At 43.8% G+C, this 124,334-nt stretch overlaps 4 protein-coding genes and 1 long non-coding RNA gene across 10 annotated transcripts; 1 reads left to right on the plus strand and 4 right to left on the minus strand.

The window, feature by feature from the left end:
• Nucleotides 1–1,773: 1,773 nt before the first annotated feature.
• TYSND1 (trypsin like peroxisomal matrix peptidase 1) lies at nt 1,774–10,226 on the minus strand. 2 transcript variants are annotated; one of them, XM_070782289.1, is made up of 4 exons: nt 8,404–10,205; nt 6,364–6,494; nt 5,172–5,357; nt 1,774–2,727 (listed from the first exon to the last, which is right to left on the minus strand). In XM_070782289.1, exons 1-4 carry the CDS (start codon nt 9,573–9,575, stop codon nt 2,510–2,512), a joined length of 1,707 nt encoding a protein of 568 aa, XP_070638390.1. In that variant the 5' UTR covers nt 9,576–10,205; the 3' UTR covers nt 1,774–2,509. The 2 variants fall into 2 exon arrangements, with proteins under 2 accessions (XP_070638390.1, XP_019809428.2); XM_019953869.2 differs by lacking the exon at nt 5,172–5,357 and having other exon boundaries at nt 8,404–10,226.
• Nucleotides 10,227–12,066: 1,840 nt separating this feature from the next.
• On the minus strand, nt 12,067–25,567 carry SAR1A (secretion associated Ras related GTPase 1A). Of its 3 annotated transcripts, XM_019953872.2 has the most exons (8): nt 25,461–25,564; nt 24,852–25,068; nt 22,002–22,075; nt 21,764–21,883; nt 21,275–21,340; nt 18,696–18,799; nt 15,474–15,605; nt 12,067–14,427 (listed from the first exon to the last, which is right to left on the minus strand). In XM_019953872.2, exons 3-8 carry the CDS (start codon nt 22,057–22,059, stop codon nt 14,311–14,313), a joined length of 597 nt encoding a protein of 198 aa, XP_019809431.1. In that variant the 5' UTR covers nt 22,060–22,075; nt 24,852–25,068; nt 25,461–25,564; the 3' UTR covers nt 12,067–14,310. The 3 variants fall into 3 exon arrangements, with proteins under 3 accessions (XP_019809431.1, XP_019809429.1, XP_019809432.1); XM_019953870.2 differs by lacking the exon at nt 24,852–25,068 and having other exon boundaries at nt 25,461–25,567; XM_019953873.2 differs by lacking the exon at nt 24,852–25,068 and having other exon boundaries at nt 25,410–25,545.
• Nucleotides 25,568–25,695: 128 nt separating this feature from the next.
• Nucleotides 25,696–56,895, plus strand: LOC139180432 (uncharacterized). 3 transcript variants are annotated; one of them, XR_011564692.1, is made up of 3 exons: nt 25,696–25,885; nt 26,418–26,494; nt 56,804–56,895. It is a non-coding gene; the product is annotated as an uncharacterized lncRNA (long non-coding RNA). The 3 variants fall into 3 exon arrangements; XR_011564690.1 differs by lacking the exon at nt 56,804–56,895 and adding an exon at nt 40,584–50,442 and having other exon boundaries at nt 25,699–25,885; XR_011564691.1 differs by lacking the exon at nt 56,804–56,895 and adding an exon at nt 40,584–50,442 and having other exon boundaries at nt 25,699–25,881.
• On the minus strand, nt 47,884–86,201 carry PPA1 (inorganic pyrophosphatase 1). Its single transcript, XM_019954168.2, has 11 exons — nt 86,028–86,201; nt 83,653–83,711; nt 67,895–67,948; nt 66,968–67,087; nt 63,785–63,871; nt 62,796–62,922; nt 54,772–54,899; nt 54,285–54,370; nt 50,014–50,083; nt 48,970–49,012; nt 47,884–48,226 (listed from the first exon to the last, which is right to left on the minus strand). The coding sequence occupies exons 1-11, from the start codon at nt 86,089–86,091 to the stop codon at nt 48,195–48,197; spliced, it is 870 nt and encodes a 289-aa protein (XP_019809727.1). The 5' UTR covers nt 86,092–86,201; the 3' UTR covers nt 47,884–48,194.
• A 12,401-nt stretch (nt 86,202–98,602) lies between these two features.
• On the minus strand, nt 98,603–104,874 carry NPFFR1 (neuropeptide FF receptor 1). Its single transcript, XM_019953660.2, has 4 exons — nt 104,838–104,874; nt 104,461–104,775; nt 101,597–101,696; nt 98,603–99,482 (listed from the first exon to the last, which is right to left on the minus strand). Exons 1-4 carry the CDS (start codon nt 104,872–104,874, stop codon nt 98,603–98,605), a joined length of 1,332 nt encoding a protein of 443 aa, XP_019809219.2.
• Nucleotides 104,875–124,334: the final 19,460 nt, after the last annotated feature.

The following is a 124,334-nucleotide window of genomic DNA, read 5'->3' on the forward strand; positions in this document are numbered from 1 at the left end:
AGGTCAAGGGCATCCAACTCAAGGAAAGACTTAGGAGCTGCTCCACGTCAAGGTGGGGAGAGAGCCATGGCAAGCAGGTACAATTCATGATCCCAGAGGAGGTCTTTCTGTCACAGAGAACATCACTGGGGTTTGGCACAGGCGGTAAGGGGTGTCTGGGGGAAGGGTGTGTCGGGATTCTTGCTACTTTTCTGTAAGTCTGAAACTGTTTCAAAATTTAAAAAAAAAAAAAAATTTAAAGAAGCTGGAATATCTTCTCCACTCTCTCTTGCCCCATCCACTAGCAGGATACAGAGGACCTGCTAGGATCTGAGGTCCCAGGCCCAGTGATAAGAGCTGTAGGAGGGAAGGAGTTCAGGTCCCTTAACCCCAAATGCATGACAGCCACCACCCCCCAACTTTCCTGGTCAGGTGCACGACTTTGGACTTTCTGTGAGCAATGAACAAACTTCTATTGTCTTTAGCCACTGAGCTGGGGGAGAGGGGACCTTTTCCTGCATTATCCTAACTCATGGGACTTACTCAACAGCCTGCTCTGCTCTCCACTTGAGGTCCCACAGACACCCCAGGGAAACATCTTGTCCCTAAACTTGCCAGCCGCTCATCACTATCCTGGCCAGAGACCCAGCACCGCTCGACCCCTCTCTCTCTCTGCATCGCCCCACATCCAGTCAAGCCCACTTCCTGTGTCATGCTGGAGCTTCTCCACACCCGCCAGGCCTGCCTCGGCAATCTTCCCCTCGCCAGGGCCACTGTCACTGGTTCTCTAGCCTCCGTTCCAATCTTTTCTCCGCTAAGCCTGGCAAGACATATGTGTAGTTCCACAATTCCTTGTCCCAGCCCCTGCTGCCCTCAATCTGGACACCCTCCCTGTTTCCAGCCCATCTGGTAAACACTTAGTCTCCCCTCAGGGTTCAACTCGTGAGTCACCTGGATGAATCCTTGCTTGATCCTCCATCCTTGGGGCCCTTGGACACGGTCTTCCATCTGAACAGGGCAGAGAGGCCCTGCTTGCTCCATTAATCGGGGTGGTGGGGGTGGGGGCACACACCCGTCTCCCCAGCATAGCCTGAGCTCCTTGGCATCCACACATGCTGGAATAAATCCTCTCCCCTCCCACTCACAGCCAAGTCAGATCCCAGCCCTCCTTCGCCACCGGTTAATTCACTACAGGCTTTCATTCGAGCTATTAAAACATTTGCCCTCTGGCCCCTTTCCTAATCCACACAGAGAAGAATCCCTGTCTCCGGAGTGTTCTGTGGTTGCCCAGAGCTGGCACTCAACAAACAGATATTGAAACAAAGTACTCAGAGCAATTCTCTCTGCTTAGATTAGAGCCCCACCCCATTTCACCCCTGCCCCAGTTGCTCCCAAATTGCATTCAATCTGTCAATGATTTAACAATTATTTCTTGAAGGCTGGCACACACAAGGCCCTGGGCATGCAATACATGTTCCTGACTCCAGGGGTTAGTCTTAACTCCTAGGGGCCACCATGGCCTTGTTCACCTTTGAACTCCCCAACTCCTGTCCATCCCTGGGCCTGGCTCAGCTAGGCACCCTGTAAACATCTGCTACCAGGCCAAGACCACTACTGACCCAGGCCTGCAAGCCCATCCAGGGCTGACTGGCCCTACAACCAGCTACTAGGACTAGTCTGACACAAGAGTGTCCTGTGAGATCAACCCCACTGAGACAGCAGGACAGAAAGTGTGTACTTCTGTGCCTGGAGCTTTCCTATTCCCCATTCAACTCATGAAACAAAAAAAGAATCTGACATATAAGGACTCATCCCTTGGAGGTCCTGTTTATTCCTGAACCCCAACCAGACAGCCCAGCAAGACACATCCCACTCCTCCACCCCACCCCAGATCCCTGAGGCCCATTTCCCAGGCTGGAAAACGAAAGCACTGTGTGTGAGTGCCCCAGAGGTCAGGGCACCTGACATACGAACAGCCGGGAGTCCTGGCTTCCAGGGATGCCACTGCCGGTCCACGGAACAGGATGATGCTTTTTCTTGCAGCTCTGGTCTTCGGAGCAGAGCCCCTCTGCTGAGGTTTTTCCGAGGAAGCCCCAGTGCTCTGTCAGCCCCATTCTGACCGAGGGCAGAGAGGAGCCAAGGCCCCAGGGAAGATGCTGCTCCAGGTGGCCAGCGATCATCAGGTGACAGGGGACAGACTCGAAACCAGGACTGGGCCTGTCTTGCAGCCAGCATCTCTGTCAGGACCAGGGCTGTTGTACGGCTGTCCTGAGCTCGCCAGAAGGGAAGGGACAGAGCTGAGTCTACTGTCAGGGGGCAGAGAGAGAAAGCGCCCCCAAACGGCCTGCCCGGTAAGAGGTCCCCAGCAGCTAAAGAGAAGTTTGGTCCAGACTCCAGAGCTGAGCAAGGTGGGTAGTGAAGGGGAGGCAACTGGGCTCTGGTGGGTCCCGTCTGGATCCTGAGGCCGCCAGCATCAGCCTTCCCCACGGCATCAAAGGGCTGCTCTCCCCCGCAGAGGGGTGACACAGCTTCAGAGCTTGCTCCGCAGGGCCTCTGCTGGGGGCCGCTGCAGCCGCCACACCACCCTCACTGGCTCGGAGGCGCGGTCTAGCTGGCGGAAGCCGCCCAGGTCGCCTGTCTGGCTGTACTGCTGCAGGGCCGGCTGGAGCACCGTGATGGGGATGCTGAAGTTCAGGTGGGGGTATGTGGCCCCCGTATTATTGTCCCGGGTGTTGCTGGCGACAATGCCTGTTCAGAAGACAGAGAGGAAAAGAGGGCATGAGCGAAGGCTCAGGGAAGGGAGGGAGACCCACCTCTATCCTGGAGGCCCTGGGCCTGTCGAGGGCGGGGGTGCTGAATACCCCTCACAGTGACAGACACCAGGCTTCATGTATTGACATAGGCCCCTCATGCCCCAGTCCTCCTTCCTGGCTTTACTTTCTCCCTAACGCTATCAGTATCTAACACTATGTCTCACTTATTTTGGTATTTTTCTCTCCAACTTCTGTTATCTTTCAGCTCCATGAGGGCTGGGCTGCTGTGTTTTATTCATAATCTCGCCAGGACCTGAAAGAGGGCCTGGGATAGCGGGACCTCAACACGCACTTGTTGAGTGAATGAATGAATGAATCAGACTCACACAGAAGTTTTGGGTGGCCAGCTCAGTGCATGTATATGAATTTTTTGAAGAAAATTTTAGGAGTCTTGCCCAAATAGTACAGAGTTCCTGTACATCCTGGACCCAGCTTTTCCTTATGTCACCACACCACATTGATCAAAACCAAGAAATTAAGCTTCGTGACATGCTATTAACTAAAGGACAGAACTCACTTGGATGGACCAGGGTTTGCACTAATGCTCTTCTTCTGATCCAGGATCCCACATGGCATTTAGTCATCATGTCTCCTGGGTCTCCTCCTATCTGAGTCACTTCCAGTGTCTATCTTCCACAGCCTTGACACATTGAAGAGTACAGGTCAATTATTCTGTAGAATGTCCCTCAATTTGGGTTGACCTGATGTTTTCTCACGATTAAGACTGAGGTGTGTCTGGTCTGGTAGTCCAGTGGTTAAAAATCTGGCTTACAATACAAGGGACACCAGTTCAATCCCTGGTCTGGGAAGATCCCTTATGCTATGGGGTAACTAGGCCCATGTGCTACAACTACTGAGCTTCATTTCTCCTACATTTATTAATAGAAATTCTTCCATAAGGGAAAGCTATCCTTTGTCTCCATTTTTTAATTCATTCAATATTAACTTATATCAGTATAGACTCACGAGTATTCATTCTTTGCTTGGGTTACAATCCAATACTACTACTATTTGTTTTGTTGCTCAAATTGTTCCAACAGGAGCTCCTTCACATCAGCTCTTGGGTTTTTCAACATTTGACACACTCATCATTTGGTTTTTCTTAGGGTTTGCTTCCTTTCCAGTACCACAAAGCAGCCCTGGAATCAGTCAGTTCCTGGTTCTTTTTATTAGAGAATGACTCTTAGAAACCAAGATCTGGACTCTCGGCATGCTCATTGCAACTGGAGTGTCACTGGCTTCTAGCCCCTCTCAGCAGACCGAGATAAGAGACATATGTATATACACACACACACAAACTCATGCATACACACATTTATATTTATCTCTGTATCCATTTATCTGTACACATCTTTTAGAAGGTCAACCAGTATATGGGAGAAAGATGGAATTCGGACTAGGATGAATGTACCTAACTGTATTTCAAATGAATCACATAACCATTCTGAAGGGGAAGGAGCTAATCTAAGAAACTTTGGAAAACAGCTTTTTGACTGGACACTTTAAGGCTAAAGAACGGTACTCGCTCAAATATTGTCTTCTAGTTGGTAAATATGTTTCTCACAGGGATGTGGTTAGGAATTCTGAAAGTACTTTTTTTGTACACTACAGTTGAAGAAATAAGTAAATCTACTGCAGCTAGCAACAAAAAGGCAACGTTTCTCATATGGGAGAAAGCAGTCAGAAGTAAGGGAAGGGGAAGGCTTGCATGAACCCTGTGTGCTGGACTGTAGGTGGAGGTATCCATATGGACTCATGGTTGGCTTTTTTTTAAACAGATTTTTTTTTTTAAAAACTTAACAAAAATTTTAAATTGAAAGATTTAACAAACACATATTTATTAAAAAAAAAAAAAAGAGTTCACACTTTCTTGTGAAAAACTGTAAAGTCAGCCAGTGTTAGGCCCACATATCTTTGTAATGAGGCAAGAATGTGCTGGAGTTGAGTGGTGTTCACCCCGTTTCTCCTTTGTCCTCCACTCACTGAAGATATGCACTCACTCACTCACTCACTCATTCATTCACTCATTCACTTTACTTGCCCAACTGGTAGGTTGGGCTTTTGAGTTTGTGACCCTTGGACTCATCCAACTACTGAGTTTCACAGATCAAATGATATTAAGTGACTTACCTGAGGTCGTGGAGTGCCTTAGTGGCAGAGAAAGGACTAGAACTCAGATCTCTTCCCTCCAAGCCCAGCATCCACCCTCTCCGACCTCAGAAGCACCACAGTCCAAAAAACCTTGGCTAATTAGCTCTGGGCATAAGGCCCATCATCCTTCCAGACAGGGTGGCTGCTAGGGCTGGTCACTGGGCACTCGTGGGTGGGACTGAGGCTCTGGCCAGGGGAAGGCCGGGAGAGGGCCAAGGGGCTGGTTACCCAGGAGGTGCCCGGAGCAGGCAGAGAAGAGCGGTCCCCCGCTGGAGCCACCATGCACGGCACACGTGGTCTGCAGCATCACCGGCGTGTCATCCACCCGCACCACAGCCGACAGGATGCCTGAGGTCACCGAGGGCCCGCAAGCCTGGCCGAAGACGCCGAAGCCCACTACACTGACAGCCTCACCTGCCAGGGAAGGAAGGAGGGTTAAGCTGGGGAGCCTCCTCCGTCTGGCAGGACTCACACCCTCGCCAAGCCCCCCCCCACCCCCACCAATCCTCTCCGAATTTCCAAACCCTGTCTGCCTTTCTAGTTTCTGCTCAGATGCCTGTTGCCTCCATGAGAACTTTCCCCAGGCCCCTACAGAAAGAGGTCAGGACCTCCACTGTATCTGCTCCATCATTTCTCTTCAGCCCTCATTCCCCTTCTGGACTGGGTAGTCACTTTTTAGGATTCCTAGCATCTAGCCAGGTGCTCAATACATGTTTGTGGAATTAACACCCAACTCCTAGGACTAAAAAGTCTATTGGTGAAAATAAAACCCTGACAATAACTACAAAATGGGCATCACCTTCCTTCACCAAGTGCTTTACAGGCAATATTTCACCCAGTCCTCACAAGACCTAGGGGTAAGTAGCATTATCCCCATTTTACAAATGTGGAAACTGAGACAAAGAATATGAAGTTGCCTGTCCAAGGATTCAGGGCTAGTAAGTGGCAGAAGAGACGCCAATGCAGTGAGCTCATAATCCTTGTTACGTAATAACAAATCACATCCACAAACCAAAACATCTGGTACTTCTGTGGCAGCATCACAAGGCCTTTCACTCCAATCATGCCACTGGAGCCTCGCAGACCAGCCTGCAGTGTTATAAGGAGTCCTCAAGGTTCAGCACCTCCACACTACACTGCTGCAGGGCCTCAGGAAAAAGACATGCTTTATCTTCCGCTGGGAATTCCACCTGCCCCCCAGCACCGTGGGCATGCTGAGCACAGCAGGGAGGCCTCTAAGAGCAACTCCAGCCAAAGCACTGTAACCAGGATGCAACGAGGTGCCAGCTTGACTCGTTACTCCAGCAAGGGTGGGGAAGGAAGCTGATCTGAGGGGCTGGCCCCTGATCTGTAGGCTTGATGTGCCCAACACTGATTTTCCAAGGTCCTTTCCTGACCAAAGGGACCCTTTGTTCATTACCTTCATGGAAATGCTCAGCAGGCACAGGTACAGGGACACCATCTAGGTCCTCCTCCAGTCTCACAACTGCTATGTCATAGGGAGACGTCTCCTGGGTGGCAAACACCACACGTCCCCAGATTATGGCACTCCTGGATACAAGAGAAACAAAATGACAGGCTAGCTCTCCCAACCTTTAGCACTGGAAGGAAGCAAAATAATGAGTAACAGTAAAAACCACGAACTCGGGACTCAAAAGATTTGGTGTTAGCCCTGGAACATACCTGCAAGCAACTCTGGGCACATCACTTAGCTGTTCTGTAGAATTTCCAAGTATGCTTTACCAAGCGCAGAGTACCTCTATATATGGGTTCCTGCACGTTATCATGATCACAGACACCCAGCACCCAGGGAGCGCTGTGGGCCAGGCCTGGTGTTAATGTTCTATGGACATCATTTCATTTAGTCCTCAGAGCAGCCCCATGAACTAGACACTGGTATTATCTCCATTTCAGATGGTGCTTTTGAGGCCCAGAGAGGCTGAGTAAATATATCTCACAGTCACACAGTTAGTGGGAGAAGGCAATGGCACCCCACTCCAGTACTCTTGCCTGGAAAATCCCACGAATAGAGGAGCCTGGTGGGCTGCCGTCTGTGGGGCTGCACAGAGTAGGACACGACTGAAGCGACTTAGCAGCAGTAGCAGCAGCAGCAGCAGTTAGCGGGAGGAGCCAGGGCTGATTTTCCCAGGGTCTTCCTTTTCTCCCTCATTTGATACCAACAGTCTTGTCATTTAGTGGGACACACATGATACAATTTCATCCTCTGGGTCCGTGTTTATATAGATGCTAGCACTTCTATAGCTCTTACTATGTGGCAGTAGCAAGACTTTACATGTCAATTCCTGGGAAAGCAGCTTAGACAGATTAAGCACATTGCCCAAGATTATGCATGGTTGCCTGTTACACACACTGCAGGAGTAGCTTCCAGGAGACCTGGTGGGTTCCCTAGGACCAAGAGTATGTTGGGGTGGGGGACGGTGGGAGGGGGGAGGAATTGGGGACCACACACAGAGGAAAATTCTCAGTATCAGTCTTCCCTATAAAGTCATGGCCATCCTGTTGATTGTCAAGAGGGGATTTCTATGGCAAAGCCAGGCTGGGTTAACCTTGGAAGTTCAGTAGAGGCATTTGGGAAGATCTGAGCTGAGAAGTTGGGTTGGACCACGTACAGGAGAACAACAGTTACACCAAGGTGCTATAGTGCTTTGCTTTGGCCTAGGTAAAGTACCTGGGATTACAGAAGAAACAGAAAGAACACGTATTGGAAAATCAAGCCAAGAAGCTGAGGCTGCCGACTCCACTGTCAGAGCAAGTGAAAGTACATGACAGCAGGAGTGCTTTCCTTGCAGAGAGGGGACAAATGACTGTCTGAAGTTCTAAACTGGCGGCCAAGACCACCCCACAACTGTTCAAAATATACCTATTTGCCTGGGCCCCACTCTAATATTATTATTAGGTGGAATCCCATATCTGTCATTCTGATCCAGAAGGGATGTTCTGGTTAAGATCTAAGAGATAAATCAAGTAAGAGTAACAGGCTCCTCTCCTACTCCAGAAGGGTGGCACCCTGGGCCCCTGGCATTTCACTAGGCATTCAGGGGAAAGAGAACAGGGTTAGGAAGACTCCATTCAAGGGCCTCTGGGTGTGTGTGGGTGCAAGGCTGAGACAGAGGAGTTGCCCAGAAGGAATTCAGACTGGGAGTGGGAGCTCAGTGATGCTTAGTCAGGGATGCTGAACGGCGCCACAGATCTCCAGAGTTGCTTGGCATCTTGCCCAAGTCCCATTCACCCTCTGCCAGGAGGCACAGAACTCCCTACTCTGGGGTTCTGAGTACCAAGGATGAGAGGAGGGTCCCAGGCCCCTACACACAGTGCACCTCCAAGGCATGAGCCTGAGACCAGAAGGCCTCCATAGTCCTCAGGATTATGACCTGAGGCCTGGAATCTAGTCCTGACAGCTGGTGAGGGAGTGGAGTGCGGGCAACCTTCAGGGCCTTACTTGGGGGTAGTGGAGTGCACCAGGACCCTCGCCGTCTCCCGAGGGGCCACATGCCGGCAGGTCACCACGAGATGGGGCGCCACGGCCACTCCGGAGCCCCAGACAGAACCACACTCCACCAGCACGGCCGCAGCTGCCCAAGGGGGCCCGGGGTCTCGGTATCGGAGGGGCAGGCCCCATGGGGCACCCATCTCAGGCGGTAGGAGGGCAGCCAGGGCGGCAGTGTCGGGGTGAAGGCGGCAGAGGGCGGCTCGGGCTACGCTGAGCAGTGGGGCGGCGGCGCAGAGCAGCGTGAGGCCCACCCACTCGCGGGCCTTCCAGCAGAGGGGTGCAGCCACCAGCGCCACCAACGCCCCCGCGGGCCGCGACGCGAACACGCCTCCGCCCTCCGTGCCTGGCAGGCAGCGGGCATCGGTGAGCAGCAGCGGGCCGGCTGAGTTGCTGAGCACACCGCGGCTGAGCGTATTGAGAAAGATGTCCGGGCAGAAGGCCCCGAACGGGGAGCCGCAAGCCAGGAGCGGTGCGCCCTTGGGCACGTCCCCGAGAGGCGCCACGGCCAATACCGGCCCTCGCTCCTCCGCCTCCTTCTCCATCTCCGGCCGCACGCGAAGCAGTGCGAACCACCCCAGCGCTCTCAGCTGGTCCTCCTCCTCTTCCTCCGACACCTCATCATCCGGTGCGGCGTTTGCGAAGCGCCACTGCTCGGCCTCCTCGCCGCCGAAGAGGCGCACGAAGTGGCCCCGGAAGGCCGGGCAGCTCAACAGCAGCAGAAGCTCGGCGGGGCGCGGGGGCTGCAGTGGCCGCCCGCGGGGCCGGGCGGGCGGGCCGGGTTCCAGGCCGGCGCACTGGGGCGTGCACAACCCCGGGCGACCCCGCTCCGCGCGGCCTGCCGGACTTGCGGCGGTTGGGCCGCACTGCACGTGCAGGCGCAGGTCGTCGCCGCAACTGTCGCCCGGCAGGAAGGCGGTGCTCGCAGCGGTCAGCGCCCCGCTGCCGGCCCGCAGGAAGGGGGTGAAGATGCCCCCATGGCACAGCACCAGGCCCGGGCGACGGTTCAGGATCACCCCGCTGCAGCTCCACGAGCCTGCCTCGGGCTGCCCTGCCCGGGAGGCGCTCACCACGCAGCCCGCCTGCTCAGCTGCCCTCATGGCGGGCCCCCACTGACGCCCCATGGCCTCCGGGACGGCACACCGAGGGCTTCCCGGAGAGCGAGCGAGTGAGCAAAGACCACGACCGGAACCAGCTGACCCCACGTAGCGCCACCCAAAGCTGGAAGCAAGAGGCGCAAGCACTGTCCCAGGGCTTCCTTGTCAGGCCGGATTGGCTAAACCCCATTGGCTGGGCAAGGGGCCGAGTCCTGATTGGCTGCTGAGGCTAACCCCGCCTTTCCCCGCCCTAGACCGTTCAGGTCACCAGCGCAATGTAAGCGGGAGCTGTAGGACCGGAGGACGAGCCCCGGGAGAGTGACAGGAATGTGGCTTTTACCGGGAGATAAGGGCGTGCTGGTCCTTCGGAGCCTAGTCTCGTCTCTGTTCGCTGAGCTGCAGGAAAGGGAATACAAATGTGTGGTGCCGTGCGTAGATTTGCCCAGTCCCTAACGGGTCCCTGTCAGTATCTGCCCAGGTGTAGGAGACATCTGACCTCTGATCCCTGGGATAAGACGGGCAAAGAAGCCGTTCAGTACTTTGAAATTTTGTAAGTAAACCGTACAGCAATCCACTAGGAGATAATAGAGCTCATAAGATACAACTCGGGTCTTTTGATGCCAAAGACCACGCTACCAATCTCATGGAAACTGGATTTGCTCAAAATAAAATTGGCCTTCAAAACTGATAAGCAGTTGTTGTTTAGTTGCTAAGTAGTGTCCGACTTTTTGTGAACCCATGGACTGTAGCCCGCCTGGCTCCTCTCTCCATGGGATTTCCCAGGTAAGAATACTGGAATGGGTTGCCATTTCCTCCTCCAAGGGATCTTCCCCACTCAGGTCTCTTGCATCTCCTGCATTGGCAGGCAGATTCTTTACCACTGAGCCACCAGGGAAGCCCAGGATAAACAGTAACTGAAGTCAAAGTTTTAAATTACACAACCCTATAGTTGGCAGTATACACATTTCATATAAAGACATTTATATGGTTTATATAGTATTTATCTAGGTTAGGGGTTCCTTTTTCTGTAAAGGGCCAGAGTGTAAATAGATCATGGTTTGTGAGCCATGTAGTCTCTGTCTCAAATACTAAGCTCTGCTGCTGTAGCGTGCAAAAGCCAAAGGAGTGGGATGGCTGTGTTCCAATAAAATTTAATTCAAATTACAAAGAATTCAAATTTTTTATCATTGTAGCATGTCACAAAATTGCACTTTTTTCCCCCTCACAGGTCATACAACAGGCAGCAGGCCAGATCGGGACCACAAGCTATAGTTTGCCACCCCTGATCTTTTCCAATGAAGTCACCCTGAAGGCAGAGGAATACAAACAAGTGTGTTTTGGATATCCCTGAAGCAGACACCACAAGCTAGACATTTTATGAAGGTCTGTTTATCATACTATCAACTAAAGTACACATTAATTTTAATGGAATTATTTTAGGAGATATTTATGTCAGCATTAATGAAAAACATTCAATTGCTACACTACATAACCTTTCTAGTCAATTTTTAAATAAATTAATGCTGCTTGGTTTTATCTGCAACACAATACAGGGTAATGTTCAATATTTCCAGTCACACAAACCTGTCTGAGAAAGGGAAATGATCCATTATAGTATGAAGCAGTACTGAAATCAGCAGTTTTCCCATAGCAGGTACTGTCTTCTTTTTCTGACACAGAAGATGGCTTATCACAGTAAAATCTGACTATCCAACTTCCCAGCAATTAAGAAAGTGTTTCTTTCCAGAGTGATGCTCAAGCCTCCAGCATGAACTGTTTGCATCAGGTTTTTCTCTATTTATGACACAGCACAGCACAGTCCTGACCCCCTGAGTGCTGGGCTCATTGACTTGGCCTTTAATTTTTATGCTCTGATCTGACTCAAGTAGCACAAATAAATTTATATAAACGTAAAACCCATGCCATCATTTCACAGTATGTTTCAAGCTCAAGATGTCTCCGGTAATTTAATACTCCGGTAATTTAAAACGACCTGCTGCATTTTGCTTCCCATTCTATTTTATCCCAGTACTTAAATTTTAGAACCTTATTTGGGTTTTTTAAAAGCAAAGCTTCCTACAAGCATACTAAATGCTCAAGCATACGTTTCATTACTTTTCCTATTTTGCAAAATGTAACATTTAACTGAATCTCTCCAATTTTATATCAAATGATAAAACACGGCTAAATTGAACCCAGCCCCTACTAGTGTGTTAATATATGGGATTTTGTACAAAAAGTCTGCCATGTCCATCCAGTTGCAGAAATAACCACCAATCCTGGGACCACCATTTGTTGCAAGGCTCACAAACAGTACTCAATTTATTACTTGTAGTGGAATGTGTAAATTGGCCTGGTCTTTCCACACACTCACACCCTGCATCCCCTCATAAGCAAAGTTTGTCTCTCTTACCTGTTGTATGTTCATACTCAGAACAAGCCAATGCCAAAAAGGAGCAAGATAGAAAATTTGTTTTAACTTTTTATTAAAACACTTTTAAGATACAGATTGACTCTCTTCTGTAAATGACTGTTTTATTTTTCCTGAAATAGGACATATACGCACTCTGATAAAACAGAATGAAAAGTCTCAATTCATGGGAGTTCCTGTACAAAGCTCTGATCCTGTTAGGAGCCGAGCTCCTCACAGCGGCTTCTTTCCTCTATTTTATTATAGGAACTGTGTTTTCTGTGGGGCAAAAAACAGACAGGCGCCACTTGATTTTTCAATCCCAACTCTTTCTCCGGTGGCCAAAATAAACCACTTTCACAAAGAGCTGCCCTGTGTAGAATCCATAGTTTTCTAGCTTGCTAAAAATTGACTAGGGACAAATAGGAAGAAAAAAAAAAAAAAGAAAACTAACACTGAAGCAATCACACCTCTCCTATCTCTGGACAGAGAAGTATGGGTTACCTTTAGCCAAAGGAAATCAAAAGTATGCAAGTTAACTACCTAGTTCATTCACCATTAGCTAGATTTGTTCACTTAAGGCTTTAATCCCTTTCCAAACCAGCTATGCTTGCTAATAAATGAAAAACTTGCTCTTCCCAGCTTTATGCTTCGTTGAGCCTCTGCATTTGGTACCTAGCTGTGAAAAAGTATGCTTTCCCAACAGGTCAGTACTGAAAACTAACAATGCAAAATCCAACTAAAGAAAAATACTCTCACCCCAGGAATGTGTAATCCACACTTTCCATGCTCTCACATTAAAAGCAAGAATCCACTGAATTTAGTTCAGTCCTCTGCAAATAAGCCTCAACATCACAATTTTCAGTTCTGAGAAAAATACCTCTAATTTTTCATTAAAGAAGATATCCTTCCACATGAAGACCATCTCTTATCCCTTCATCCTTTACTACAAGGGTAAAACATTGGTTAAGATCATGAAAATCCGATTTCACACCTGACATTAGGAAAGTGGAATGCTATAAAAATAACCCTCATCACACTGCTGGGGACACTGAGGCTTTTATACCAGGTGCTAACTGACAGGTGATGCTGGCTCAAAAGGAACAGCTCAACACACAGTTCTTGGATTAGAATTTCCCCAGGTTATTTCTGGCCTGGAGAAAGACAATTTCATAACACCTCCCACCCACCCCCAAAATCTGGAAAAGTTACAGATGATAACCTTTAACACCAAAAAAAAAATTGATAACCAATACAAAAAAAGAGAGTTCATGAAGTCCAATAAAGAAACCAAATTCTGCAAGTGAAATAAATCTTTCCTAGATTCAAACAAATGCTATAATATCAGATGTCGAAGTTCTCAACTCACAGAATTAAGAGTTCTTAAGCTGTTAACTTTGTCCTGTGTGACTCTCCTATTGAGAAAAAAATTTCCCCTAGAATTTGCAAAAATGACTGGGACACACCTGTAGTGTGTGACAACATGGGAGATGTACTCAAATCTTTCATGAGGCCAAAGTCACTTTTTACAACTGAAAATGAAGAAGGTGCTACAGAAAGAAATCAAAGTTTAAAACTGCATAAAAGCAAAGACGGGCTGAAATTGGTAACTTATTGAGTAAAGACAGTAACAATAACCCAGGCTAGAACTAACTCCTCCACAGTGACCCATCTGCTATCCATGTTGGGAGGAGACATGACCGGAGCCCGGCACGGTGGAAACCAGCCTCAGCGGCGAGGCTGGAGTTCTGCTCTTCCCTAGTGCTCTGTGCACAGGGTGGTGCCACCTACTAAAGGCAGTCAGGGACACGGGGGAGCCTCTCTCACCAGCCTGCTGTTCACTTAACTGAGCTCTGGACTCCAACGTGTATCTGTGCATAATTTTATGAAATATTTAAATGCCATTCACTAGATTAAAAAAAAAGAAAAGAAAACTCTGGACCAAGTATATTGTGAACTTAAAAAAAAAATTATGAGGAGGGTCACCAATTACATTAACAACACTTTCTTTAAAAAATAGAATCACTTTCTTTTGAAATCAACCACAGTGGTGAGACGTGTTTTTCTTTCCAGGTGGCCCGTGATGGCACACAGCTCTACTCGACAAATCCTGCCACCTCCAAGTCCCGGGGTGCTGACCTGCACCAGCACGTGGGGCAGCATTAGCTCCCAACAGTGTGGAGAAGAGCACATGTCACCACTGGGCAATGAGAGAGCAGACAGAGACTCTTGGCTTCTCAACGCCGGACACGGTCGGAGAGCTTTCCTTGTTCTATTAGAAAAGTTCGTGAGGAAGCTGTGAATAGGATCAGTCCAGAGAAGTAAAACTCTTTTATTTCCACTGTCCAAACATCAGTCAATATACTGGGAGAGCCAGCGGAAGCCCTCGCCGTATCCTTGCCTCTTGAGCACACTGCACATGAACACTTCCATGGGGCGGGCATTCAGCTCCTTCAGGGTCACATTCCCCTAGGGGAGGAAAACCAACATGTTAGCATTTCCATGTGGAGAAGCTTGCGAGGGTGATGACAAAAATCACTTTCTCCATCGTCAGAAGCAAATCTGAGCAGGGATTAATTACAGAAATGTGGTCAAGGCCACTGGGGTTCATGCTTTCAGTAGAGTCCTACTCCCAGATTCTCTCACTGTGAAGCACCCTTGCTTTGAACACACAAACTGGTTCATCTGGAAAGCTATGGCAGCAAACCAAGAAAAGCATGTTCTCTTATGAACAAAAGAAGTCCAGCATTTCTTAGAAATAAGAACATTCTTACTAATACAAGTATTCAGAAATATATACGAATGACAGGTTATGTCAAGAAAATTAAAAATTCAAGTGTGTGTAAAATGGAAAACTAAGCTAATGAAAAGAAGTATTTCTAGAAAGAACTATATAACCAAGAAGAGGCAAGACTAAGGAACCATGCAAAAAAGTCAGGAAGCTATAGATTCCAGAAAAGCAAATTTTTAAAAATTAAATATACCAAACCTTATGCTGAAAAGACCAGGATGCCTATAAACTAGAGCTGATCTGGATTTTTCTCTCACAAGCATACTTTTCTGCAACAAGATTCTACTGATCTGGAAGATCCGTGTTCTATTCCTGGTTTTATCACTGACTTGCTGTGTAGACCTGAACCAATCCCTCTTAATTTCCTCATCTCCAAACAGAAGTAACAGTCCTACCTCTCTCAGCAGGAGCACAGAGAATAACCCGGTACTCTAATTTCAATGCTTAGAAAATGATATAAATGAGCACTCTTCATAACCTGAAATTTCCAGTCCAAAAAAATTTCTAGCTAAAGACTCTTTCAAATACCTGAAGAAAACTCTCCTTAGAAAACACGGGAAGAAAGAACATGCTCCAGCCTTCACAGTCTACAAATCACCTCTAGAAAAACAATGTTAAGCCCAGTTACTTTTAAAAGACAAGTAAATCTAGATTGCAAAACGCGAATGTTTCAAAAGCTGTGAGTTGCCTTTATAATGCATCTGCTGAAGATTTTTTCTCTTACCTTTCCTGTGGTCTGTCCATAAAGCCCAAATATCTCACGGAGTTTTTCTTCACTGATTGCATCTGTTCTGTCAATTTTGTTCCCCAAGATAAGGATTGGCACGTTGGATATTGTCTCATCTGTCATTAAAGCCTAAAGCCAAGATTTAAAAAAAGAGCTGGGTGAAGCATCTATAAAAGCCCACCAGACAATGAAGATAATTTTGCCTTTAACTTGTCTACAAGGTACCAAATGCAGAGTGAAAATCTGATCATACTTATACTTGAGTGATTAACTAAAAGTTAATCTTGACATTATATAACACCCTTATCTTTAGGCAAAAAGCCCCTAAAAATTACCTTGACATTAGTTTAAAATTCCCCAAAAGCTTCAAAACAATTATAATGTAAAGTTGTGTCTATTTGTAAAGCAGCAGAACCTTAACTCTGAGCTAAATCACTCAACCACAGACCATCCTCAGCTCTCCACTGAGCATTGGCCAGGAAGAACAAAGCTCTGGCTACACAGCCTCAAAGAGACTACAGGAAACCCCAAGTATTCACTAGATGCCCCCTGTGTGCAACATACCGTCCCCAACAATGACAGGAAGACAAAAGAAAGGGAAGACACATCCCTGGCTCAAGAAATCCTCACTCTATGTTCGTCTCTCAATAAAGCACGGCAAGTGGATGATTACCTGTCACAGTGAATAGGAAGAGAATACAAATACTAAAAGGCACTCAGGAAAATAAAACAGTGACATGGACTTAAGCAAAGTCTTAACAAAGATGTGGAAACTAAACTGGACTCTGAAGGAGGGGCAGGGTTTGGATAGGCAGAACCCAAAGAATGAAGAAGATAACCAATGGCTTTACAGTAGAAAGAGTTCATAAAACCATACGGAGTATCACCTGGCTGGATTAAAGCATTTATGTTGACGTGTCTTGACAGAGTAAATGAGTTGGGATGGTATGACAAATATTATGGTGCCAGTCTGAGAAGTTAGCTGCAATAGACCCTAAATCCAGGAATTATTAAATAGAATCTACACTTTCAGTACAATGAATTCTCAAATAGTATCTATCTGTGGTGCTCAGGTAAGGGATGATGATCTAACCTAAGATAGCAGCACGTACGGAATAGTGCAGCAAGCATTCTGGAGAAAGAAGTGAAAAGACTGATGTCTAAATGATAAGACAACACAGGAGCCGAAGCTGGCAAACATTTCAAGCCTAGGAATCTATTTCACTGACAGGAAGAGCTAGGAAAGGATGGCAGGATTAAAAGGATAAAGGGAAACCTACTATGAACATCTCAAGTACCAAGAAATGTTAGACAAAATCAGAGTAAGGAAGTTATTCATTCATTAAATAGTAACAAAGTGCATATTATATGCCCAAGGCTTTACTAGATATGCTGCTAAGTCACTTCAGTCGTGTCTGACTCTGTGCGACCCCACAGACGGCAACCCACCAGGCTCCCCCGTCCCTGGGATTCTCCAGGCAAGAACGCTGGAGTGGGTCACCATTTCCTTCTCCAATGCATGAAAGTGAAAAGGGAAAGTGAAGTCCCTCAGTTGTGTCTGACTCTTTGCAACCCCATGGACTGCAGCCTACGAGGCTCCTCCGTCCATGGGATTTTCCAGGCTAGAGTACTGGAGTGGGTTGCCATTGTCTTCTCTCTACCTAGATATGGGGGTTTCACAAAGAAATAAGACAAGATCCCTACATCTAAGTTTCAGTGGGAGAGACCTAATAAAATCAGTAAAAACAACAGATGCTGGTAAGATGGAGAGTCTAATAGTCTGAGAGGTCAGAGAAGGCTTCTCAGAAACAGTCATACCTAAATTGTGGGATCTCTTAAAGGACATTTAGAAATTTGCAAGCAAAAGCGGGTAAGGGTCAGGTGAGAAAACCAGGAAGAGACAGTTACTTCTGAATAGACAGTTACTTCTGAATATTCAAGGGAGGGCAAGTTGTTATCTATGTTTGGAATGTAGTTCAAGGTAGGCAATGGAAAAGCTGGAGAAATAAACAGAACAAAGATTATAAAAGAACTTATGTGCTATGCAAAAGAGCTGTAGATTTTATCCCCAGACTGTTAAGAGATCTACTCAAGGATATTAAGGAGGGCAAAGACAAGTAGTATATGGCAGGGTGGTGGTGAAATCTATAGTCATTCACTGCGTGTACAGGTACAGGATGGGTAAGACGAATAGTTCCACTCTGGGAGGACAGAATTGGTAGGCAGAGTTTCTAATAAGTAACACTATGTATGAGGTTGGAGCTCAAGAGAGATTCAAATAATAGAAACCCATTTGGGGGTCACTGGCATGATGGGTTGCAGATGAAAGAATGGGACAAGCCTGGACCAGCCTGGGAAAAAGTACAGACCCTGGGGAGCACCTAGATTTAAGGGCTAAGCAGGGGGAATGGGCGCTTGTGCCAGGAGTCAGAGAAGTATCAGCCAGAGAAAACACCAAAACCAAGAATGTAAAGGGGAGTTTACAGACAGAGAGAATGACGAGTGCCAAGGGGTCAAGTAAGGGAAGGATCATAAGACTACAGCTTCAGATTCAACAAACATACTTCCACCAGAGAGAGGTTCAAATTGCCAGACACAAGAATGCAGAGAGTTATAAATCAAAGAGAAAGAAGAGGCAGAGTGACACAGTATGGATTATAAAGGCAACGTTACAGAAACGATCAAGACAAGAAAAATGCAATGTTGAAAAAGGAAAAAATCCGACATGAATCCTAGTTAATATCAAAAAATGCATGTGACCAAAACTGAAGACAGAACAGCCTGTTAAGGTCTAGGAGGTCACTCAGTGCCAAAGGCTGGGCAGGTACAACCTGAGAACACAGATTCAAAAGCACAAAGAACTCTAATATCTCCTTTAAGGTTTCACTATGCCAACACATCATAAAGAGTGAACATACGTGATGCGTGAAAGGGAAAGACATTAATTATGCTGGGAAAACAGGGATTAACTGCAGAATGTCCTGAGCAAACCGCACATAGAATCACCCTGTGATAAATTTAAGCAAAGTTAATTTACTTGCGTTTAAGACAAGATTCCTCAGAACATTGAAAAATAATGTTTTTGATTTTAAAATACTTTCTTCCTGTAGCTAGGACTTTTACCAAATGTTAACTGGAATGATTAAGTACTGGCACTACTAAGTTGTATTTCTTAAAAGAAACAGAGACCAAGAAAAGAAAAAGAAAATATAAACATACGTTAAGCTCAACTTTGGATTCCATAAGTCGAGGATGATCTGCACAGTCCACCAGAAAGACAATCCCATTAATTGCTGGGAGGTAATTTTTCCAAACCCGACGTGCTAAAAGAGAAAGTTTGCGGTTGCATCAATTTAAAAACATATATGCTGAATATGAATAACTTAATGGTCTATGAAGTAAGCAAATTCTGGCCAGGTTTCAATAGCATTAAACTCTGTACAGATTCTCCAAGTCCTAGCCAGTATTAAGTCAGAACAGAGGACGAATAAACTGATGGTCCATGAACTGAATCTGATTTATTTAAATACTAAAATCAGGGTTTTCTGCCTGATTTTCTGAAAAAGTACAACATCTGGCAATCCCACGCCTATCAGTCCACATATACTGGGTGGATAATAATCAGCGGACTGAGCAGTGGCTGCCCCTTTACATGCGGCTTCAGTTCTTGTCTGTCAAAGTTTCCACCACTTCCTACTGTCTCACTCCCGATTTCACTCACTTAAATGACCTACCTCACCCCAGAACCATTTTAGTTTGCAACTTCTGAGTTAGAATATCAGGATGCAAATTATTTATCCATATAACTGTAGTCCCAAGTTAGTTCCTAACTAACCAATTTGTAAGCGTACTGACACTTTCATCCACTCAGCCCACAGGGAGACAGGGCTTGCCAGGTGCTTGACGTTTCCAGCCAGTTACCTGTCTCCTAATTTAACCCAGTGTGCCTTATAAATTTCAATTTTTGGTTTATAACATGATGCGACAATGATCTGGGAAGCAGTGCTTTAACTGTATTATAATTTCTAAGCCATTCATTTCTATGGGATGATTAAGGAAGCATTTCTACATCAAACATTTAACAGTGGTCACTTCTGAAGAGTGGGACTGTGAAGGAGAAGTTGGGGGAATTTCACTTTTACCTTTCAGATTTGTATACTCAACATATACTGAATTTGCTACGTTAATCCTGGACTACTTTTATAAGTTAAATTTTTAAGTTATACCAAAAAACAAAACCAAAAAAACCGAAAAACCCTCCCAACAGCATCTCAGTAATTTGTGTAAAATGTAGCAAGGTTATTATGGAAAAAAATGTTTCCGTTAAGTAAATTTTCCTCAAACAAAACTATGGACAAATTTTTCTTTATAATGGGGTTATATCCCAATAAATCTATTGTAAATTGAAAATCTCCTAAGTCAAAATGTATTTGATAAACCTTCCAAATATAGCTTAACCTAGCCTACCTTAAAAGTGCTCAGAACACTTATATCAGCTTATAGTTGGGCAAAGTCATCTAACACAAAGCCTATTTTATAATGTGTTGACTTTCTCATGTAATTCATTGAATACTATATGTTTGTATGAAATGCTGTATGAAGAAAAGCACGGTGCATGGGCACAGAATGATTTCAAGTATATCAGTTGTTTACTCTCGGGATCTCATGGCTGACGGGGAGCTGCCCAGCATGACGAAAGGCTGTTTTATCGTAAAGTCAAAAATCTTAAGTTAAATCATTGTTAAGTTGGAGACCATCTGTACATAAATGCATTTCCTTTTCTACTCTTATCAAAACCTGAAAGCTAAATTTATCACACCAAATAATATACAATTCCCAATTCAGGTATCTAAAAACACCTCCTCCTTCTGCATTCTCCAGATGGTCTCAGTTCAGCTTACAACTATTTTATCTCCGAATTTAAATCTGTTAAGTGGCTACAGATACTTCTGAAAGAAGCAGAAAAGATACCATGCACCGTTCTCTACCTGAATGAAAATGATACAAGCTTATTATAGGAAAAAAGGAAACAAGATCATCTGTAGCCCTCCATCAATACATAGCCACTGCTGATGTTTCTGTACATGTTCTTTCAGTCACGTTTTTGTATAAGTATTTTATGTGCTGATGATCATTTTACATATATGATTTTGTAGAATATAAATATTACATGAATAAAGTAAATGTAATGTTAATAAAATCACTGACTATAAAGTCATGCCAAATGTAAAGTGGGCATCCATTAGATAAAGATGCCCCAAATTCTGCATAAACACCAGATAGGAATCTGGGAACCAAGCAGACATAGGCTGAGTAAGGCACAAAGCACTGAGGAGAACAAGGCAGAAGAAAATGTTCCATCAACGGCCCCAAATGGGGAGAATACACAAAATATCAGTTCAGATCAAAGTGATCACAAATAGTCACTCTACTATCTTTGCAACTCTTGACAAATTTAAAATGACTTAAAATTACAAATAATTTCCTACATACACTCCACTGAATAAATGATAAAAAAGAGACATGATTAAATTCAACATGTGATACTGTACTGGATCTTGTTTAAGAGAGGGAAAATGTTTAAAGGAGCTTACCAGAACAAATGACCAAAAAAAGGCAGTATACACTATAGAGTAGGTAAATGAAACTTTCTGGGTTTGACAATTATTATGATTATGTAAGGGAATATTCATGTTATTAGAAAGCAATTTAAAAGGTATATATGAGACTCTGCTTTGAAAAAGGGGAACAAAATGATCCAGAAGCCAACATCACCCTTCTACTGAATCATCTCTTACCTTGCTCATGCCCACCAAGATCAAAAGTTGTAAAAGTCATTCCAGCAATTGTCAGCTCTTCTGATGCTGAAAAGTAAAGGAAATAAATAAACTTCTCCAGCCAACAAGGCCAAGCTACCAAAATTATAATCCAATACAAACGTAAAACCTAATGAAGCTTTCACTTTGTAAAGAAAAGAATACAAGGGTGAAAATACCCTTCAATTATTTTAAAAAGCCAAGTCTCTTTTTCTCCAAAGTGCTTGCTACTCCTTAGAAGTAGATATGGGAGATGTGTCCCATGGCAGGACTAGTGAGAACAGATAGTGACAAAGTTCCAGAGGTCTTTAGATTCATGGGTATGTGACTTGAGCGTGTCCTATAGAGAATTGTTTGTCAAGTCTTCTGGGGCTTCAGTAAATAAAAGAACTGCATAAATTGGAGATCCATCCTCCAACCCTGACACTAACCCTCAAATAACAAAAGGTCACCAGGTATTTTCAAACCTACTTGGATGTAACGTTGGAACATGCTGCCCCAGTCTGTCATCTTTGAGCATGTGTAGAAGAGTGGTTTTGCCTGCATTGTCCAAACCCAAGAATACAAGTTTTCCAGATTTCTTGTAGAGTCCTAAAAAAGAAAATAATAATAGCATAATTAGCTCCTACACAGCAAAATCTACCTATGTTTAAATTGTTTTGGGAAATGCACAGCATTTGAAATGTGTATTTCAGGGAAATGGCTTTACCTAGGAACTGGAGCACACTGCTGAAGCCATTGTAGATCCACTCAAAGATGAAAGACATTATTAATGCTTACTCCCTGTATAAAATAGGAAAGCAGCAAACATTAGCCTTGTGAATGCTGATATACTTCTGGAGACGTTAACTCGCATTTGCTGGCCTTCATGCATGGTTAGGGCCCCATATTTTGGACCTAAAAAATCAAAGGATTTTGCACCCTGGAGGGCAGTGGAAGTCTCTGGGGTACTCAGATCTGCATAAACTCCTGATTTCCTATCAGTTTCCAATCTATGATACTCAGAGCACTAGGTGTTAAAGATACACTTTCCTCTTTCACTGTATGACTCACTTCTCCAGGCACCTGCTCATTCACGTTCCCTAGATACACCACAGCTGTCTACCAGTTAACAAAACTTCTAGGAAATCACCCTCATCAATAATCTGGATCAAAATGTCACACTGATGTGCTAACTAGAAAACAAGAATAAAAGGCATATTAACCCATTCTTGTAAACAACTCTAAAAAACAAGCTCGCTAAAATCCTACTAGCTGGCACAATTTGCACTGCTCCATTTACCAATTCTATCTCTTCTTTAACAGTATTGTTTAATCTCTTCTATAGATGTGTCTCAAATTAGAAAAAGATGACAGCACTATGTTGGAGAGCCATGAAGAGATAAGAGAGTCCAGTCATAATGTGAATAATTAAGACTCACCTAACCCATTTTACAAACATGGACTTTCTTAAAATAAGAAAATGCATTCAGGACATAGAGGCAGGTTCCTACCCAATTACATACCTCAATACTGATATTAACAGCACTTTTTCTACTGTTTCCCATAAGCCTAGACAAAACAGAAGACGACACAAAGCTACTAAAAGGTATACATATACTGGGAATAAGCAAGAGGACCTCTAAATGTAACCGTAATAGAATCCAGAGCCAATGGTGGGTGTTTAGTTTTCTGAGTCAGCACTTCCTGATCACACTGAATGTTTGCCTCAGCACCAGTTTTGGTGCAGAAAAAAGAATGATACCCACTTTCACTCCTCTCCAACAGCAAGAACACCTGAACGCAAGGCTTTACACTAGATATGGCCAATTGTTATCAAACAAATTCCCTGAAGTTTTATTTTTTTAGAAAAGTAAAGGTTTACTGTAAAAGGGTTAACTACAAAAACCTACCTATATTCATTTAAAGAATGAGACAGTATATGTTAGTTTTCTTTTTCATCCAATTACTGTTTTTGTTTTGGTTTGGTTTTATCAGGCCTGTGGCCTGACCTGTAAACTTTCAGGACTGCTTAGTGCTTATCTTCTATGGCTTACCATAGGTGGGTCAAAAGAAGCTTGGGAGTTTGGGTGGGGGTAGAGACTGAGGGAAAAGCTTTTATACAAAGATACTAAATAAGATTTTTTTGCCTTCTTCAACAACATCAAAATATATTTTGGTAGAAAAACCAAATTTAGTATGTTAAATAATAGTTGTGTCTGGAAACTTAGTCTCTAAGAAGGCCAATGACTTAAACACACTTACAAAGTTCCTGTGCTTAAGTTTCCACTGTTGGTAAGTAAAAGAACAATGTGCCTCTCCTCAGCAATCCTACCAAACCAGTCATCCTTCCCTATTTTCTTTCTCTACCACTTGAAGTCTACCTTTAGAAAGCATGTCTCATTAAGGTCACTCCCACTGATTTCAACTTTAAAACCCAACGCATATATTCATTTGTACTACAATGGTTTGCAGTCAGTACTTTATAGACATTTTGTAAAGTTTCACCACATCATTACAGAAGTGTACCCAACTAGATAAATTCTCTGGAGGTGACAGAATGGCAGAAAATCCCATTTTAAGGAATGTTTCATAATTAACTGAACTACTTTAACTCTCCAGTTTATGTTCCCTTGATATCCCTGTTTGAAAAATCCTATAATTCTTCCCTCCAAAATGAAGGTGATGTTAAAAAATAAAAAACCCCCTTATTGGACCCAAAGAACCTCACAGTAGTGCTACCCAAAGAGGAAATGGCTCTGATGGTGCCTCCATCCTTGAGATCTTAGGCTTTGCACCCTCGAGTGAGTCGTTTCTCAGTTTCTAAGGTGCCTGTACAAACATCTCATTTCAGCCTCACACTAACCCTAGGAGGTAGGGATCCCCGGCTTCATTTAACAAGATGAGGGCGCTGATGGTCCCAGATTAGTTAGCTTAACCAAGAGAGCTCAGCTGAAAAGGTAACAATGTGAAGACTCAAACCCTTCTATTTTAATGCCAAAGTCAAAGCCCTTCCTTTTAATATCACATAAAATTCCAATGCAAATCACAAAACTGCTTCAAAAAAAACTTTCTTAAACCACCAGTTACAGCTATGATAATCCAATGTTTTCATCCTTAGAACTCATCACAACTTTTAAACCATAAGTTAAATAACTAGCACTTTATTTCTTTTCTAGCCTTGACCCACTTTACAATCCTTATGGCATCTTATGGCAAATTAGCTTAAGGGCTCTAACTACCAACAAAAGCATTGCCAACGTACCTAAAATTTGCAAATTTAAGGACGGATGATTCAAATAAATGAAGAGCACGAGACTGATGATCAGTCAATAAAAAAAGCTATGCATCACTTATATTGCACATACTCGTTACTTATATATGCTCCGAGCAACTTTAAGACACTATTTCAGACAGATTTGGGATAGCAAGCAGCTGGCTTTTGGCTAGGAAACTCTGCTTAGCTGCAGGGTAAATGTCAAAGGGCAGCCCCACTGCGAAACTCTGTAAAGCCCCGTTACAACCTAAACAGATGTACCGAAATAAAAGAGAAAAGACAAGAACAAGAGGCAACACTAACCGAGATTTTTTTCCCATGCACTGAAGAGAGGGAAAAGGAGGGAGGCGGAAGAAGAAAACACGGGGTTCAACCCAGGACAGCAGATGATAATACAAGTGTGGCTGAAGTGGGGGTGGGGAGGGCCCTCGACTAGGAGCCAGGATATCTAGTTCGAACGGTCACACTTGCTATCTGCGGGGTTTTGAGCAATTCACTATGCCTCTACAGGCCTTAATCTCTGTAAAAAAAAAAAAAAAAAAAGGATAATTATCAAGACTTCAATCCACCCCACCGAGGGCTGAGAATCATCCGACACAGGGGATGTGAGGCCGATTCGTAAACCCGGACGCACAGTAAAGACAGGAAAACTGGTATCCTGCCCAACAGCTGCCAAGACCCCCGAGTGAAATGCGGATGGACCCGATACCCGTGAGGCCGGCAGGGAACCAAGCAGACCCGGCCAAGCCGGCCCGTCCCCGCCCAGAACAAGCCCCGCGGCCCCACAGAACCGCCTGCGTGTCACTTCCTCCCCCAACCTCGCCTGCGCCGGCCTCCACCCAGACCCTCCCTGCCCGCCACCTTCGCGCCTCCGGCCCCAGCTTCCTCCTTCGCCGAGGCCCCCTGACTCACGGCCCAAGGGGTTCCTCCGGCGGCAGCAAGCGGCTTGGACCCTCCCTCAGAGCACAGAGCCCAGCAGCACCCGGGACCGCCAGCTACTCGCCGGATATACGTAATACCCCCCCTCCCCGGAACTTCCGGGCGCGTGCTCGTCCCCACCCCTTCGTAGCGTCACGGCGCGTGGCCATCCGGTGCCGCCCTACCAGTGACTGGGGCCGCGGAGGGGCGGGCCTCGGCGTGACGAATCGCTCTGGGGCGGGCTCTACCTCTCGTAGGGAGCTCGGGATGCGCGAGACGTGGCAGCGCTGCAGCCCAATGGGTGGGGTAGGGTTCTGGAGTCTGGCAGCGAAACTAGGCGCTCGATCTCGCGGCTTCAGATACGAGTGCATGTTTTTCTAGACGCTCGGGGAAAGTCAGAAGTGGCGACCAGCGGGTAGGTAGGTTCTCGGAAGGAAGAGTTGACCTGAGAGCCCTCGACCTAAGATGGATTTCCGTAAGCCTCAGCGTTATGTCACAGTGCCCCTGGGATAACCTGTTTTCTAGAAGAACAGCTAATATTCATTGAGTACTTAAGTTCCTGTTCATTGAGTACTTTGCACGCCTCATCTCATTTGACCCTCGTCACAGCCCTGTGAAGCCTATACTATTGTTATCCTCAGTTTACAAATGAGAGAATCAAAGTTCGTAATACTCTGGTAACCAAACCCAAGTTCATACCCTAGTGAAGTGAAGTCGCTCAGTCGTGTCCGACTCTTTGCGACCCCATGGACTGTAGCCTATCAGGCCTCTCCGTCCATGGGATTCTCCAGGCAAGAATACTGGAGTGGGTTGCCATTTCCTTCTCCAGGAAGTGGCAAAGCACTTCCAAACCAAAACATTGGTTCCTGTTATACTGTCATTCACCTGCATTTCCCCATTTAATTATGAGGACAGCCGTATGAGACTGGTATTATTGCTCTCATCTTACAGGTAAGAAAATTGAGTCATATGGAAAGATGAATGATGCTTTTGGATGAGAAGATGCAATATAACGGTCTCAATTTTCTGTAAGTAAAATTACAAATTTAACATAATTCTTATAAAAGTACAAATAGGATTAATTAAACTCCCTGTTTGTTCCTAAAACTCAAATGGAAAAATAAACAAGAATAGTAGAAAACAGTCTGTGAAAAAGAACGTGGAGGGGGATCTAGCACTCAGATATTAAAACATTGTCAGTTCAGTTCAGTCGCTCAGTCTTGTCCGACTCTTTGCGACCCCATGGACTGCAGCACGCCAGGCTTCCCTGTCCATCATCAACTCCTGGAGCCACTCAAACTCACGTCCATCACGTCTGTGATGCCATCCAACCGTCTCAGATTCTGTCATCCCCTTCTCCTCCCTCCTTCAGTCTTTCCCAGCATCAGGGTCTTTTCTAATGAGTCACTTCTTCACATCAGGTGGCCAAAATATTGGAGCTTCAGCTTCAGCTTTAGCATAGTCCTTCCAATGAATATTCAGGACTGACTTCCTTTAGGATGGACTGGTTGGATCTCCTTGCAGTCCAAGGGACTCTCAAGAGTCTTCTCCAATACCACAGTTCAAAGGCATCAATTCTTCTGTGCTCAGCTTTCTTTATAGCCTCAGCTCTTTATAGTCTAAACTCTCCTGGAATAGAGAAGGTCTTTCTGTTTGTGACTGAAAATCCAGAAGCCATAAAAGATTGATAAATTCAACCACAGAAAAATTAAAATACCTTGTATGGCAAAATAGCAATAATGATGACACCATAAACTCAAAAGATTGATAATAAGTTGAGAAAAAAATAGGTGTAATCTCATCATTGTTGTTGCTGTTAGTCACCTAATCATGTCTGACCTTTTTATGACCTCAGGGACTATAGCCTTCCAGGCTCCTCTGTCCATGGTATTACCCAGCAAGAATATTGGGGTGGGTTGCCATTTCCTTCTCCAGGGGATCTTCCTCACCCAGGGATCAAACCTGCTTCTCCTGATTTGGCAGGTGGATTCTTTACCACTGAGCCACGAGGAAAGCTGTAATTACATCATAGGCAAGTGAAAATTTTATATGAAAAAGATTTTCTAAAAAAATAGGTAAGGAGAGAATCAGATGATTACCAGGGAAGGAAATGTAAGTGGCTCTTAATCATAATAAACTCACAATAAAAATACAGGTTACAGAAAGTAATAAAAGTTAATAAATTTAAAACTCAGTGAGATGCTATTTATTTAACTTATATGCAAAGTACATCATACGAAATGCTGGGCTGGATGAAGCACAAGCTGGAATCAAGATTGCCGGGAGAAATATCAATAACTTCAGATATGCAGATGACACCACCCTTATGGCAGAAAGTGAAGAGGAACTACAGAGCCACTTGATGAAAGTGAAAGAGGAGAGTGAAAAAGTTGGCTTAAAACTCAACATTCAAAAGACTAAGATCATGGCACCCAGTCCCACCACTTCATGGCAAATAGATGGGGAAACAATGGAAATAGTGAGAGACTTTATTTTTCTGGGCTCAAAAATCACTGCAGATGGTGGCTGCAGCCATGAAATAAAAGATGATTGCTCCTTGGGAAAAAAGCTATGACCAACCCAGACAGTGTTTTAAAAAGGAGAGACATTACTTTGCCGACAAAGGTCTGTCTGGTCAAAGCTATGGTTTTTCCAGTAGTTGTGTATGGATGTGAGAGTTGGACCGTAAAGAAAGCTGAGTGCTGAAGAACTGATGCTTTTGAACTGTGGTGGTGGAGAAAACTCTTGAGAGTCCCTTGGACTGCAAGGAGATCCAACCAGTCCATCCTAAAGGAAATCAGTCTTGAATATTCATTGGAAGGACTGATGCTAAAGCTGAAGCTCCAATACTTTGGCCACCTGATGCAAAGAGCTGACACATTGGAAAAGACCCTGATGCTGGGAAAGATTGAAGGCAGGAGGAGAAGGGGATGACAAAGGATGAGATGGTTGGATGGCATCACCGACTCGATGGACATGAGTTTGAACAAGCTCTGGGAGTTGGTGATGTACAGGGAAACCTGGCGTGCTGCAGTCCATGGGGTTGCAAAGAGTCGGACACAACTGAGCAGCTGAACTGACTGACTGAGATAACATCTTCACTCAGGTTGGCAAAGGTCAGCCTGTTTACTGGTGGTGAAGCTATTGTCAAGGAAGGCCCCACCAAATGCCATTTGGAAAAGACCTGAAAGACATCTGGGGGTGAAATGTTCCAGGCTAACAGCAGAGCATGTGCAGAGGTCCCAAAGAGGAGTGTGCATGGCAGGTTCCAGGAGCAGCTGGGAGGCCAGCATAGCCAGGCAGGGCATCAAGGGAAATTGTAGCAGGAGATGAGGTGATAAAAGTGTGGGGCAGGCGGTTTAAGAATTGAGAAGGTTCTGAGACTACCTAAGGAGTTATCCAGGCACACTTCCATGGATACTGGCAAACACGAGACTCCTGGGGCAGAGGAAAAGGATCTTATTACCTCAACCAAAGCAAGTAACATGAGCTTCATGTTGATGTGTTTTGCACTTGCCCTCCACCAAGTTCTTCAGGGGTGATGCAGAGCAGCCCAGAATGGGTTTGGATCACAGCTGAAGAACCCAGAGCTTAGGGAACCCCCGTCTTTCATAATGGACTTCAGGCAAACTTGGCTGACTTTTGACCCAGATAGAGACAGTATTACACTGGCCAGCATAGAGACCTATCTCCTGCCCAGATGGAGACTCTCTTCCAAGGCTGTTCTTTATCTAAACATCCCTGGAAAAAAAAAAAGATAGTTGAAATAAAGGCCTCTAGTACCTCTGCTACAAAAAGTGCAGAAATATGAGCGATTCGTGGAGAGTTGTCTCTCAATAGGGGCAAACCTTTAGAGCCTTGTAGGCCACTGTGAGGATTTCGCTTTTATTGTGAGTGATCTGGAGATGGAGGGGTTTTGTTGAGTTTTATGTAATTCTCCTCCCCATTCTAGTCTTATTCCCCTACGCGTGCTCAACATTAGGTAGACAGGAACTCAGAAACTGAAATGGAGACTGAAACGCACCTGTGTTAGTCTGAGTTCTCCAGAGAAAAAGAACCAATAGAGTACATAGATCTGTATAAGCGGAGATTTATTAAGGAGCAGGTTCACTTGGTGATGGAAGCCAGGAAGTCCCACCATCTGCAGGCTGAAGAGTCAGAAAAGTTGGTGAAATAATTCAGTCTGAGTGTGAAGGCCTGAGAATCAGAGGGCTGTTGGTGTAAGTCTTGGAGTCTGAAGGCTGTGGAACAAGGAACTCTGATGCCCAAAGGCAGGAAGGTAGATGTTCCGGCTCAAGAAGTGAGAGAGATTTTACCATTCCTTTGTGTCTTTGTTCCGCTTGCGCTTTCTGCAGATGGATGATGCCCATTGACGGTGGTGAGGGCACATCTCTTTACTTCGTGTACTGAACCAAATGCTAATTTCTTCCAGAAACACAGACACACCGAGAAATAATGTTTCACCAGTTATCTGGGCGTTTTTTAGTCCAGTCAAGTCAACACATAAAAATTAACCACTTACTGAAATTGTCAGCATGGAGGCCATGGATGACCTTGATACATGCAGTTTCAGGGGAGTAACAGGCATGGATGCTGGACTGGAGTGACCTAAGGAGAGGCCAGGAGGGGAAGAAAGGGGGCAGTGACACAAGACACCGCCATTTGAAATGTGGCTATGAAGGAGAGGAGAGACCGGGGAGCGAAAGGGCATGGATGATGAAAATTAGTGATTCCTTCCTGCACTGAGCATGGTAAAAACTGGAAAACCATCTGTGTTAATACATAAGTCATTCAACTCCTGAGAAGAATGTAAATGTTTAGCCTTTTGTTAGCCAGAGGAGTTCATATAATGCTAGAAAAATTGTTCTGAAAAGCAATCAATCTAAAATTTGAGGAGGTAAAAGTCTTAAGATTTCTAAATGTTTTCCCTTTAACATAATCTAGAGTGTAATTTGGAAAAAATCTTAATTCTCAAGCTAATTGTATGTTCCCAATGTGTATACTGTTGGAGGGAATGTAAAATTGTGCAGCCCCTATAGAAATCAACAGGGGATTTGCTCAAGTATAGGAAATGCAATTACCATACAATCCAGGATTCCACTTCTGAGTATATAACTTACAGAATTGAAAACAGAGTCTCAAAGAAATGTTTGTACACTGATGTTCCCAGCAATAGTGTTCGCAACAGCCAAGAGGTGGAAGCAACCCAAGTGTCCATCGATGGATAAATGGATAAACAAAATGTCATATTATTCAGCCTTAAAAAGGAAGGAAATTCTGACAAATGCTACAACATGAGTGAACTTTGGGGACATGCTAAGTGAAATAAGCCACAAAAAGACAAATACTATATGATTCCATTTATACTAGGTACTAGTATAGGTTCTGAGAACCAGAATTCTCAGATTTGCAGACAGAAGGTAGAAGGGTGGTTCCCATGGCCTGGGAGGGGGCAAGAATGGGGAATTATTTAAGGGTTACGGTGGCAGTCCTGCCGATGCATGAGACAGGTTCAATCCCTGGGTCGGGAAGATCCCCTGGAGGAGGGAATGGAAATTCACTCCAATATTCTTGCCTGAAGAATCCCGTGGACAGAGGAGCCTGGCGGACTACAGTCCATAGGTTCACAAAGAATCAGATACAACCGATGAGACTTAGCACACACATAGTTTCAGTTTTGCAAGGTGAAAAGAATGCTGGAGATCTGTTGTACAACACCGGGAATGTGCTCAACACTACTAAACTGTACAGAACACTTAAAAATGGTTAAGATGGTAAATGCATGTTATGTGTATTTTACCACAATTTTTAAAAACATTTTTTTCTTTCACTTGGTATCCCTAGCACCTTCGTCTTTCTCTGCGTGGTCTGACTTGGCATTTCCATTTTTTTCAGGGTTATTCCCTTTCTCACCACTGTCAGCTTTTCCTCCTTTGTTTTTGGGTCCCTTTTCTCCCTTCTTTGCAGGAGTCTTTTCAGGCTTGGTTTCTGTCTTTGGAGGGTCAGGTTTAGCAGATAATCTTGCTCCTGTTCATATTACAGAGTTAACTCAACACTTACAGCATACTATCTTAATATTAGTAGAATAATTAATAGTAGTTTTTAATTAAAAAGCATTAGTTGAGGTCCCCAAGAAGCATTAAGGATACAACAAAATAAAGATTCCTTCCTTACATTGCGGAAATTCCAACCACCTCCATACCTGCAGAAAAGAAGAAGAAAAAAGCCTGAATACGGAGGCTTTTTTTCCTTTTTTTTTTTTCCCCCAAATTACTTTATTTTTTTTTAAATTTTATTTTATTTTTAAACTTTACAATATTGTATTAGTTGTGCCAAATATCGAAATGAATCCGCCACAGGTATACATTTGTTCCCCATCCTGAACCCTCCTCCCTTCTCCCTCCCCTTTTTTTACTTTTTTTAACAAAATTAACTAGCCTATGATGACTGACTGAATTTAGTAAAATATTAAGTTAGTGTTCTCAGCTAACTCCAGAAATACACATTTTAGTTTGTGAATGCCCAATTATGGTCTTGTCTTGGTACATAAGTATTTCCCTTTAGGAAGCAATGAAAGAATTTGTATTTTGGATTAATTCATTCAATACTTATGAAGTACGTGATATATGTCAAGACATGTGCTAGGTGCTAGAAATACAGAGGGAAGCAAAAGAGACAGAGCCCCTGACCTCATGAAGCCTCATGAGGCTTAGAGTCTAGTGGCACTTGGGAATCACCTCCTAGATTTTGAATGGCCCCACTGGAGGACCCTCTAACACCTCCAGAGAGCCTTGGACCCTGCTTCGGAAACCACTGCACAACTTGGTACTCCCCTCCACTGCCTCCCATGGCGCACCCAGCAAATGCTTGTGGAACATGTCCAAATGACATACCATACCAAGATCACGTCAGTATTTATAGAGGAGTTATGCATTCAGTAAATATGGTTGGACATTTCCTAATGAGAAGAGTATGGTAGGGAGGGGGAAATATTATCAAACAGCACTGCAGATCACCAGGATTCCTAGAATTCTGTACCCATTACAGAAATAAGACAATAGTTGTTTCCAGCTGTAAAAACTGTTGGTGCCTCTCAAGGTTCTCCTAAAGTCCAGGGTCTCTAGCAAGTCCTTTCATTACCCAATCCTTGCCTACCTCTCTTGCCTGCCCCTCTTCTATTCTCCAACTTGTAACCAGCATTCCAGCTACCTACAACACATTAGATTTCAGAAACATGTCATGTGTGCTTAAGAATGTGTTCAACAATACATTTGTATTACCTTTACACCAGTTTAAAAGAATGAGGTAGCATCTGGGACTTTTCTTGCAGTACATTAGATGAGAATCTGCCTACCAATGCAGGGGACTTAGGTTAGATCCCTGGCCCAGGAAGATTCCACATGCGTGAAGGAACTAAACCTGTGCACCACAATTACTGAGCCTGCACTCTAAAGCCCCTGAGCCACAACTACTGAAGTCCATGTTCATATGGACTACTGAAGCCCACCTAGAACCTGTGCTCTGCAACAGGAGAAGACATTGCAATCAAGAGCCTCACACTGCAACTAGAGATTAGTCCCAGCACTCTGAAACTAGAGAAAGCCTGCTCTAAGCGACGAAGACCCACTGCAACCAGAAATAAAATAAGTAAATAAACTATAAAAAAAGAATTAGGTAGCATCCATATGGAGAAGGAAATGGCAACCCACTCCAGTGTTCTTGCCCAGAGAATCCCAGGGACGGGGGAGCCTGGTGGGCTGCCGTCTATGGGGTCGCACAGAGTCAGACACGACTGAAGTGACTTAGCAGCAGCAGCAGCATCCATAAATAACATGAAATTTCAAAATGTATATAATAACTATGATCCCATACATACTTAAAAATACTAAATTGTATATTTATATTCAGATATGTGTGTGTAAAAACATAAAGAAAAATCAAGAAGGATTCATACTAAACTGATAATAATGGTTAATCGTTAAGAAGGCAGTGAGATTGACAGCAAGCATGGAGGAATTTATCTGTAATTTTTTGAAATTTTAACATATAAAAATTTGTGTAAATAACCCTGTATGTGAGACAGCAAAAGAGACACAATGTATAGAACAGTCTTCTGGACTCTGGGAGAGGGCAAGGGCGGGACGATATGGGAGAATGGCATTGAAACATGTATATCATATGTGAAACGAATCACCGGTCCAGGTTCGATGCATGATACAGGGTGCTCGGGGCCGGTGCACTGGGATGACCCAGAGGGATGGGGTGGGGAGGGAGGGTTCAGGATGGGGAACACATGTACACCCATGGTGGATTCAAGTCAGTGTATGGCAAAACCAATACAATATTGTAAAGTAAAATAAACAGAGAAAAAAATTTGTGTAATTTAAAAAATAAAATACATTTAAAAATACATTAACTCAACAATATATTAAAAGGACTGTACACCATGATCAAATGGGATTTATCCCTGGGATGTAAGGATGGTTCAATATCCACAAATCAGTCAGTGTGATACACCACATTAACAAATTACAGAATGAAAATCATATCATCTTAATAGATGCAGACAAAGCTTTTGACAGAATTCAACATCCACTTATAAAAATTCTCAACGAAGTGGGTATAGACTGAACAAACCTGAACATAGTAAAGTCCATATGTGATAAACCTACAGCCAACATCAAATTCAATGATGAAAAGCTAAGTTGCTATTGTTCTTTAGTCATGTCTGACTCTTTGCCCCCCGCCCCCTATAGACTGCAGCACGCCAGGCTTCCCTGTTCATTATCTGCTGGAGTTTGCTCAGATTCATGTCCATTGAGTTAGTGTTGCTATCTAACCATCTCATCCTCTGTCACCCCCTTTTCCTTTTGCCTTCAGTCTTTCCCAGCATCAGGGCCCCTTCCAATGAGTTGGCCCTTTGCATCAGGTGGCCAAAGAAGTGAAGCTTCAGCATTGGTCCTTCCAATGAATATTCAGGACTGAATTCCTTTAGGATTGACTGATTTGATCTCCTCACTGTCCAGAGATCAGATCAGATCAGTCACTCAGTCGTGTCCAACTCTTCGTGACCCCATGAATCGCAGCACGCCAGGCCTCTCTGTCCACCACCAACTCCCGGAGTTCACTGAGACTCACGTCCATCGAGTCAGTGATAGCATCCAGCCATCTCATCCTCTGTCGTGCCCTTCTCCTCCTGCCCCCAATCCCCCCCAGCATCAGTCTTTTCCAATAAGTCAACTCTTCGCATGAGGTGGCCAAAGTACTGGAGTTTCAGCTTTAGCATCATTCCTTCCAAAGAAATCCCAGGGCTGATCTCCTTCAGAATGGACTGGTTGGATCTCCTTGCAGTCCAAGGGACTGTCAAAAGTCTTCTCTAGCACCACAATTCGAAAGCATCAATTCTTTTAATCTTAATTTTATTTTATTTTTAAACTTTACATAATTGTATTAGTTTTGCCAAATATCAAAATGAATCCACCACAGGTATACATGTGTTCCCCATCCTGAACCCTCCTCCCTCCTCCCTCCCCATACCATCCCTCTGGGTCGTCCCAGTGCACCAGCCCCAAGCATCCAGTATCGTGCATCGAACCTGGACTGGCATCTCGTTTCATACATGATATTTTACATGTTTCAGTGCTATTCTCCCAAATCTTCCCACCCTCTCCCTCTCCCTCAGAGTCCATAAGACTGTTCTATACATCACTGTCTCTTTTGCTGTCTCGTACACAGGGTTATTGTTATAATTCTTCGGCACTCAGCCTTCTTTATAGTCCAACTCTCACATCTGTATATGACTACTGGAAAAACCATAGCTTTGACTATATGGAACTTCTTTGGCAAAGTGATGTCTCTGCTTTTTAATACACTGTCTAGGTTTGTCATAGCTTTCCTTCCAAAGAGCAAGCATCTTTTAATTTTATGGCTGTAGTCACTGTTCACAGTGATATTAGAGCCCAAGAAAATGAAACCTGCAACTGTTTCCACTTTTTCCCCTTCTATTTGCTGTGAAGTGATAGGACTGGATGCCATGATCTTAGGTTTTGAATGCTGAGTTTTAAGCCAGCTTTTCCACTCTCCTCTTTCACCGTCATCAAGAGTATCTTTAGTTCCTATTCTGCCTTTACAGTGATATTATCTGCATATCTGAGGTTGCTGATATTTCTCTCGGCAGTCGTGATTCCAACTTCTGATTTGGCATTTCATCTAAGATCAGGAACAGGACAAGGATACCCACTAGATGAATACATAGAGCCTATACCCTCAGGCCCAACACTTAGGAAGTGTTCACAAATGGGAGCTATTATCATTGCTGCTGTTGCTGTGGTAGATGTTTGCTGGGTTATCTCATGCTAATCTAAAACCCCATGAGAAATTTTTCCTGATCTCTGAGACTTATGACTAGAGCATTAGTTTCAAACATAGGGGTATGTTTGAATCACCGGGGCAACTGGTTAAAAATCAGATTTTGGGGCCTAGTCCCTTCCAGTCCTTATTCAGATGCTTTTGAACTGTGGTGTTGGAGAAGATTCTTGAGAGTCCCCTGGACTGCAAGGAGATCCAACCAGTCCATTCTAAAGGAGATCAGCCCTGGGATTTCTTTGGAAGGAATGATGCTAAAGCTGAAACTCCAGTACTTTGGGCACCTCATGCGAAGAGTTGATTCATTGGAAAAGACTCTGATGCTGGGAGGGATTAGGGATAGGAGGAAAAGGGGACGACAGGATGAGATGGCTAGATGGCATCACCGACTCAATGGACGTGAGTTTGAGTGAACTCTGGGAGATGGTGATGGACAGGGAGGCCTGGCATGCTGTGATTCATGGGGTCGCAAAGAGTCGGACACGACTGAGCGACTGAACTGAACTGAAAGATATATACATATATATATAGTTAATATATATATGTATATTATTTATATATATATACATATATATATATATATATATAGAGAGAGAGAGAGAGAGAGAGAGAGAGAGAAGCCCCCTGCCACTAGCTGTGCTGAGCACTGTCCATTGGTGTCCTTTTCCTACTTTATTTGATTTTCTTAAAAAAAACTTTAAATTAAATCTTATACATGCTTTTAGAAAAACAAACCAAAGAGCATCAGTTCAGTTCAGTCGCTCAGTCATGTCAGACTCTTTGAGACCCCATGGACTGCAGCACGCCAGGCCTCCCAATCCATCACCAACTCCTGGAGTTTACTTAAACACATGTCCGTTGTGTCAGTGGTATCATCCAAACATCTCATCCTCTGTTGTCCCCTTCTCCTCCTGCCTTCAGTCTTTCCCAGAATCAGGGTCTTTTCCAATGAGTCAGCTCTTCGCATCAGGTGGCCAAAGTATTGGAGCTTCAGCTTCAGCATTAGTCCTTCCAATGAATATTCAGGACTGATTTCCTTTAGGATGGACTGGTTGGATCTCCTTGCAGTCCAAGGGACTCTCAAGAGTTTTCTCCAACACCACAGTTCAAAAGCATCAATTCTTCGGTGCTCAGCTTTCTTTTATGGTCCACCTCTCCATACATGACTACTGGAAAAACCAAAGCTTTGACTAGACAGACATTTGTTGGCAAAGTAATGTCTCTGCTTGTTAATATTCTGTCCAGACTGGTCATAACTTTTCTTCCAAGGAGCAAGCATCTTTTAATTTCATGGCTCCAGTCACTATCTGCAGTGATTTTGGAGCCCAAGAAAATAAAGTCTCTCACTGTTTCCATTGTTTCCCCATCTGTTTGCCATGAAGTGATGGGACCTGATGCCATGATCTTAGTTTTCTGAATGTTGAGATTTAAGCCAACTTTTTCACTCTCCTATTTCATTTTCGTCAAGAGGCTTTTTATTTCTTCTTTGCTTTCTGCCATAAGGGTGGTGTCATCTGCATATCTGAGTTTATTAATATTTCTCCCAGCAATCTTGATTCCAGCTTGTGCTTTATCCAGTCCAGCATTTCTCATGATGTACTCTGCATATAAGTTAAATAAGCAGGGTGACAGTATACAGCTTTAACATACTCCTTTCCCGATTTGGAACCAGTCTGTTGTTCCATGTCCACATCTAACTATTGCTTCTTGACCTGCACACAGATTTCTCAGGAGGCAGGTCAGGTGGTCTGGTAGTCCCATCTCTTTCAGAATTTTCCACAGTTTGTTGTGATCCACACAGTCAATGCTTTGGTGTAGTCGATAAAGCAGAAATAGATGTTTTCCTGGAACTCTCTTGCTTTTTTGATAATCCAGCAGATGTTGGCAATTTGATCTCTGATTCCTCTGCCTTTTCTAAATCCAGCTTGAACATCTGGAAGTTCACAGTTCATGGACTGTTGAAGCCTGGCTTGCAGAATTTTGAGCATTACTTTGATAGCATGTAAGATGAGTGCAATTATTTGTGCAGTAGTTTGAGCATTCTTTGGCATTGCCTTTCTTTGGGATTGGAATGAAAACTGACCTTTTCCAGTCCTGTGGCCACTCCTGAGTTTTCCAAATTTGATGGCATATTGAGTGCAGCACTTTCACAGCATCATCTTTTAGGATTTGAAATAGCTCAACTGGAATTCTATCACCTCCACTAGCTTTGTTTGTAGTGATGCTTCCTAAGGCCCACTTTACTTCACATTCCAGGATGTCTGGCTCTAGGTGAGTGATCACACCTTTGTGATTATCTGGGTTGTGAAGATCTTTTTTGTATGGTTCTTCTGTGTATTCTTGCCACCTCTTCTTAATAACTTTTGTTTCTGTTAGGTCCATACCATTTCTGTCCTTTATTGTGCCCATCTTTGCATGAAAAGTTCCCTTGGTATCTCTGATTTTTTTGAAGAGATCTCTAGTCTTTCCCATTCTGTTGTTTTCCTCTATTTTTTTGCACTGATCACTGAGGAAGGCTTTCTTATCTCTTCTTGCTATTCTTTGGAACTCTGCATTCAAATGGGTATATCTTTCCTTTTCTCCTTTGCCTTTTGCTTCTCTTTTTTTCATAGCTGTTTATAAGGTCTCCTCCTTATATAGCTGTTTATAAAACAACCATTTTGCCTCTTTGCATTCCAAAGAGCCTAGAAGCTTACAAAGTGGAAGGAAACTCCTTGGGCCTGACTCCTTCCATACAGAACTCATTCCTACTCCCTGAGATAACGGTTGTTGGCTGTGGTTAACTTTTGTCTGTTTGTCCCCAGAAATCGTCTATACCCATACAAGCAGATCCATTAACGTATCTCTTTCACCACCCTATCAATACTTTCTTTGTGAAAAAAACACAAAGAGGATCGTAGGATAGAGCAAAATTGACAAAAGTTTTTGGTAAAGGGTCAAGCAGTAAATATTTTTGACTTTGCAGGTCATATGGTCTCTATCCCAACAATTAAATTCTCTCTCCATTGTAGCTAGAAGTCAGTCACAGCAATTCATAAATGAACGGTGTGCCTGTGTTCCAGTAAAATGTTTTTACCAAACCTCCAGCAGGCTGGATCTGGCCCCCAGGGCATAGCTGGCAGCTGTTGAGTACTACAACTTTCTCCTTTCACTTGGATTTTTTTTTTAACATCTTTTCCATATCAGCACATGCAGTGATGTCATTGACTGCTACATGGCATGAATATTTAGCCATTCCTCAACTGGACTGCTGGATATTTTTTCCAGGTTTCGTTATAATAAACAAAGCTGCCATAGGCTGTATGCCTGGTTGGCTATTCTTAGTCAACTAGCATGAATTCTTATAGCAGAACTGGTGACTCAAAGGGTCAAGATAAATTTAAAATTTTGATAGAACAAGCCAAATTGTTCTCAGGCTTTTTAAAAAAAATTCAGATTGCCACATACCCTTGTGATTTTTATTGCTTAATCTTATTCCTGGTGAATATTTTCTGTTAACGGTTTTGTAATAACTAAAGGAAAGATCCCAGAGACAGAAGGACCAATAAACTCTGTGGCAGTTGACTTGACTTAATAACTCTTCAGTAAATGCTTGCCATCATGAAGTAATTTGCACAGCTTTCTTATCAGTGTATGGAGAAGGAAATGGCAACCCAATCCGGTACTCTTGCCTGGAGAACTTCATGGACTGGGGAGCCTGGTGGACTACAGTCCATGGGGTCTCAGAGTCGGACATGACTGAGCAACTTCACCTTCACCTTGTCAGTGTAAAGGCAAATTCCCTGTGGCCCAAAAGTGAGGACAGCTGTTCTCAAGGTAAAGAACATTCTGTGCAAAAGCACACTAGAAGCCTGTGCATAGCAAATATACTGATTAGACAGGACTTAATTGCCATTACAGGTGCAGCATATGCAGGCCTGGGCTCAGGGATGGTGAAAATGAATTTTGAATTTCCAATCAGAGGTCTCATTTGGGCCCTTTATATAACTGGGCCAATGCTTCAGATTACCTTACCTGAAAAAAAAAAAAATGCATTGATCATGCAGTGTTGCTGAGGGTACAATATTAAAATTTTTTTTAATTTTATATTGGAGTACAGTTGATTTACAATGTTGTGTGTTTCAGATGTACAGCAAAGTGATTCAGTTATACATGTATCCATTCTTTTTCACATTATTTTCCCATATAGGTTATTATAGAATATTGAGAGTTCCCTGTACTGTACAGCAGGTTCTTATTATCTGTTTTATATATATAAATAATGTTTTATCACTTTTATACACAGTAGTGGGTATATGGACTCCCCGATGGCTAGGTGGGTAAAGAATCCACCAGCAGTACAGGAGACACGAGAGCCGTGGGTTTGATCCCTGTGCCCCTGCAGGAGGCGTGGCAGTCCACTCCAGTATTCTTGCCTGGAGAATCCCATGGACTGAGGAGCCTAGCAGGTTACAGTCCAAAGGGGCGCAAAGAGTCAGACACGACTGAGTGACTAAGCACACACCAGTGGGTGTATGATAATCCCAATCTCCTAATTTATCCCTCTTCTTCACCTTTCCTCTTTGGTAACCACAAGCTTGTTTTCTAAGTCTGAGAGTCTGTTTCTGTTTAAAATGAGTTCATTTGTATCATTTTTTAAGATTCCACATATGATATTTGTCTTTGTCTGATTTACTTCACTAAGTATGATAATCTCTAGGTCCATCTGTGTTGCTACAGCTGGCATTATTTCCTTCTTTTTTTATGGTTAAGAGCCTCCTGATGAAAGTGAAAGAAGAGAGTGAAAAAGTTGGCTTAAAACCCAACATTCAAAAAAAAAAAAAACATTCAGAAAACTAAGATCATGGCATCCAGTCCCATCACTTCATGGCAAACAGATGGGGAAACAATGGAAACAGTGAGAGACTTTATTTTGGGGGGCTCCAAAATCACTGCAGATGGTGGCTGCAGCCATGAAATTAAAAGACTTCCTCCTTGGAAGAAAAGCTATTGACCTACCTAGACAGCATATTAAAAAGCAGAGACATTACTTTGCCAACAAAGGTCCATCAAAGCTATGGTTTTTCCAGTAGTTGTGTATGGGTGTGAGAGCTGGACTATAAAGAAAGCTGAGCGCCAAAGAATTGATGCTTTTGAACTGTGGCATTGGAGAAGACTCTTGAGTCTCCCTTGGACTGCAAGGAGATCCAACCAGTCCATCCTAAAGGAAATCAGTCCTGAATATTCAGTGGAAGGACTGATGCTGAAGCTGAAGCTCCAATACTTTGGCCACCTGATGCGAAGAGCTGACTCATTGGAAAAGACCCTGATGCTGAAAACGATTGAAGGCAGGAGGAGAAAGGGATGGCAGAGGATGAGATGGTTGGATGGCATTACTGACTATGGACATGAGTTTGAGCAAGCTCTGGGAGTTGCTGATGGACAGGGAAGCCTGGCATGCTGCAGTCCATGGGGTTGCAGAGTCTTACACGACTGAGCGACTGAACTGAACTGAATATTCCATTGTATATCTGTATGTGGAGAAAGAAGTATTACATCGTCTTTTCCCATTCCTCTGTCAGAGGATGTCCAGGTTGCTTCCATGTCTTGACTATTGTAAATAGTGCTGCAGGGAACATTGGAGTGCATGTTATCTTTTTGAATTATGGTTTTCTCCAGATTTATGCCCAAGAGTGGGATTGGTGGGTCATATGGTAGTTCTATTTTTAGTTTTTATAGAAACCTCCATACTGTTTTCCATAGTGCTTGTACCAGTTTAAAAACACTCCCACCAGTAGTGTAGGAGGATACCCTTTTCTCCACACCCTCTAGAGTAGTTATGAACAACCAGTCTTCACTCAGCACCCGCTATGACCCTGGCACTGGGCTAAGTCCTTCACCTATTTCCTGCTACCCTGTGATGATGGTGATATCACCATTTTAGAGATAGGAATACTAATGCTCAAATAAGCCAAATCATTTAGCCACAGCAACATAGTCGCTCCTTTTGACTTCCAGGCCCATGGGGGATAAAAATGCAACTATATGCTGCATTGAAAACTGGCAGAAGCCTTGCAGAAAACAAAATAAGAGGAACAAAAATGTCTGTATTCCATTTACAATCTACCCCTGGAAATTTATCCTTGGAAAATAATCCCAAAGGAAAAAAGTTATGCCTAAAGATACCAATAACAAAGAGCTAAAAAGTTTAACAAAGGAGAAATGATTAAGGAAATAATCAGCTTATGGATTAGTAAGTACATTTTTCTTTTTAAAAATTTTTATTTATTTTTTAATTGAAGGATAATTGCTTTATAGAATTTTATTGTTTTCTGTCAAACCTCAGCATGAATCAGTCATAGGTATACATAATAATGACAGTGAAAACTAAGGAACGGTGTGAAATAGTGGGAAAACCCCTGATCTCAAAGTCAGGTAACTGGATTAAGTCATCACTTACATTTGAGGGACCTTGGGTGAGTTACTTAGGTTCTCTGAGTCTCTTTTTTTCTCAAAAAGAAAAAAAGATTACTCCTCTGTGTATAAGATAAGGTTTCAGAGGATTTGCATTCCCACTGTATATCAATAGTACCACTTTATTTCATGGTTAGGCATGGCCGTGAGGCCTGCATGAGCCAATGACCAAGAACGTCTATGGTGTGTGTCACTTCAGAGCGTTTACTCAGCAGTGTGAGGCTCCAGCCCTTTCTCCCTCTGTGTGATGGTGACCGTCAGGAGAAAACAGACGTTAACGGGGGGCCAAGGCTGAGCTGTCACAGGGAGGACAGCTGCCCAGAGGCAGAGACGACTTTGTGAGGAGTGAGGAATGAACTTGTTTTCTTAAGCCACTGAGATTTGGTTAGTGCCAAACACAGGGGCCTATCCAGATGATGCGCCTAACCTCACCAGTCTGCTTATTACCACTTTCCCCACAGGACCTGAAACAGTGCCTGGCACAAATCCAAATCTCAAGAAATGTTTGTAGAATGACTGTTGTCCCAAGGGTTAGGCTTTCTTTGAGGCTTTAGTATGTAGATAACCCTTATCCAGCACCAGTGATGAAGAACTTTACAGATGCCTGAAGTTGTTATGGGTTATTCTGTCCCACAAAAATTCATATTTTGAATTCTTAACACCCAGTCCTCAGAAGGTGACCTATTTTGGAAATAGGATCATGATAGGTGTAATTAGTTCAGATGTGGTCATACTGGAGTCGAGTGGGCACCTAACCCAACATGACTTTTTTTTTTTGGTGTGCCATGCAGCTTACAGGATCTTAGTTCCTCAAGCAGGGATTGAACCTGGGCCCACGACATCAAAAGCGCCAAGTCCTAACCACTGGCCCGCCAGAGAAGTCCCCTGATGTTCTTATAGAAGGGGAAATTTGGAAATACGCAGAGGGAGAATGCCTTGTCAAGATTAGGGTTATGCTGCCACAAGCCAGGAACTACCAAAAGCAGGGAGAGGCCTGGAATAACTCCTCCCTAGGGAGCACAGGCCTGCAGATACATGACCTCAGACTTCCAGCTTCCAGGACAGTAAGACAAAACATTTCTGTCGTTTAGCCCATCCAGTTTGTGGTACTCGGTTATTGCAGCCCCAGTAAGCAGGTACAAGAGTATTTTGCATTTCCTTACTTGACCAGAGGAGTGAAAGCTTTCTACAGAGGCGCTCATAACAGAACTGTTGCTGATATTCCTTCCGACTAGTGTTCTGTCCCTTGTATCCCTTCCTTCCCATAAAATTGGGGTGGGTGATTTCCTATTTATTGGACCAGTACTTGTGAAGTCCCCTACTTTGCGTCGTCTTTCATTAGAAAACAATTTTTATCTTAACAAATCACTTCAGAAACCACATGACTGAGGCAGCATTTAGAAACAACGTATAAAAGAATAAGAGAAATGCTACTTAAGTCTGAATGCTGATGTTTCTGATTCTGGGCCAGACAATAAGACATAGACCTGTTTTTCCCTGCTTCTTCTGCTAAGCACAGCTAACAGCCCTGGAGATAGCGAGACACAACCAAAGAACTCTGAAAGCTGCTAAGAAGGCTTGCTGGTTTGGGAGCCCAGGACCGGAGAACAGTATTGACAGGGCACATACAGTCCCACCACGCAACAGGGGGAGAGCCCTTCTCAAACCCCAGCCTCGCAACAGAAGGCGGCCCAGACAGGCTCACACCCCCGCCTGCACCCGTAGAGAACAGGGGTCCCCCTAGTGGGCATGCCACCACCTGGCAAGGGGGTCACTGGCAACCCAGGTGGAAAGAAACAGCCAGGGAGGCACTCTCCTTCCCCACAAGGCCTGAGACTCCCCCTTTCCACCAAGAGTTACCAAGGTATGTGGGTGGACTGAGCCAGAGGGAGAAATCCAGTCATAATGGGTATACCAGTTCAGGAAGCTTCTTTATCCCTGGAGCCTGACTCTCCTCCTTCACCAGTAGATACTTAGCCCTCTCAGGCAGCACCAGCAGGAACCAACAGGAACCCTACTGGCCGCAGATAAACCAAGCTGACCAAAATAACACTGCAAAGCTGCTGAAAATTAAACTGCCATTGAAACCACAGTCCACAAAAGTAGGCCAAGACCCATGTGCTAACTCTAAATAGGGTGATGCTTACTAAAAATAAAAAGATTTAAATGGGTCCTAGCATCTCCTAACATAATAGACAAAATGCCTAGGATATTATTAACAGTCACACATCATACCAACAACCAGGAAAATCACAAGTTGAGTGAGAAAAGAGTCAATGGATGCCAATACTGAGATGAATCTTGACAAAGATTTTAAAGCAGTCATCTTAAAGCTGCGACTAGATTGCCAATTAGAAATTCTCTTGAAATAAGTTAAAAAATAAAAACTCCCTGCAATGAAATAGAAGTTATAAAAAAGAACCAAATGGGCATCACAGAACTGAAAAATACTATAACAAAAGAAAAACTTGCTGGCTAGGTTCACTATTAAGATTGGAGAAGACAAAAGATAGATTCAGTGAACTTGAGGATGGAATAATAGGACCGACCTGAAAGAGAAAGAAAAATAGACTGGGAGAAAAACAAGAGCCTACCTGCCTGTGGGACAATAACAAAAGATCCAATGTTCATATTATCAGAGTCTCAGAGAGGCAAGTGTGGCTTGGGCTGAAAGAGTATTTGAAGAAATACAGTTGGAAAATCCCCAAATTTGATAAAAGACACAAACTTCCAGACCAAATCCCAAACAGGATAAAGCAGTAACATAGCAGTAATTAGCTTAAATCTAAATGGTCTAACTATATCAATTAAAAGACAAAGATTGGATAAAAATGCAACTCAACTATATGTTACTTATAAGAAACTCACTTCAAATTGAACATATATAGGTTGAAAGTAAAAGAATAGAAAAAGATATAACATGCAAACAGCCAAAAACAAGGAGTGACTATGTCAGTGTCTGATAAAGTAGATTATGGAGCAAAGAAAATTACTACAGACAAAGAGGAACATTACACAATAACAGAAGGATTAACCCACCAGCAAGACAAAGACCCTAAATGTGTACACACCAAACAGCAGAGCCTCAAAATACATGAAAAAGCTGATCGAGCTGAAAGGTAAAACAGACAAATCCATAGTTGTAATTGAAGACTTCAGTACCTCCCTTTCAACAATTGATAAAACTAGAAGAAAACCAGCAAGGATACAGAAGATCTGAAAAATACTACCAATCAACAGGATTTAGTTAAATAGAATATTCCACTCAACACCAAATTAAAAAAAAATTTTTTTAAAGCAACTATGGAACATTCCCCAAGACAGACCACATCCTGGGCCATAAAACCACCTCAGCAAATTAAAGAGAATTGAAATCATATGAACTGTTTTCTGAGCATAATGGAAGCAAACTAGAAATCACTGACATAAACACATTAGGAGTCTAAACACGCGGCTAACACTGATCTGCGGGTTTCATGCAATGCCTATCAAAAGCCCAGTAAGGTTTCTTCCCTAGGCATAGACAATAGACATAGTCCAGTGTATTTTATAATTTATTTGAAAAGGCACACACCCTGGACTAAAGAATAAAGTGGAAGGAAGTTCTCTATTTGGTAGTAAGACTTAGCATATAGCTAGAGTAACCAAGGGAGCATGGTTCTGACAGGTAAGACTCATAGATCAGTGGAACAGACTGAGCACCCAGAAATCGACCCACACAAATACACTCAACTGATATTTGACAGAAGCACAAAACCAGTACACTGAGGGAAGAATAACATTTCAACAAATGGGGCTGGAGCAGTTGGACATCTGTAGCAAGAATTAAAGAGCCTTGCCCTAAACCTCATACCTTATACAAAAAAAAACTCAAAAGGGATCATAGACTTAAATGTAAAGCTATAAAACATTTGGAGACATTCTTTGGGATCCAGGTAAAGAATTCTTAAACTTGATACCAAGAGCATAATTCATTAAAAGAAAATTTGATACAGAAGACTTTATCAAATTTAAAAATCTGTTCTGTAAAAGCCCATGTAAAGAGAATAAAAAGTCACAGAATGGGAGAAAATGTTTGCAACCACGTATCTGACAAAGGACTTTCAACAGTTAATGATGGGAAAAAAAATCTAATCAGAAAATGCATAAAAGGTAGGAACAAATATTTAACCAAAGAAGATGGCAAATAAACACAGGAAAAGATGTTTTACATAACTAGCAATTAGAGAAATGCAAATGAAAAGCGCAACAAGATATCACTGCACACCTAACAGAACGGCTAAAATAAAAAAATAGTGATAAACCAAACACTGGCAAGGACGCAGAGAAACGGAATCTCTCATACATTGCTATAGGAAGTGTAGAATAGTACAGCCACTCAAGAAAACAGTTTGGCAGCATTTTATAAAACCAAATCTATGCATCTATGAGATGACTTAGCAATTACAGTGAAAAGTTATATATTGACACAAAAATATGTACATGAATATTTGCAGCAGCTTTATTTTTTATATTTATTTACTTGGCTGTACTGGGTCTTAGTTGTGGCATGCGAACTCCCGAGCTTCAGCATGTGGGATCTAGTTCCCTAACCAGTGAACAAACCTGGGCCCCCTGCACTGGGAGTGTGGAGTCTTAGACACTGGACCACCAGGTAAGTCCTTGCAGCTTTAATAGTCAGAAACTGGAATGAGCTTAGATGTCCTTCACAGGTGAAACAGTTTACACATACCGTAAAACAATACATACATCCGGGGGAGAGGGTGTGCATCTCACGCTAGGCCACACCCATATCTGCAGGTCTCCAAGGTGAACAGCCTCTGGCATACATAACATACTACTCAGCAATAAAAAGGAATGAATAAAAAGAATGAACTACAGATACATGTAATCAGAGGTGGGTGTGGTTATAAAAAGATAAAACCAGGGGTCTTTGTGATATTAGAAGTGTTAAGTATCTAGTAGGATACAGGAGCCTACACAGGTTATTATACAGAAAAACACACCATACAGGTGAGTACAAGTAAAACTGGGAAATCTGAGGAAGATGGGTAGACTCTCAGGGCCATATCCTGGTTGTATTATATTGTAGTTTTACAAACTTACCTTTGGGGGGAAAGGTATAGAGAATGTCTCTCTGTATTATTTAACAACTGCATGTGATTTTACAATGATCTCAAAAAATTTTTCAATTAAAACAATCTGAATGCTTAATAATGCCTTTACACAAATTGCATCTCTTTTACAAACAAGGGAGCTGGAGTTGGGTGTTTGGTACCTGACCTGAGATTACAGAGCTAAGTAAGTAGATCATGTAGCATTAAAAACTCAGGTCTGCAGAGCTCCAAAGTCCACAAATTTAATCACAGAACTATTCTGACTGATGGCTCACAATGAGACGACAGGAAATAGGTAAGAGCAGAGTATCAAGAACTACTGTAAATACAAGGGATTTCATTTTCAGGTGCCTAAAAAAGTCAGTTTTTAGTCTAGTAAAACTGAATTGTAAGATCAGTCATAGAAAGCAAATACCAAACAGCACCCAAGCCTGCTCGGTAGTGTTAGACTTCAGATTAAAATAAAAATGTCATAAACCAAGTTGAAACAAAATAATTTTTATTTCCTAACCATAGCAAACATATACATCCAATATGTACTTATCTTGCATACTCAGTCACAGATGACTTCCAAACTACAACCGCCTTGATATTTAAGCAGGAACTAAATGTTACCTTAGTTGACATGATAAATGCTCTTAGATAGATAATGTATGAATACACTGGATTGGTGACAGCAGAATCTGACTGATTAGTTCTATAAATTTAAAGCTTGGAAAAGCTACTATCACATCTAACACTTTCCGACAAGTAGGATGCAGCAATTATCAGCTTGTATTCCAGAGAAATTTCCTTAGTTTTTCTGGTGATGGAACCACTTATCCACTGTAGTCAGGAAAAAGAAAAACAAATTAGAATCCCTGTTAAGAATCAAAATTACACCCAATATATAACAGTGAATAATATACTTGCTTTAATATATCCTGCTATGGATTCCATTAAAACAAATCTACATACATGCATAACTTCACTAAATTACCAAAACAGGTAATTTATCAGTGTTTTGTTTTGGGCTTCCTTAGGAAGGAAGGAAGGAAATGGCAGGTGGAGAAGGAAATGGCAACCCACTCCAGTATTCTTGCTTGGGAAATCCCATGGACAGAGGAGCCTGGTGGGCTATAGTCCATGGGGTCGCAGAGTCAGACATGACTGAGCAACTAAACATCCTTACTCTTGATGGCTGATCCTATAGATAGGCAATTCTCACCAGAAGAACCTTACAGAGAATCCTAATATCTAAAGATGGAAAGAACTGTTTTCTGGGTGAATCAGCCTGTGGCCAGACAGGGGTGCAGAGCCCAGCCTGCTCCAGCCTCCACGAGGCATCTACCAGGAACTCAGAGAACAGTGGGTCATGATTTGGAAACTGCGGTCACAGGGGGTGGCACTAAAGGTGGTACGCACAGCCATCTTTTCCCACCTGTGCCTTAAAACACAGAATGCTGCTTCTCCCCACTCTCCTCTCTCTGTATGTATTTGGTATGTAAGATGTATCTATGGATATACATGTAATTTTCCCACATATATGCATAACTTTTAATGTAATTTTACCAGAATATAGATCTTACCATCTGTTGGTATTGTGCAGGCAGATTCACATGGTGGCGGTAACTAAAATACAATATTAAAATGTATTAGTCTAATTCCGGAAAAAGAATAAGCTAAAAAAGTATATTGACAGATTAAAAGGAATGTTAACAGAAGACAACTATCTCAAATTTTAAGTTCTAAAAATAATTTACACCAGATGGGAACAATGCAAAGCTTGCTCTACTGCTAAGAAATGTTAACAAATTCAAAACCTCTTGGCTTTTAATGACACACAGGAGAATAATTAATAAAAATGTTTTTTTGAAATAATTGAAAAACATGTATATATAGACTTTATATATACATACATATATATAAAATGTAGGCAGAATGTTCTTATTGAAAAGTAATGGTCGTTAACCAATGGCTTTCCCCTTTTAATTTATCTTAACTTTGTAAAAATTTATATACAAATAAAAATAAATCTAAATGTACTGGCTTCATCATTAAATTGTCTTTTTCCCTTGTACTGTACAAGTCAGTAAAGTCAGACCTCATTTTCTTTTGTTTTTCTCGTCTAACATTACAAATGAGAATAATTTTAGACAAGCTTCAGTCTTTAAGTTAATCAAAATCAGATTATTTCTTTGATGGATGATTTATTACCTCACCTGAAAGTCTCTCTAGGACTACAAACCACTCTTGCAATGATACCTGAAATCTGATGACTTTCTCCATCTTTGCTATGACCAAACCACATAAGTTCCCATTGGTACTCTTATGAAAAATGGCTTATGATAAGCACCCAGGCCCTTGGGTTATTTAGAACATTCTAGAGTCACTCTGAGTCTTACAGACTGTCCTAGCTTGCTATCTGCCCAGGTTAGGGTTGACTAGGATTCTCCTCAGGTTTCCCTCAGTCCAATGTCTACTTGAGTTTATGGTTTGTAATTTCAAGACCTCACACCGTAACAGACGTACAGGACACCCTCAAATATTTATTGAACCTACTTTCCCTCCCCATTCAACACCGTATTTTTTGGCCGCCGAGTTTGTTTTTTTCCCAGGAAACCTTTACTTACAGCATCCACAATGGCTTTGGCAGCATCAGGATCACACTGGAAGGGGCTCTCAGACACCGTAGTGTTCATGCTGTTACACAAAGGGAAAGTGTCACACTTAACAAAAACTTCTCTCATTAAAACTCGTGTTAAAAATGACAAGTTGAAGCTGGTAGGTCAGGTGAGATTCAAGTTTGGCATTGAAAGATTCCTCACCTATATTAAACATTCTGATTATTTATTTTGGCAAGATACAGCTATTCTTAAGGTAGATTTTACTCAAATACTTTAACAAGTTCAGATTTTAAAATCTGTGATTGAGTGCTTTGTAATTATTTGAAAGAGCTAAGAAATGCAAATTAAAATGAGAAGCCTATCTTTCCTAATTAGATAAAATGAAAAAAAAAAACACACAAAAATCTGGTTTCTGTCGGTGCTGACACCTGGCAGGAGCGACACCTGGTTCAATATTCCTGAAAAATAATCTGGTAAAATATGTCCACAACAAAATTTTAAAAAAATTTTTAAAACACCAAAAAAAAAAAAAAAGTGTCCAAAACCTTTTAAAAAGCACATACACTTTGATAGACAAATTCCATCTCTCCAAACTCAGAGATTTAAATAATTATGTACAAAGATGTTCAACATACATGATTTCACTATTGATAAGATTGAAAAGCTGGAAGTAACCAAAATGTCCAACAACAGAGATGATTAAAAATGATTTATCCATCAGACAGAACAATATACAGATGGAATATTTATATTATATATTTAATGACATAACCAATGCTTGTAGTGTTAACTTTTCTAAACCACAAAACAAAATGTATATATTATATATGTGCATTTGTTTAGTCGCTCTGTCTTACTCTTTAGGACCCCATGGACTATAGCCCACCAAGCTCCTCTGTCCATGGGATTATCCCAGCAAGAATACTGGAGTGGGCTGCCATTTCCTACTCCAGGGGCTATTCCCAACCCAGGAATCGAACCTACACCTCCTGTGTCTCCTGCATTAGCAGGTGGATGGGTTCTTTACCACTGTGCCATCTGGGAAGCCCATATATTATACATACAATATGATTATTTTTGAAAATATACTTAAAAAGGACTGTAAAAAGAGAAAACTCTACATGTTACTAAGAGTGTCTATGGAAAAACTGAGATTAAAGTGATTTTTTAAAAACTTTTTTTGGTTAACTATGATTCAAAATTTCCTTCATATTGAATTATTGTATACTATTAAGTGGTTATAATCAAAAATATTCTATGAAAAAGAAAAAATATTCAGCCACCTGTTACTTAACATGTGCTAAAGCCATTTCCACAGAAATAATAGGATACCACAAAATAGAGACGATATTAAAAGCAAAGTCTCATGATTGTACATTTTCATACAAAGGTGTGTGTGTGCTCAGTTTTTCTTATGTTTGTGGAGAGACAGATGTTTTTATTTTACAAGACATTATCCCGACTTACAGAAGATTCCTGAGAATTTCCTATAGTTCTTTTCTCCTCCAGAAAAGAAATTTATAATATAAACAGATGCTGGGGTGTGTATGTATATCTTACCTTGCATAAATGGGATCACACTATGATAAGTAAACTGCTATGGACTTTGCTTTTCTCATTTAATATATTTTGGACATCATTCCATATCAACATCTAGAGAATAATGTGCCATATACTATTCTGTTCTATGAATTGTTTAATCATTACAATTTGGTTGTTTCTAACTTTTTTGATATTATAAATGACACTGCAGTGAACATCCTTGTACCTGCATCTTGCAGGACTGTATCTATAGGATACATTCCTAGTAGTAGTGCTTCAAAGAAATAGAAGAATTTAAAATTTTGAGATTAATGGCTGATTTACATGTTATACACCAGAAACCAACACAGCATTGTAAAGCAGTTATCCTCCAAAAAAAAAAAAAACAAAACCCTAGGGACTGACTACTGTCAAACTGCCCTCACAAAGGCTATCCCCATTCATACTCTCACAACTACATATAAATGTTGCCACTCCAGGCTATCATTTAATTTTTTTTAATTTTATTTTTATTATTATTTTTTTTATACTTTACAATATTGTATTGGTTTTGCCATACATCAACATGCATCCGCCACGGGTGTAATTTTTTTTTTTTAACTTTGCAGATCTACTGAAGGATAACACTATCTTTCTGAGCTGCATTTTAAATTATAAAGTGAGGCTGCACATCTTCTTATATGTAAACTTACTTTCTCTTTTTCTCTCCCTCTATTAGTATTCTTTCTTTTATCAATTTGAGTAAGTTATTTATAAATTAAGAAATTTAGTCCTTTGTCAGGTGTTAAGAAAAAACTGGGAAGAACTGCCTCCTGATACATAAAAAAATCATAAGTAAATCTTTCTTTTCTGGATTTTGAGTCTGTCTTCTGTTTAGAAAGGTCTTCCCTACTACTAAGCTAATGAATTAAATTCACCTAGTCTTTTTCTAGAATTTTCTCACATTACAGTTTATCTGTCTGGAATTAAACACTGACATAAGACAAGAGTTGCAAACTCATGCTGGCAGCCAGTGCCAATTAACATGTGGGTATAAAGTAGCTGGGGTTAAGAACACTGGTTGGCGCTGGGCTACTTGTACAGGAGTACCTGCCTAGTGACAGCACCTTTCAGCAATGAGAAGCAGCCACAGCATGAGGGTGGTTGCCAGTGTGCATACCTGGAGGAAGAAAGGAACGTAAAGGGCGAGACAGAGATCTAGCCTTATTTTCTCCTTAAATAGGCAGTTGGTGCAAACCTCACCACCACTACCCTTGTTTTTTTCAGGATTTCTGTCACTATTCTGACATGCAGTTTTTTTTTCCTAGATGAAACTGAATGTTATTCATGAATATATGATACCTTTATATTCAACATCTTTTATATTTCTGTATAGAGTTTTAAAGTTTTCTTCTTCTGGGTCCTTCAGATTTCTTATTTATACTTTTTTTTCTTAAATACTATTCTACATGGGATCTTTTCCTCCAAAGCTAGCAATGTGCATATATACTCATTTTGTAATCCTCCACCTTATAGAATTCTTTTTCCTAGGGCTTTCTGTGTACACAGTCATATCATCTGCAACAACTTGCTTCCCCCTTTTCCAGTATTCCTGCATCTTATTTCTTTCTCCTATTTACTTCATCAGCTAGTATTTTCAGAACAACACTAGTTACGTGGTAATGGTGGCCATTCTCTTATAATCTTCAAAAGAGGAAGTATATTATACTAAAAATAAGCTGGGGCCACACAGACTTGGATGCGAGTCCTCACTCCAAAACACTTACTGTGGTATGACCTTGGTTAAGTCTCCCCGTGTCTCTGTTGCATGCTTGGCAAATATTAACTGCTCAATCAGTATTAGTTAGTAGTAGTAGTAGTAGAAGTAGTAGTAGTTAATTCAATGTGCATGGTAGATCCTGGTTTAGTTGTGATGATCCTATATATTTACATCGGAGAATACCAACCCTTGTACTCAACCCATTCTGAGCACCCTGATGCTAGGCAGTTTTCCCCAGTTACCCTAACAAAGCTCTGATCTCACTCTCCCCTTTATAATTTTAGTTTGTACTTATTCAGAGTATCTTTGTGGCTTTTTTTTTTTTTAACTTTCTGCAAAGAAAAAAATGTTGCCTGTGATATTCCAGTTCTACAAGGATCAAGCCATTAGCCACTACAGTCACCTGCTGACAGTGTGCCCTGAGGGGAATTCAGGATGGAGAAGAACAGGAAAGATTTGGGTATACTGGCCCCTAGATAGTTAACATGAATTTCTAAGAAAAAATTTCAAATGACCCCAGACTCCTGCCTCTTCTCAAACATAGAAAAGCACTGAAAGCATTAACTTGAGATGCCTCTTCTCTATGATTAGCAGTCATCTTTTTATGCATGACTACATGTTTTCCCAGCAAAAAAAAAAAAAAGTTTATATTGCTCTTAGCTCCTCCCTTACATCTCTGCAGTAGTTCTTTAGGGCTATCTGAGAGGCTGTCTCCTGGGCTATACGTTCAACAACAGCTTATTTCTATTTCTATATAAATAGAAAATAAATTGTCCTCAAATAAATTGTAACTCACAACCTTTACGTTGTGTGGTTTTTCTTTCAGTCTATACTTCCTATTGACTTAAGTACTGATAAAACCAGTTATCTCTTTCCTAAGTGAATGTAATGGTACAATATGTTGAGGTTATTAACGTATCTGGAGTAAGCTAGTCTGCTTTATGTGTTAAACATGGAGAAAAGAGTTAATGCTTACCAGCTGATTCCTTTTCCATCAGTTTTCTTAGTCACTAATGCTCTCCAATAGTCATGAGTGCTTTCAATAATGTCAATTGCAAAGTTCTATAATTTAAAGAGATATTCATTAGAATAACAGAAACAAGTTCTTTCCTTTTCTAATTCTGGGCACGGTGCATGGCATGTGGGATTAGTTCCCCAACCAGGGCTAGAACCCATGGTACTTGCAGTGGACACAGTCTTAATCCCTGGACCACCAGGGAACATCCCTGTTCTTTTCTTATTATCAATATTTTACCAAAGCATCATAGCTTCGTCTCTTTTGAATCATTTCCTTGTATCAAAAATGGAAGAAAACCATTTAAATGAACAAATCAACATAAAGCCTGTCTTGTGTCTTTAAACAGCTATTTTATAGGTCATATAGTCTTTAGATGGTAACAATGTGGTTAAATTATGTCTCAATACAGGTAGGCCTACAGCTACAGTTCTGAGTGACACCTTACCTTATCTTTAAATTCTGCATTGAAAGCAAACTCATTTTCAGGTTTTCCATCTGGAACCTTGTACCTCCTAAACCAATCCACAGTAGCTTCCAGGTAGCCAGGTTTCAGCCGCTTGACATCATTAATATCTAAGAAAAGAATAAGATTCTCTTCTCAGATTGCAAGATGTATATGTAATTATTTATGCATTCAAAAAAATACCAAGTACTTTGAAGAGCTATAGGATGGATTGTCAAAAAAGTTCAAATAATGTTAGAACTAATATCTTTTTGAGAAGAGAACATATATACACATTAAATAAAAATCATCTAGTGTCTTAGAATAGCTCTGACACTAAGTACTAAGAGAACAATCAGTACCACAATAATTCCTATTAAATAAGAGGAGGGAGAAATGACTGGGGGCTGCATGAGAGAATAGTTTGGCAAGCATGTGTAACTTCCCAGGGCTCAAACCTGCGTCTCCTGAAATGCAGGCAGATTCTTTACCACTGAGTCACCAGCGAAGCCCTAAGAGAAGGATGTCTGTTTCAGTTGCTCAGTCATGTCCAACTCTTTGCGATTCCATGGACTGTAGCCCTCCAGGCTCCTCTGTCCATGGGATTCTCCAGGCAAGAATACTGGAGTGGGTTGCCATGCCCTTCTCCAAAGAGAAGGATAAAAGATACTAAAAGAGAGGTTGAGGTTGTACTTGAGGATCACTCTCCAATGATGTACTAAAAGACAAGAAAACATGCATTACATATGTTCACTGATAGGTTACTTGTTACATGTGAATAAGCTTTCCTCACTCTACAGTATAGGCATTCAATATCACAATACTTTAGTTCTGGCCAAAAAAAAAGTGTCCTCTGTAAAAAAAAAAAAAAATGTTTGTAAGTTTCTGTATAGTTGTTATCAATGTCGAGCCTCAATGCCATCAAACTCAAGTTTAAATGACTAAATTGCTTTTCCATGCAAACAAATAGAAGATACAAGTACAAAAAAAAAAAAAAATCCATCAGGAAAACTGTAACTGGAAGGAGGAATACGTTCAACAACAGCTTATCTATAATATAAACTCGGCTTAAGCCCAAATTATAATGTATATAGTTAAAGAAAATCATGCATTTTATTATCAGAGTACCACTTAAAGTAGGGAAAGTTTACAAAGTGAACTGGGAAATGTTTAAACACTGATTAATTTCAAGGAACTTATAATTCATATAAAAGGTATCATCTGATACAGAAATAGTTTGAAAATCCAGAAATCCAAAATGCAAGTGTACGTTGTCTTCCAACAAATTTCCCATCCAATTCTATTCTTTAGGCACCAAATGCAAGTCCGCCAATTCAGTTCAGTAATGGCACTGACTGATGGAGTCAGGCCCCACAGTTCGAGGGCTCAGTTCCACAGCAGTGATCCCACTTCAGACGCTGGTGGCAAATTCCAAGCCATGCCACTTGCTACAGTTTCCTACAACTCTCTCCTTGGGTTTGATAATTTGCCAGAAAGACTCATAAAACTCAAGAAAACACTGAGCTTATGTTTACTGGTTTAGTATAAAGGATACAACTCAGGAACAGTCCAATGGAAGAGATGCTTAGGACCCAGTGTGGGGGATGGAGGGTGTAGTTCCCATGTCCTCTGGGGGCGGAGGGAGGCATGCCACCCTCCCAGCACTGCAGTACGCTCACCGTTTCAGAAGGGCTCCACATCTCATGATTCCAGACTTTTCATGGAGCCTCCCCTCCCAGTTCCAGGGGTCAGTGGTTGGGGCTAAAAGTTCCCACTCTCTAATCATTCAGCTTTTCTGTTGACTGAGCCTGTCTGAGGCTAGCTAGGGCCCCACCTTAAGTCCCCTTATTAGCACAAACTCAGGTATAATTAAAGAGGCTCACTGTGAATAAAAGACACACTCATCACTCAGGAAATTCCAAGGGATTTAGTTCTTTGCCAAAAACTAGAGACAAAGATCTATCATATTTCTGTATTCTATCATAGTAAGGAAAAATGTAAGAACTGATGAACTGTTTGACTTTTTTTGATCCAGATATCGAAACGTATGCTGGACTCAGACTAGGGAACCCTGGACACCAGACCCAGGAAAAAAAAAAGTAAGAAAAACTTCAATTTTTGTGCCCCCTGTTGTACTTTATGTATCAATTCTGTGCTGTTCCTTGGGTTCAGCCTCTAATCAGCCCACAACCATGAGCAGCAAGAAATGCTCACTTTCCTGACGACCACAACTGCAGCAGGCGGGTGGCTGGCTGTCGTGGGCCCCACAATGTCAAAGAGGATCACCATGGCCAACCTGGTCACTTTAGTGGGTAGGCCAGCCTCCCCCATGGCTCTGTGTATATTCCCCCCAAAGTTGTGGCTTGTCAAGTGCTCTACTTAATTCTCTTCCAGTTATAACAGATGACGGACACTGCCTTACACTGACATTTAAGGGAAGCTGTATACAGCTTGCACCACAGGGCCAGCCACCCAGAGAAACTTTCAGGGTTCTAACAACACTGACTGCAAGAGAATGACACCCAGAAAATGCTGCTGATGTAATGTGGTGTGGCTTCATTAACTGTGGCCAAAGCACACTATTTTAGCATGGGTACCCTTGTGTACACATCTCCGTGTGGAGATACCCCACATCCAAGGGCAGAGAAACCCCAGTAAGACGGTAGGCACTGAAACGGTTGTGAGGAGATACCCCACGTCCAAGGGCAAAGGAGAAGCCCCAGCAAGGCACCTTGTCTAATGCAATGAAACTATGAGCCATGCCATGTAGGGCCACCCACAGACGGGTCATGGTGGAGAGGTCTGACAAAATGTGGTCCACTGGAGTATGGAACTGCAAACCACTTCAGTATTCTTGCCTGAGAACCCCATGAACAGTACGAAAAGGCAAAAAGATAGGACACTGAAAGATGAACTCCCCAGGTCGGTATGTGCCCAATATGCCACTGGAGATCAGTGGAAAAATAACTCCAGAAAGAATGAAGAGATGGAGCCAAAGCAAAAACAACACCCAGTTGTGGATGTGACTGGTGATGGAAGCAAGGTCTGAAGCTGTAAAGAGCAATATTGCGTAGGAACCTGGAATGTTAGGTCCATGAATCAAGGCAAATTGGAAGTGGTCAAACAGGAGATGGCAAGAATGAACATCGACATTCTAGGAATCAGCAAACTAAAATGGACTGGAATGGGTGAATTTAACTCAGATGACCATTATATCTACTACTGTGGGCAGGAATCCCTTAGAAGAAATGGAGTAGCCATCATGGTCAACAAGAGAGTCAAAAATGCAGTACTTGGGTGCAATCTCAAAAATGACAGAATGATCTCTGTTCGTTTCCAAGGCAAACCATTCAATATCACAGTAATCCAAGTCTATGCCCCAACCAGTAACGCTGAAGAAGCTGAAGTTGAATGGTTCTATGAAGACCTACAAGACCTTTTAGAACTAACACCCAAAAAAGACGTCCTTTTCATTATAGGGGACTGGAATGCAAAAGTAGGAAGTCAAGAAACACCTGGAGTAACAGGCAAATTTGGCCTTGGAGTACAGAATGAAGCAGAGCAAAGGCTAATAGAGTCTTGCCAAGAGAACACACTGGTCATAGCAAACACCCTCTTCCAACAACATAAGATAAGATTCTACACATGGACATCACCAGATGGTCAACACCGAAATCAGATTGATTATATTCTTTGCAGCCAAAGATGGAGAAGTTCTATACACTCAGCAAAAACAAGACCAGGAGCTGACTATGGCACAGATCATGAACTTCTTGTTGCAAATTCAGACTTAAATTGAAGAAAGTAGGGAAAACCACTAGACCATTCAGGTATGACCTAAATCAAATCCCTACCGATTATACAGTGGCAGTGAGAAATAGATTTAAGGGACTAGATCTGATAGATAAAGTGCCTGATGAACTATGGATAGAGGTTTGTGACACTGTACAGGAGACAGGGAGCAAGACCATCCCCAAGAAAGAGACATGCAAAAAAGCAAAATGGCTGACTGGGGAGGCCTTATAAATAGCTGTGAAAAGAAGAGAAGCAAAAAGTAAAGGAGAAAAGGAAAGATATTCCCATTTGAATGCAGAGTTCCAAAGAATAGCAAGAAGAGATAAGAAAACCTTCCTCAGTGATCAGGGCAAAGAAATAGAGGAAAACAATAGAATGGGAAAGACTAGAGATCCCTTCAAGAAAATTAGAGATACCAAGAGAACATTTCATGCAAAGATGGGCTCAATAAAGGACAGAAATCATATGGACCTAACAGAAGCAGAAGATATTAAGAAGAGGTGGCAAGAATACACAGAAGAACTGTACAAAAAAGATCTTCATGACCCAGATACTCATGATGGTGTGATCACTCACCTAGAGCCAGATATCCTGGAATGCGAAGTCAAGTGGGCCTTAGGAAGCATCACTACAAACAAAGCTAGTGGAGGTGATGGAATTCCAGTTCAGCTATTTCAAATTGTGAAAGAGGATGCTGTGAAAGTGCTGCACTCAATATGCCAGCAAACTTGGAAAACTCAGCAATGGCCACAGGACTGGAAAAGGTCAGTTTTCATTCCAATCCCAAAGAAAGGCAATGCCAAAGAATGCTCAAACTACAGCACAATTGCACTCATCTCACACGCTATTAAAGTAATGCTCAAAATTTGCAAGCCAGGCTTCAACAATACGTGAACCCTAACTTCCAGATGTTCAAGCTGGTTTCAGAAAGGGCAGAGGAACCAGAGATCAAATTGCCAACGTCCACTGGATCATGGAAAAAACAAGAGAGTTCCAGAAAAACATCTATTTCTGCTTTATTGACTATGCCAAAACCTTTGACTGTATGGATCACAATAAACTGTGGACAACTCTGAAAGAGATGGGAATACCAGACCACCCGACCTGCCTCCACAGAACTGGACATGGAACAACAGACTGTTTCCAAATTGGGAAAGAAGTATGTTAAAGCTGTGTATTGTCACCCTGCTTATTTAACTTATATGCAGAGTACATCATGAGAAACGCTGGGCTGGAGGAAGCACAAGCTGGAATCAAGATTGCTGGGAGAAATATCAATAACCTCAGATATGCAGATAACACCACCCTTCTGGCAGAAAGTGAAGAAGAACTAAAGAGCCTCTTGATGAAAGTGAAAGAGGAGAGAGAAAAAGTTGGCTTAAAGCTCAACATTCAGAAAACTAAGATCATGCGATAGATTCCCATCACTTCATGGCAAATAGATGGGGAAACAGTGGCAGACTTTATTTTGAGGGGCTCCAAAATCACTGCAGATGGTGACTGCAGCCATGAAATTAAAAGACGCTTACTCCTTGGAAGAAAAGCTATGAACAACCTAGACAACATATTAAAAAGCAGAGACATTACTTTGCCAACAAAGGTCCGTCTAGTCAAGGCTATGGTTTTTCCAGTAGTCATGTATGGATGTGAGAGTTGGACTATAAAGAAGGCTGAGCACTGAGGAATTGATGCTTTTGAACTGTGGTGTGTTGGAGAAGACTCTTGAGAGTCCCTTGGACTACAAGGAGATCCAACCAGTCCATCCTAAAGGAAGTCAGTCCTGAATATTCTTGAGAAGGACTGATGCTGAAGCTGAAACTCCAATACTTTTACCATCTGTTGCATAGAGCTGACTCATTTGAAAAGACCCTGATGCTGGGAAAGATTGAGGGCAGGAGGAGAAGGGGACGACAGAGGATGAGATGGTTGGATGGCATCACAGACTCAATGGGCATGAGTTTGAGTAAACTCCGGGAGCTGGTAATGGACAGGGAGGCTTGGGATGCTGTGGTCCATGGGGTTACAAAGAGTCAGACACGACTGAGTGACTGAACTGAACTGAACTCTTGTGTAAACAGCACGTGTGAAAATGGACACAGTGATCAACAGGATCAAGACTAAATGAAGGAATGCACTCTCAATGTATAAAATTTAAATAATACAGAAGTATCTGAAAGAAAAAGTCAGTCTCCATCTTTTTTTCCCATTGCACTATTAAAGGGTTGGTGTTGAGTCCTTTTTAAATGAGTTTGTATATATATATGCAAATATGCACATATTTAAACACATGTGAGATGATACTCTGAAAGGTAAAAATAACAACAGAAAGGAATAATGTAAGAGTTAAATTTATAAAATTCTTAGAAGGAAATAACTTTGTGACCTTAGATTAGGCAATGGTTTCTTAAATATGATACCAAAAGCACAGCAATAAAAGAAAAAACAGACTGCATCAAAATGAAAACCATGAGTACTTCAAAGGACACCATTAAGAAAACAAAAGGACAAATCCACAAAATGGAAGAAAATACAGACAAATCATATACATCTGATAAAGGTCTAGCATCCAAAACATAGAAGTGCTCTTATAGCTCAAAAACATGATGATACACCCCATTAGAATGGCTATACTTTAAAAAGATAAGTAACTAATGCTGGCAAGGAAGTAGAAAAATTGGAAGCCTTTGAAGACTGTAAGATGGTGCAGCTGCTTTGGGAAAAATCTGGCAGTTCCTCCAGGGGCTAAACATGGGACTTTCCTGGTAGCTCAGTTGATGAACAATCCGCCCACAGTGCAGGAGACCCCAGTTCAGTCCCTGAGTCGGGAAGATCCAGAAGAAGGAAATGGCAGCCCACCCCAGAATTCTTGCCAGGAGATTTCCATGGACAGAGAAGCCTGGTGGGCTACAGTCCAAGGGGTTGCAAGAGCTGGATTTGACGTAGCAACTAAACCACCATCAGGGGGCTAAACATTAAGAGTTACCCCCCTCTTAGGTATATACACCCAGTCAGTCAGTTCAGTCGCGCAGTTGTGTTTGACCCTGCGACCCCATGGACTGCAGCATGCCAGGCTTCCCTGTCCATCACCAACTCCTGGAGCTTGCTCACCCAAGAGGATTAAAAATATATGTCCACACAAAAACTTACACAGGAATGTTCATAGCAGCAGCCTATTCCTAATAGCCAAAAAGAATCCAAATGTCCATCAACAGATGAATGGATCAACAAAACACGATATATATCCACACCACAGAATATAACTCAGCCATTAAAAAAATAAGTACTAATACATGCTACAAGATGGATAAACCTAGAAAACCTAAGTAAAAAGAAACCAGACACAGAAGGCCATGCAGTTTACAATTCCATGTATATGAAATATCCAAAATAGGCAAATTCACAGAGACGTAAACAGTCAGTGATGTCGGGCCTCGGACGAGGAGGGAACAGGGTGACTAAGTACTTAAAGGTACAGGGTTTTCCTTCAGGGTGATGAGGATGTTCTGAAATGAGGTAAGTGGTGATGGTTCCACAACACTGTGAATGTACTAAATGCCACTGAATTCTACACTTTAAAATAGTCAAGACAGTGAATGTTATGTTAATTTTACCACCAAAAAAGGCGGGGATAAAGCACTGATACACCTCACAATGTAGATGAACCCTGAAAACAGTATGCTAAGTGAAGGAAGTCAGATATCATGTGACTCCATTTATGTGAAATGTTCAGATCAAGCAGATCCATAGAGACAGGCCATAGGTAGGTGGTTGCCAGGGCCTGAGGGAAGGGGAGATAGGGAGTGATTGTTAACGCATGTGGGATTTTCTTTTGGAATGGTAAAAATGGTCTAGAATCAGATAGTGGTGGCGGTTAACAGCCTAGCGCGTGTATCAAACCCATGGAACTGGAAACTTTACAGTGATGAATTTTATGACATGTGGCATGTATATCTCAATTTTTTTATTTTTTAAAAATAGAGCAAGTAAGTGCTAGCATGTGGAAAAGGAAAGAAGAAAAGAGGAAAGACAAACTACCAGATTTCTTCTTTCCTGGAATGAAGGAGAACACTTAGTTAGCTAACCACAGGAGTTCAGCAGCAGGAATCACAGTGCTCTGCTGTCAAATGTCTTGCTCCTCCGTCCTTTAACAGTTTGAAGGCGTGGGCTTAACGACTATCATTACAGGTCAAGTCTCGTATGGGGTCAGGTTCAGACCCTACATATTTTCTTACCATTGTAATTGGCTGCATCAGGATCTTCCACATTAATGGCAATGACTTTCCAGTCGGTCTCCCCTTCATCAATCATGGCCAGAATGCCCAGAACTTTCACTCTGATAATCTCCCCTCGTGCACACACCTGAGAGTCAAAAACCACAGCTAGGTCAAAACTACAGAATCAAACTCTGGAAGAAGAGTTTTACTTGGTGGATAATAGGAAATGAGGAAGACGCCAAAATTCTACAAACTTAAGATGGTTCCTGTAAGGAATTTTTAAAAAGCTAAACAAGTGAATGTCCACTAATCCTATCAGAGTTGAGGGTGATTCATGTTTTTTAAACTGTCATTGCTTGTGCTGAAGAATAAGTGCTCCAGAGTTTGTTTCAAACACCTATTTTAATACACCCTCTTTACCTTTTATTTTATAGAAGTCACTGAGTTAGGTAAGTCATACAATAAGCCTGAACTTTATGACTTAAGCAACTGAATGACAACTTTCTTTTCAGTTGCTTACTCTTTTCTTGAGGCTGGGAAAGATCATAAAGAAAATAACCATTAAAAAAAAAAAAGGAAAATAACCATAGCTAGAACCTTAGAGCAACTCTACTTGATAGAGGAATCCCTACCATAAACATGTGGGGTTATTTAACCCCCATGGGGCCAATTCATTAGTCACTCCAAATCCTGAGGCAGGGTTTGCCTTGTTGCCTCCTGGTACCCTTCATCCACTGACTCCTCATCTGCCTTTTAAAGCAATGCAGAACATGTCTAGTTCTTCCACACACATGCATATACTATACATCTTTTCCTAGGTTAGGTTTAAATTACAAATTATAATGTACAAATGCTTAGAATGGAATGGAAGCTTTTATCACCCAAAGAGACATCATTACTTCACTGATATTCATATATTTTATTCACAATGTTTTTTAAAGTAAGAACTTTGTAGATTTCATTGCTCTCATCTCAACACTAAAGAAAAATATGTCAGATTCTATTACCTTGCTTCCAATTTCACACACATCAATTGGGTCATTGTCACCACAACAGCCAGTGTGTTTGTCATTGTGTCCTGGGTCTTCCCAAGTCTAAAAAAAAATAAAAATAAAACATCAGAGTGTATTATTCCTATATGTGTTAATGACAAAAGTAGATCATGTTGGCACTAAAAGATAACATCCCGTGATCGTTCTGCAAAATAGGAATCTTCAGCTATTTATTCCTCATTAAAATGAATCCTTTATTCATGTCTTAACTACCACAATAACCTTAATTAAATGTTGGGCTCCTGTTAAGCTTTAAAATGGATAATGATACTATTTTAAACAGAAAAAACCCAACTATCTAATAACTGAGACAATACGCAAACACAAATGTAGACCCAGATGTTCACTTAAAAAAAATGTATTCAAAGAAAACTGCTTTGGTGAACTCTTAGTACTTATTCTATTAACTAGACTTTTCTTTAAAAGATGTCTCCAAGCAGAGACAGGTAATATCAAGATGGAAATGACATGTGCTGATGGCAAAAATGCCATCACTGGTCAGGATCAAGAATGAGAAATTTAAGCAGGATTTGCTGAAAATGTAAACGGCTGAGTTTCTTTCCTGCTAAACTGTGAGGCAGAGTGCTCACAGAGCCCGGCGCCGGGGAAAGGACGGGCTGTGCTCGCCAGGAAGTCCAGTTTGAAGTGCAGCTGCTGCTTTGGTTCTTTTCCCTCCCAACCCAGAACACATTTCTTGGATTTGTTTGCTTACTCAGCTGGAGTAAAGGCAGGGAGATAAAAGTGATGGGGAAAAGAAGACCAGACCCAACAAAACCAAATTCAACCTACAGAAGAGTGAGGTATTTCAGCAATGTTCTCCCAGAGGGACGACGTCTCAAGGCTAAACAGTGAATCAACCGCAGCACATGGTGAGGTGCTGTGCTTAGACTCGGTGATTACCTCCCAAGCTAGACGGGCTTCCCTGGTAGCTCAGCAGGTAAAGAATCCGCCTGCAATGCAGGAGACCTGGGTTCAATCCCTCGGTTGGGAAGGTCCTCTGGAGAAGGGAACAGCTACCCACTCCAGTATTCTGGCCTGGAGAATTCCATGTAGTCCATGGGGTCGCAAAGAGTTGGACATGACTGAGTGACTTTCACTTCACAAGCTAGATGGGGTTGCCCTATGTTTTAGTAACTTACAGGTTGTTTCATAGTAGATTCCACTTAGTAGACTTAATGGTTAATAAAAACAAACTATCAGCAGGAAGAAAATAAACTGAATATTTAGAAATCTTAAGTGTCACAGCGTTGGTTTAATCAAACCAGAATTTAGTATACACTCAGTAATGTATACTGAATTCTTGCTTCTTTATTCAAATATGAAATAAGAGCCTATACACACTGCTGTTGTGCTAGGGATAAACTGGTAAACAATGCAGATATCCCCTCACCTCAAAGGGACGACTGCTTAGGAAAACAGAACTCCATTATTACTTTACCACAAAGGAGAAATCTGGATGACAGAGATAAAAGTCAACAGCTGTGAGAACTTACACGTCCCAGGTTCTAAGTGCTTGATTCCTCAAACAGCCACATGAGCTATGCACTAGAATATTTCAGGGGGGAATATTACCATCTCAGGGAGGAAGAAGCAGAAGCAAGTTAGGAAATCTAGAAAGTGGCAGACTTAGGATTTGTACCCTCTTCCAGATGGTGCAAAAAAAATCAGTGCTTTTAAGCTCTAGTTTCGCAATAGATCTGCTACTCAATCTGTAATGAAAGAATTTGTGTAGTTTATAACCAGTCCATGTTCAAAAAAAATAGATGTTTCAGAGAAGAACAAACTTTCAAATGTGAAATAGTTATCTTTTAGTTTATCTTGAAAATAAGTTATTTAAGGAAGTATTAAAATGAGTTAATTATCCCCTATGTTTTTATAATCTACTCCACTGGATCATGGAAAAAGCAAGAGAGTTCCAGAAAAACATCTATTTCTGCTTTATTGACTAGGCCAAAGCCTTTGACTGTGTGGATCACAATAAACTGTGGAAAATTCTGAAAGAGATGGGAATACCAGAACACCTGATCTGCCTCTTGAGAAATTTGTATGCAGGTCAGGAAGCAACAGTTAGAACTGGACATAGAACAACAGACTGGTTCCAAACAGGAAAAGGAGTTCGTCAAGGCTGTATATTGTCACCCTGTTTATTTAACTTATATGCAGAGTACATCATGAGAAACGCTGTGCTGGAAGAAACACAAGCTGGAATCAAGATTGCTGGGAGAAATATCAATAACCTCAGATATGCAGATGACACCACCCTTATGGCAGAAAGTGAAGAGGAACTGAAAAGCCTTTTGATGAAAGTGAAAGTGGAGAGTGAAAAAGTTGGCTTAAAGCTCAACATTTAGAAAACGAAGATCATGGCATCCGGTCCCACCACTTCATGGGAAATAGATGGGGAAACAGTGGAAACAGTGTCAGACTTTATTTTTCTGGGCTCCAAAATCACGGCTGATGGTGATTGCAGCCATGAAATTAAATACGCTTACTTCTTGTAAGGAAAGTTATGACCAACCTAGATAGCATATTCAAAAGCAGAGACATTACTTTGCCAACAAAGGTTCGTCTAGTCAAGGCTATGGTTTTTCCTGTGGTCATGTATGGATGTGAGAGTTGGACTGTGAAGAAGGCTGAGTGCCAAAGAATTGATGCTTTTGAACTGCTGTGTTGGAGAAGACTCTTGAGAGTCCCTTGGACTGCAAGGAGATCCAACCAGTCCATTCTGAAGGAGATCAGCCCTGGGTGTTCTTTGGAAGGAATGATGCTAAAGCTGAAACTCCAGTACTTTGGCCACCTCATGCGAAGAGTTGACTCTGCGAAGGAAAAGACTCTGATGCTGGGAGGGATTGGGGGCAGGAGAAGGGGACGACAGAGGATGAGATGGCTGGATGGCATCACTGACTCGATGGACGTGAGTCTCAGTGAACTCCGGGAGTTGGTGAGGGACAGGGAGGCCTGGCATGCTGCGATTCATGAGGTCGCAAAGAGTCGGACACGACTGAGCAACTGATCTGATCTGATCTGATCTGATAGGAACAAGTTTTTATAGGTATTTAAGTCTTTTTTTAAGTAGTAGGTTAAATTTTCATAAGCTAAGCTGAAAAGTACACTTCTCACAACTGCAGAGAGACAGACCTGAGGGATGGCACCGTAGTTCCAGATGTATCCTTTATACGGGAACAGATTTGCAACATAACGGAGTTTTCCTTTCTTCACATCTTGTTTAATTGGGTTTAAAGGGTCCTTTGTAGCAATCTGAAACAAAAAATTTCAAATCATTGTATATTTGTATCTAAAGTAGTATTCAAATAGGGATTTAAGGAATTATGAAATAGGCATCCCTTAGTTCCATTTACATGATATATTTTTACCCTGAACATTTTCATAATTTAAAATAAAAGTTTCATCATAATCAGCCTGTTAAGTGGAAAATTTATTTGAGGTACACAGGAACGAACAAGATGGGGAAAAGAACATTTAATAATTCCAGAAAGCAAAAACTAAAATTAGCTAGAATAAATCCTAACATTTGAGAAAACATCTAACTTCAGCTTTCCTTTAAAGCATTTAGAATTAGTCAAATATTTGTCTATTACATATAAAGTTTTATTACTGTCAAAAAGCTTAGGTGATAGCCAATATCCACAACAAAAAGCCAAATTTATTAGGTGTCATCAGAATAAATTAATACAATGTGACGGAAATTCCAATAAAATTATTTTTATGGCTGGGCTGACTGAAGCAAGCCTGTTAACTACATGGAGGAGTCAACAAAGGAATTAAAGAGAGAAGACAGAAGAGAAAAAGGTGATTCTGGGTTTGGGGAGTGCCAGAAGCAAAGGCGTGGGAAAGGAAAAAGTGCAGCGTATTTGTACAGAATAAATGGTTGAGTTTAGCTGGGGCACGGAAGGAAGACAGGCAGGCAAGGGGAGACACAACTGGAAAACCGACTGGGACTAGAAAGACGACAGCCTTGGACTTCAGCTGTTTAACCCTTGAGCAACTTGGTGTGACCAGAGCAAAACTGACATCCCGTATCTGACTAGCAAAGCTGAAAAATACCTCCATTTTTGCATTCGACCAGCGCGGCACTTCAACGACCATGTGAAACACTTCCTGAAAAACAGAGAAGGGGAGACGGTCACTGGTGCTCCTCTGTCCTCTCCCTTCAATAAACATACTGAGTTTCTTAATAAAATGTTGTAAGGACGGAATGCAAAGAATGTTCCTATAAAGAAAACAGTTTTAAAAAGCAGAACTTGTGTCTCTGAGGAGGGCCATCTGCAAAGCAACCGTCTCCAAAAGCTATGCGTTTCCTCCAGCAACAGTGCAATTACTCAAAATGCTTTTGAGTAATCTATCAAAAGCTTCTATCTCAGAGGCGGTTTATAAGACAAACCCCAAATCAGAACAAACAAAATCAATCAGCTTGATTACCCACCCACATTATTCTCCCAATCTTGCTGTTTTTATGTTTTTAAAAATAACTTTATTTATTTTTGGCTGTGCTGGGTCTGCACTGCTGCACGGGCTTTTTCTCTAGGTGCAGTGAGTGGGAGCACTCTCTAGTGGTGGTGCTCCGGCTTCTCATTGCGGGGGCTTCTCCTTTTGTAGAGCACGGGCTCTGGGCACACGGGCTTCAGTAGCTGCGGCACATGAGCTCAGTAATTGTGGCCCCCGGGCTCTAGAGCACAGGCTCAGCAGCTGTGGGGCACGGGCTTAGCTGCTCCACAGCATGTGGGATCTTCCTGGGCCATGAATCAAACCCATGTCTCCCTCATTGCCAGAAAAGATTCTTTATCACTGAGCCACCAGGGAAACCCCAATTTGGCTGATTTTAAAAATCAGGTACTCCTCAAAAGAAGTTTGGCACTGGAGATAAAATAAAAAGTGAAATGTTAGTTGTTCAGTCGTGTCCGACTCCTTGTGACCCCATGGACTGTAGCTCGTCAGGATGCTCCGTCCATGGGATTCTCCAGGCAAGAATACTGGAGCGTGTGGCCATGCCCTTGTCCAGGGGATTTTCCCAACCCAGGGATTGAACTCAGGTCTCCTGCATTGCAGGCAGATTCTTCACCATCTGAGCCAGCAGAGAAGCCTTTTAAAAATCAGGTATGGTTAAAATATTTTTGGAACATAGTTATTTTGCCTTCAGTGTCAAACTTCTTGTCTTTTTTAAAAATCACTGAAAGTCACTCAGTCATGTCCAACTCTTTGCAACCCCATGGACTATACTGTCCATGGAATCCCCCAGGCTAGAACTGGAGTGGTTAGCCTTTCCCTTCTCCAGGGGATGTCCCCAACCCGGGGATCAAACCCAGGATTCCCACACTACAGGCAGATTCTTTGCCAGCTGAGCTACAAGGGGAGCTGTTTAAAAAATCAGGTACTCCTCAAAAAGACAAGAAGCCTGACACTGAAGATAAAATCAGTTCAGTGCAGTTGCTCAGTTGTGTCCGACTCTTTGTGACCCCATGGACTGCAGCACTCCAGGCTTCCCTGTCCATCACCAAATTCACGGGAGCTTGCTCAAACTCATGTCCATCGAGTCGGTGATGCCATCCAATCATCTCTTCCTCTGTCATCCCCTTCTCCTCCTACCTTCAATCTTTCCCGGCATCAGGGTCTTTTCAAATGAGTCAGCTCTACGCATCAGATGGCTAAAATATTGGAGTTTCCGCTTCAGCATCAGTTCTTCCAATGAATATTCAGGACTGACTTCCTGCAGGATTGACTGACTGGATCTCCTTGCAGTCCAAGGGACTCTCAAGAGTCTTCTCCAACACCACAGTTCAAAAGCATCAATTCTTCTGTGCTCAGCTTTCTTTATAGTCCAACTCTCACATCCATACATGACTACTGGAAAAACCATAGCTTTGACCTTTATTGGCAAAGTAATGTCTCTGCTTGTTAATATGCTGTCTAGGTTGGTCATAGCTTTTCTTCCAAAGAGGAAGCATCTTTTAATTTCAGGCCTGCAGTCACCATTTGCAGTGATTTTGGAGCCCCCAAAAATAAAGTCTCTCACTGTTTCCATTGTTCCCCATCTATTTGCCATGAAGTGATGGGACCGGATGGCATGATCTTTGTTTTCTGAATGTTGAGCTTTAAGCCAACTTTTTCACTCTCCTCTTTCACTTTCATCAAGAGGTTCTTTTTAGTTCTTTGCTTTCTGCCATAAGGGTGGTGTCATCTGCATATCTGAGATTATTGATATTTCTCCTGGCAATCTTGATTCCAGCTTGTGATTCATCCAGCCCAGTATTTTGCATGATATACTTTGCATATAGAAGTTAAATAAGCAGGGTGATAATATACAGCCTTGACATACTCATTTCCCAGTTTTGAACCAGTCTCTTGTTCCATGTCTGGTTCTAACCATTGCTTCTTGACCTGCATACAGATTTCTCAGGAGGCAGGTCAGGTGGTCTGGTAGTCCCATCTCTTTCAGAATTTTCCAGTTTGTTGTGATCCACAGAGTCAAAGGCTTTGGTGTAGTCGATAAAGCAGAAACAGATGTTTTTCTGGAACTCTTTTGCTTTTTCGATGATCTGACAGATGTTGGCAATTTGACCTCTGGTTCCTCTGTCTTTTCTAAATCCAGCTTGAACATCTGGAAGTTCACTGTTCACATACTGCTGAAGCCTGGCTTGGAGAATTTTGAGCATTACTTTGCTAGTGTGTGAGATGAGTGCAATTGTGCTGTAGTTTAAACATTCTTTGGCATTGCCTTTCTTTGGGATTGGGTTGAAAACTGACCTTTTTCCAGTCCTGTGTCCACTGCTGAGTTTTCCAAATTTGCTGGTATATTGACTGCAGCACATTAATAGCATCATCTTTTAGGAACTGAAATAGCTCAACTGGAATTCATCACCTCCACTAGCTTTGTTTATAGTGATGCTTCGTAAGGCCCACTTGACTTTGCATTCCAGGATGTCTGGCTCTAGGTAAGTAATCACATCATTGTGGTTATCTGGGTCATGAAGATCCTTTTTGTATGGCTCTTCTGTATATAAAATACTGTGTTTTATAGTATTCTGTATATAAAATACTATGAAGATAAAATACTATGCTCCAAAAATATTTTAACCAATGACAGTTCTACTGTAATCAGTTTACAGCCTTAAACTATTTGAAATTGAATGATATATTTAAAAAAGCGCAGATGCTTACTGTCTGAAAACCCAGTTAAAGAAAAATCACTTTGTTACCTCCTTTGTATACCAGAGTCAAGTATCAACTTGAAATAGAGTCTCTAAATAAAACTATACTTTAAATAGTTGTAAAATTATTTTTTACCATGGAATAAAATTTTAAATGCAGTTTTTCAGTTTAAAACTTCTATAAAAGGGCACACATGATGCCAAATCTGCCATTACTTTTCTAAAAATGCATATTTTAAACAATGATTTAAAATGAAAATCACTTAATGACACACTTATTAGAATTACTTCTTTGCTGCTGCTGCTGCTACGTCACTTCAGTCGTGTGCGACTCTGTGCAACCCCATAGATGGCAGCCCACCAGGCTCCCTGGTCCCTGGGATTCTCCAGGCAAGAACACTGGAGTGGGTTGCCATTTCCTTCTCCAATGCATGAAAGTGAAAAGTGAAAGTGAAGTCGCTCAGTCGAGTCTGACTTCTTTGCTACTTTGCATCAAAAAACAGGGACTGATGACGGATCAGTACAGGAAATAAGCCAAAGGTTTCCAGGCAGTAATTACCTTGCTGCTACTTTAGCTAAGCAGAAAGCTACACAGATTTATATTCAAGAGGCTAAAACTTCTGTCACTTATTTAGGTTCTTGGTCAAACTAAGGGAGACTACAGTATTCCTCAGTTTCTGCTCCAAGCCTTCTGACACCTACTCTATACAGCATAAAAACCCCCAAGAATGGTGCTATGTTGTGCTGAGTTGCTCAGTTGTATCCAACTCTTTGCCAACCCATGGACTGTAGCCCGCCAGGCTCCTCTGTCCATGGGGATTCTCCAGGCCACAATATGGAGTGGGTTGCCATGCCCTCCTCCAGAGGATCTTCCCAACCCAGGGATCGAACCAGGGTCTCCTGCATTGCAGGCTGATTTTTTACCAGCTGAGTTACCACGGAAGCCCAAAATATGGAGACATTATTTAAATCCAGGACTTAGTAAACTGCTCTATCCCTGAAGTCATACTGTATGGTTTTAGAAGAAGTAACACATTATTCATGGGTAGGAAACCTCAGTGCCAGGGTCCAGCCCCGGCTGATCCAGGGTATTCGAAGGGGAGACGGCGTCGGTGACCTATTCAAATGGTAATTAGAGATATAAAGAGTAATAGAATGAGGATAGCTCAGTAGGAAAATTCAGTGTAGAAAAGAGGCTGAGTAGCTTGGTTTACGCGGAAAATCAATATAACCCGTGACACCAGGTTAGCTCTGACCAGGGAGGCCACAGGCGCCCTCTCGAATAGCGGAAGGTGCCCCACCTTAAACACCTTCTCGAGTGGGTCTTAGAAGCCCAGGCAAATAAATGGTCACAGAGGATATCCGCGCTCCAGATGGAGACTTCAGCCGGAAGTTAAAGGGAAGAATGACATGGGGAGACCAAGCGTTGGTGAGCAAGGCCCGTAGCTTTATTTTTAACAGAGGCTTTTATACCCTAAGTTACACATAGAGGATAATAGGGGATGCAAAGTCAGCAGTTTTTGATCCTTATCAAAAACCAGGATTTCTTTCCTGCAAATTTATCATATACAAATGGTTTAGGTGATTTACATCAACTTCTGGCCAGAAGGCCTATTAACATTTTATGACTCTTGACAAAGACTTATCAACAAAGACTTATTTTCTCTAAGAGTAATTATTTTAAGGTTTGGCGCCATCTTCCAAAGATAAAATTGCATTCCTATAGGGCGGATGTGTAATGGGTTTACAACAAAGGAAAGAATTTATTACCTTAAGGGTCTAAAGTTACTAACACCAAGGCCACTACTTATTTTTTCTACATACCAACTGTATTAATTAATACATATTCAAGGATACAATTCAGGGGATGTGGAAACTTGGCAACAAGCATTGGCTCATCAATGAAATCCTTTACCAGTTTATTCTGACAGTTTCTAACTCTCTGAGAGGTTCTAAGCTATTTGAATATCTTAAGCTTCCTGTGCCTCTCGAGGCTGGGAGACTGTAAACAATCGTATGCTGTAGGAGTCCGGGTAAACTTGTCAGGCGAGTTAGAGAGCCATCTGAGGGGTTTGGATTTAAACACTCCTAATTGCCCAGGAACTTTATTAATTGGAGCTGTAAGTTAAATCCTTGACAGAGAGAGCGAGATGGTGGTGGGGGACAGCCCCCAGTAAAGTCAGAGGTGAGAGCACAAAGCAATAAAGTAGGCAGACTCTGGTTTTTGCCGGGTAGATGCTCGAGAATATCCGGGGGGACTCCTGAGGCTCGATCCCGCCTTTGCATATGCCGAGCCTCCTTCCTCATGACCTTTGTCACGAGTGGAATGCCTCACCGGCTCCCGGCACCTCAGACTCAATATGTTATTACATGTCATTCTACTCACTGGAAGCGTCTAGTAGCTAGCACCACGGCTACACCTCAGGTGTTAAAATGAAAGATCTGCACATTCGCAAACAAGTCAGAACTTAAAAGTGTACAGTAGTAATACCCTTAAGGTCCACAAGATGGCGCTGTTACTACATGAAAAGATTACCTGAGACCAGAACACCAAGGAAACTGGCTTTTTTAAAACTTTATAGGTTAAACCGTCTGCCCGCAATGCGGGAGACGTGGGTTCAATCCCCAGGTCGGGAAGATCCCCTGGAGAAGGAAATGCCAACTCACTCCAGTATTCTTGCCTGGAGAATCCCATGGACAGAGGAGCCTGGTGGGCTACAGTCCATGGAGTCACAAAGAGTTGGACACGACTGAGCGACTTCACTATTTTGTATTAAAATATAGCTGATTAACAGTATTGTGATAGTTTCAGGTGGACACCAAACAGACTCAGCCATACGTATAAATTTATCCATTTTCCTCCAAACTGCCCTCCAACTCAGGCTGCCACCTAACACTGAGCAGAGTTCCCTATGCTACACAGTAGGACCTTTTTGGTTATCCATTTTAAATATAGCAGTGTGTACATGCCGATCTCAAACTCCCTATCTCCTGCCCTCATTCTTACTTTCTGGAGACCAGAAGTTTGTTCTAAGTCTGGGATACTGGCTAATCTTTTAAAATAAAATATCAACAAATGAATAAAACACCTCAAGTAAAAAAAAGGAGCGAATAAAAATCATTGATTCAAAGTTTGGAAAACACATTGAATGCTTTATTAAATGATAAACACATAGAGATCCTCAAAAACCACATTATCTAATACTACAAACCTACATAAACTATTAAGAATGTAGAAGAAGAGAAAGAGAAAGAAACATTACTGGAAACAGAACATCTTTCAGGAAAAAACTACTGAAAACAGAAGAACTCTGAAAGCCTGAAGGTTTGGTACTTCTTAGAATTTAGCTGAGCCAAAAATAGCAAGGAGTATCCTGCAAGAAGCCTCAGAGACCATTCATTCATTTTTCATCAACAGATATGTATTGAGCACCACTGTTTTGTGCCAGATACAAGCAGTGAACAGATTTCAAGCTTTTTCAACTCCCGAAGAGTTCGGATTTCTGAACCATATCACTTAGCTTACAGGCCTCAGGCTATAGCCTGAAATCCACACATCTAGGTGAGGACCTGTGTAAAATGAATGTTTAGCGATTTTTCAAGTGTAGGTAGCTACCGTAGTGATTACTGTATCTTTTTTTAAAGCAATGAATGCATAATAACTTTCAGTCACTACTTTCCCCATCAATTATTATCAAAAGAGGGTGTTTTCCAATTATTTTGATATTTAAAAAGGGAAGACGTTCTTATTCTTTAGAAGGAACTACTAGTAAATAAGTTTGTTTCTCCTAGACACCAGGTCTGCAGTTCAGGGAGCTGCCACTAGGTACACCATGATCCTCAGGATTTTCAGGGCAACTGATATGAGAAATCCAACCAATCACTCCACCGCTACTGGGGGAAAAAAAGCAACACTTTTCTGTTGAAACATTATGCATTCTATTTGGAACTCTTGCGCACTGTTGATAGGAATGTAAAATGGTACAGCCACTGTGGAAAACAGTATGGTGGCTCCTCAAAAAATTAAAAATAGAATTACCATATGATCCAGCCATTCCACTTCTGGGTATATACCCCGCACCCCCAGAATTGAAAGCAGGTCTTGAAGAGATCCCTACACCCCTGTTCGTGGCAGCATCATTCACAATAGCTAACACCCCGAAGCATCCAAGTGTCCTTCAAGGCAAGAATGGATAAGCAAAATGTGGTATGTACATACAACAGAATACCATTCAGCCTTAAAAGGGAAAGAAATGCTGACACATGCCCCAACAGGGATAAGCCCTGAGGACATTATGCTAAGTGAAATAAGCCAGTCACAAAAAGACAAATTACTCTGTGATTCCACTCAAAGGAGGTATCTAGAGAAGTCGAACCCATAGAGATAGAGAGCCGAATGGTGGTTTCCAGGGTGTTGGGGATGGGGGAGAATGGGAAATTATTGTTTAATGGGTATACAGAATGTAAGTTTTGTGAGATGAAAAGAGTTCTGGAGATGTAGAGTGGTGACGGTTGCAAAACAAGATGAATGTACTTAATACCTCTGAACTGTATACTTCAAAGTAGTTAAGATAGTCGGTTTTATGTTATGTGTATTTTACAAATTAAAAAATTGGAAAAAAATATGCATTCTAATATTTCCAGTGTTTATGGCATTTAAATACTACCTAAAAATTCATGCTTTCTTTCTTTAATCCTAACTGGTTTCAACTATTACTTAGCTCAATGCTGGATTTAGTATCTTGTTATTCCCATTGTTAAGGCTTCTCAGAACTGTTCTCCACTTCTACTGTGTTTGGGTTCTAAATTCCTGCTCTGGCATCAAGCTTTCAGCTCCCCGTTTACAGTTTCAGAGAAAGAAAGCCTGAAGGTTTGGTACTTCTTAGAAATTAGCTAATTTCTAAGAAGCTATATCCTACTAATTCCTAGTAAGATGACCTTGACAAGGCTGTAGGAAGCAGGGGAAAGACAAACCACAGCTTCCAAAGTCTGAAACATAGCCATCACTCTGACTGCCCAGATTTATAATCATTTCATCAGTAAGACGAAAATGTTAATGCTATAGCTGTCCAGATTCTAAGGAGACCAGAAATTCTAACTCATAGCGTTCCATTAATCAAAAAGATTTAAAATAAAATCGCTTTAGAAATAGAAGAAATCAACCTATATCTCAATCAGGTTTCTAACTTCATTGATTAAACAGGAGTATTACAGTGAGCATAGGTCTCATTTCCAAACTGGTAAATTTTCTTGGGAATCAAGTCAATAGTCTGACAGGTCATTTACTAATGAACAGGCTACGACTATTAGGTAAGCTGTAACTACTAACATCATTAAGTACATATATAGGGAACATATTCTTAATTACATCCCATCCATGAATCTTAATAGTAACATTAAATGTGTCTTTATTGGGAGACTTATGAATGCCTCATGACTTATGATCTTTTCCCAACACTGGATCTGAAGTCTAGTGAACATGACTTGCTGTACTGCAAAATTGTGTAAGTGGCTTAAATTAGCATTTCCATTTTGATTCTTCATGTGTTTCTCTAAATAACTTCAGAAATCAAGTAGATACCAGACTTAGGAAGAAATACAAACTCATCCTGATTCCACCATCTTTTTATTTTTCTGTTTTGCAATAAAATTTGGGGGAAAAAAAGTGGTGACAGATTTTTCTTCTAAATTTATCAAGAGGAAGAGGCTAAAAAGAAAAGGGCAGCTTGCCTTATTTTTTTTTTTCTAACCTCTACAGTATTTTCGAAATATAAAATTCCTATCAGAAGAGCCCATGTATTAAGGAAATGCTCTACTCCCATAAAGGTGCTTTTGTAAAGGTACAGCAGATATCATTTCTAACAGTATTTTTATCCTATTAAGTACTCACTAAGGTACACCTGGTTTTAAGTTTTGACTTCAAAGTCAGTTCTGTGATTACAGGATATATCCTAAGTTGTTAGAAGTAAATGAGTTCCTCCTGTGTGCTGTTGATGGGGTTGTAAATTGGTCCTCCCTTATGGAAAACGCATGGCAGTGCCTCAAAACACACACAAGAAAACTATCACATATGATCCAGCAGTCGCACTTCTGGGTATCTGTCCAAAAGAAAGTAAATCAGAATCCTAAAGAGAGATCTTCACTGCGTTGCTCACTGCAGCATTATTCACAATAGCCAAGATATGGAAACAATCTAAGTGTCCATCAGTGGGTGAGTGGATAAAGAAGATGTGGTACACGTGCACGCACACACGCAAATGGAATATTCAGCCTTTAAAAAAAAGGAAACCCTGCCATTTATGATAATACGGATGAATGTGGAAGATACTATGCTCAGTGAACTAAGTCAGAGAAAAACGAATACTACATAACCTCACTTGTATGTGGAATCTAAAAAAGTTGAGCTCATAGAAACAGAAAGTAGAATGATAGTTGCCAGGGCCGGGGGAGCTTGTTGGGCTGCCGTCTATGGGGTCGCACAGAGTCGGACACGACTGAAGCGACTTAGCAGCAGCAGAGGGGTAGGAGAAATGGGGGGAATGTTGATCTCCCCAGTCTGAAATGTACAGACTTTCAGTTATAAGCATGATAAGTTCAGGAGACCTAATGTATATATAGCATGGTTCTATGAATTCTGCTAAGATAGCAGATCTTACCAAACACACCCAAAATAAATGAGGTGGATGGAGAGGTTAATGAACATGATTAAGAGGATCATTTCACAACATTTACACATACCAAACTTCGCACTGAACACCTTAAATACGATGACTATTCGACAATTATATCTTAAAAGAGCTGAAAAATAAATTTTTAAAAATGGGCTCCTGAAATTCTTTCAATGACAAGTAACAAAAGTCGACTGGAGAAGCTGACACAAAAGAAATGTGATTACCAAAGTTCACTTGTGTGCCCTTATTCATTTAAATTATAATTTCACAAAGGAAAACATGATTTACATCAACCACAAAAAATTTTGCTCAACAAATTATGTGTCCAGGGGAGACAGTTAACCCATTAAAATTTAAAAACAAACACGATTCAGTAATGCTCATTTGTTTTCCAATCACATCCATTTTTACTCATAGCAGTTTCAAAAACCTCTTGTATTTGGTAATGTACACTGCCATATACCACACACAAAAAAAGTAGTAAAACTTAATTGACATAACTAATAAGCTCCTATTTTTTCCCTTCAGATGAGCTTTAAGATGACTAAATTTTGGAAATAGATAGCTTAACCATATCTGTTTACTTTCTTATCTTTATAAAATCAAGCAAGAGTCTGCATATCAAGCTGTCAACCTTTCCTATGATTTGCAATGACTAAGAATTTTGACCATAGAACCTATACATAGAAAATGCACACTGACACCAAACTGCAATTTCAGAAAGATTTCAGAACCTCAGAAACCCATCGATGAGTATTCCAGGGTCTCAAGGCCACCAAGAATCCCCGAACTAGAGGAGTTTATAGCCTTCCCAAATGAAAAAAGTTCTTACTCATTTCTTTCGAATTCTAAGTTTAAAAAAAATTAAGCAAACCTTTTGTTTTCCTGCCCCCCCCCCACCTTTTTTTCTTTATAAATATCAAAGAGGTATCAACTGTAGAAAATCTGGAAAATACCAAAAAACACAGAGGAAAACCCACCACCCATTCTCACTTGAGCCCGTGTGGCTCAGTGGTTAGCACGACAGGTTCTAACAGCTGGGTGTGCACCCTGCCACTGCTGCTTATGAATGCTGCTTGGTAACCCTGGACAACCAAGTTAATGAAAGAACCCAGCCTGGAGATTGGAATGTCGGCTAAAGGAGATAATCCACATAAGGGCTTTAGCGAGGTGCTAAATGTAATCTAAAACACCCACTAAGACCAACAGCGCTCAGAGGGGAGGCAACTTGCTCAATATGACCAAGGTAGTTAGTGGCAAAACCAGGACTAAAACCAAGGTTTCTTACTCCCAGTTCAGTGATCTTTCTACATGAGAGCTCTGGAAGGCTTCAGACAGAATCAGTCGCTGTGGTTAACATCATCATCCTATTGTGGGGGTTTTTTGTGTTTTTTGGTTATTGTATATTGAGACTTTATAAGCCAGGCATTATGAATGCACATTACATGCATATTTAATCATCACAACTTTTTTTTTCGTCAAATCCATCCAAAAAATTTTGTCTTTTTACTTTTTTGATTGACACATAATTGACTTAAAATATGTGAGTTTCAGGAGTACCACATGGTGATTTGATATTTATATACATTATAAAATCATCACCATAAGTCTAGTTGCCATCTGCCACCATACAAAGTGATTACAATATTATTGACTATATTTCCCATGCTGTACTACATCCTCATAACTTATTTTATAACTGAAAGATTGTACCTCAATCTCCCATAACTATTTCCCTCATCCCTGTTCAGGCAACCACGAGTTTGTTCTCTATTTATATGAGTCTGTTTCAAGTTTGTTTTATAACTTTACCTTTTTGACAAAATTGATAAATCAGAGATTATGGTCAGGATATCTGTTTTTAAAATTTAGCCATCTTAAAGCTCATCTGAGGGGGAAAAAAATAGGAGTTTATTCTTAGCTGCTGCTGCTGCTAAGTCACGTCAGTTGTGTCCAACTCTGTGCCACCCCATGGACTACAGCCTACCAGGCTCCTCCGTCCATGGGAGTTTCCAGGCAAGAGTACTGGAGTGGGTCGCCAGTGCCTTCTCCATTATTCTTAGTTACAACATGCCAATTAAGTTTTAATTGTTATCACTTTTCATCTATGTTCCCAGTTCTAACTTAGGTTTGGAAAACACAAAACTCCAACCAGTCTATATACATATAATGTTGGAGAAGAGGAACAGTATTTAAGTTATTAATTTAGTGACATTCTTTAAAGTTTCATTTATAAAACTGTCTATAAAAACAAACAGAAAATTCAAAACAAAGCAAACCCTGTAAGGAAGTGAGTACCACTGACCCTTGGAACAACACTTTGGATTTGAACCGTGTAGGTTCACTTATACGTGGATTTTTTCCAATAGTAAATACTACAGAACGACCTGATCTGTCAATTGAATCCCCAGATAGGGAGGAATACAGGGGGCCAACTGTAAATCATAAGCCAGCAGGGGCCTTAACCCCACATTGCTCAAGGGTCAACAATAATCTAAAAAGCATCCACTTGGGTGGCACATCTCCTCTAGAAATTTCAGGTATAGTAACAGTATCTTTAAAAAGTTAAGAATGGTACACAACTGCAGAAAATATCCTGTTCAGTTTCTAGAGCAACCACCCATTTGACTAGAAGCTTGGCTTTTTTAAAGGCAAAAAGTTCCGTATTTACATATTCACCCAACAGTCACCTGAAAACCATTACAGAGGCCTATATGGTTACAACTGGCATTTAACACAGAAGTTTAAGATATGGAATAAAAGATACCAAACTTCTAAAATTAGAACATCAACTCATGATACTTGAGCACTTTAAGGTTTTGATGTAGCTTGATTTTGATAAAGCTTTTTAATCTACCCAGTGTTTCACACGGAGAAGGCAATGGCACCCCACTCCAGTACTCTTGCCTGGAAAATCCCATGGATGGAGGAGCCTGGTGGGCTGCTGTCCGTGGGGTCGCTAAGAGTTGGATACGACTGAGCGACTTCACTTTCCCTTTTCACTTTCATGCACTGGAGAAGGAAATGGCAACCCACTCCAGTGTTCTTGCCTGACCCACTCCAGTGTTCTTGCCTGGAGAATCCCAGGGACGGGGAGCCTGGTGGGCTGCCGTCTACGGGGTCGCACAGAGTCGGACACGACTGAAGCGACTTGGCAGCAGCAGTGTTTCACACCGTTATTCCTGATTACGTTCTGGATATTTAAATTTTCTGTTATCTCAGAAGTTTAAAGTCAGAATACACTTTGGGCTACAGATGTTTTTATATTTGATCCCAAAATAGGCCCAGAGCAAAGGGTATCCCTACAATTAAACATCCAGTGAGTGCCTCCTTCACTTGCACCCAGTGGGTCTGGAAATAACCCAAGGAGGGCATCCGGGTCACAGAGATTTCCAGAACTGGCTGGATCAATTATCTAATGACACATAATAAGAAATCACTTACTGTCCACATTTTTTTTTGGCCTCCCCATATAGCATGCAGAATCTTACTTCCCCAACTAGGGATTAAACCCATGCCCCCCAGAGTCTAAGCAAGAGTCTTAAGCACTGGACCACTCCAGAATTCCCAAATCCTACCTACATTGAAAGGTCCTGATGTGGAGTAGAATACAAGCCTTTGGGCATTTTTTCCTTGTAGAGCTGAGTTGTGTTAAAGGCACATTCCCTCATTATCATCCCTCAAACTGCAGGGCACATTAGGGATAAAGTCTATGTGTACCCACATAGAAATGTATTTACATAAACTTAATCATACTGAATTGTTTTTTCCCCCAAAAAATCACACTCTTCTGTAAACAATGGAATTAATCAGATCTTTTATTTAGGCTAGAATCCAAAATAAGTTATGTGTACCACACCCATGTTTTGTATAGACTAAACTTCCTTAAAAACAAAACAAAAACGACTCTTTCCTGCCTCTAAGGCAGGAGTCTTCAGTTCACTGAGGTCTCGACCACTGGTGAAATCCACTGTCATTGCCAGAACTTGTGCTTTTAAGCCAGCCCAGGATAGTACAACGGGGCTTCCCTGCTGGCTCAGAGGTAAAGAATCCCCAGCATTGCAGGAGACCGCTTGCAATGCAGGAGATCAGGTTCAATCCCTGGGTGGGGAAGATGCCCTGCAGAAGGAAATAGCAAACCACTCCAGTATTCTTGCCTGGGAAATCCCATGGACAGGGGAGCCTGGTGGGTTGCAAGAGTCAGACATGACTTAGCAACTACACCACCACCACCAGGATGGTACAAAGGCAGACTCTTCACTTGAGTAATCCCAGATTATAGATACAACCAGTCCTGTGTAAGACATTAAGGAGTTGCAGGGTCACCAGAGTGAAGATGTTTTACACAACATCAAAAAGTAACCTCAGCTTCCTATTTTGGGGTAACTTGTAGCAGCAACAAGATTAGGCACCATAACTGCTATGATTTTTCTGGTCCTTGGCTAGAATACTGTCCAATAACTTACAGCTATGGGCTACATGTTTCTGTCCCTCCAAAACTCGTATGTTGGAATCTTAACCCTCAAGAGTGAGGGTACAGTAGGTGTGACCTTTTGGAAATGCTTAAGACATAAGGGTGGAATCCTCATGAATCGGATCAGTGCCTTATCAAAGAGGCTCCAGGGAGATGCCCAGGTCCTTCCACCACACAAACAGCTAGAACTCTGACCAGAAAAGGGCCCTTGCCCAGACATGCTGGCACCCTGATCTCAGCCTTCTAGCCTTCAGAACTGCAAGCAACAAATTTCTGCTCTTTATAAGCTACCCAGTCTAGGTATTTTGTTACAGCAACCCAAACAGGCTAAGATACTATGAACACACACACACACACACATACACACATACACCCACCCACCCAGCTAGATGTCAAGACAATGGTTTCCTTCCTTACTACATCTGTATGTCAAGGTATCAATAAACTTAGGGTCATCATTTTATACCTGTTGATTATTCAAAATGGTCTTTAATGTAACTGCAAAGTACTTCGATTACTAATTATACAAGACAATTCAAGCCAACCAAATGATGCCAAGTCAACCAAACGACGCCAATTCAAGAGGAAAGAAGGATTCTGCAGTTCATATCAACTCCCAGGAAATCAGAGGTAACAAATTAAAAGGTTCTGAATAAGTACAGCTTTGAGAATGCCACCGGAGAACACATGCCAATTAGAGGTCTCTCCTGTAACGATACCGCATAATTGGCCTCGGGCTGTTTGCTCCACTGCCTCCAGTCAGAGCCCAGCTCAGGCAGGTTACTCAGAAGCAACACACAGATTAGATTTTCTGCCAGAGTCCAAGTGTCAGGACAGAACTGTAGCAATTTCCTGGTAGAAGTACAATGAATTTATCTATTTCTGATAGTCCAGCATAGAAAAAAAGTAAGACTCAGCACACATAAGGATGAGATTTCATCTTTATTATTCTAGACAAACACTGGAATGTGATATCACAGGTATTATGTATTAACATCTAAAAGATTTGCACTCACTGTGGGTCAAGCTTCCTGGCTGAATGAAAAACAAAAACCTCAAAGGTATAAAAAAGAATCAGACATTTGTCCTTGTGTCAGTTCCTAAATATGTATAAACTTTTCCTACTGGGAGGGAGCATAAAACAAGAAATGGCTTTAAAAAAAAACTATTTAAATTTGCACAAATAATACATGTTCTTTGCAAAAAGATTAGGAAAGATAAAAAGGCAAAAATGAAAATAAAAACTAAAAGAATTACCAGCAATTCTGGTGGTTTTTTTTTTTTAACCCAGGCAGCTTTAATACATTTGTTTCTGTTCCTCTACTCCTTCTCCAAATTATAGCTGCTTCTTCTAACCAAAAAATCTGAATTGAAGACAGTCTCCTTTTTAGTCAATGCACCTTTAACTTGTAGAACAATGAGGCATTTTAAGCACTTGTTAAGACATATAAGAAAATCCACATGTCAAACTGAGCTGAGCAAAGAGACTATGGTCAGAGAATGAAGTCTTACCTTATCTGCATAAATTGGAATATCATGAAATGGAGAGATATATTGTCCTTTTTCATTTTCTGCAAAATCAATTAGAAAATATTACTCTTATTTGTTAATTACATTTCCAGATGCATGAAGTACACGTTTTTCAAGACTTTTTTTAAGAGAACGTTTAGATTTACAACAAAGTTGAGAAAAAGGTATAGAGATATCCCACATACCCTCTCCTCCCCATATCAACACCACTCGCCAGATTTTATTCCCACCCCAGAGAAACTGGTTTTATACTTGACTGCTCCAAGACCAGGTTAGGTTTTCATTCTACTTGTTCCTTAGGGGTCTAGAAGATACTAACCTCTGGTGAGGGTGGGGACTACTTTACAAACCTGTGTACCCCAGAGCCTGTCTGCAGTGTCTGGTGTACAAAAGGCAAGCAAGCTGTTTGACCTTACATCAGTTAACAGAGCTAAGGACATACCTGGGTAAACCGTGTTGCTTTAAGTGGTGTTTCCAGGGAGACAGAGCCATCTGAGATCATAATTTTTCTTAAGGATAATCTAGTTGTAACTCACTTTAACAGGCAATTTCTGTATTCTAGAGAACTAGCTACCATATCCAAAAACTACTTCTAAAACTTCCTCACTATTCTTTAGGAAACTTAAGGCTTAGTCTACATTGCATTCCTTCATGATTAAAAATCAAGGTGGAATAGGAAAAATTGAGCAGTGACCATCCCCATGACCCTTCAGAGTCAACAGTGATTTGTGGTCCAACCCACCATCAGTTTTTAAAAGATTGGCAGATTAACATTATAGAGGTAAAAGCTTCTCTTATTAAAGAAGGATGCTAAGAAGTCTATAATTTTTTTAAATTAAAATTATATAGTACTCACTGCTGCTGCTGCTAAGTCTCTTCAGTCATGTCTGACTCTGCGAGACCCCATAGATGGCAGCCCACGAGGCTACCCCGTCCCTGGGATTCTCCAGGCAAGAACACTGGAGTGGGTTGCCATTTCCTTCTCCAATGCATCACTACCTATGCATAATCTGAGTAAAAATTGTTTTTCTTTTGTAAATATAACTTGAAAACGATTACCGTAATCATCCCCAAACCTTCCAACTAGAGTCACTTCTCTAAGTCCCTCCCTACAGAGAAATTGGGGAGCCAACACTAACTCCAGAAAAACTGCTCAGTGAATTATTTGTCAAAGGTTTCTGCACTGCCTTCGTTGCTGAATCCTGAAATTCATAAAATGGGTGGGGGAGGTCCCACACCTTTTTTCGATTTTAAATGGCAGTCTAAACTTCAACTAGTTGTGTAACTTTACTGCTCACTTTCTTTTTCCTCTAACACCAGGCTACTTTAGGCTAGGAGCTTTGTTCTTTCAGTATTAACCATATATACTCTCTTCCCGTCTCTTTACTGCTCTTCATACCCAGAACTCATAGAACTCACGGCACCTGCCCATTTCCTTTGGAACAAAATAGTGAAGCAGTTAAAACAGAAACTCCTCCGTTATCTCTAATAATCTTGGCAGGGTGGAAGGGGGGGGGGGGGTTGGTAAGAAGATAAAGATAAACAAAAGATAGCTTTCCCCCACCTAGGAGGCTAAAGGAAAGCAGAGCCTACAGCCTTTAAGTGCAGACTTTGGGTGGGTACCCCTTACACGCGATCCCACGGCCCAGGGGCCAAAACTTGGCACTTTCTTACTCATGCTTGCCCGACTGACGTCACCTGTTTGACGGGAGGGGAACAGCTTTCTGTTTCATAAGGCATCTTTCCAGCATCAGGGCTATGGGAAACCAAGCGTCAGGGAGACAGAAGCGCCACTGGGACCTCAGAGGGACCGGTCCAGTACTCTACTGACCGCTCTTGATCCGGGCCTCAGTTTCCCCGTCTGTAGGACGTGGGCCTGGACTTGACCCCTCCAGGTCCCCACAATCTGAGCTACAGTGGAGGAATTAAGGTCTTAGGATGTCTCCACCATCACCTCCTCTCCCCCACCCCGTTCTTCCGAATTGAATAATCCTCTTACGGGCATTAGCTTAGCCCAAGACACCTTATTTAGGGTGGCTCAGTGATTTCCTTTTCCCATCAGACACTGCCTGAGCCGGACACCTGCGAAATTAGCCTAGCGCAGGTTCAGGTCCAATCGGGCGTGTGAAAGGGGAACGCCTATCCACGCCTATCCGACGCGCGAGCGGGACGTGTGAAATGCGAGCCAGGCCCTCCCAGACCCGCCGCCCAGGTCCCCGGGACAGGAGGAGGAGGCCGGCCGGCGCCCGGGACAGCGAGCCGAGCGCGGGCCGCAACTGCTGGAGCCGGAGCCGAAGCGAGGCCCGGGAATGAATGGGCGGGCTGGCAGGGAGGGGCCGTGGGCCTCCGACACTCACTGAGGAAGACTCGGTACTCGAGGGTGAAGGGCGCCGCGCGCTCCTCGCTGCTGAAGCCGCTCATCGTGCCGGGGAACAGCCGCCGCCGCCGCCGCCGCCGCCGCTATTGCTACAGAGCCACACGCCTGCACGCGGCGCCGACTGACAAGAAATGAGCTGCGCGCCTGCGCACTGCAGAGACTGGCACGGCTAGCAGGGCGGGGAGCCGCCTTTAACGCCGCGGGCGCGCTCGAGCCCACCCCGTGCGCAGGCGCACTTCGTAAGGCGAGTCCCGGCGCCCTAGCTCCACCCCCTCGGGCCGCGCCTCCGCTGACCAGCGCTCAGCTCGCAGGCTGGGCCACGTGGCTGGCGGCCGGCTTTGGCCGTGATCCTTCTGACCTGGCGGGCTTTGTGCATCTGACCCAGAAGGGTAACCAGTTCTCAGCTTGGACCACCTAAGAATTGACTGTCGACATCTCGCGCACACTGGGAGCTCACCTTTGACTCACACAGCCTTCTCCGCAGGATAATTCCTTATCTCAAAAGAAGTTTAATAGGAGTCAGCTGCTTTACCTGACGATCTGTGCCAGTTTTCTGATCCGTTTAAGCAAAGTTAAGGCATATTACTGACACCAAGCTGTAATGGCTCCCAGCTAGGTAGGAGCTCCATCACTTTCTAGCGTGTGACATCGAGCAAATTGCTGTTAACCTCTCAGTTTCTCACCTGGGAAATGGAGCTGGTCAGAGTAAAGATTTCAGAGGTTGCAGGGATGATGAACCGAGCTGATGGACGTGAAGATCCGTCCATCAAGGGAGGAACATCCCTAGATGTCCAGTGATTAAGACTGCCCTTCTACTGAAAGGGGCGTGGATTCGATCCTACGTGCCACGTGGTGTGGCCAAAAAAATTGCAAATGAGGAAAAGAAAGGAAGAGCTGGCTTGTAAGCACTCAGGAAGTGTAACTTTTTATTCCCACCCTTATCTGCAGAGGATTAAGTCTGCACCCTCTGCTTGGGCAACACTTCCCACTCCCTTAGGACTTCAAATGGAAGCATTGGAAAAGTCCAGGCCTGAACTCAGAGTCCCTTGAGGACATTTCTCTCAGGCACAAGCTCTTTGAAGCTTATTTTTATACCACTGTTTCATGGTGTTAGGCCAGCCCCCAAAAGCTGAAGTCTGATTGACGTTATGGGCAGATAATTTACATCACTTACATCCCCAGTTCTGTATGTTGGGTTTTTCATGTAAATTTCAAAATCCTCAAACTAAGCTTTCACTTTCCTGCATTGGAGAAGGAAATGGCAACCCACTCCAGTGTTCTTGCCTGGAGAATCCCAGGGACGGGGAAGCCTGGTGGCCTGCCATCTATGGGGTCACACAGAGTCGGACACGACTGACGAGACTTAGCAGCAGCAGCAAGCAATAATTCACTAATTTGATTACAAAGTTATTTCAGAGAATGCCTAGTTTTATTTAAAATTTTTGATGGGTTGGGCCTCTTTAAATAATCTTGATTTTCTAGGCCATAAAAGATAATGTGCCTCAAAGATATTTTGATTTAAACTCTTTTTCCCCAAAAAAACAATGTCTAATATGTAAAATGAGATGTTCCCTGTATTAAATGAAAACCTAGCAAGTTAATTTTCCAGGTACTGGGAGTATCCTTCCCTTGTCTCCATCCAAACTCTCATTAATCTTCAGAAAGCCATGACTCAGCGACCTTTTAAACACTACACCACACAGCTTTACCGTAATTGGAACACAAAGGCAGGAAAAAGAAAGTAGTAGGGCAGTAGTTCAATCAGTAATGCAACACATTACTGAAAGCTAAAGGTATCTCTGCCCAGTGAACACTAAGTAGGCTCGCCTTCAGAAAGTTTCTTAAAAGGGTGTGGAAATTGAACTGCGGTGTCAGTTTTCTACCTGTAAGCAGGTGGAGCTAGTTTTCTTAGAAAAACCCCAGAATCTCATGTGTAACTGACGTGTGAACAGATAGAAATGATGCAATAGTGTGCCACATGCACTTTCCCTTTTGCTTCCTGCTACTAAGAGCAAGAAAATAAAGTCTTGCTGACCTCTGGACTTGCACACTAGCTCTTGTTTCATTGAATGTCCTGGGAGAGCCAATCAGTACTCAACCCCAGTAAAAAGCCAAATCCTGCCTTTGCTCGGGCACAAGTCAGTGCTGTATAACTTGCTCTTGCAGGCAGGTGCGGTGAGCCCACAGGCCCTTTGGACCTTGTTCTCTTTCTCATATCTCTCTGGAGCCGAGTACAGTACCTGGCCTAGAGTAGGTGTTTAATGACTCCTTGCCAGAACAATTGGTAGAGGAGTTGATGAAAAGGAGAGCAAAAATACCTTCTTAAGTATAATAGTTTGACAAAGGATGAACCCAGCTGTTCTCAAATGTTGTCTCTCTTACTCTGTAACTGGATCCAATGGTGCTTTTTAGTCCATATCCTGCACCTCCAACTTCCTGATGCCCTCTCTCTTCCTTGGCTTTATGACTGCATTTTCTTCTGACATCCCTCCTGCTTCTCTGGCCACTCCTTTCTCATTCTCCCCTTTAGCCATCTCTTCATCTGGATCATCACTATTTTTCTAACTTCTCATGTTCTTTCTCTCTAGAGATGCCCTCTCCCTAGGTTATCTCATGTATATGTTTGGTGTTAACTACCACCTATAGGTCCTATAGCAGGAAAACTTTCAAATTTATAACTACGTTTTATTTAACACTCGTGACTGTTGTCGCTGCTAGGGGGTAGGGTTGTAGTGCTTCAAAAGACATGGTTGTGGGCCCCACAGAACTTATAGTCTGAAGGGAAGACAGACTTCAACAAATACGTGCAATAAGTTTGGATAAGTAGAGGGTGTTCCCTGGTGACCTAGTGGTTGGAATTCCAGGCTTTCACTGCCATGGCCCAGGTTCAATCTGTGGTCGGGGAACTTATTAATAGATCCCACAAGCTGTGGGGGCAAGGCCAAAAAAGAAAAAAGGTTTGGATAAGCAGAGTGATAAAGGAAGTACAAGGATTTGCATTATAGGAGCAGGGAAACTTTTCAAAGAAATGATCCTTAATCTATGACCTAAAAGATAAGAGGTGGTTAATAAAGCAAAAAGGAGAAGATAGAAGCCAGGAAGAGTGTATTAAGAGGTGAAACCAGAGAAGAGGTCAAAGTTAAGTGACAGAGGGCCTTGGGAGGCATGATACAAGGATTGGACTTTTTCTGAAGGACCAATGAAAAACCTGTAAGTGTTTTTAGCAGGAAAGTGACATGATCAGAATTGCCTTTAAAAGTAGCTCTGGGGACTTCCCTAGTGGTCCAGTGGTTAAGAATTCCCCTTGCAATGCAGGGGATTCTGGTTCCATCCCTGGTTGGGGAACTAAGATCCTACATGCTGTGGAGCAACTAAGCCCAAGCACCACAACTACAGTCTGTGCGCCTCAGTGAAAGATCTATATGACACAGCAAAGATCCCGCATGCCACAACTAAGACCCAGAGCAGCCAAATAAGTAAATAAAACACACACACAAAAGTTTGTAAGTGGCTCTGTTAGGAGCCTGAAGCCTAGATTCAAGTTTAGCAAGAACAGGCAGAGAGAACCATGAGAAGTCTGTTGCAGTGACCCAGGTAATAGGTGGTGGTACCCTGGACTTGGGTGGCAAAAGAGATGAGTAATTACAGAGCTGTGTTCAACGTAGATTCAGTGGAAGTGATCACTGGCTGGACAGAGTGGAAGATGAGCAAGATGGATTTGAGGACGATTTCTAGGTTTCTGGCTGCAACAGCTGGTTGAATGGTGTGTCATTTACTGAGATAGTTTGGTTAGGATGGAGGGTAAGAAAAATGATGACTTTAGTTTTGAATATTATAGGAAACACTGCTAGTTTCTGCCCAATAACCATATCACCTTCTCTTTTCTAAAAGAATCCTAAGTTTGTTCAGGAATCTATTCCTCTATGCATACCTTTGCTTCAGGGCAGCCAGCCCCTCCACTGTCTTCAAGAAATGCATTTTATTTTTATGTTTTTTTTAATTGAAGCATAGTAGATTTGCAACATAGTATTAGTTTCAGGTGTACAGCAAAGTGATTCAGTCACACATATATACCTATCCATTCCTTTTCAGATTCTTTCCCCTTACGCGTGCCTGTGTGGTCAGTTACTTCAGTCATGTCCGAGTCTTTGTGAACCTATGGACTGTCGCCCGCCAGGCTCCTCTGTCCATGGAATTCTCCAGGCAAGAATACTGGAGCGGGTTGCCATGCCGTCCTCCAGGGGATCTTCCTGACCCAAGGATCAAATCTGAGTCGCCTGCATCGCAGGCAGATTCTTTATGGCTGAGCCACCAGGAAAGCCCTTTATCCTTATAGATTATTGCAAAATATTAAGTATAATTCCCTGGCTATACAGTAAATCTTGTTGCTTATCTGTTTTATATATATAGTAGTGTGTATAAATTAATCCCAAACTCCTAATTTATCCTCCTTTTCCTATGCCCACAAAGAAATGCATTTTAAATAAGCTAAAACAATCAAGGTTGTTAGTATTTGTTTCAGGCATGCGAATGTGATACAATTCTTCCCAATGGGATAAAGGGAAGGCTTCCCAGAGTATTTCCAGGAAAGGTTTTATCTTAAAAGGAGGGAATACTTCTGAATACTTGTTGTTTGAAGCCACAGAAATTTTAAAAGTTGTTGTAACATCATAATCTGGGCTTCCTAGTGGCTCAGTGGTAAAGAATCAACCTGCCAATGCAGGAGACACAGGTCTGATTCCTGGATTGGGACAATCTCCTGGAGGAAGAAATGGCAATCCACTCCAGTATTCTTGCTTGGAAAATTCCATGGACAGATGAGCCTGATGGGCTATAGTCCATGGGGTGGCAAAGAGTTGAACATGACTGAGCAACTGAGCATCCATGCATGCATAGCATCATAATCTAGCCAAAACTGACCAATACAAATAACTAAAACTGCTGTAGCCCTCTTATGAGGCATCAAACATCAAGAGAGTTTGCCTGAGAACCAAGCTGACATGCAGAGATTAGCAAATCAAATGATGGAAAGAACTTGAGTTCTTGAGATGTCTTTGAGATACTGACTTAACTAAGCCTGGAATTAGTTTGCCTCTGAATCTCTTACTGCATTAGATAATAAACTTCTTAGAATTTAAACCTGCTAAATTGGGGATTTCTGTTACTTGAAGTCAAAACATCTTGGCTAAAATAGACAAATAGCCTGAAAAAGGAATGAAATCCTAACTCATGCTACAACATGTTCTACCCTCCCTGAATAGAGCAAGACAGGGGGCAGTGGGGATTAATTACTGCTCAAACAGAGAATGATTTAACACCACCATTGGCTATGTGACAGATAAATTAATTTGCTCAAATCACCAAGCTTGGGTTTTTCCACCCACATTTATTTGGTTGCTTACACATGACAATAGCAGCATTTGTTGGTGTTGGGATTCAAAGGCCTGGGCATTGCAGTTAACAAGAGAACACAAATAACTCAAGGTGGGACCGACAGCCAGTTCAGCAGCTTTCATCTCATCAATGACCCCAGGGCAGAGGAGTCAGAAGATAATTTCTTTCAGCCCATGGCTGCCATGAAGGCTTGACATGGTACTGAATCAGACTAAATGTACATCATGTACTTAAACTGCTGGTATTTCTTCCATCTCAAATCTGTGGAAGCCACTGAATGTGATGAAAATATGGTCTTCTGGCCAAAACAGCAGTCTGGAACCTGGCTGGTTTTATTTTTTAGGATTAAAGGGGACTTCCATCAAGCCTCTTTCTTTCATTTTGAACCTGTTTCCCAAATATAGGAAGGAGAATTCACAGCAGCTTGAGAGAGTGGCAAAAATCTGGACTTCCTGGTCAGATGCACCAAGATTTGAGTCTCAGCTTCAGCACCATCTAGTTATGTGACCTTCAGTAAGTTATTTAACTTCTTTGAGACTTACTTTTTCCATCTATAATATGGGAATAATTTTAAAATACCTGTTTATGTAATTATTTCATTAATTCAACAGACATCTATTGAGTGCCTCCTATGTCCCGGGCAGTGTCCTAGATCTGAGTCCACAAAAGTGAGTGAAATAGACAATATCTCCTGTCCTCATGGAGCTTATGCACTGTTGTGAGAGATAAATAACAGTCATAAAGCATTCCGGAGAAGGCAGTGGCAACCCACTCCAGTACTCTTGCCTGGAAAATCCCATGGACAGAGGAGCCTGGTGGGCTGCTGTCCGTGGGGTCGCTAAGAGTTGGATACGACTGAGCGACTTCACTTTCCCTTTTCACTTTCATGCATTGGAGAAGGAAATGGCAACCCACTCCAGTGTTCTTGCCTGGAGAATCCCAGGGACGGGGGAGCCTGGTGGGCTGCCGTCTATGGGGTCGCACAGAGTCGGACACGACTGCAGCGACTTAGCAGCAGCAGCAGCAGCATAAAGCATTCAGTACAGTGCCTGGTTTTTAACAGGCCCTCAGTAAACAGTTTGAGTTGACCAGAAATGTAATTTTTGAAATTCAGTACCATTTTGATATGCATTAATTCCTCCCCTGTTGATTCCTCTCCTATCTCAGGGCCTTTGCGCATGATATTCTCTGGTTGGGTTGTTCTTTCCTCAGCTATTCCAATGGCTCTGTCTCGCACTTGATTCATATCCATATTCAAATCTCAATCTTTAGAGAGGCCATTTCTAGTAACCTATTAAAATAGCCCTCCACCCCTAAACACCTTCTATCAAGAGGATCCTTTCAATGGGTCTGTCTTATTTTAGAGGATGAGATGGTTAGATAGCATCACTGATTCAATGGACATGAATTTGAGCAAACTCCAGGAGATAGTGAAGGACAGGGGAGCCTGGTGTGCTGCTGTCCATGGGGTCACAAAGAGCTGGACATGACTTAGCGACTGAACAACAACAAATCTTGCTTTAGACCCATTCTTGATGGATTTTTAAATCTTCTATTTAGTAATAAATTCCTCTTAGATTCAGGGCAAGATTTTGTACTAAAGTCTCGATGATATAATCATATTGAATAATGACATTTCAACATAATCATATTTTTAAAGATATATTTGAAAACACTGTGAATAAAAGATATAAGAATGACCAGTAAGCATATGGAAAGATGCCCAGCATCCCTAGTCATCAGGAAAATTTGCTAAACACTGATACTACTCAGTGTTGGCAAGAACAACTGGAGCGCTTGTATACTGCTGATGGGAATGCAAAATGGCACAGCAATTTTGGAAAATACTTTGGCAGTTTCTTGCATAGTAAAACTATACACTTACTCTCAACCCAACCCACTCCTAGGTTACTCAATAGAACTGAAAACACATATACATAGAAGGACTTATGTGTGTTCATAGCAGCATTATTCATAATTCGTAAATTCATAAAAAGTGTTAACAATCAAATATCTATCCACTGATGAATAGACAAATAAAATATTATAGAGCCATTCAATGGAATACTACCCAGGTACAGAAAGGAACAAACTTCATTGTTTGTTGATTTATGCTTCAACATGGATGAATCTCAAAAGCATTATTCTAAGTGAAATAAGCCAGATCAAAAGTGAAATAAGCCAGATCAAAAAGCTACACAAGTAGATGACCTTCCAAAATCAAATGAGTGGTTATCTGGGGCCTGGAGGAGCGGAGAAAGTTGACTACAAATTGGCACAAGGGAATCTGGGGGAGATTCTGGAAATATCTTGAGTGTAGTGGTGGTTACATGACTGTATACAATAGCTAGAACTCATCAAAATGTACAGTTAAGGTGGGTGAATTTTACTGCATGTAAAGTATGCCTTAATAAAGCTGTTATAAAATTTTTAAACATATATACACATAGAAAATAATTCCACAATTATCTCTTGTGGCTAGATTTGGGTGCTTTTTATTTTCGTCTCTTTGTTTATCTAAATCTTGTAAAATTTCCACAATGGAGTGTTTGTGTAAAGAGAGAAAAAGAGAAACAATAAAATGTCATAAACATAAATAATTGGGTTATTCAACAAGGAATCTATTGTGGATTCAACATTGTTTGCTTGCAGTGAAGCCCATTTGGGTCACCTCCTTCTCATTTGTCTTTCCTCAGTGGCACTTCAGAGGGGTGAGCTGAGGAAACATGCAGAAAGGCACAGTGCTTAATAGCAATGCTTTGTCTATCCAGCTCTCGGCTTGGCTCTCACCTGGCTTTCTGGATGAATACACAGTAGACTAATGATAGGGGGGCTCTCATCCGACTTTGCCAACTCTGCCCTCCATTCCAACCCAAATCATGCATCCCCTGCGCCCCAAGAGAAAGTCCTCGGCCTACGGCCGGCAGACTGTGGTGTGCAGGGCCCAGGCTGGGCATCCGCCTCCAGCTCCCGTTGGCCTGTTGAGTGCTGCGTGGTGAAGTCAAGAGGCCATTCATCAGCGAAGACCCATGATTAGAATGACCACTCGTGCTGCAAGTGGCAGGACAGGACACGGAGTCCCTCCAAGAGTTCCTCTGGGGTGGGGATGCTCAGTGTCCACAGGCCTTTGGCCCTTTCCCCCATCACACATCCAATTCATTTCCAAACTTGCTGCCTGTGAAAAGGCAGTCACCTTAGGAGACCCAGCCAACCTGTAGGCAAATAGCAGCACATGGGCAGAAGTCCACGTTACTTACCCTTGTGTACCCTGGGGCAACTGGACAGGGGCCCTGAGAGGCCCCAGGTGCTGGGTCATAGGATACCAGCCAGAATAATAAAGCTATACTTTGAAAAATATCTTCATAAAATAGTGTCTCATGGAGGGAACATACGATTTTCTAGCCACTCTGGTCAAGAAGTAAAACCCAGCTCAGAGCAGCTGGGGTGGGCTAGGAGAATAAGACAAATCATAGCTTTCCGTGAACCACTGCTTCATCACCCATACATGCCAAGTCAGAAGAGATCCTGGGTCCCAACCTGGGGCCTCTGTTCTCAGGGCTCACACAGACACTATTTTCAGGAACTTTGTCTAGCATCTGAAACCTCCACACATTATTCACAATAGTCAAAATGAGGAAGCAACCCAAATGTCCACCTGCGGATGAATGGATAATGACTGGTATATCCATACAATGGACTATTACTCAGCCTTTGAAAGGAAGAACATGACACCTTCTACAACACGGACGAACCTTGAAAACATTATACTCAGTGAAATAAGCCAATTGCAAAAGGACAAGTCCTGTGTGATTTCACCCCTACAAGGTACCTAGAGTGATCGAATTCATTGAGACAGAAAGTAGAATGGCAGTTACCAGAGGCAGGAAGAAACAGGGAGTCATTGTTTAATGGGTACAGAGTTGCAGTTTGAGATGTTAAAAAAAGTTCTGCAAATGGACAGTGACGGTTATACAGCAGTGTGAAGGCACTCAATGCCACTGAACTGTACACTGAAAAATAGTTACAGGATAAATGTTATGTTGTATATGTATTTTGCCACATACACAAGAAACCAAACCCTCCACAGATACCCACAAGGCCTCACCTCTCCTGAAAGCATCGAGTCATGCCTGAATCAAATCAAATCTGAATAAGCAGACACAGCCTTGATGGATTTTTTTTGAAAAGAAATAAAAATACCAGCAAACATATGAATTATGGCCTAGTGCAATTTTTTATTTTTTCTTTTGGCCAACCCTGTCTTTCAAAGCATGGCATCTTTGGGGAAAAGTGAAACAAAGGGGCCTTGATAGAAGGTTGGCTTGGGTGAGTGCCCTGGTCTCCCCCTAGGCTGTGATTCTGTGGTTGGGGAGGCCATGCTAAGGGAAAAACATGCACTGGAGGAAAGACCAGACAGTGTCTCCCAACAGATCTCCCCAGCCACAGGGACAAGCCTTTGGATTTAAGATGGCCCTTTCTCTGGTCTGTTTTTAGAGCCTGGCATCAGAGTTGTTTAAGGCAAGCAGCCGGGAATTCTCCAGCCTATACTCTAGTGACACAGAACACTGACAGAGAACCAGAAGTGGGTCCCAGACATGTACTAGCGAATGAGGGACAGGATGGCACACCCTTTCCTGAGACCCTCGCCCGTCATTCCTAGACACTTTGACTGGGGTGGGGTCATGATGGATCTTGGCAGCCTGCTCCATTCATGGGTTATAGATAGCATACACAGAACAGCGCAAGCCAGATGTTACAAGAGTAAACACAATAGACTCTCACTTCCCAGACCAAGAGCTTGGGGCGGGAGGGTGCGATTGCTGGTTCTGTGAGCATTCTGGCTCACCATCAGGCAAACAGCATTTGTGGGAATTTCCACCTCTCCTCCCCAATCCACCTTCCTTGAGAGGCAGGAAGGGGCATGGGAAGAAGCCATCAGAAGACAATTCTAACTCAAACCCTGCCCCCCACCCCCACCGTGGGCCTTCCCCTCTACGTCCTTTTGAGCCTCAGTTACTTCGAGAATGGCAGAATCTCCTTCAGCCCATTTGCATGGGTCAAACGTGTCTGGGGACATGCTTGTAGAAAATACTGTACAATGGCTTAGGAGTTTTCTTCTGCCCCTACATCTAGTTAGTACTTAGAGTGGAGTCAACAGGGTTAAGTCATCGTATGTCAATTAAGAAAACTAGTGGAGCCTCAGAGTCACATTCTCTGCCCTGGAAATGTTTCTTTTTTATTCACTAAAATTCTGGCAACAGTGTGTGTTCTATAGAGATAAGGAGGAAGTATCCAGTTAACTACAGATGACTGGGGCCATGCAAGGATCACAGGGTAATCCCAATTCCTCCCACCTCCTGGAGAGAAGCCTCTCTCCTCAAGGTGATGCAGGCATGCTGGGTGAGAGCCAGAGAAAACAAGGGGTGGATCCCATCCTTTTTTAGGGCACATGAGTTATCCATGCTATGGAGAGGTTTAGTGCTTGTCATCCCAGAGGCCTCAGGGGACACCGTAGCTTTGGTTGGCCAACTTCGCCCCCACAATCCCCTGGAGGGAGCAGGGAAAGGGCCTTGGGAATGCTGTGTACTTGTAGCTCTAGTGAGCAGATGTATTTTGGAAGGCTGAAAGTGGGTGCTCTGCCCTCCTTTCCTCCTGTCTGTGAATAAATAAACTGATGCTTCTTGTGACCCTGCAGCTGCCTGTCACATTGTGAGCTCTGACCTGGGTCTGGGTGATGGTGGTGGGTCCTATGAGAGAGGAGGGAGGGCAGACACCCCCTTCTCTGGGCTCAGACCCAGACTCTCTGCAATTGACACAGGCTCCCCAGGGATTGTTCTGCAATTGCTCAGGCATCAGTTCAGCTCAGTTCAGTCGCTCAGTCGAGTCCAACTCTTTGCGACCCAATGGACTGCAGCACAAGACCTCCCTGTCCATCACCAACTCCCGGAGCTTGCTCACTCACGTCCATCAAGTTGGTGATGCCATCCAACCAACTCATCCTCTGTTGTCCCCTTCTCCTCCTGTCCTCAATCTTTCCCAGCATCAGGGTCTTTTCCAATGAGTCAGTTCTTTGCATCAGGTGGCCAAAATATGGTAGTTTCAGCTTCAGCATCAGTCCTTTCAATTAATATTCAGGACTGATTTCCTTTAGGATTGACTGGTTTGATCTCCTTGCAGTCCAAGGGACTCTCAAGAGTCTTCTCCAACACCACAGTTCAAAAGCATCAATACTTCGGTGCTCAGCTTTCTTTATAGAGCTCATGCTCAGGCGTGACGTCCTGTTAATGGTACTTTGGGGAGAAGAGAATGGCCCTGGACACTTCTTGAAAAAAACAAGACAGACCTACACAGAACACACTGTGTTCTCTTGGGAAGGGATCAGGGGAGTGGCTTCAATCATACATAGGAGACTCCAGGACATGGACACCAAGCATCAGATGGACAGGCCAGCTTTGCTTTTCATTTCTTCCCAAATGATTAATTAGGGTTCACATTTTTCACTGTGCTCCGCCCAAGGGGCCCTTCTGGAGGCAGCTGGAGATGGTCAAAACCAGACAGGCAGGCACTGGAGTCATGCAGGCTCTAGTTGAGAGACAGACTAGTCTCATCTCCTCTTCCAGCCTCAGTTTTGCACCCGTAGAGGGGGTATGTTATTGTTTAGTCGCTAAGTTGTGTCCAACTCTTTTGCGACCCCATGGACTGTGGCCTGCCAGGCCCCTCTGTCCGTGGGATTTCTCAGGCAAGAATACTGGAGTGGGTTGCCATTTCCTTCTCCAGGGATATTCCCAACCCAGGGATTCAACTGGCATTTCCTACTTGGCAAGCAGATTCTTTACCAGTGAGCCACCAGGGAAGCCCCAGAAGGGGGATAAGAAACCCTATCCCCAAAGTGTGAGAATTCAGTGAGATGATGCCTAATGATGCCTGTGGCTTCTGCTGCAGAGGGTTTCAGGGAAACAGCGCCTCTCTCTTTCCCCTCCTCTGCCTCTATCTGAGGGGGAAGGTGACAGAGAAGATTCCACGAACAATTGCTCACTGTCTTGTGTTTGAGAGGGAGACATATGGCAGCCTCTCCTAACACCACACCAGACACTGTCATGCCTGGGTGTCACATGTGTGGTCGTGGCCCTCGGGTTCAGAGGCCTGCGCTCTGCATCCCCCTCAAATGTCCCAGGCTGGGATGGTGAGGGGCAGATGGGAGCAGCCGGGACCCTCGGCGGCCAAGCTATGGTGGGCCACGCGGCCATTGCGCAGCGGGAGACGACCGGGCCTGGGGGCCCCGCTGCTCGGGCCCGACTCGGAGGGCAGGCCTGAGTCGCTGGGCTGCACCTCCACGAACACCCGCGTGCGCAGAAGCCGGCTGGCCCGCTGGGAGTAGGCCTCCCGGTGGCTCCCCCACGGCGGCGCGCAGAGCTGGGCGCGGAAGGCGGCCTGGAAGCCTCGGCGGAAGTTCTCGTTGAAGTAGCCGTAGATGATGGGGTTGGCGCTGCTGTTGAAGAAGGCCAGCCAGTGGGCGAAGGGGAAGGCGTAGGCGGTAACCAGGTGTAGCTGCGGCTCGCTTAGCTGCCCGTAGTCGATGAGGAGCAGCAGCGCCCAGAGCGGCAGCCAGGACAGCGTGAAGAACAGCGCCACCATAACCAGCATGTGCACCACTCGCGCCCTGCGCCGCGCGCCTCGCCCGCCCTCCCCCGCCGCCTCCTCGCCGCCGGCGCACGCGGGCCCCGGGGCCTGGCACAGCTTGCGGGCGATGCGCGCGTACATGACCACGATCAGCGCCAGCGGCGCCAGGTAGATATGCGAGAAGAGCACGGCCGTGTAGACCTTGCGCATGCCCTTCTCGGGCCAGGCCTCCCAGCACGAGTAGAGCGGGTAGGAGCGGTTGCGGGCGTCCACCATGAAGTGATGCTCCTCGCGCGTGACGGTCAGCGTGATGGCCGAGGGGCACATGATGAGCAGGGCCAGCGCCCAGATAACCGCGATGGTGACCAGCGCCTTCCGCAGGGTCAGCTTCTCGCGGAAGGGGTGCACGATGCAGCGGAACCTGCGGCGACGGAGGAAAGAAAAGCAGGGGGTCTGGGAGGGTCCCAAGGGTCCCAGGGATGAGCGCCAACCCCTGGAGGGCAGAGGGCTGGGGGCTGGCGGGGTTGGGGCAATTCACCTCCACCATTGCACCTTAGGTGGTGTCAAAGAAGGCTCGGGTGTTAATTATGTTCGTTGACAAGCAAATTGGTTTCTCACCTGTAGGACAATCATCTCCAAGGTTGGGTGGCCATGGAACAAGACAAAAGGGCGGGTTTCACAAGAACTGAATCCTGTTAGTGCATTTTGGAGGATAAACTGAATAGCTGGCAGCTAGCAGTGACTTAGCTGGCAGATTCTGTCCCTGAGTAGGCCGATTGGGTAGGTGTATCAAAGAAAACAAATTTTAGCTGTTTATGGCTTCTCCAGAAAACCTTGGGAGTTCAGGTGTGGAGTCTATGTGACAGGTTCTCCCTATATCATCTTAGCCAGTATGCTTCCAACAGTGCCTCCATAGTATCAAGACAGTTCTGCACCATTTCCTCCTTAGGATGTCTCAGCTGTGATTATTATTACACCCTTACTTTACATATGCGATTCAGAGGTGTTAAGTAACTGGCTCAGGGTCACACAGCTAGCTAGTACCAAGGACCAAGCTTGAATACAGATTTGTCTGGCTCCACTATGCCATATAAACCGGCAGCTGTAAACCCTCACTGTGCATTAGAATCTCCCGAAGCGTTTTTAAAAATACCTAGGCCCAGTTCTCCTGGTCAAAGATGCCCATCTAGTTTAGGAAAGTCATGGGGCAATTTAAGGGCTAAACCTGCGCTAGAACACAGGCCTAGAGCTGTCTCCCAGCCATCTGCTCTTTCCCCTTCACCAAACTGTCCTGCTCTCCTCCCTCCTATCCTTTTCCTCACCTGACAGCACTTTCCACTTTTCCCACAGCTTGTCTCAAGCCTTACTTTCTCAACCTACCTAACTTTGACCTCCTGGTTTCATAACATCAAATAAGGAACTGCCAGAAAACAAATAATTCTTAAAGCACACAGTACTGGCTCTAAGTGCAATAGCACTTAATAAATGGAGAAGGATCCTAGGACAGACCAGGAAGAGTTCCCGGAGGAGATAGGAACTTGAAGAATACCCAAACACCACTGGGAGACATTGTCAACGTTAACAATGACAACAAAATGAAGACCAATGAAGGAGGACGTCCCCCAGTTACCCAGCTAATTAGCAGCCTTGCAGATGGGGACCCAGTTCTATCTCCCCAGCTGCCTTCTTCACGGGGTCACAAAAGACTGGATTTGATGAGGGCAGAAGTGGAAGGACGATGAGGACACTAGATTCTAGGAAGAGTGGAGCTAGTAGTGCCTGAGTTTAGAAGACGACAAGGAGGAGGGTGTGGGTGTAAAGATGAAATAGAATGCTATTAACTGCTGACATATGGTCTCCGTACCAGGTAGTATGTATCAGCTTTACAAACAGAAGTTCACTGAAGCCTCCCAGCCAGCCAGTAGGGTGTGGAGGACTATTTGACAGGTGATAAGACAGAGGCTCAGCGTAGTTAAATGACCTACCCAAGGTCATCCAGCTAGGTAGCCCTCCAACTTACCTGCCTGCCTCCCTTGCTCTGGGATAAGCACCCTTATTGAAAGGGCTCTCGGAGAGGGAGGAGGACCCTCTTGCAACTGGGTCAGTTGTATTGCAAGCTGCTTGGTCCCTGGCTCCATTCTATTTAGCAGAACCACGCTTATCAGAGACTCTGATGGAATCTGAGGCTGAAAGACCAGAAGCAGCAGAAGATGGTGGAGTTGGGGAGTCAGGGACCAGCAAGGAGGTCTGCCCCCCAGGAGACAAGGACTGTCCCCAAGCTCCTCTTAGGGCCCAAGAATACCTTTTAAACCTCCTCAGAAGCTGCCTCAAGGTCTTCCAGAAAGAGGTGGCAGTATCCTCTGCAGTCCCCCAGTTCTAGAGGGCAGGCAGCCCCACCACCCTTCCCTCTGTGGCTCAGGACCACAGATCGCAGAGCAGTCCTGGCCTTCTAGCAGGCCCAGCAGTGGAAACAGCAGCTAGTCCTCACGCTGTGCCCCAGTCAGCCCAGGGTAACCCAGCCAGGAACCCTCTCACCTTTCCACAGCAATGGCCACCAGCGTGAAAACGGAAGCAGACACTGACATGCCCTGCACCAAGCCGCTCATCTTGCACGTGGCGTTGTCAAAGGGCCAGCCTGCAAAGACAGAGGCCACTACAAAGTGAGAGACGCGTCATCCACAAAGAGCCAGAGACCTCCAGCCACCTGGGCCAGTCCCCTCTGTGGCTTGTATCTTCCCTCCAGTCAAGCTAGGTTGTCATTCCACCTCTGCTTACACACTTCCAGGAGTGAGGAGCTGACCGGCCGGTACCTCTGTGGACAGTCCTACTAGAGACAGCCTTTATACTGACCAGCAATTTTTCTCCATGAGCTTTAGATTCATCCAGCCCTGCCTGGATTTCTGCTCCCATAGACCAGCTCCAAGTTTGAGGCCAGTAGTTCTCAAACCTGGCTGCTCACTAGAATCAACTGAGAGCTTGGAAAAGGATCAGTGCCCAGGACCATGCCAGACTAATCACAAACAGAATCTCTAAGGGTGGGACTCAGACCACCATATTTTCCAAATTGACCCAGGAGATTTAAGTGGCAGCCGAAGTGGAGACCCACTAGGACAGATCCATCCTGACTCACAAGTGGGGGAGGTATAAGCAGCTCCAGCCCATCCTACCTGAGGTCCTCACTCTGACCCCTGAGCTTCTGCTTTCTCATGAGACCTGGGTCCCACCTGCTTTCAGGACTGGTAGCCAGGTTCACCTCTTGGCTGCCTGCGGCCCTGTGTTGGTAACTACCTGGTGTTTCCAGCCCTCTAGGCCTGGGATGGGGAGGGGCAGCTTGTTCTTGTCTGTTGTACCTGTGGACAGGAGTCATCTCCCAAGACTGGGGTCTTCTTTCACCAACAGCCTCTGCTGTGTTGATTTTCTGTCTGCACCCTTACAAGGTACCAAGCGCTGGCCCGCTCAGTCCTCACCCCAGCCCCATTACTGTCTCCTTTTTACAGATGTGAAAATGAAGGGGGAGATTAATTTACAATCTCTTTGTCTCTAAATCACTATGGATCAGTGCTGAGAGTTTGATCTGGGTGCCAGGGAGTTTAAATGTCATGGAAAGTCAATATCGCTGTAGAGAGCAGATGGAAAAACATGAAAAAATGTTCAAACCTCATTCAAAATTAGAAAAACGCAAATGATACTTGCTGTGGAGAAATAGGAGCTCTCAGACATCACTGGTGGGAATGCAAAGCATTACAGTCCTTCTGGAGGGGAACTAAGCAATGCCTAACTTATGCACTTGTCTTTTGATCTAACAGTCTCACTCTACTCTGAATCTACACCTCTGATGACACAAAATACATATGCACAGGGTTATTCATTGTAGTACTGTTGTAACTGCAAAATATCAGAGAAACTCTAAATGCCCACATTAAGAAGTTGTTGAATAAACAATGGTTTATACAGATAAAAAAGGACTGGCAGACACTACTGTAACCAGCTAGTGACCTCATCGCACTATTGTTAACTGGTGAGTGAGCATGCATGTGTGCACATCTGTGTATGCACATGTGCAGGTGTGTGTGCACGCATATGTTTGTGTGTGTTTTGGGAAGAAGGATGCATGGCCTCTGTTCAGCATCCCTGAAAGAATCTGCGATTCAGCTGTGATTAAAGATCCCACCAGGCTTAGCCAGAGGACAGCCACGGGGAAAGTGACAGCCCTGGCTTCACTTTCTGGGTTTGTGAGTCCCCCAACCTCACATCAGCTGTGGTGTGTGGTAGTGTGTGCTCAGTCATGTCCGACTGTTTGTGATCCCATGGACTGTAGCCTGCCAGGCTCCACTGTCCATGGGATTCTCAGGCAATAATACTGGACTGGGTTGTCATTTCCTCCTCCAGGGGAGCTTCCCAACCCCAGGGATAGAATCTGCATCTCCTGTATCTCCTACATTCCAGGCAGATGCTTTATTGCTGAGCCACCTGGGAAGCCCAAATGGCTGGCATAAGGGGGAGCATCCTTGTGTGGGCTCGAACCGCTAGCCTTTCAGTTAACAGTCCAACGTGCTAACCGACTATTCCACAGAGACACCAAAGTCACTCCAAACGGGGCTGCCCAGGCTCTGAATCCTAAGTTTCTGGGAGCTCTGAGTGCAGAAGCTGCAGGCACAGACCTCTAGGGGTCTCCCCAGCTCTGGAAACTAGTCCTTCCCACCTAGAATCCATGGCACTGTACTCTGAAACAAGAAAAGTGAATCCTGGGAGAAGGTAGATGATAGTGGGATCCTTCTGACATTTTTAGATGCTGGGCGGGAATTTAGAAGTCAAGGGGCCTAGTTCTGCTTGAATCCCTCTACCAGATCCCTGCTAAACAGCCAGCCAGTCCCTACTTAGACACTCCCAGTGACAGGGAGCACAAGACCTGTAGGCAGGAACCCTTTTTCTGGTGGAGAACATCTCAAATTAGTTTTTAGGTCCCTATTCAGAGGAAACCTGCCGTCTTAGCACTTCTTCCTGCTGGTTCTAGTTCTGCCCAGAACTAGATGGGAGCTCCCCTGGAGAGTAGGACTGAACGGTGCAGTGGTTAGAAATACAGATGTGAGAATGTGGGACTTGACACTTAGTTGTGTAAACTACAGAACCACCACTTAATCACTCAGAGCCTCAGTTTCCTCATCCATCAACTGGGGATAACAATAATGCATTCTTCATTGGATTGTTGTGAGGATTAGTTAAAATAATGCAGGAAGAATAAGTCACACAAAGCCTGGAACAAAGCAAATGGTTAATTCATTGTATCTGTTATTTCTAGTCTAATCCCTCAGCCATAAGACTGGGGAGTTTGAGACAATGGCACCTTGGTCAGGGGGCCACGATTTCAGGGGGAAGCTGCCTCTATTGCCCCTACTCACCAGTGATGAGGTTGTCCACAAGGGTGGTGGGCATGCAGAAGATGCCCACCAGCAGGTCGCTGATGGCCAGGTTGAGGATAAACATGTTGGTGACAGTGCGCATGTGCCGGTTCTTGAGCACGATGAAGCAGACCAGCGTATTGCCCACCATGCAGAGGAGGAAGATGAGTACATAGGCCACAATGAACATGGCAGCCACCGGGGAGGAGTGCTGGTAGTAGGAGGAGAAGGTGAGGTTTGCAGCCGGGGTGGCCTGAGCATCACTTCCATTCTCGCTTGGGGGCCAGCTGCTGTTGGAAGGCTGGGCAGGCTCCCCTAGGCGCAAAGGAGCACACAGGTCAGGATCTTAGGTGAAGAAGAGATGACTGACTTCTCACCACTGGGAGATCCTTCTGTGCTCCAGACCCGGACCATGCCCAGCACCTGGGCATGAGCTCAACTCCAATTGCAACTGGATTCACTGATCCAAGACTTGCAACTCACAGCCATTCAGACCCTGATCTCACACCCACTCAGACCATGATCTCACACCTCCCAACCCGCTTGTCCACCTGTCATTTCATTTCCCAAAGTTGGTCACTCTCCAATTGCACACAGTCCCACTGTGCCACATCCAGGCCCCATACTTCTCAGCCCTGCTCTCTGCCCCAGAGGCTGACCTCTCAGGAACCTATGTCAGCCAGGTTCCCTTGCTCTCTGGGTCTTTTTTTTTTAGTTGGAGTACAGTTCATTCATAGTGTTGTTTCTGCTGTACAGCAAAAGTGAGTCAGTTATACATGTATGTATGTATGTATATATATATATACATACATATAGGCTTCCCTGGTGGCTCAGAGGTTAAAGCGTCTGCCTGCAATGTGGGAGACCTGGGTTCGATCCCTGGGTCAGGAAGATCCCCTGGAGAAGGAAATGGCAACCCACTCCAGTATTCTTGCCTGGAGAATCCCATGGAGGGAGGAGCCTGGTAGGCTACAGCTACAGTCAACGGGCTTGCAAAGAGTCAGACACAACTGAGCTACTTCACTTTCATATATATATATCTCCACTCTTTTTTAGATTCTATTCCCTGCCTTCTGGTTTTTTAACTGGGTTTCAGCCAATGGGAGGCACTGAAGGAGATTGAAGGAGTGGAGGAGAGAGAGGTCAGGGTATTCATCTCCTGATTCCCTCCCTGCCTGGACCAGGTCTGCCCATGGGGCTGTCTTTATGGGTGCAGCTCCGGCTGGGTAACTCCTCCTCCACGGCTCCAGTTCCTGCAGGGCTGCAATGACAAGGTTCCCCCTCTGCAGCAACAGCTTCCTGTGGTTGGCTGTCCCTGTGTGCATCACCATCCCATGCTGATTCTCTTGCCCTCCTCTCCCCGCTGTCAAGTCTCTCTACCAAACTCTCTTCAGTTAAACCCTTTCTGAGTGCACCACCTGTTTTCTTCTGGGATCCTATTGCTGCTGCTAAGTCGCTTCAGTCATGTCCGACTCTGTGCAACCCAGTGGACAGCAGCCCACCAGGCTCCCCCGTCCCTGGGATTCTCCAGGCAAGAACACTGGAGTGGGTTGTCATTTCCTTCTCCGATGCATGAAAGTGAAAAGTGAAAGTGAAGTCGCTCAGTCATGTCTGACTCCTAGCGACCCCATGGACTGCAGCCTACCAGGCTCCTCTGTCCATGGGATTCTCCAGGCAAGAGTACTGGAGTGGGGTGCCATTGCCTTCTCCAATTACACCCTCAATATCTTTGGCATCCCTCCTCATCATCGCCACAGACTTTAGTTGTGGAAGACCAGAAGGCAGCAGAGAGAGGAAGACTAAAAGGGGCCTCTGAACCAGGGCTGAGGATCAAAGGCACACATTCAATTCTTCAGACCATCCAAAGCCAAGGCCACCACCCATCCTTCACCTTCTCCCATCGTGGTATCAGCTGCTTCATTTGCACAGCTTTTAGCCAAGAGTTTCCATATCTACTGGGCTTCCCTGGTGGCTCAGATGGTAAAGAATCTGCCTGCAGTGTAGGAGACTCAGGTTCAATCCCTGTGTTGGGAAGCTCCCCTGAAGAAGGGCAAGGCAACCCACTCCCAATATTCTTGCCGGGAGAATCCCATAGACAGAGGAGCCTGGCAGGATATAGGGGTCGCCAAGAGTTGGACATGACTGAGCAACTAACATTTTCACTTTTCCATATCTGTTATTTGATCCAATCCTTCCTGCTACCTCATGAGGTAAATAGGTTAGGTATTAACCCCATTTGAAATGGCAGGACTGTGACCAGAGGGGTTCCCAGACTCGCTCAAGAGAACACTAATCTCTGCAGCTGAGTTGCCATGGTTCTGTGTCTCTAATGTGCCTCAGGCTTCAGTGTGTGTTTCTCCAGGCACCTTTGGAAGGAGTGGCTGAGTGTCCAACCACAAATCTTCTGGGAAGTCATTAGTTGTGGTGACTCATGATATTGTCTTGTAAACTCTCCTCCTGCTTTCCTCTGGGACTGAATGGGGCCTGTTCAGGAGATGAGGAGTCACTGGGGAGTTTCTGTTGCATATAGAGCTCAGCCACTGGCCTGGAGGCCCACAGGAGCCTTGGGACCAGAGACTAGAAAGACCCTGGGGGAAGCACAGGATAATAAGCTGGCACAGTGGGGCCACAGGGACGAGCAGGTGCAGGAGGGCACTCGGGTCAGAGGAGAAGGGTGTGCCAGTGGAGGAGGAGGAGACGCTGGAAGTGTTGGGTGCACAGTGAGAGAAGGAAATGATACTACTCTGCTTAGGCCCTCCAGGGGCATCCGATTGTACCCAAACATCTTTATTTTAATATGACAAACATGTACAAGAGAGAATGTAAGGGTGAATGTATATAAGAGTATATAGTTTAATGAACCATGACGAGAGAAGGGTATGAAGAACCTCCAAGCGTACATTATTCACCTTCAACAATTACCATCTCAAGGCCAATCTTGCTTCATCCATACCCACACCTCTCCTTGGATGATTTTGAAGCACAATCACTTCTCTTTCGTTCATAAATATTTCAGATTGTGTTTCTAAAATGTAGGACTCAAAAAATCCATAACCCAGTGTCAAAATTAACCATTGTGTCACAATATTATCAATTATCCAGCATTCAAAATTCCCTCATTGTTAGATATTTTAACTAATTTATTTTTTACTGAAGGATTTACAGAATTTTTTAAATAACTGGTTTGTCTGAGTGAGGATCCAAATGAGATTTCCATTTCTATTATGTATTATTATGTGGCAAACCACCCCAAAATCTAGTGACATGGTACTGTGGTTTAGTCATCTGAGTGGCCCTTCTGCAGGTCTCTCTTGGGATCATATAAATGTCTGTAGAATTTCTCACAGACTGGATTTTGCTGATTGCCCCCTCTTGATGTCATTTTACACATTCTCCTCTCTGTCTGCTGTATTTCCTGTAAATAACAATTAGATCTAGAGGCTTGATCTGATTATGTCTGGTGGACTCTCTCTTTCTCTCTCTCTCTCTCTTTTTTTTTTTTGGCTGCAGCTTGCAGAATCCTGGGCTGCAGTGGTGAAAACCTGGAATCTTAACCACTAGGTCACCAGGGAACTCCCTGGTGGTCTCTTTCTTAATGCTAAGGTTGAACAGTGGGCTTAAGTGATGTCAGCTTGATCCCTCCTCTATCAAGTTTCCCATTAGCTTTCACCAATGTTTTCAGCAGGAGCCACTAACTGTTGCCTAGACTCCTCATTGCATCTCATATACAACCCAAACTCCTTACTGCACCGTCTGATCCCTGTTGCCATCCATCTGGCCTCATCCCCCTGCTACCCTCCCCTTTGTCCTTTGTGCTCTGGTCCCCTCTTGATGCCTCCAACGCACTCTTGCTCTTTCCAATCTCAACACTTTAATCTCTTCCTAGTCCCTCTGCCTTTCCCCCTCCTTTAGCGTTCAGCTTAAATACTGTCTTCTTGAAGAAGCATGACCTGATTATTTAATTTAGGTGCCCACTATTATCTCTCATGGCATCTTGCTTATTTTCTTCCATTTGTGAATATTTTCTTTGCTCCCAGGTTTATTGGATTTTTTTTTTTCCTCCAACTTTGAAAATCATCTTCTGGAGAGGAAGGATCTTTTCTTTCTCATTGATGGGGAGATATCCTCAGCATCTCAGCAGGGCCTGATCATTGTGTTAATAAATGGTTTACTAAATGGTTGTTAAGAGGATAAATACGTGTATGAAGAGAAAAAGGAAGGAAAGGCAGATCCTGATGTCAGGTGACAGGGTCCTGCTCAAGGCTGGCATTGCTAGTGTTGAGAGGCCTTTTCCAGGGTCCTCTGGAAAGAACCCCCACCACAGTCTGTTAGAAGCCTCCTTAGTTAGCTCACTCTTGCTGAGCCTCAAAATCGACCTGAATAACTTGGGGAAATCTGTGGGTGTGGATGAGTAGAGGAAACTGTCAAAACCTGCCCAACTAAATTCTAGCCTGTGTGTTTGCCCCACAGCCTTTCACTTGGTTTCAAGGGACTGCTTAGTGAGCTCATATCCCAAAGGCTGGCCCTGAAAAGTGTCTGGGAGCAACCCTGACCATCCCTGGACCCTTGGCTGAGCCTGAGCATCAGTCTCTACACTTAGGACAGTTTCCAGCACTGTAGACTGATTTATTCTCAATTTAGTTAAACTCCTTCCTATTCCTGGCAATTTCCCTGGCTGGTGGTGAGATGGGTTGGAGGCAGGCAGGCCTCCCACCCCATCTGGACCCCATACCAGAAGCTGGAGACCTCATTAACACCTGGACTTGTCCTTCTGGGGATCTGCCTGGTACCCTTGTGGATACATTACAGCCTGTGAAAATTTCATCCGCTGGACCCAATTATGCCATTCCCCTTTCCTCCAGGGCATTCTGATGATCTCAGAGATTAAGCTCTAAGCCACTGAAAGTCTGGGGCCAGAGAAGATGAGGAAGCTCTGGTTCTCAGTGTGTAGTCTCTGACCAGCAGCATCAGCATCACCTGGGACTTGCTAGAAATGCATATTCTCAGGAATCATCCCTGATCTAAGGAACCAGAAACCCAGGTATCTCTGTTTTAATGTATCTTCCCCATGATTCCAATGGACACTCCAGTCTGGGAACCACAGAGCTGAAGGTCTTAGCCCAAAGACCCTGGAGGTAGTGGATGCACATAGACTGGTAAGTCCCAGCCCTCTTTTCTCCTGACTTCAGGCAATAGACAGAATATTTGTGTCTCCTCAAAATTCATACCCAGTGTGATGGTATTTGGAAGTAGGGCCTTTGGGAGGCATAGCTGACCCTTGAAAAATGCATGGGGTGGTTCAGGGCTCTGACTCCTGTGCGGTCAAAAATCCAAATATGACTTTAAATTCAGCTCAGTCAGCCCTGAATATAAATTTACAGTCAGTCCTGCGAATCCATGCATGGATTCAACAAGCCTCAGATCGTGTAGTACAGTAGTATGCATCTATTGGGAAAAAAAATCTGTGTATAAATGAAGCAGTGCAGTTCAGACCCGTGTTGTTCAAGGGTCAACTCTAATTAGGTCACAAGGGCAAGCTCTCTTGAATAGGATTAGTGCCTTCATTTTTAAAAGACCTCAGAGAGCTCCCTCGTCCCTTCCACCACATAAGGACACAGGAAGCTGTGTATAAACCAACAACAGGATCCTCACCAGACACTGGATCTGTACCTCGATCTTGGACTTGCCAGTCTCCGGATCTGTAACAGGTCAGTTTCTGCTGTTGAACAGCCACAAGGTGGCGCAGTGGGAAAGAATCCGCCTGCCAGGGCAGGAGACTGCAAGGGTTACGGGTTTGATCCCTGAGTCGGGGAGATCCCCTGGAGTAGGAAATGGTAACCCGCTCCAGTATTCTTGCCGGAAAAATTTCATGGACAAGAGGGGCCTGGAGGGCTACAGTCCATGAGATCGCAAAGAGGTGGACACAGCAGAGCGACAGAGCATGCGCACAGGCATAAAAGCCACCCAGCCTATGGTATTTTGTTACAGCAGCAAAACTAAGACATCTCCTCATCTGCGTGGGAGGTTACTGTTCTTGTCTTTAAAGTGGAAACACACAATTTCTGGCTGTGACCTCGGGTAGGTCATGTCACCTCTCTGGAAACCAGAGTCCTCACTAGTAAAATGGAGAGAAAGTGAAAGAAACTGAAAGTCGCTCAGTCGTGTCCGACTCTTTGCTACCGCATGGACTGTCCATGAAACTCTCTACGCCAGAATACTGGAGTAGGTAGCCTTTCTCCTCTCCAGGGAATCTTCCCAACCTAGGCATCAAACCCAGGTCTCCTGCATTGCAGGCGGATTCTTTATCAGCTGAGCCACAAGGGAAGCCCAAAACGGAGATAAGCTCACACTGACTGAAAAAAGTGAGATATGTGAAGAAAACTTGACACAATGCGGGACACACAGCACTCAATGTGTTAACCCAGCAGCAGCTGTGCTGCTGGTATTAAACTGCACAGTGGATCCGAGGGTAATATTTTATAATACTCTTGTTGTGGGCCTCCCTGAAAAGCCTGGAAGATGTGTGAGAGAGAAGGCAACACCAAAATGAAGGTCCAGAGCACGGAATCCAGCTGGGTACTCAACCAAGTTCACAGTTCTCCCACTAATGACTGTATCGTTAGCGCCACCTACTGGTCTGCCCTGGTACCACAGAGAGCTCAGCCCTAGATTAGAGACCCAGTTAGTTACCTGGTGGCTCAGACGGTGAAGCGTCTGTCTACAATGCGGCAGACCCAAGTTCGAGCCCTGGGTTGGGAAGATCCCCTGGAGAAGGAAATGGCAACCCACTCCAGTGCTCTTGCCTGGAAAGTCCCATGGACGGAGGAGCCTGGTAGGCTGCAGTCCATGGGGTCGCGAAGAGTCGGGCACGACTGAGTGACTTCACTGTGACTTTTCACTTTCATGCATTGGAGAAGGAAATGGCAACCCACTCCAGTGTTCTTGCCTGAAGAATCCCAGGGATGGAGGAGCCTGGTGGGCTGCCATCTGTGGGGTTGCACAGAGTCGGACACGATTGAAGCAACTTAGCAGCAGCAGCAGCAGCAGACACCATATTAAAAATCAGAGACATTACTTTGCCAACAAAGGTCCGTCTAGTCAAAGCTATGTTTTTTCCAGTAGTCATGTATGGATGTGAGAGTTGGACTATAAAGAAAGCTGAGCGCGGAAGAATTGATGCTTTTGAACTGTGATGTTGGAGAAGACTCTTGAGATTCCCTTGGACTGCAAGGAGATACCAGTCCATCCTAAAGGAGATCAGTCCTGAATGTTCATTGGAAGGACTGATGCTGAAGCTGAAACTCCAATACTTTGGCCACTTGATGCGAAGAACTGACTCATTGGAAAAGACCATGATGCTGGGAAAGACTGAAGGCAGGAGGAGAAAGGGTTGATAGAAGATGAGATGGTTGGATGGCATCACTGACTCGATGGACATGAGTTTGAGTAAGCTCTGGGAGTTGGTGATGGACAGGGAAGCCTGGCATGCTGCAGTCCATGGGGTCGCAAAGAGTCGGACACAACTGAGTGACTGAACTGAACTATACCATTCATCGCCCACTTCCTGAGAGCCTCAGGGTGAACACGGCCTGACCTTCTGAAGAACACAAAAGAGCACAGTACAATGGCTAATAAACACATGAGACGAAAAATTCATTTGTAATCAAAGAAATGCAATTTTAAAAGAACACTGGGTGAGCATGCCATCAATCAGACTGGCAGAGAGGAAAAGCGCTTGGTGACACCAGAGGGTGGCTGTGCACTGTGGGGGTTGGAAGGACACACATCAGCTCAGCCTTTGCAAACGGGGCACATCCATCCAGCACCCTGATCCAAGACCCACTTGAAGAGCCAGCCAGTCCACTTTTAGGGATTTACTTAAGAAATAGAACAAGTGCTAATGGTGGGAGGAAATGCTGACCAAGGTGGCAATAGTTACAAAATAGTAGGTAGAAGCATTATAAACTGTGTTCCATATAAAAGTGTGTGTGTGTGTGTGTGTGTGTGTGTGAACAAATGACCAAAAAAACCCAGAACAAACAAAAGACATTAACAGTGTGTAACAGTGTGTTTTAAGTAATTTCTTTTTCCTTTGCACTAACTTGAGATCTAACCTTTCTAATCATAAGGAAACTCTGATAAATATGATTAAAATATTCATGACAGCAGTGGTTCTCAACTCTGACAGCCCCAGTGGCAGCACTTTTGGGGGCATGGAAAGCAGAACCCACCTGGATTTCCAAGAAATTTCTGTGTCCTGCGCTGGAGGGAAACCAGCTAGCTTGCTCCTCTCTCTGGCAACCTTCCCCTGCATGGGCCACTTCCCCACAGGTCTCCCACACCAGGCAGTGTGAGCAGACATCCTCCTCGCCTCTGGCCTCCCTCAGCCACAGAGCTCCCAGGCTGGGCAGGCAGCTCTGGAGGCTGCCAGAGGCTCTGAGGAAGCCACTAGACTGGGGCTGGGCTGTGAGCAGGGTTGGAACCATGCCCTCTGGTGCCTCACTGCATAGCACACCACACAGCCAAGGCCCAATGGGGAAGGCCTGAGAGGGACTACTGCCAGGCTGATCCAGCAACTCTGCAGGAGGACGGACAGACTGCAGTGTCTGTCTGCAGGCCCTCAGAGATCCTCCAGGCCCATTTTTGGTCCAGCCACCCAAGAATAACTCCTTCTGCCCTCCAGTCAGTATCTAGCCAGTCAGTAACCCTTGCTTAATTCGACCTGGCAAGGACACAGCTTCTAGGCCAACTCTGAGTGCCAGAAAGTTCTTCCTGTTGTTGAGTTGTCTTACTGTAACTTGTCCCCTACCTGTTCCAGTTCTGCTCCTTGAATAAGAATGGGCCCCTCTCTCCAAGGTCATCCCCCTCTCCCGGCTTTTTTCCCCAACTCTGAACATCTCAGGGTCTTTTCAGTAAGTGGGAGTTTTGGGCCCATGTCCATCAGTCAGTTGGTTTTTATCTCCCCAGAAACTTTCCTCAAGATTACAAGCCAGATCTCCTCTCTTTCAAATGTACGCAATTGATTTTTTTGGACCTAAATTCAGGTCTTTGCAATTTACTTTACATTTCATTTTCTTGGGTTTGATCCAGTGTTCCAAAATGTTAAGATACCCTAATTTAAATTTTGAACCTGTTGCTATGTGGGTGTTATGGCTCTTATCCACAGATGTGATGAGCATGCCTTTCGTTTTCCCTCTCAATTATTTAACATCAATGTCAAGGTCAAAGTCTGAGGGCCCTCTAAGCTGCATTAAAGTTAATACAAAGTCTTGTCATCAGTCCTCCAGCCCCTTTGCCACGGCTCAGTTTCGAGGGCTCTCATGAGAGATCTTAGCAGGGTCCTGCTGAAATCTCGTAATTCATCTTTCTACCTCTTAGAAACCCAGTGTGAAAGAGGAAATGTGGGAGGTTTAGCCTGAGTTGTTTTTAGCACTAATATTGGCCCCTAATGACTACTACATTACTACATTTTTTTCTTTGGTTTTGAAAAAATTTTTTTGTTTTTATAAAAAAAGCAATATGTTTACTATAAAGCAGTTCTGAGCACTACAAAAGAAAAGAGTGAAATAAACATCCCTGAAATTTCACACCAAGAGAGGCCCCCGTGGCCATTGCCTTTGTGATGCTCCCAGCCACATCTCAAAGGTGCTGGCCAAGTCGACTGACTGTACCCTGCATTTCCAGCATCTCATCAAGCCAACACCTTGGGCTTGGTGAGCACACCAAGGGCTCTCTGTTTTGCTTTCTTTGAAGCTCAGTTCTGTTCTTGCCTTTTCTCCTTTTCCCATCTCAGTCTCCTGACCTCTGCTTTCAGGCACCAGCTCCTTCTCTTAGGGTATACTTTCAGAAGCAGGAGCACCCAAAGATACTAGTGACCATCTCTTTGCATGTACTTTACATATACATTTAATAATAAGCCTATTTAATTTTGCATAAAGGGGATCATACTACATGTGTGTTCTAAAGCCTGCTTTTTAAAAAGTTACTCACAGTAGGTAGTAAATATATTTTCATACCGGTAAATAAAATCCTAAACACAACTCATATAGCATGTTGTTGCAAGTGCTCTCATCATTTAATTTACTTAACTTAGGGACATTAGATGATTTCTAATTTTGCACTGTGATGAAAATGCTTATGCACATATCTTTGCAAGTGTACAAGATGCCTCCTTTGAAAAAATTCTGTGATGTCTGATCGCTTTATTGTCTTCTAAGTCAGCAAAAACAAGACCTGGAGCTGACTGTGGCTCAGATCATCAGCTCCTTATTGCAGAATTCAGACTTAAATTAAAGAAGGTACGGAAAACCACTAGGCTATTGAGGTACGACCTAAATCAAATCCTTTATGATTATACAGTGGAAGTGACAAATAGACTGAAGGATTAGATCTTGTAGACAGAGTGCCTGAAGAACGATGGATGGAGGTTTGTAACAATGTACAGGAGACAATGACCAAAACCATCCCCAAGAAAAAGAAACGCAGCAAGTCAGAATGGTTGTCTGAGGAGGCCTTACAAACAGCTGAGGAAAGAAGAGAAGCAAAAGGCAAAGGAGAAAGGGAAAGATATACCCAACTGAACACAGAGTGCAAAGAATATCAAGGAGAGATAAGAAAGCCTTCTTAAGTGAACAATGCAAAGAAATAGAAAACAATAGAATGGGAAAGGCTAGAGATCTCAAGAGAATTAGAGATACAAAGGGAATGTTTTATGCAAAGATGGACACAATAAAGGACAGAAACAGTAAGGACCTAACAGAAACAGAAGAGATTAAGAAGAGGTGGCAAGAATACACAGAAAAACTGCACAAAAAAGATCTTAATGAACCGGATAACCGTGATGGTGTGATCATTCACCTAAAGCCAGACATCCTGGAGTGTGAAATCAAGTGGGCCTTAGGAAGCATTACTACAAACAAAGCTAGTAGAGGTGATGGAATTCCAGCTGAGCTATTTCAAATCCTAAAAGATGATGCTATTAAAATGTTGCACTCAATACACCAGCAAATTTGGAAAACTCAGCAATGGCCATAGGACTACAAAAATCAGTTTTCATTCCAATCCCAAAGAAGGCCAATGCCAAAGAATGTTCAAACTACCAGATAATTGTGCTCATTTCACATGCTAGCAAGGTAATCCTTCAAATCCTTCAACAGTATGTGAGCCGAGAACTTCCAGGTTTACAAGCAGAATTATAGAAAAGGCAGAGGAACTAGAGATCAAATTGCCAACATCTGTTGGATCATAGAAAAAAGCAAGAGAATTCCAGATAAACACCTACTTCTGCTTCATTGACTATGCTAAAGCCTTTGACTATGTGGATCACAACAAACTGTGGACAATTCTGAAAGAGATGGGAATACCAGACCACCTTATCTGCCTCCTGAGAAATCTGTATGCAGGTCGAGAAGCAACAGTTAGCATGGAACATGGAACAATGGACTGGTTCCAAATGGGGAAAGAAGTATGTCAAGGCTGTATATTGTTACCCTGCTTGTTTAACTTATATGCAGAGTACATCAAGCAAAATGCTGGGCTGGATGAATCACAAGCTGGAATCAAGACTGCTGGGAGAAATATCAATAAACTCAGATATACAGATGACCCCACCCTTATGGCAGAAAGCAAAGAGGAACTAAAGAGCCTCTTGATGGAGGTGAAAGAGGAGAGTGAAAAAGCTGGCTTAAAATTCAACATTCAAAAAACGAAGATCATGGCATCCAGTCCCATCACATCATGGCAAATAGATGGGGAAACAATGGACACAGTTACAGACTTCATTTACTTGGGCTCCAAAATCACTGCAGATGGTGACTGCAGCCATGAAATTAAAAGACACTTGCTCCTTGGAAGAAAAGCTATGACAAAACCAGACAGCATATTAAAGACCAGAGACATGACTTTGCCAACTTAGGTCTGTATAGTGAAAGCTATGGTTTTTCCAGTAGTCATGTACAAATATGAGAGTTGGACCATAAAGAAGGCTGAGCGCCAAAGAACTGATGCTTTTGAACTGTGGTGCTGGAGAGCTCTTGAGAGTCCCTTGGACAGCGAGGAGATCAAACAAGTCAATCCTAAAAGAAATCAACCCTGGATATTCATTGGAAGGGCTGATGTTGAAGCTGAAGTTCCAATATTTTGGCCACCTGATGCAAAGAACTGACTCATTGGAAATGACTGATGCTGGGAGTGATTGAGGGCAGGAAGAGAAGGGGACGACAGAGGATAAGATGGTTGGATGTCATCACTGACTCAATGGACATGAGCTTGAGCAAACTCCGGGAGATAGTGAAGGACAGGGAAGCCTGGCATGCTGCAGTCCATGGGGTCACAAAGAGTCGGACATGACTTAGTGACTGAACAAGTGTTCACTAAGTGTTTGATAATTTATTCTGAAATTTTAAATACAGGTCAATATTTTTCTTAGCAGTTTAGGGCTTGTTTTTTATCTACCTTTTCTTCCTTTCTGAAAATCAGGACATTTGCCCATCTTCAGTTGTCTGACACTTCATTCTCTGTCATTTCCTCTAAGACAAAGATTACATCGGAGAATGCCCACATCGGAGAATGCCTCCAGGTCCCTGGGATGTTATTTGTCTGAGCTTAGATTATATGTGGCTTGATGCCTTATCCAATCACTTATCTTGGGCTTCAATCTCCCCCTTATGTCCCTCATTTCACCATTTGAAGTAAAATTGCCTGTGCGGCCTGCTAGGCTGCCCTCCCTTGTGTGTTAAGGTTACATGCGCCACAAGCCCAAACCCAACGCAGGTTCCTCCGCTATCCTTACGCAAACTTTGAAAGCACTTTGCTCTGTCTTTACCAGTTTTCCTTGGCTTCTGTTCACGGAGGCTTCCGTGCTTTGCTAACACTATCCTTCCAGATCCCACTAATCTTCTAGACGCATCTTGAGTTCTGCATTTCTCATTGTATCTTGTGTGTGTGCACTTTTCAACCCTAGCTCATTGGAAAGCAACAAGTGCAGCTGCACACCGTGTTCTGTAAAACTCCCTTTTCTTTCTTGCCAGCCATGTTTGCAATTGTACTGGCTTGGAATTTCCGGGTTTTATTACCTCCTGGAGCAGCCTTCTTTTACGGTATGATTTTATTCAACACATCTTGTCTTATTTTACCCTCACAGCCACACTGTGAGTCCAGCTGAATGTAAGTTTCTCCATTCAAGAGATAGGTAACCAGTTGCACAAAGTGCATGCGTGATAAGTCGCTTCAGTCGTGTCTGACTCTTTGTGACCCTATGTACTGTAGCCCACTAGGCTCCTCTGTCCATGGGATTTTCCAGGCAAGAATACTAGTGTGGGTTGCCATGCCCTCCACCAGGGGCTCTTCCCAACCCAGGGACCGAACTCACGTCTCTTATGTCTCCAGCACTGGTAGGCAGATTCTTTACCACTAGCACCACCCCGCACAGAGATTTAGGCAAATCCCCAAATCACCCAGCAAGCCAGTGGACCAGCCCTGGATTCTCCAGTTCCTTAGCTGAAAGATGGTTTCCTTTGCCTACACCAGCTGAGATAGGGGTCTGGCCCCCGACCTGCTAAGGCTGGAGCAAACAGCTTTATGGAAGACAATTTTTCCACAGACCAGGACGGGGGTGGGGGGTAGGGGGGTAAGAGGGGTGGAAGGGTGGGATGGTTTGGGGATGATTCAAACGCGTTACAGTTATTGTGCACTTTCATTTCTATTATTATTGCATCAGCTCCACTTCAGGTCACCAGGCATTAGATCCCAGAGGTTGGGGACCCCTGCCTTAAAGTTCTGGAGGTCAGGTCCGTAGTTCCCTCTCCTTTCTCCCAGGGAGGGAAATATTGCATGGAGGAGACCTTGTCTAGAATTCCATCTCTCCGACTTCGCCGCCTGGAAGGAATGACAGTTCCTTTAACGCTAATAGGCAAGCTGTCCTCATCTGGTTTCAAAGGAGCCCCCTCTCAGGCAGGAGGGAGTGTGCTAGGCACTCGGGGCATAGAGGCTTCTGGGTCTTTCCCCTAACCTCTCTCTGTCTCACACACACATATTCAGGCACACACTCTACAAAGCACTCTAGGTCTTTCTCCCTCTCTCAGTGTGTGTCTGACTGTCACACACACACACACACACATACTCAGAGTCACAGTGTTGGGCTCTGGACAGCCCTCTGCGATCAGAACACCCCCTCCCCTCCCCTCTCTCTTGGCTAACAGCTTCTCAGTACCCATCCACTCGCCCCTAGCCTCAGCCCCGGGGTCACTCACCATCCATCCTGCCCACTCTGCCCTGCTCCAGGACGGTCCCCGACGGAGGAAGGCAGCGGGTCCCTGCGAACCGGCAAGGGACAGGGGGTCTCCGGTGCTGGGTTGAGGGCGCGCACCCTTGCCTCACAGTCCGGCGCTCGCAGGCCCTAGCCCAGAGCGGGGTCTTCCTCCCCTCGCCGCGCGGGCAGCAGCCGGGATGGAAGGCTCCCGAGCCGCGCAGCTGCCCGCCCGGCTCTAGGCTCTACTGCCCGCCGCCGGCTGCCCGCCGCTCGCGCTCCCGGGCCAGGGGGACGGGGCTCGCGCCGCGCCGCGCGGTCGTCATGGCACCCGGCACACCTGTGTCGCCGCAGCGCCCCCTTGCCCGCGCGCCCGGCCCCCGGCCTCTTCCCAGATGTGGCTCCCTCCGCAGAGACGGAGCATCCCTCCAAAGTAGAGGACAACCCACTGACCACTGCAGCCCCAGCTGCGACATAACTCTGTGTCCCTCTCCCTGCGACCCCCATCCCAGCGCCTGTCCCCTACTCCTTGTCCGCATCGTAGAGGAGCCTGACCCCCAGCCAAGCACCCTGGTGGACAGGACCCTGAGGCCCTCCTGAGAAGGGGATGAGAGGCAGCTGTCATACAACATAAGGCGAGGAGAGCAAGGGACAGCTTGTCGGTAGACAGATAATCCCAGATGTCTACTCCTGTGCTAGTGTCTTACCTGCAGCTGAGCCTCAGTTTCTGCGTTTGTGAAACTGTTTTGAGGGAAGTAAATGAGATGATGTCAAAGTTTCTGCCCAGCATGTAGTAGATGCCCAGTAAGTGGTCCCTTGGGCTGGATGGGAGGCCACTTCCCTCCCACCATTCCAGCCCTGGTCAGGCACCACCATAGACTTGTCATTTGAATGAAGATCCCAGGTTCCAGGCAGATGGAAGAGAGTGAATGGCCCTTTCTTCTCTTTAGTGGGGAGCTCTGGGGCTTATCCTGGAGGGACTCTAGGGAAATGATTCCCACCAGGCCACTTCCTAGCCTCCCTTATCCCTCTAGCCCATTCTCTGACCCAAATGGCTGGTGGAGTCTCGTGACTGGAGGGGCCTTAGAGGACACTGAGTATAACCCTGACTGGGCAAATGTCTTAATCCTAATGACCAGCAGTGAGTATTTCTGTCTTCCATTCGTTCTGTCTTCCCCAGGAAAGCCCTTCAGAGAGCCTGCAGGAGGGAGGGCGCCCCCTCAGGTCTGCCCTTCTGCAGGGGAAACATCTGAGTTTCTTTGGACTTTTGGCTTCCTGTGACTTGCCTCAGTTTCATCTGTAAATGGGGATGATAGCCTATCTCCTAGAGTTGTGAAGATGAAAGAAGTTCCTCTATGTAAAGCTCTTGGAATAGCACTTGACACAAGAGATCAGTATAAGTTGTTTATATCATGACTATCTTGAGTCCACCTTACTGAGGAAGTGCTCAAAGTTTCCCTGACAGTCAGGACCCAGGACTGGGACAGGTCTTATCGGGCCCTTTTGAGCAATGCAGAATTCAGGAATTGGCTATAAACTCTGCATACTCCAGCCCTGCCATTTATTTTATGTGTGACTTTGGAAAAGTTATATAACCTCATTGGGCCTCAGTTTCCCTCCATTTACAAAATAGGGATGATAATAGTACCTGGTGGTGCTAAGTCATGTCCAACTCTTGCGACCCCACCAGGCCCCTCTGTCCGTGGGATTTCCCAGGCAAGTATACTGCAGTGGGTTGCATTTCCTTCTCTGCAGGATCTTCCTGCCCCAGGGATGGAACCCACATCTCCTGCACCGCAGGCAGTTTTCTGCATTGCAGGCAGATTCTTAACCGCTGAGCCTAATATATAGCAAAGCACTTAAAACACTGCCTAGCATCAGATCAGATCAGATCAGTCGCTCAGTCGTGTCCGACTCTTTGCGACCCCATGAATCGCAGCACGCCAGGTCTCCCTGTCCATCACCAACTCCTGGAGTTCACTGAGACTCACGTCCATTGAGTCATCGATGCCATCCAGCCATCTCATCCTCTGTCGTCCCCTTCTCCTCCTGCCCCCAATCCCTCCCAGCATCAGAGTCTTTTCCAACGAGTCAACTCTTCGCATGAGGTGCCCAAAGTACTGGAGTTTCAGCTTTAGCATCATTCCTTCCAAAGAAATCCCAGGGCTGATCTCTGCTAAATAAATGTGAGCTATATTTATTACGTGGGCTTTTAATAGTTCAGTTTCACCTTTTTTTGGTTCCCCCTTTTCCCCCCTCCCTTTCTTCTTTCTTTAGCAGCCACATCATTTTAGTGCATTAACGTAAGCTCGTGATTAGTTCCCCGCACTCACCCTCTTTTTTATTTGAATGGTTCTGAATCAGAGCCACTTTCCCGACCTTCTGTCTCCTCTTCTACAGACTTCTTTCCTTCACCATCAGAATCTTTGTGCCATGCCCAAGGACAAGTGGTACCATTCAAAACAAACTCAGCAGTTCAGCCTTTGAGGGCCAGACAGGGTAGTGCCATGGGCAGAAAGATATGGGTGTGAAATCAGTTTCCACCATTTATTACCCGTGCAGCCTTGTGTAAGTCATTTAGGCCCTTTAACCTCATTTTCCACATCTTTAAAAAGGAATTTATCATCTTCTTCTCAAGACTGCTGTGAGGATTAAAAGTCAAGGGCCACAGACCCAGTGTCCTTCCTTCTCCCCAAAGTTATGGGTGGAGGCGGAACAGATAGCTTGAGTAAAAAAGCCTTTCCATGCAAATTTTAAAAGTGTCTCCTTTCACTCCCCTCCCTACTCCAAAGAACCTCCCAGGAAACCTGCCCACCACTGCTCTGTTTCAGATCATGCCTCCTCCTAGGGTGACCTGACCGTCCAGCCAAGCAAAGCATCATTGCTTTTATTTAACACGTGAAACCACGGAGGTTAATGCCTTACCCAATATGACACAGCTGGACAGTAGAGGAAAGAGCACTCCTGGGCACTTGTAGGGCATTGGCTCTGTTGCCCTTCACCCTAGCCTACCTTCAAGGTTCTTGGCCATTTGAGAGCATCTGAGAAATTATGAGTGTGGTCATCCAAGGCTTAGAAGCAACCCCTGCTCATTTGGGGAGCCCTTTGTCTTTCAGGGCTTCCCACTCTACCCATTTTAGTCAAGCCCTTCATTTTAGAGGCACTGCTCCCCATCCCACCCCACCCCCAATAGCTGTAGCTGGACCCTGTGTTGTGTCCCGGGGAGTGTTCTAACCATCAGTTCCACCTTCCTGGAAACTGATTTTCATCTGAAAAGCTGGATGCCAGGAGGTGGCAGGGGGTCATAGGATTGAGAAGGCCCTTGAAGGGAGAAGAGCTTCCTGTGCTGACTGGAACCTGTGTGGACACCTGCTTGGAAAAGGGTCTGAAGGGAAGGGGGAGGAGATAGAAAGAGATCTGAAATCAAGCTTTCCGGGGGACACTGAGGGAAGTCAAAGAGGCGAAAGCCCGAGCAAAGCAGTAACCATCAGCCACGGGCCGGAGGGTTTAATGGGCTGTGGTGAATGTAGGGGAGCTGAGGCTTGGGAGCTTGAGGCTTAGGGGCAGCCCGGCTGAGGTTCAGGCTGACAGTGCGCCATGTGTGATGCTGTGTCTGGGCATCAGGAGCCTCCAGTTCTAGAACAAGTTCTACTTGCTGTGTAACCTCGAGCAAGTGGTTCAACCTCTCTGGGCATCAGTGTGAAGAGGGAGATGGATTGGAAGCAAACCATTTAGTGATTGCTAATCTGGTCTCCCAGTGCTCGCATTCCTAGCTCCCAGTGAACACAAGATGGAAAAGTTCTGCCTCTTTACAAATCGGCTCATCATCCCTCCCGTCCCCTGCTGGCTGTTCCTCCTGCTGTGCTGTCCTCCCAGGGGAAGACTCCCCCCCTGCACAGCCTGAATATTAACCAGGTGACAGACTCAGGGCCCTACGGGGGCTAGACAGCGGAGGCCAATGCATAAATGAATACGGCCAGGCACGGCCACAAGGGCACCCCTGCCTGGCTTCTGCCACCCAGCTCCTGGAGATCGCTGCCATCAGAATGTAGGCTCAGGGTTGCCAGCTTTTCTGATTTTTTCAGAAGCCGGAAACCCAGATATTTTTCATGAATTTCAGCTCTCAATTTTAAATGGTTGGGCAACTAACTCAAAATTACTTTTAAACATTGTGCAGGCCAAACAAAATACATCTGTGGACTGAATTCAGCCCGAGGCCCTTTTGCAAGTTCTTGAATCTCTACAGGCCAGTGGTTCTCAACCTTGGCTGCACATTAGAATCCTACACAGGAATTTAAAAAGGAAAAAAGTCACCAGTGCTGGGACCATCAGTTCAGTTCAGTCGCTCAGTCGTGTCCGACTCTTTTCGACCCCATGAATTGCAGCATGCCAGGCCTCCCTGTCCTTCACCGTCTCCCGGAGTTCACTCAAACTCACGTCCATCGAGTCGGTGATGCCATCCAGCCATCTCATCCTCTGTCGTCCCCTTCTCCTCCTGCCCCCAATCCCTCCCAGCATCAGAGTCTTTTCCAATGAGTCAACTCTTCACATGAGGTGCCCAAAGTACTGGAGTTTCTGCTTTAGCGTCATTCCTTCCAAACAACACCCAGGGCTGATCTCCTTTAGAATGGACTGGTTGGATCTCCTAGTGCAGACCAATTGAATCAAGTTTCTGACAGGCAGGGCCTAGGAATCAGTACTTTTTCAAAACTTTCTGGGTGATTCTAATACGTGGGCAAGGCGGAGACCCACTGCAAACCCCTTCTTGGCTTTTCCCCTTCCACAAAGGTCCTGGTCTCATGGAGCTCACCATCAGCTATGGGGAGAAATGAATGAGTGAGTGAGTGAGTGAATGAATGATCCCCTTGTCTGTGGTTCACCCCCATACTATTCCCAAATCACGAATCTAATTGTGCCCCTTCTGTGGATGTCCAGGTACCTCCCAGAGTAAACCTAAATTCCTCCAGGGACTTCGCTAGTGGTCCAGTGGTTAGGACTCTCTGCTTCCACTGCAGGGGTCATGGGTTCAGTCCCTAGTCAGAGAATTAAGATCCTGCATACTGCGAGGCCAAAAGACAAAACAAAACCTCCTCCATATGCCATACAAGCCCCCCACAACCTGCAGCCTCGAGTCCTACTGTTTCTCTCTTGATCACCCAAACGTCCCTCAGTGAGCATCCCTGCTCTTCCTGTTTAAGTGCTCCATGCCTTGGCTGTTCTGTTCCCACTGCCTGGCTACCTCCTGATATACCACTCCTTATCTCTCCTCACCTGCCCATCAGCCAGTCCCTTGTCCCATCCTCTCTGCTCCCACATTTCTAGAGCAGCTATTAGACCAACCTTTCCCTGTTAGTCTCACCTTGGAGACTTTAAGCCCCACCCACTCCATGCTGAGGCCACACCCTATACCAATTACATCACCAGATAATAGTTTTTAAAGATCCCCAGGTGATTCTACTGTACAGCAAAGTTTGAGAATCACTGTCTTGATGCTGCTGCTGCTGCTGCTAAATCGCTTCAGTCATGTCCAACTCTGCGAGACCCCATAGACAGCAGCCCACCAGGCTTCCCCATCCCTGGGATTCTCCAAGCAAGAACACTGGAGTGGGTTGCCATTTCCTTCTCCAAT

The sequence above is a fragment of the Bos indicus genome, chromosome 28 (assembly GCF_029378745.1).
Source record: "Bos indicus isolate NIAB-ARS_2022 breed Sahiwal x Tharparkar chromosome 28, NIAB-ARS_B.indTharparkar_mat_pri_1.0, whole genome shotgun sequence".
Classification (NCBI taxonomy): domain Eukaryota; kingdom Metazoa; phylum Chordata; class Mammalia; order Artiodactyla; family Bovidae; genus Bos; species Bos indicus.

Excerpts from the sequence above, each read along its gene's own strand:
- TYSND1 (XM_070782289.1), bottom strand. The coding sequence starts at position 9,575 with ATGGGGCGTCAGTGGGGGCCCGCCATGAGGGCAGCTGAGCAGGCGGGC. Across the intron at positions 6,495-8,403 it reads GTGCACTCCACTACCCCCAA|GAGTGCCATAATCTGGGGAC; the intron begins GTAAGGCCCTGA and ends TCTTGTATCCAG. Across the intron at positions 2,728-5,171 it reads CTGCTCCGGGCACCTCCTGG|GCATTGTCGCCAGCAACACC; the intron begins GTAACCAGCCCC and ends TCTTCTGAACAG.
- SAR1A (XM_019953870.2), bottom strand. The coding sequence starts at position 22,059 with ATGTCTTTCATCTTTGAGTGGATCTACAATGGCTTCAGCAGTGTGCTC. Across the intron at positions 21,884-22,001 it reads CAGTGTGCTCCAGTTCCTAG|GACTCTACAAGAAATCTGGA; the intron begins GTAAAGCCATTT and ends TTTCTTTTTTAG. Across the intron at positions 18,800-21,274 it reads TCTTGGTGGGCATGAGCAAG|CACGTCGGGTTTGGAAAAAT; the intron begins GTAAGAGATGAT and ends TTTCTCTTTTAG.
- PPA1 (XM_019954168.2), bottom strand. The coding sequence starts at position 86,091 with ATGAGCGGCTTCAGCAGCGAGGAGCGCGCGGCGCCCTTCACCCTCGAG. Across the intron at positions 83,712-86,027 it reads CGAGTACCGAGTCTTCCTCA|AAAATGAAAAAGGACAATAT; the intron begins GTGAGTGTCGGA and ends TTGATTTTGCAG. Across the intron at positions 48,227-48,969 it reads CTGCACAATACCAACAGATG|TGGATAAGTGGTTCCATCAC; the intron begins GTAAGATCTATA and ends TCCTGACTACAG.
- NPFFR1 (XM_019953660.2), bottom strand. The coding sequence starts at position 104,874 with ATGGTCCGGGTCTGGAGCACAGAAGGATCTCCCAGTG. Across the intron at positions 101,697-104,460 it reads TGTGGACAACCTCATCACTG|GCTGGCCCTTTGACAACGCC; the intron begins GTGAGTAGGGGC and ends CTGTCTTTGCAG. Across the intron at positions 99,483-101,596 it reads GTGGCCATTGCTGTGGAAAG|GTTCCGCTGCATCGTGCACC; the intron begins GTGAGAGGGTTC and ends CCGTCGCCGCAG.